Source organism: Equus quagga, chromosome 7, assembly GCF_021613505.1.
Source record: "Equus quagga isolate Etosha38 chromosome 7, UCLA_HA_Equagga_1.0, whole genome shotgun sequence".
NCBI classification, from domain to species: Eukaryota; Metazoa; Chordata; class Mammalia; order Perissodactyla; family Equidae; genus Equus; species Equus quagga.
The window spans coordinates 15,156,475-15,300,653 of NC_060273.1; the positions used below are offsets into that span (position 1 = coordinate 15,156,475).

At 46.3% G+C, this 144,179-nt stretch overlaps 1 protein-coding gene across 1 annotated transcript; it reads right to left on the reverse strand.

The window, feature by feature from the left end:
• Positions 1–30,701: 30,701 nt before the first annotated feature.
• Positions 30,702–64,747, reverse strand: GPR139 (G protein-coupled receptor 139). Its single transcript, XM_046665735.1, has 2 exons — positions 64,498–64,747; positions 30,702–31,636 (listed from the first exon to the last, which is right to left on the reverse strand). Exons 1-2 carry the CDS (start codon positions 64,619–64,621, stop codon positions 30,702–30,704), a joined length of 1,059 nt encoding a protein of 352 aa, XP_046521691.1. The 5' UTR covers positions 64,622–64,747.
• Positions 64,748–144,179: the final 79,432 nt, after the last annotated feature.

Sequence of the window (144,179 nt, forward strand, 5' to 3'; positions counted from 1 at the left end):
CTGTCTGACGTGGGCTTGATCCTCCACGATGGCCTTGTTCTAAAGCTGGAGCCGTGCTTTCCTTTGGCCTTGATGTGATTGGGGATTGATGACTTCTTTTCTTTTGGTAGCTCTCTTCCTTTGCTGCACGAGTGATGTGCCTTCATTCTAGAAAATATAGACAAACAAAAGGAAGAGAGTTGAAATCTCCTATAGAGGCATGTCCCTTCAAGGAAGCACTCATTGCCCAGATGCTGGGCGTGCTGTTGGCGGCCAGCCTTTAGCTGTCTGCGCCTTCAGGGGTGGCCTCAGCTGCCATCAGAGCTGCCTCAACTGACGTCACATGCTTTATGGCATGGCTCACATCCCATGACTGACGGATCCAGGAGGCATAAAGGACTGTCCTAGGTCTGACGCGCCCTGCATCGAAGATCTAGCTGTCCCTCGGGCCGCTTCCTGCTTCCTGTCTCTCCCTTCCACAGCTGTTGCTCCCGAGAGCTGTCCTCAGTAAGCACGCTTTGCGCTAAAGTCCATCTCAGGGGCTGCTTCCTGGGAACCCACGTGCGACGTCACATGTCATCATCTCCTCCTTGGGAGATAACCGCTGTGAACGTTTTGGCACTTTCAAGGCGATGCTTTAAAATTCTCTCCCTCTTGGGGCTGGCCCCGTGGCCGAGTGGTTAAGTTCGTGCACTCCGCTGCAGGCGGCCCAGTGTTTCGTTGGTTCGAATCCTGGGCACGGACATGGCACTGCTCATCAAACCACGCTGAGGCAGCATCCCACATGCCACAACTAGAAGGACCCACAACGAAGAATATACAACTATGTACTGGGGGGCTTTGGGGAGAAAAAAGGAAAAAAATAAAATGTAAAAAAAAAAAATTCTCTCCCTCTTTCTACATGTCATCCTTTTTGTTTTGTTTCTACAAAGCCAGGATCGCTCTGCACAAACTCCTTCTGTCAGATATGGTATCATGTGGTGGTTAAGAGTGCAGCCATGAAGGACAAGTGGCTGGGGTTCGAATCCCAGCTCTGCCACTGCCCGGGCTGGAAATCTTTGACACGTCATGGGATCTCTTGGAGCCTCAGTTCCCTTGTCTACAAAATGGTGGATAGTAACAGTTCCATCTTTCTAGGGCTGTTTTGAGGATTCAGTGAGTTCACACACAGAAAGCATTTCAAACAGTAATACAGAGTAAATCCTCAGTAACTATTAGCTGCTGTTATGATTTCATAGCTGGGGTTCCTCAATATATTGTAACATTTTTCCATGATATCTGATATTCTCTATCATTTTTAATCTCTTCATGGTATTCTGTTCTAAGAGTGTACCGTAGTTTATCTCACCAATCTCCTATCCTGGAAGGACATTCTCGGCGGAGGGATCAACATGTGCAAAGGCCAGGAGGCAAGAGAGCATGTGGATCTGAGACTAATTCAGCATGGAGGGAATCGGCAAGGGGAGAGTAGGCTCAGAGCCCTGGGGGCCTCGGGCTGAGGTTTGGGTTTAACCCCGCGGTTCACGGCCGCCAAGGAACAATGGCTGTCTAATGGTGGAGTTGCAGACCCTGTGACATCTGGGTCCGGGAAAGACATTTACAAGGAACAGGAGTCTTCCTGGGGACACATTAGGGGTCAGGTTGGACTCGGTCTGGGAGGCTTCTGTGGTGGAGACAGAAGGCAGGGCAGGGGACCAGGCGATGTCTACCCATTTGCCTCCGGAGAAGCAGCTGTCGTCTGCCCCCTAATAGCAGCCTCACTTCCTGAGCTCTCAGGACGCTGCAGGCTCCCTGGGCCTGAACACACTCCTCAAATTGAATTCCCAGAGCGGGCAAACAGACCGTCAGGTCGTCATTAGCTGTTGCGGGCAGAGTCAATTCACTTGCAGTGAGGGATCATTAGTGAGGGCGAGGAACTCAAGTGCTGGGCCAGAGGGAAGGTGAGCTCATCCGGAGGAGGCCGTGCCTGCTTCCTTTGCACTTTTGCAACCAACAAGCAAACGACATTCATAAACCCCGTCTCGGATGAAAGAAAAGAAGCTCTTGGTGGAGGCTGTTTTGGATTTTGAATCTGACGAAACATTTATACCCTGGAGAAGGCTAGGCTGTGGGAGGAGGAGAGTGTCACCATATGAGGTTGTGCAGGTTGGGCACTGAACAACCCATTTGTATTATAGCCGATGGGATTGGCAGCCCCAAGGGCTGGGCAGTGTTCAGCTGGAATGGTTTCATGCAGCAGCCCTCAGGTAGGTTCCTGGGAGAGGACTGAACCAATTACTTCCGGGTCTGGGAAGGAGGCAGACCTTGGCTTTCTGGTTCTTCACAAGGAAAGAAATTAGAATTTCCCCTGTGTTTGCAAAGGTGGGAATGTATTTATGCTTGGAAATCCTTGTCCCTAACAATGATTAACTTGGCCCACTTGTAAAAAATGTGTATTTTTATATTTGAATAGGCAACATGGCCATGTAGTTCAAAATTCAAAAGGCACGAAAGGGCTTCCAATGACAAGGCTTCCTTCGGTTCTGTGCCCTGGACGGCAGGGGCTTGTCCCTGGGGCAGAAGCGGTGCCAGCTTGTCCTTAGCCTTGGGCTGCTCTTAACCTCACTTCAAGACTTTGAGGAACCTTCTCAGCCCGCCTCCTCACTGTAGCTAACCATCCTTTGTGGTGGAATTTGTCATTCACTCACCAACCTGCCAGTCTGCCTCCCTCTCTCCTCCCTTCCTCCTCCCTCCCTCCTCTCTCCCTCCCTCCTCTGTCCTCTCTCTTTCCTTCCTCCCTCTTTGTTCTTTCTGGATCCTGGGGGTGGGGGGAGGTGGGGGGGGACAAGAGTTGCGTTATTCATCCTCCTTTGTGCTAGCAGATTATCATCATTTATCTGGACAAAGGCCTCTTTTGTTTGGTTACTAATTAATTAATTTGCCTTTATTCCATCTCTTTCCAGCAACCCATAGACAGCGTTTCTAAAGTCTAGTTTACATCCGTTTGCTTATATGTGTTCTTGTAAACAGGTAGCCATGCATTTTTTAAAAATTCAAGAAAACACCGAGTATCCACCCCGGGTTAGGCCTCGTGCTGGGTCTTGGGGTGACGCTTAGGGGAACACGAGACAGGCTCTTGTTGCTCTGAAGGAGTCTCGGGGTGGCGGTCATTTGGGAGTTCTCCTTTGCCCCCTGTTCCTACACAAATAACTTCCCGAGTGTTCTTGCTGCCCCTCCATCTCCTCTCATCTCTGCCTTCCTCTCTCCCTGTTCCCCGTTCTCTTACTTAACGCTTGCTCCGGCCAGCCGCATTATGTATTGCATCTCGAGAATCTCCAGCCCAGCTCTGTAAAGCGGTGGTCCCAGGCTTGCTGGGGCGTCCAGAGGGGCCGCTGCTCTCTCCACTCCGCCAAATAGACTCACCTCCTCTGTGCGTTGCCAATGATGGCTCTTTGTCTGAAGAGTTGGTAGATGTGGGGAAGGTGGTTCATATAGCACATATTCCGCAGAAACCCAATGAGCTTCCCATGAACCATCTGTGGTTTTGCCCATCACGTGTTCTTTCCAAGAGGGGGCTCATCTCTCCGCATCTTAATTCTCCTTTTTCTCTTCCCCTTCTCTGCTTCCTCTTCTTCTCCCATCCTGGAGCCTCCGAAAGCCCCTGTCCTGAAGTGTCCTGAAGAATTCCTCCCCCATGCTCACCTAGCCTCCCCCTTAAAGCAGGAGAAAGCTGGAGATGAGCTGTAAAGGCCACCCCGTGGCAGGGGTGGGGCGAGGACAGGAGCGGAGATGAGATGCGGACGACTTAGCAGGGGAGGGGTGATGGGAGCAGCTGCCCCAGCAGGAAATGGGAGGGGGCAGCGTTGTCTGCGGAGAATTCAAATCAATATGAAAACTGACTGAGAGTGAGCATACTTTTTATTATCACCAAGTATCGGCCAGATTTTAAGTAATACCTGTGACAAAATACTCCCCCCTCTCTGCATGCTACCTCCACCTTTATCCTTTAACTTTTTACCACAAATTGGGCGTGATATAGCATAACGTTTATGTCTGGAGTGGGACGGCCAGATTTGAACCCCAGCTCTGACGGTTATCAGCTGTGTGACCCTGGGCGAGTTATTGTACCTCTCTGGACCTTGGTTTTCCCACTTGTAAACTGCAGACCGTGCAACATCATGGCATGTAGGTGGGTTTATGCGAGTTAATGCCTGGAGCTGTTAGTAAGCTCTTAACAAATATTGGCTCATATTGGTGTCCGGAAAATTACGAAAGACATGAGATGAGGGAAACAGCTGGGTGTCTTATCTAGTGTGCTCTTCCAGGTTATCTACACCTCTCACTGTCTTTGAGCTATTTTACAACTATGTAAGTTCCAGAAAAACTAATAGTAATGCAAATCTTGTCTGTAGAACTACAAATGAACGCAATTGACTGTTGTGCTGTGGACACTGACCAGTCTTGCATCTCTTCAGCAAATTTGTTTCCAGAATCCTGATAACCTATATGTGTGTCTTCCTTGCCTTCTTTGAACCAGTTGCAATTCATTTCTGGTTCTCTCATTAATGAATGAGTTAAATAAAATCTTCAACGTGTGTTTATATTTGTATGAGAGGCATTATTTCGCCTGCTTTAAAAACATCCTTTAGCAGTTTGTGCTATTTTTCTTCTATTTCATAAAGAAAGCAGGCACAGCTGAACTCCTTTCCTCTCCTCCAAGCTCTCAAAACAAAAGAAGCGTCTTTAAGTGCCCTGGTGGCTTTGTGCTGTGATGGATGAACCGGCTCACCTGAACTACATTTCCCAGAATCCTCTTTCCTACAAATTTCCGGGTAGGAGGGGCTGTGAAAGAGATGCCTGTGGGAGCTGTGGAGGGCAGGAGGGAAGCAGCAGCCGTTTTGTAGCTGGCCCACCTCGTTGCTCATCTCCTGCCTCACCTCTGGTGTGAGGCTGTGCCTGGCGTGCACCTGCTCCTTTAGTGTCTCCCTCTCCTGGGCAGGTGTGTGTGTGTTCACCTGCGTGGTGAGGTTACCGAGGTGAGAGGCAACAAGAGCTGACATGGGCTTCAGCTGTGCTTGTGGCTGCCGGCCTCCTCTCGATCGCCCCAAATCTAACTCCGCATCTGTATCCACATCCACATCTGTGTCTACATCTGTTATCTGCAACTACATCAATATCTCTACGTGTCCTACTGGTTCGGCTTCTCTTCTTCCACCCTCACTGAAACAAGCACCCAGCTCAAGGACGCAGAGCTGGCCAGTGGTAGAACCAGCTCTGTGTGGCCTCGAAGCCCATGCGCTTTCCCGATGCTCCCCATGCCCCGATTTCTCTCTCCCCCTCTGTCTCGCTGTGTGTCAGCTCTACATGGGGTGGGCTGTCTTTCCTTTCTCTGTCGGCTTCTCTGCTCTCTGCCCCAATCTGCTCTCTTTCTTTTCCAGCTTCCCTTTCCTTTCTCTTAACTGTTTTTGCCATAAAAAGAAGAGATGCTTAACTGTGATGATTATACTTATGTTGACTGAACGACTTAAAAAAAAGTCTGTTGGTGATTTAAAAATCAAGTGACTTAACAAGAGAAAAACAATAACTGAAGTCAAATGGCTTTTAACTGGGGGGTGTGGCTCATGATGGTGTTCCCCTCCGAAGGTCTTCAGAAAGGCAAAGTTCTGCACCCGGTGGGGATCTTCCCGGTCCGAACTGCTCAGGCTCCGTTGCAGGTGTGTCTGACTTTTGGCCCCGGGCAGCGTAGATTTCCACACGTGACATGATCGTACCCCTACCAGGAATCGTTCGTTCTCCCTTCTCCCACCCCCTAGCTCTCAAACCATTTTCCCCCAAAGTATGAACAGAGCTCTTCTTTGCAGTGTTATTTTTGTAACCCAGATGTAGCAGATCATCTCTGGGGGCCATATGCCACCCCACCAGCTACCTACGAAACACGGATCTTTTGTGAAGAAGCTGTAGGGAGAGGAGGGGTAGAGGTTACCTGACTCACCACACGCCGGAAACTTATCCTCCCTCCTATTCCTCCCCCAACGTCCCTTGCCTCTGGTGGACACCTCATTTTCCCTCCTCTTTCCCTACACGAACTCCTGAGACCTACTCGGATTTATGGAACCCGGGGTCGGGACACATGAATTTTAACAGGTGTCCCAGGTGATTTGTGTGCAGAAGAAACTTTAAGAGGCACGGCTCTACCAGACACAGTCCTGGCTTGGGATACTGGACTCTTCTGCTACAGATAAAACCCCAAGCCTTGAATTACAAACCAACTGAGTTGGAGTCCCAGCCCAAGCACTTGCCGGGTTTATGACTTAGACAAGTCTTTTCACCACTGTGAGCCTCAGTTTACTCGTCAGTAAAATGGGGCTAATGTCGGTATCACTGTCATTGGGTGATAATCAAAATTCATTCATTCCTTCATTCATTCATTCGTTCGCGTGACAGGTATTTATTGAGCATTTACTCCATGCTAAGAACTCTTCTAGGCACTGGGGAATATAGGCGTGGGACATGCACGCGTGCTCGTGTGCACACACACACACACACATGCCCTAATTGCCCTCCTTGGCTCACATTCTAGTGCAGGAGTTGGCACACTTTTTCAGCAAAGGGCCAGACAGTAAATATTTTAGGTTTTATGAGCCACAGATGGTTTGTATCACATAATTTTCTTTATTTTTTCTAAAACCCCTTAAAAATGTAAAAACCATTCTTAGGTCGTGGGCCATACAGAGACGAGCCACAAGCCGGATCTGGCTGACCCCTGTCCTGGTGGATTCAGTAGAATCATAGCTATAGGGTATTTTAGCAGACGCGATGATGATGGAAAGTGCTTAGCACAGCTCTGGACCGGAGTCCGGGCTCGGTAAATAGGGAGCTGTTTTACTCGCCAGCCTCAACCCCTGACGCCACTCCCTTGCACTCCATGCTCCTTCTCTGGTCTGTGGCCTTTGGCGTCAGTCTCAGACCCAGATCTGTTGGATGCTCCGCCTTGCGGAAGTGAGCGAGGCCCTCCCAGGGGGCTCTCTGCCTTCCGCAAGGTCAGCCGGGTGGCTGCAGGCATCCGTCCTGCCCGTTGGCTGAGCCACGCTTGGCAGCCCCTGGCAGGCTGGCCACTGGCCTCCTGCCTGGCCTCGCCAGGACACACTTCCGCCGGCTCCACTGCCTCCCGGGGAAAATAGCCAGAATCAGCTGGGATGACTCATGATGCGTCGGCCGTGTGGCTTGGCTCTCTGCAGGCCCACAGCCTCTTGATGCCAGTTGAGGGGGTGGTGGACGTGGATGGGCTGCTGCTCAAGATGTCCTCCTCTCACCAGGACGGGGCGACCCGAGGACATCTCTCGGCTGCCGGAAGCTTTCCGGACGTGGAGTCAAATGGCCCAGGGCTAAGTTGTGTTACCCCACTGGGCAGTCAGCCATCAGCTGTCACATCCTGGGGAAAAACAGGGGCTGGGTTGGCCTTTGGCATTTTCAGGAGCCCCTGAGCTCCTGGTCTCACTGGACTGGCGTGTCCTGTCCTTGAGACCACCCTGCTGTCTTTTACGACATGGCAAAAGCCGGTCCCAAGAAGACAAACTCTTCGAGTGTGGCTTGGCTGACTGTGGCAGCCTCCTCGTCGGTCTTGCTTCTCCCCCCTGGCCCCTATCCATCTTCCATGCTACAGCCAGCATGTTCTTTAGAAAATGCAACTGTGATCTTGACTTTCCTGCTTTAAGAACCCTTCAACAGCTCTTCTCGACTTTTAGGATAAAGTTCTGAGTCCCCAGTGGGATGAGGAGCCGTCCGTATCCCTCCGTGCCTCTCTCCAGCCTCATCTCCCTAACTTTGCACCCAAATCATGCTGAATTACACACCTTGGTTCCTAGAAATTCCATGCCTGCACGGCCCCATGGCTTTGTGTGTACTGTTCTCTTTGCTTTCTCTCCCTCCTTGTGAACTGGAAAAAGCGTGTTCTTTTCAGTGCCACTCAGTTGTCACTTCTTCCTGGAGCCTTCTCTGATCTCCCTGATTGAGTCTTTCTTTCCCTCCTCTGAACTCCCACTTGCGCTAATTTTAATCCTGTCTCCTGAGTGTGGGCTGGTTCCTTAAGAGCCTGGGTTTGAATTTCAGCTCACTTTTTGCTGGCTGTGTGACCTCAGGTAAGTTACTTAACTTCTCTGAGCTTCAGTCTCATCTATAAAGTGGGGCTGATAATAGTACCTGCCTCATAAGGTGCTTCTGTTGTGAAGATTGGTTGGGATCGTACATGTAAATATCATCACTCTGTGAATGGCCCAGAGTAGATGCTCATTAAACTCATCAACATCATCACTGGATGACACTGTGAGCTCTTTCAGGGTAGGGACCATGGTTTAGTCACCTCTGGATAAGCTTAACACAGTGCCTGACTTATATCAGGTGTTAAATTAGGTTTTGTCTGAAAGCTGTTGAATCAAGGTCTTGAAGAAAACCAGTCCATCCTATGTATCAGGATTTATCCATATACGGTTGTTCACTGTAGCATTCATTTGCAGAGTAAAATGCTGGAAACTACTGTAAGTCCAGCAATAAATTATGGTAGCTCCTTACCATGGAATACTTTGCAGTGATTAAAAACAATGAAGTCACCCCAGTGTGCTGACATAGAAGAAGATCCAGGACATATTGCATGTGAAAAATGCAAGTTTATATCAGCAGGTGTGGTTTGGTACCATGTGTGTGTATGTGTGTGTTTAAAGGATATTTATGTGTAGAAAATGATTTGAAGACCCTATGAGAAACTGTTAACAGTGGTTATCTCTGGAGGAGAGAGGGAAAAGAAAGAGCTTTCTGTTTATTTAGTTTTCTTTTTGTTGAGATATAATTGACACATAACACAGTGTAAGTTTAAGGCGCACAACATGTAGATTTGATACATTTGTGTATTGCAACGTGATTACCTCCTGAGCATTAGCGAACACCTCTCTCGCTTCATATAGTTTTTATTTCTTTTTTGTGGTTAGAACAATTAAGATCTAGTCTCTTAGCAACTTGGGAGTTTATGATACAATATTGTTGACTGTAATCGCTGGGCGGTGCATTAGTTCTCCAGGACTTACTTATCTGCTGCTTGCAAGTTTGTGCTCTTAAATGCCTCCCCCGGCTGTGTGCCGGGAAAGCTTTGTTCACAAACACGACAGCTGGCTGAACCTGGCTGCAGTTTGCAGGCCCCTGACTCTTCGTGGCAGCAACTATTGTGGTGTATCCTGCTGCTGTCTTTCGAGACAGAGAGATGTCTGCTGAGATCTTTTCTCCACCTTGGTGTCTTTATACTTAGGATAGGGAGACGGGGCGCCCCTTATGAGCTCTGGAGGGTGTTGGAGGAGCTCATCGAGAGGACGTGCCCAGAGGTGGACCTTCGAGCTGGCCCCAGGCAATCGGAGGATCTTCACTTCCTCCCCTGTCCTTGGAATGTGTGTTCTGCCCACTGTTCCCACGGTGGCAGCTGCTTCAAGGACGCAGCCTTGAGAGAGTAAGTGTTGTTGAGAACATCTGGACGGAACACGTGACTGAGCCCCGTTAAGGCGTCTGTATCAACTTGTAAGATTCTAGTGGGCTGGCGTGGAGATCCACTCGCCTTGCAGCGCCCAAGACAAGCCTGGTAGGTAAGTTCCCTTGCTTGCTACACCTGCGCCTTGAAATCTGGAGGGTTCTGTCTCTTTCTTCTGCCTCTCCTTGCCCTCCGTATATGGGAGCCAGTTTGCAAACCGACAGAAGGGGAAGGGGTAGTCTCTTCTGACTTCTGGCGGGTGCTGGCGATCCTTGCCATTCCTTGGCTTGTAAATGCTTCTCTGCTCCTGGAGTCACGTGCCATTTTCCCTGTGTCTATGTCTCTTCTCAGAAGGCCCCCAGTGGCTGGATTTAGGGCCCACCCTAATCCAGCATAACTCCATTTTATCTTCCATCTTGATTACATCTGCAAATATCCTATTTCCAAACGAATTCACATGCATAGGGACTGTGGTTTAGGACTTGAATATACCTTTTTGGGAGACAAAATTCAACCCATTACAGGAAGGAGAGAAGATCACTGCTGTAGGAAATGGTTTGTTTTTCCATCAGAAATCAGGGCCATTGGGGAAACAGGAGCAGTGATTAATGCCCCATGAGCAGAGCGCTGCCTCTCAAGAAAAAGATAACTTTTCAGTTCCTGGTTTAAGAAACTGGGTGGATGGTAGTGCCATTTGTAAAGATCTTCCTTTTAAAGTCAGCTTTAAAAATAGGTGGATTCTGCCTTCTCCCAGATACTTCTCCACCACACTCGCTTGTCTGTGTCCACACTCATCAGCCGGGTCCAGGTTTGCATCGTCTCATGCCTGGACCACAGTAATTGCCTCCTCTCCTGCATCCCTCCAGCCCCTTTTGCTCATCTATAATCCACTGTGCATCCAGCAGCCAGAGAGAGCTTTGTAAAATGTGAACTTGACCATTTATTCTTCCAATTAAGCCCTCCAATGGCTTTTCCCTTTGCACTTTGAATGAAATCCAAACTCTTTACGAAGGCCTCCATGGCCCTTAATCATCTGGCTCCTGCTCCCCTCTCCAGCTCATCTCAAGCCTCTCACCAGCTCGATCACTTTACTCCAGCCACACACGTCTTGAAATTCCCATTACGTGCCAAGCGTTTGCCCACCTCAAGGCTTTTGCACGTCCAGCTCCCTCTACCTGGAATGCTTACCTGCCTACCTGCTACCTAACTAGGTGCAACTGCTGACCATTGTTCAGGTCGGGGAGGATGTCCCTGATTCCCTAGTTTAAATTGGGACTAGTCTTTCTCTTAGTATTCTATTGATTTCCTTCATAGTTTCTGACAACTCAGAATTCTTTGATTAATTGTGTTTGAGACTTTAGTACCTGTGTCCCCGCTAGACTGAGAGTGACAGGAGGGGAGGAACCATGGCTATCTGTTTTGCTGTGGATCCTCAATGCCCATGCCTAGTACGGTGCCTAGGAAAGAGTAGACGATGTTCGTTGAGTGAATAAGTGAGTGACTCAGTGAATAAAGTAAGCTGGGAACAGTTGGTTTTAGTGAATGATGCTGTCCTTCAAATATAGAGAAGGCACAGTTGACTGGAGCAAGCCGATATCAGGTGGAATATCCACTCCCCGTGATTCCGGGGACCTTGTTTCTAAATATTTCCTTTACCTTTGGGCCACTGCTGAGGGTTTCAATTCCCGTTCAAGGAGCGATGGGGGCATCTTCAGTTCTCTAATCTCAGAGCCACTGCTCAAGGCCAGACCCCCATGACCACTTGCCTCTGTGCGAAGTGGCCTCGCAGCCCTCCTGGTCCTCCGTAAAGCTGCCCAGTGGTCACCAGTACAGATCTGCTCCGTCCTTCTCCAGCTTCAAGTCCTTTAAAGGCCCCTTACTGACTGTGGGATAAATCCAGGCTCTAGCTCTCCGAGATCTGACGTGACGGTTATTTCCCCAGTCTTTGCTCTTGCTTTTTCCTTCCTTAAACTTTGTCCTTCGATGACCTCTACTAGTTTAGGATTCCCTCCCAACACCATTTCACTGACTTTCCTCCGCTGCCCAAAATGCCACCCTATGTCTTATCCAACAGGAAAAGCTTCTATTCAGCCCTCAAACCCCATCTTGGATGTCCTCTCCCCTAGGAGTCTTACATGAAATTTCCTTTCTGTCCAGAGAGAGTTTATTGCCCCGGCTCTTTGCTAGTCTGTAGGCGCACGTGCATTTCTTGTATTTGCCTCGTCATATTAAAATCTGTTTTATTTCCCAACAGTGTGCTCTGTCAGAAAGGCAATACTTGCTGGAGTGGCCCACTGTCCTGGTGTTCCCAGGTTTGAGGGCTTTTCAAAGACACAGGACTTTCAGCATTAAAACGCAAACAGCTCCAGGCAAGCCAGGCTGCTCGGGCCCCTGCTGCTGGTGTAGGGCATGGACCCTAGGACCAGGCTGTCCACATTTGAATCCTGGCTCTGCCACTTATTGGCTGTGTGATCGTGGGCAAGTCACTTGATCACTCTGATCTTCGCTTTCCCGTTCTGTAAAGTGGGATAGTAAGAGTACCTAGTGCCAGAGCGGTTGTGAGGATTGGACGGGTTAATATGATCAATGTGCAGAAGAGCTGGTAAGAGCTTAACCAATATTATTATCCTTGTTGCCTCTTCAACAAATAAATGCTGAGCACTTTCTCTCTTCCAGACCCTGGGCTTGGAGCCAGGGGTAGAGGGGGGACAGGCAGAGAAGGCGGCAGCCACCCCAACTTCCATTTGTATCTCCCAGTTTCCAGCCTGCTGCGTGCTTCAGGGAGGATGCTCAGTAAACATTTGTACAGTGAACGAAGCAGTCTGAAGCCACCTTTTAGGGAGTGTTCGATGCTGGTCTGCCCCCTCTGCTCTGGGCTTCAGAAACTTGGAACATCCGAGAACCTTCTCTATTGACCCCAGCTCTTGTGAACCTGGATGCATGGTGCTAGCTGTGGTTTATAAGATATTCTTTGTCGCCTCTCCGCGTGATGATTGAGATGCCCACCTCAGGGCCTTTGCACTTGCTGTTCCCTCTGCCTAGAACACACTACCCTTCATCTTCCCATAGTGGCCAACGTGCTCTTCTTCAAGTGCCTCAGAGAAGCTTCCTGACCCAGCTTCGCTGAGGTGGGGCTCTCCACCCCCAGCTTCTCTTCTATCCTGTCATCTTGTGTTATATCCTTCAGGGCACTTACCCTGGGCTAAATTTATCTAATGGGTTGCCTGCTTACTTTCTCTCCCTCCCACCAGAACATAAGCTCGGCAAGGCAGAGACTTGGTTGAAGTGGTCTACCCACGTCTTCTGAGCTAGAGCTGAGCCCGACACAGGGTAAGCACTCAATAAATGTTCGTCCAATGAATGAATGAATCATTTAAAGTATAATGGCTATAGTTGTTTGGGCACCTACTACTTGCAGGTGTTGGCTGAGCACCTTAGTCCCGCAGAAGTTGCCACCTCAGCTCTTACAGCTGAAGAAACTGGTTCTCAAAGGGCGTGTGGCGCCTGCTGAAGCTGCACAGCTCGTGATGTCAGGGCTTGCCTTTGGGCCCGGCTCTTGCCTCTGCTCTCAGCCACCGTGCTGTGTATTCTGCCTCCCAGGGCAACAGAAAAATGTCTGGACTCCTCTTTCTCCACCCTCAGGCCCTGGGGGCCCTTGAGAAGAGGGTTAATTGCAAAATTCCTGACTGCCCCCAGCCTCCTGCAGGAAGCTCCCCTTCTGGGGTGGGGGCAGTGGCTGGGAGGGGCACCCAGGGATCTGCCGGGTCTGGCTGTGTCTCAGGTCCCAGAGCCCCTGAATCTGCACGCCGTCTGTGCCACCGCTGCCTGCACGACAGCCTTGCTGTCACGTAGCGCTGGCCCACAGGTGTTCTGCAGCAGACCCTCTTTCAGGAAGAAAATGCAATTAGGGCTGCACGCTTGGCAGACTTCATCTCCATTCCTGCCTTGGGAGAGGAATCAAAGGGCAGCGCGTGGGGCTGCATATGCCTGTGCGTGTGTGTCTGTGTGCACGCGCGTGTGCGTGTGTGTCTTGGGTTAACCCCTGCAGAATTCACGGGGCATTGTTGGGAAGGGGGAAATGACTGTTTTTCATTCCTGCCAGTGACTCTTGCCTCCTCCTTCAGGAATAATAGTTACACTTCTGAAGGGCTTATCCTGTGTGGGGGACTATGTTGAACACTTTATGCGTACAGGGTCATTTAAAACTCCTAACCTCTCTATGAGGCTAGTGTTACTGTCAATCCTGTGTTACTGATGAGAAAACCGTGCCCTACAGCACGGCAGCAATTTTTATCTAGGATGCGGGCAGTACAGGCTCTCCCCTGAGTTCTGAGTGGGTCTGGCCCCTTGGCCTCCGGGAACCCATACTATGTGGCTCAAGTCCCACTGCCCCTCCTCTCCCTCTCGGCATCCTCCCCGAGCTCCCTTATGTATTCTCATCAGTGCCGGTGCTGCCAGAGCTTCCCAAGGCTTTGGGACAGAGCAGGCGCACAGTTCCCTGAGCCCTGGCTGGCTGCTTTCTCAGCGATGGCAGGGCCTTGCTGCACTTTCCTGCATGAGAAGCCAAGCTGATGCACAAGGCTCCCATCTCCACCGTGCTGACCGGTGTCTGTCAGCAATGTGCGCCTCTGCGAAGGGAGAGGAAAAGGGTCGCAGCTTTGGGCTATATAGTGCAAATAATGGGCCTCTGCAATGAGAGTGAGGCCTGGTTTACCAGAAAGACCAAAAAACCAGGAATGGAGAGGCCTGGTCAGCCCCTAGTATGCTGTGTGATCTGGGAGAAATCGCTTTCCTTCTCTGGCATCGCTCCCCCAATCTGTAGCGTCCCATTCTTAGGGCACCTTCACTATTTTGCCATATCTGTCTACTACCTGGAGGCTTATTTGTTTAATTTATTTTTTCTTTAAAATGACTCACTTTAAATTTATTTTAAAAGGAAAATTTATATAATGTTCATGTCGTATATTTGTATCATGAATGAAAAGCCAATTATCAATCAATTGCCATAAATAGAAGACAGCCGTGTAGATAAATAGGAGGAAAACAAACCCATGATATTAAGTTCTACTCAGATCCTGTTGCCCATTGGAAACTGAGTCTGGGGCCTGCCATGATTTGTTAAATCGGGAAATGGCACATTGTAGAGAAGGTGTTAGAGACACATCAGTGCCTGACGGAGACTTCCTCTAAGGGGTGACAGAAGGGTAGGAAGAGAACAGAGGAGGAAAGTGCTCCCCTACCATATGAGTTGATATTATCTAATGTCACGTTTGGCCGCAATGTAAAAACCAATCTCCACTCTCATTAGTGCTAACCATCCTTCATTTGGGGGAGCCTCCCTGATTTCTAAGGTCCCTTCTTGCTTAGACATTCCAGGGTCCTTGAATCCCGGGATGAACTAACTGTTTAAACACTTACCACCACTGGTGGGGCAGGGGGCGTGTGTCATGTGTGGAATGAGTTAGTCAGAGCTTTGCTATGCTTGGCCCTCATGGCTTCCGTGTCCCTGCTCAGCTCTCACGTCCATCGTCCACACGGCAATTTAAACCTTCTCCATTCTCCTGCCTCCTGCCTTCTACCACCCTCTCAGCAGGTGGTCTTAGAAGCCACCAGTCAAAGGGGAGTCCTCCTTCCCAACCCGGCCTCTCCTCCTTCCCTTTCTTATGGTCCAAGGGGCATCTTACCTGTTCTCTGGAATCCCCCCTCCTGGGTTCTCAGGGTCTTCAGTCCATCAATTATCCCCACTCTTTCTAGCATTTTCTACTTCTCTCCTGTATTGATTCCTTCCTTCCAACATTTATTAGGCTATCTCAAACATTATTTCCTATAAATGTATAACTTATTGGGTAATAAATACGACTCCAAGGAAACAAGATTATTTGGCAAAATATCCCCTATTTTTTGAGAGTGATCACTTACCTTTGGACGAACAGTCCAGTCTGCTAGAGCACGGGTTTGGCAAACTACAACCGATGGCCCCAATATGGCCTCTGCTTGTTTTTACAAATAAAGTTTTATTGGAACAGAGCCATGATCATTCATTTGTGTATCACCTATGGCTGCTTTCACACTGCAGTGGCAAAGCTGAGTGATTGTGACAGAGATGGTACAGTCCTCGAGTCAGAGTTATTTACCATCTGGTCTTTTGCAGAAGTTTGCTGACCTCCATGCCAGAGAAGAACCAGTGCATATTTCTAGGTGAAGAACTGATAATGGGCTGCTTCAAATTTGTCACATGTTTAGAACAATTTCCTGAATAGAAATGTGGCCACAGCCCAGAACAAACCACAGCTTGGTGGTTGAAGATCTGGATCACACGCAGGATATAGAGTCGGACCCATCCAGCTCTTAGATTTTTGCCTGTGTTAAAGGATCTTGGTGAGGCGGCGCATTGTCCTGTGGGAGTGGTGTGAGGTTTTGGATGAGCAGAGCTGGGGGATGATGGTGATATTTCATAGCAGCACGCATCCACTCAGCGTGATAATCACAGCATAGCCACCCGGAGTGGTGTCCGAGTGGAAACCCAGTGCCTTTGCGCTCTCTGTCCACACCTTGAGCACACCTTCCCTTCAGTGTAACACATTCATTCACTCCTGCCTTTTACCTGGAAGAAACACAGCACTCAAATCAGTTTGGTCCTCACACAGTCTGGATGCTGCAGTTAGCCAACGTGAGATGAAACAGATGGTTCCAGATGTGGAAGCTGCAGTCTTCTTAGAGTTTTGGATGAGTCCCCAAGTCTGAGAGAAATGGGGGCCAGGGATCCTTATCTTCTAAAGCGAGGTGCTAGACTCTTTTGAGAGGACTTTGGCCAGCCCCTAAATTGGATTTTCCAGAATTAGCCCATCCCAGCCTCCAAACCATGGGGGAGAAAGGAGTTGAAGAGAGTAGAGAGTGAAAGAGTGAGAGTGTCTTTAGAGAGAGTTTTTAGGTCGTTGAAGAGTTTCTCCCTCCTTTTCTAACCCTGAGGAAGAAGGCAGGTGGTAGTGGAGATAAAGACATCTGCTTGGATGTCTTTGATAGGCTATCTTGGATATCCAACCTCTCTTGGATAGGTTAAATTATATCCCCTGAAACTTGAGGAATAGAGTAACTCTTACCCATTACATGCCTAAAAATCCAAGGCGCAGATGCTGGATAGAAGAAGAGTGTGACGCAAGCTTGCCTTTGTGTCTCCTAAGTCTCACAGGCAAGGTTGCTCTCGCCTCCCCCATGGGAGGAAGCTGGCTGTCAGTCATCTTCCAAGGTATGCCACACCTGAGGATCATCCAGCAAGAAGAGGTCACCCCATCAGAAGGGTGGACCCCAGGAGCCAGGACTTGGGGACAAATGAATTGAGAAAGTTTATTTAATGAAGCAATCGTGAGAAGAAAAGTTTCCAATTACACTCCATTCCCACTTTCAATCCCAGGTAACCATTAATCTGCTTTCTGTCTCTACAGAATTCCTATTTTTCTTTTACATTTTATGTAAATGAAATCACACAGTATGTGGTCTTTCATGTCTGGTTTCCTTCGCCTTAGCATACCGTTTGTGAGTTTCATCCGTGTTGTACCATGTATTGGTATTTTGTTTCTTTTTTTATTGTTGAATAGTATTCTATTGCACGGACAAACACCGGCTATGGGCCTCTTTGAAAGTTCCCCAGATGGTCCTAATGTGCAGACTGGGTTGAGAGCCACTGAATACTAAACCATCCCATTATGAGTAAGAGACTGTGAGACACCAAGTAAACCTATTTAAGTTTCTCCTGGTTTATAAAAACATCACAACCAGCAAACCTCCCTCAGCCTCATGCCTCCATGCAGTGAGCGCCTCCCTCTCTCTCAGGCTTCCTGCCTGACAGACTTCTTGGCCAGCTGTCTCCAGATCCTCACCTCCTTTCTTCTCAATCCCCTGGCACCCAGCTTCTGACCTGCCCACAGCCCTGAAGCTGCAGAAGCCAAAGGAGATGTCTTGATTGTCTTCTACACTGGACTTGGGAGCATTTGTTCAGCTAATACTTCCTTCTTAACACTTGGACATCATGACATCACAATTTTATGGTCCTCTGAACTCCTGTTTCCTTTCGTGAATATTTTATTCGTATTAGCTTTTACTGCTGTGTCGCAAATTACTGCAAATTTAATGGCTTAAAACAATGCACCTTTAGGTTCTCAGTTTCTGCGGGTCTGGAGTGAAGGTACAGCTTACCTGGCTCCTCTGTTAGGGTTTGAGAAGGCTGTAGTCATGGGATCCGCTGGGCTGTGTTCTCAGCTGGAGTCTTGACTGGGGAAAAATTCAGTCCCAACCTCAGTCAAGTTGCTGCCAGAAATCCTTTCCTTGTGACTCTATGACTGAAGGCCCATGCTTGTTGCTGGGTGTCAGATGTGGGCAGCTCTTAGATCCCAAAGAGCCACCCACAATTCCTTGCCATGTGACTCTCTTACAAAACATGGCAGCTTATTTGTCAAAGCCATCGAGAATCTCTCACTCTAGTCTGCTAAGGCAGAGTCTCATATAACGGAATGAAATCACGAGAGTGACATCCTATCACCTTTGCCATATTCCGTTGGTCAGGAGCAGGTCTTGGGCGCTGCCTGCACTCAGGGAGGGGATTATATAAGGACGTGACTCATTGGGAGTTACTTTAGGGTGTGTCTTCCATGTTATTATAAAGTCTAGTAAATGCACAGGAAGTCATAGGAGATAGAAAGGATGCTCATCTATACAATATCTTGACATTTTGCCTTGTTTGTTTCAGGGTCCTCTAAAGTGATGAAACATATCAGTGGAGCTGCCGTCCCTTGTGTATATGTCTTCTTCTTATTTTCTTCCTCTTGTTCAAAAAGTATTCACTATCAAAAATTTGGAATTTAGCAATTCCATTCATGTTTTTATACTATTTCCGCAAATGTATGTATATATGCATAGAAGCTTTATATAAATGGAATCATACTGTACAGAGGCGTCAACTTTTAACGTTCCCTTTTCGAGGCTTATCCTTATTGACACATGTAGCTCTAGTTCATTCGTTTGCTTTGTGGTATAGTATTCTATTTATTTATCCTTCTCTTGTTGATGGTCATACAGGTTGCTTCTGAGTTGTTGCTAATGCAACGATGATGCAATAAACATTGCTGTACTCATCTCTTCCAGCACAAGTGTGAGATTCTTTTCCTGGAGTACACACCTGGAAATAGAATCTTTGGTTGTAAGGTAATACATCACCAGTTTTTCCGTATGTTGCCCAAGTTCTCTTCCAGGTGGCTCTATCCATTTTCACCCTCACCAGAGTTCTTTGTCTTTTCCATATCTGCCCAGCACTTCAGATTGTCCATTTCTTTCCATTATTATCAATCAGGTAGGTGTGAACATTGTTGATGTTTTAATGTTCACATTCCTGATTTTTAGTGAACTAGGGCATGCTTTTTATTTTTATTAGCCGTTCAGGTTTCCTATTCTATGAACTGACTATTCACAGGCAGAGCCTTCATCCATTTTTTCCCAAATGTGTGCTAAGGTGACTTGACCTGAAAGAGGGACCGTTTCCCACCTCTACTTGGACTATGGCCCTGCTCTAGCTCCTTGCTGGCCTTTCCGTGGTGGCCTCTGTCAGTAGTGGCAACAGTGTGGTTCCCTGAAGTGACTGGGAGACACCAACAAGGGGCATCTGGGACAAGAGAGGAGGAATGGGGAAGACTCCACGTGGAGATGATCTGACGGGCTGAGAACATGTGAGATGACTGCAGGAAAGCCCAGAAATATTGAAGGGGGACCTGTGTGAACACATTGGGGCGAGAGATAAAGATTTGAGGACCTTATGATTAACATAATGTCCATAGTGAGGACACTGTGATTTTCAATGTAGCTCTTTGTGTGTCCACAGAGCGGTGAGGTTGGGGCATTATCACACATTTTAGCCTTTTCTGGACTATGGGATAAGATGGCATCCTTTATAAATCCTTCTATAACTCTAGCAGCATATGTATAAACCAAAGGGAGAAGGTAATCTCTCAAAGGTACTGCTGCTTCCCCAGGCAGAATCTCTCTCATCGTAAGGTCTGATCCTACCTTACTTCTCTGGGGGAGGGAGTTCCCACTTCTGCTGCTGTGTCATCCCAGATAGCAGGAAACTAGCAAAGAGAACCTCAAGGAAATAGTCAAACTTGAAGGAGAGCTGCCTCCTCAGGCAGACCTGTCTCATTAATGAGGTCTCAGGAAAAATAGCTTGTGCCAGTCCTTTTACTTCCAACTTCAAGCCCCACCTTTGGTGTCTCATCCCCAGGAAAACTACTCTTGACGTCTAGACTGTCAAGTCAAGACGAAGAGAAGCTGAGCCCTCTCGCCTACCTTCCCAAGCTTGTTTCCTTTTCCCTGTCTGATGACCTACTTCTTCCCCAGATGACAGATGCTGTGATGACCTCATTCTTGGGGAAGACCTTGTCCTTTCCCCCCATGGTTATGGCCTTTCCCTTGCAGACCTCACTGGGCCAGCGATGTCAGAGCGTGCCACCATGCCCCAGCAATCAGATACACGAAGAGGCACACACACAGAGCCACAGGGAGTCATTTCCTTACAGCCTCTTAGAAATCAGATATTTACAAGATTAATTTACAATAACAAGAAGCCCTTGGCTCCAGCTGAGGAATATTTGTGTCCTCTCTCAGGGCCCAGGAGACACACTTGACATAGTGAAGACAGCTCACCTACATCAACCCTGACCCACAAGCGGGACTATTTCCATTTTTATCATCAGTGGAGCTAAGCGATAGTGACCCTAATGAGATGGACAAGTGTCCTTTAGGCAGCTGCTATCACATCACACTGAACGCTGAAGTTTTGCTCCAGAGGTTAACAGTAGATGCAAACTGAGAGAAAGAATTAAGGTAAAACTAGAGAGGCCACATTTTGTGGTATTGAAACCGACTATGGAGTGACTGATGGCCTGCTTCTAGTCTTCCAAATCCTTGATGCTCTGTGTTTTTCAGAAACTGTCACCAGATGACTGCAATGAATGATATGCTTTCTCTACTTTAGAAAAGAAAGAGCTGGAAGATGACATAGCTAAACGCTTTCTTCCTGGGAGTGGCCTCGTCATTGCAAAGGTGACCCAGTTTCCCAGAGAAGTTCTGGAATGTGCCATGCTCCTGTTGTCCCCATCACAGAGAACTAAATAACAATACAACTTATTAGTAATACAAATATGTTCCAGATACTTGAAAATATTAGACATAATTCCCACCACCCCCTTTTGAAGTCAGTACTATTGTTACTCCTGTTTTACAGATAATGTAACACTCGCTCAGAGACTGGAAGTAACCTGGCCCCTGTCACTCAGCTGGAAAGTGGTGGAGTCAGGATTTGAATCCAGATCTGAGTGATACAAAGCCTTGTGCACCAGGAGTCTGCCTTTGGGAGGTGCAATGCTATGAAGGTGTCTGATTTTGGCACCACTTTTGTTCACTCCTAAAAATGCTATTTGACGTTCTTATTTTAATCAAAGTCAGTTAAAATTATTTTTAATTTCAGAGCTTTTAAAGAACTGTGTGCCAGTTGGGCAAGATGAGTAGACCAGGTCTGAGAATGTCGGACTCTGAAGGTAGATAGAGACATGCCTTCGGAGGCACCCAATAACCCTAATTTGAGGACAGTGAGGCACCAGGAGAATCTTTTCCTGCCTTTTCTCTAAGCCTTTTAACAGTGCAGCACACCTGACTGTCTATCTCCTTGTGGGTTGTGAAGTTCCCTGAGTCACATCTGTAAAATTCCCTAGGTCATGAGCAGGTGAGGGAGAGCTCTTTCCAACAGTTCTACCTTAGCTCGTAACTTAGGAGCCCTTGATCTTCCTCTCAGAAGTATTTGGAAGGTGACTTGTCTCAATGCTTCTCTTTTACCCCACACCCAGTGGAGAAGGAAGGCCTCGACTGACCTGTAGGATTGGAAGAAGGAGCAAAATACATCCAAAGCTATGGGACTTTCAGCACTAAAATCCGGACAGCTCCAGGCAAACCAGGCTGGTCGGGCACCGGTTTGAGCCAAGATCTAAAATACATGTGAAAAAGCCCCCTTCCCTCTCTATTTCTCAGGCCTTCAGGAGGGAGGAATTCTTCTTACACTCCCCTCTTCCATACAGGAAGCCTAACTCGGTTGTGGTCCAGACCTGACTTCCAGAGGAGGGTCCAGAGGTCCATCTCTAAGGTTCTAAGTATTTTTGCCCCAAGCATCTTTGCCGCAAGCAGTTTCAAATGTTACAAATGTAACCAAAAGAAACCGTAATGAAACCAAAATTGTCAATCAATCAGTTATTTTATCTTCTACGGCAAAATTGCCTTTATGGCCAACTAGTTATGCGGTGAAAGTGTTTGTGGCATCACTGCTTACAGCAAGGATAGTTACAGCTAAAACACCGGACACGCGTCTCTGCTTGTTGTCGCTCACAGGGCTCTACTCAGGGGCAGAAGTTCTGCTTGCAGAGGCCTGGGAAAGTGTCTTCTATGTAGTTCCACACTGTCTCATGGGTGTTTGAGCCAAGATCTAAACTGGCTGGATGGGAAGTCTGTTGGCTTGGTGTTCAACCAAAGTTCTGCAACCCACCTTCCCAGTAATAGAGCTGGAAATTGATCTCCAGTCTCCAATTTCCAAAATTGATCTCCAATCCATTTCTTGAATCTATTTCTCAACTGGTTCCAAACCCAGAGCAAAGGGAGAGATGGGTATGATCTGTCAGCTCCCTTAGTCCTCAGCAGGGAGAAGTGCACACACTGTGAAACCTTAGCCAATTGTGGAGAGTCTGAATTAGGGAAATGGCCAAATGACAGAGTATTTGGGAAGGCTGTATTGTAATTTCCCAGTTCTTTCAGCCAACCAAGTGTGACCAAGGAGACAAGTGCTTCTCCATCCTGGCTGTGGAGCAGAATCACTTGGGAATGTTGTAGAAAATTCTGATGCCTTGGGTTCATTCCCAGAGGTTCTGATTTAATTCATTTGGGGGTAGAGTCTGGATACAGGTGTTAAAAAAAACCCTCCAGGTGAGTCTAAAGTACACCTAAGGTTGGGAATCACTAAAATAAAGAAGCTGCTGAAGACTCCTTGTTTAATAGATCAGTGCTTCCCAAAGTATAGAGTTTGCAACACAAGGGGTATGAGAATAGGTTTCGATGGCATGAGGCTTGGCTTCAGTAACATTGAAGCACATTGAGGAAAAAATTTCCCTTTCTAATTGGCTATCAATCCTTCTGATTAGGTTAAGGAGAAAGTCTTGATATAGTGGTAGAGGGCCCTTAACATCCATCTTTTGTTTTTCAATGAAAAGAGAGTAGATATCAGCTTCAGACAGTCATATAAGGTAAGAATTACTGCTAATCTTTGGTCTTTTAAAAAAATGGTTTCTATCTATTTATGGCAGGTGACACTATTTTTCCATTTATGGTAGTGATATAAAATTTTCTTTAAAAGAATCAGTAGTTCTCCATCTTGGCTGAGGAACTTTAAAAAATACTGCTGTGTGGATTTCACCTTGGGTATTGGGATTTTCAAAAGCTTCCCAAGGGTGTAAAACCCCTGTTTTAAAGAACAGCAATGCAGTGCTTCTCAAACTTTAATGTGTGTATGAATCAGCTGAGGATCTTGTTAAAATTCAGATTCTGGCTTAGAAGGCTAGAGTGGGACCTGTGATTCTATATTTCTTACAGGATCCTAGGTGATGCCAATGTGATGATACTGATAGGTGGATCATGGTTTTGCACAGCAAGGTCCTAGTGGAACTTGCTTCTGTAAGAAATCCTATCTTAAACAGTTCCATCAAGTAAATAATGCTGTCCCAGTTTCTTCTCTATGGGGGGGGGGGGAGCAAATCTTTTGTGGGAAGCCATTGAGGAGTTTTAAGTAAGAAATTGATTCATACATAAGATTTTCTTAACAGATATTGCCTTTCTTCCTCAAATTGAAGTTGTGGCCAAATGATTTCAGTACCCTGGACAGAAGCAAGGCAATTGTTTCAAAGGACCCGGTGCTTAAGCTTGAGTAGAACCAAGAGTTGAAATCTGTGTATAAAAGCATTTGCAAAACAATGACATTGAAAATATTATTGAAGGTGGTGCAGGAAAGGTTTAAAAAGCGTAGACCTTTTTAATGCCTCACCTGCTAGTAAAGTCCATATTAGTTTACCTACAATCTTGTGGATCTGATACTCTGCTCTGCCAGATTTCATCAGATGCATGAATTGGGTCATGAAATAGAACCCTAGGATATTATGACCTGATGATTTCTGGCTCCTCATTACCGGAATTAGAGGATGGCTTTAGCCTAAATATCAGCCTTGGATGATTAAAAGGCTAATGGGAACAGGCTGCTAATTCAGAAGAGAGAATGTGGGATGTCAATGAAAACATGTCAAGGTGGCTCATGGAACCAGACAGAACTGGGCTGAAGTAACAACTCGTAAGTTACTCGTTACAACCTTGAGAAAGCTTAGTTTACTCCCTTTGCGACTCAGTTTTCTCATTTGAAAAATGGAGGTAACAACACTCACCTAAGTGAGGTGAGACGATCACATCAATTTCTTACTTTAAACTCCTCAAAGATTTCCCACCAAATTCCTCACCAGGGCCCCACAAAGCTCTACATGATTGCTCCTGCCTGCCCCTCCCTGCCTTCTTCCCTACTATTTCCCCTCAGGATCACTATGCTTCAGCAAGACTAGTCTTCTCTTTGTTGCATGAGCACTCAAGGTAATTCTCATCCCAAGGGCTTTGTTCTTTCTGCTTCCTTTGCCTGGAATGCTTTTTATATGGTCATTTCCTTTTAGTCTGGGTTCCAGTTCTGTTGCTGCTTTCTCAAAAAGATCTTGCCTGACTGACTTATCTCATGTTGCTTCTGCCTGACCCCAGTCAGGCAGATTATTATTATTTATTTCCAAGCACTTATCACTACTTGAAATTATCTTATAGGCTTCCTTGTTTATTGTTTCTCTGACTAGAATGTAAGCACCACAAGGACAGAGTCCTTATCTGTCTTGTTCACTGGCGAATCCCTGTGCCTAGAATAGATCTTGGCACACAGTATATTTTAATACATAGCAGTCAAATAAGTGAATGACCATAGGAGTGCCTGGGACACAGTGGTTGTTACATGAGTACCCCCTCTCTTGATCCTCTTCATTTCCATCCCTAAACATGCTCAAGTTGACAGTGTGGTCATTGGAGATGCTGAGGATTAACAAGAGAAATTTCTCATGATGAAGGTTGGAAAGCAATCCTCTGAAGGTCTATAATATATGTTTCTGGGAATGTGCTAGAAAATCATTGGAAAAAGGACCCACCAACATGTAGATTGTGTGGCCTTGGGCAAGATGATCTCTTGGGCCTTGGCTTTCTTGTTTTGATATTTGAGTGAAATAATCTCTAAGATCCTCTCCAGCATTCAATCGCAGTAAATAAGAATCTAACCTTTGCTGGTTATTCTGCAGTCGCTCCCTGTCTCACTTTACCCTTGATCAAGTTTTCGTTGTTTTGTGCCTTGGGGTGTGTCCACTATGGACTGCATCACCTGCCCTCTCTTCCTGGCTGACTTCTCTTTGGGCTTGGCCAGTGGAGGCATCAGTATGATGTCGGAAGGAAAGAAGAGAGAATTTGGGGCACCCCCTTTCCTCTCTGGCATCATATCTCTGGCAGTGACACGGCACCTGCTTGCTGGAAGGCCCCTCTTCCAAAGCACAGCCCACGCTGACCTGCAGTAACACTGTTTCCTCCTGTCACCCCATCAGGCCCAGGGAGGTAAGGCTTTCTATTGCTTCTAGTTCCTAGGGGCTTCGAAGCTCTTCTTGGTTCTCTTACTCTTGCTCAGACCAATTTTAACAGTCTTTTGGTTAAAGTCTTTTCACGGAAACCACCTGAGTGAGATTTGCTTCCTTCCAAGACTCTGCTTGATGTACAATCCATTTGGAAATATATCCAGAGAAGCAGATTCTAAGAACTCCCGCAGAAAACCATTTGTGGAGTTAATAGACATCGCTATGAAGAGTTTTCCTTGGGTTTGATCTGGATCCCTCACCTGCAGTTTGGGTCTCCCTCCCTCTGGTTCCTTCTCCAGTGGAGGGAAATAGCGTGTTACTGCCATTCACTGGGTAACAAAGCTCCGTGGACCTGGTAGCTCCTCAAGCAGAGAGTTGATGAGAATGCCTCTCTCTTCCCTGTGGCCCTGCTCTGTTCCTTTTTAATCAGAAAAGTTGTCCTTTTCTTGTTCTGACACGACAGTGACACATTCTCTCAATAAACCTGGGAAACTCACAGTGTCTATTTGTCCCGGTAGATGCGAGCCTCTTATCCTCCTTATTGGGTCTGGCAAGTATGCGGATTAATTACACACTCTCCATAGAGGCTGAACCATCACATTTAGCCAAGTACGCTAATAAAAGGATTATTTAATAGTCCAACCTCCATCAAATCACTTGTTTTTGTATTTTAATTAATTAATTACTTTTTTGCTGAGGAAGGTTTTCCCTGAGCCAACATCCATCGCCAATCTTCCTCTTCTTGCTTGAGGAAGATTTGTCCTGAGCTCACATGTGTGCCAGTCTTCCTCTATTTTGTGTGTGGGTCACCATCACAGCATGGCCACCAGTGAGTGGTGTAGGTCCATGTCTGGGATCCAAACCTGGGCCACCGAAGCAGAGCATCCCAAACTTAACCACTAGGCCATGGGGCCAGCCCCTCCATCGACTCACTTTTATCCTGCCTCCCTGAGTTGGTGGACAAAATTAATGTGGATGCTCTGGCCACGCCTAAAAGCTTCTGTCTGTGATCTTTTCAGCAAATTCTTTGCTTTTCTGTACTTCCTTCTCAACTTATTACCTTCATTCTCCAAGTTGATGCAAAGATAGATTGTGACAATAGTTTGTGGGTGGCTGTCAGAATTGATGGTGGTTTGCGTGGGAAATGCATAGCTAGATTGAGAGCTGTGGTTAGGATTCCAGATAGAGTCAATTTAAAAAAAAAACTCTTCCTCACTGGGAAAGGTCAAACCAAGTGTTTTAATTATGGTGCTGTTATAATATATCTCATGCTTGGATGACCTGGGCTTGAAGAGTCGGAAAACTATGCAATATACCCAGCTCTAAAAAGGGCACAAAAATAATGTGATCCTTTTGGGGAGGGGTGAATCAGAATCTTGCAGAAAAGGCAATGAGGTCGAGAGGCAAGGATGAAGTGTTAAGTGACCTGGGTTCTACTCTGGACAAAACCATTAACCTCTTTGGGCCTAACACCCTCACACATACTGGAATTACTATTAGCTCTAATTTATGGGGAGGAAATTGAGACTCAGACAGACTGAGAACATTGCCCAAGGTCATACAGCGAGAAAGTGGCAGAGCCTGAAAAGTTATAGCCTACAATAACTGACTCCAAACCTTGATTTCCTGAACATGAGAGTTTCTACTTATCTTGTAGGCAACTGGAAAAAAAATTAACTTTTATACCATTTTCTACATGAGGATAGTCTTTCAGAGATCTTCAAGGACTCCTTCAAGGCCACGCAGCTAGTAAATGGTGGAGCTGGAACATGCACCCATGATCGTCTGACTTCAAAGTCTAAGGTCTTAGCCATGATGCTAGATTTCCTCTCATGATTACAGCCATCACTGTCTTGAAGGCGTGTAGAGGATGTGGTCAGAAGAGAATTCAGATTGATACCCAGTAAGCCACCTAATTTAGGATTATAGGAAGAGAATTCAGCAGTCTTACATTCTGAAATATATCTGCCTAACCCAGAGGCAGGTGGGACTCAGGTCTCATTCCAGCACCAGCACAAAATATAAGTAAGATGCTCATTTAAAAAATTTTAATCAGACTTCTGCAATTGCTTGAACATATATGCAGATACCAAACACCAATGTGCACCATATTAGAATTTATTATAATACAAACAAGTCCAGACACAATATATTATCTAATTAAGAAAATATGAACATTTGCTGTTTTTCTATGGTAACATTCTATTCCATTCTTTGAACTGGAATAGCCAACATGAGAGTCCTTTATTCACTTCAGATAGGCCCCCCCATGTTGGACCAGTAGGCACCAACTGTGCAAAGTAATCTTTTCCAATTGCAAAATGGAAGTTCATGCCTTCTCATGGTCTGTCTTTTATGGTTTGTCTGTTATCCTCCTCATTTCCTTCCCTATGAGACATTTCAGTCCTTGATTTGTTCAATAAAAAGACACAGTGTGTACGTGTGTAGCATTACTGCATGTCCAACCAAGGACCCGAATCACACAAGCAGAGAGATGCTAGTGACAGTCTTTGCAAGAAGCGTCACAAAACCCCGAGATAAGGCAATTGCTTAAGTGCCATCAACAGCAGCTGTTTACACGACAGACTTCAAAATCCAAGGCTTTATTTCCAAAACTGGCCCGAAAGAAAAGGCTTAAGAGTTTTTTTTTTTTTTAAAAGACCCTTGTCATTATTGTCCACTATTATTACTATAAATAATAATAAGTTAAAAGTCCTCAGATTATCTGAAACAACTTTTAGGACATAGGTATCAACCTAACCCAACAGGCATTTGTATTCATCTTAACCAGAAGACAACTCATTGGAGTGCCTTCAAGAATCGGACCTCTTTTAAATATTATTTATCAAAATATAAAATATAGTCAGAAGGAAAAGAGATCACAATACTACTTGATATAGCCTCCATTGTTAAAAGAAGTAATCAATGAGTGTATGAGGAAAACACTCCGAATTCACACCCAGTTTTTACTTTTTAAACAACAACAATGAATTTTACATACAATTAAAAACGTGGAGCAGAGAGCATTGAGATCCACACACATATTTTCCATCTTACATACATTCTCAGAAAGGAATTGCTTAACCTTTACAGATATTGCACTGTGCCGCATTCACAGATAGCTCCAACTAGCATTTTTCAGAGCTATGCGTTTAAAAAATAAATAAATAAATATATAAATATATATATATATATATATTCGGTGTAGGTAGCCTTTGGTCAATGTTCTTTCATCAGGGGGTGTGGTGGAATCGCATCATACACACATTTAATGAACACGTATTTGACTGCACGTGCTGGGCAAAAAAGAAACAATGAGAGAGAGATGCCATTTAAGGGGTGTGGGGGAGTCTGCCCACCGCTCCGCTCGATGTGCATATGCCCTGCAGGGAGTGTGACAAATCTGCTTGTCCCTGAAACAACGTCCACGAACCTCCGCTAGCGGGGGCACCTGGCTGCCCCAGTGTGGTCGTCCCGTTCTCAGATACAGTAGAGTCATGCAACATGGTCCCTAAGCACAAGCCAGCTCTGTCTTGTCCTCAACCAAAGAAACAGCAACCTATTCCATTGCTGGAGAAAAACTTAGCTGAGTTAGGTTTTTTAAGAGATAGAATATGGTCTCCAATATGGCTCCTTCCCGAGGACTTCCTGCTGGACTTTATTTTGCACCGACTTTAGAATCGAATCTTTGGGTAGAACGAGACCCTACTGCAATCATTTAAAAGGAGTAGGAATGAGGATCATCAGGACTGATATGACCTGAAGTGACATGGAGTCAGCATTGAGGGCATTGGCTGAAGCTTGGGGCTGGCGTTACACTGGGGCCTTTTCTACCACACTCATTTATTGCAAATTCCCTTAAATAGGGTAGACGTGTTTTCCAATTTAGGAACAAAAATACAGTCAAAATCCAACCTGAGGAACCAAGTGTTCCAGGTGGATGGTCTGCTTTTTGTTTGGTCTCCAAAAATATCATGCAATTCCCAAATCATTTCGGGAGATGTCTTCCAGAACAGGGAAAATTTCAAACACTGGGAACCTGGGAGAGAAAGTTAACAAAAAAAAAAAAAAAACCCTAAGTAAGAGGAACTCCAATGTAGATTTCCCTTTCAAAACACATCGCTGGATACACAGGAGCCTAATATAATCAAGAGTCTATGTGCATGGGCACACGTGAGTGGTAATTCCCAGGGAAGCCCTTTTTAATCATATCCTAGAACTAAGTGTTCTTGCTTTGGACAGGCAAGGGGAGCATAACTAAATAAATTAATCTTTTATCATTTTGCAAAGGATGTGGGTTAAATACCTTCACCAAAAACTGGCTCCACCCTTTCAGCCATGGGCATCAAAGGGCAAACGAGCAGACCACGTGGGCACCTGTCCATGTCAGTTGTGTCTGCATTTGCCGCCGAATGGCAACGCCAGCTGGAATGTGGGGCAGAACTGAGAATGCCTCCCTTCACATCTGGAAAGCTACAGTTCCTGACCCTCCAAAATTAGATCCAGTTCGGAAGTCACTTTAAATAAAACAATTTGGTGAGGGCTTCAGCAAGCAAGGAGGCAGGGTTGGCAACTTTACACGTAAAAGGCTTCTCCAGGAAGCTTGATTGGCACCGCAAGAAGAAGCTATTTTGAGCAAAAGGATTGTGCACAGCTGACATGGGGATGGATCGAAACAACGGCAAGAGTGGGCTTATTTTTTTGTTTTTCTGGGCTCAAGAAATCCTCCTTTCCTGCCATGCACCAGGCAGGGTCTTTGTTTTGGAGGAGATAGATAAAATCTATACATGATGGCAAATAGAGAGACCACATCGTAGACCCCCAGGTCTGAGTTATGTTGGTTTGAAGCCTTTCCAAAGAAACCCTGGCCAGAGTTTGAATGGGATTCAATACTCCCCTGTCCCCACAGTGTCATTCTGTAGCCAGGGGTGCCAGGGCTATTTCAAGATCACAGCCCTCTCTAGGACAAAGGGCACCTTGGAAAAATCCAGAATTCGTCAGCAGTTAACTGCTGAGAACAGCACAGGGAAGTGATGCATGACCTCAGCTCTTGGAAGAAGAGTGTGGGCTCAGATACGTGCTACTGTGGCTTGGTGTGTCACACAAATGAGCAGTTCCCAGTGACTGTAGATGGTGCCGAGGCTAAGCCACACGCTATTTCTCTACTGTGTGTCCCTACTGACCACAGGATGATGACACTAGCTCAAATGGCATCTTCAAACTGGTAGGAACTTTTGCTGTCAACATGGCTTTGTGAAAAATAAATGCATCAATGGAAACAAGATTCATGCTTTTCTTTTTTCTCTTCTATCTTCTCTCATCTACCAGTCTGAGAGTTGCTCAGTCTGTGGAGACAGGAAATCAGATTAGCACTCTTAAGGAGAGCTGTTCAGCCTTAGGACGGGCCACCCTCCCATCTGGAAATGGATTAGACAGAGGCACTAGGTGCCAAACCTATGGGGTCATGGGGATACTTTTATAGGTTTTCCGTTTTTGTCATACTGGTACACCAGCATCTTGATACAGTGCGAGTTGGCCGGCGAGATCCAGGGGCTACTTGTTATGGAAAAGTTGTGGTTGGTGTAGAACTGGACGGGTTGCTTCTGGCACTTGAAGAAGGCCTTGAGGGTGGCGGCCGCCATGGTTCGGAACCGCTTGCTGATGAAACAGTAGAGGAAGAAGTTGATGGCGGTGTTCAGAAGGGCCAGCATGTTGGCCACGTCGGACATGATGTGCACCAGCCAGCGGTTCTGGATGGGCGCCCCGTAGAGGTGGTAGAGAATCATGATGACGCGGGGGGCCCAGAGCGTGGCAAAGATAGAGGTTATGGTGAACAAGATGGCGGTGGTTTTCCCGGTGGAGTAGCCACGGAGGCGAAAATTGCTCTTCCTCCTGAGCTTGTACACGATGATTGAGTTCAAGATGAAGAATATGGAGCAGGGCACCAAGTATACCGTGAAGCAGTGAATCCAGATCAGGACGTGGTGCACAGAGGTGCTGTTGTAGTCTTCAGTCCAGATGTTGGGCCACCAGTAGTAGGGGATGCTGGTGAGGAAGCAGGTGATGTAGACACTGACGATGACTTTCCGGGTGCGGGCCGGGTAGGAGACCGTGTGGTACTTGAGTGGGTGGCAGACGGCGATGTACCGATCGATGGTTAAGGGGACGGTAATCCAGATGGAGGTGTGGATGGAGGAGAATTCCAGCACCTCCACGATCTTGTCGGGCACCTGAGGCATCTGCACGTTCAGGATGAAGTCTTCCAGCAGGAAGTCCACGAACACGATGAAAAAGAGGACCAAGATGTCTGCCGCGGCAAGCGCCAGGAGATAGTTGTAGGACGACTTCTGCCTCCGAGCCACCAGCTGGGAGAGGATGATCACTGTCAGGATGTTGGCTGCGGGGAGAAGAGAATCGGGTTTATTGCTGAAGCAAGATGACTTCACTGGCTACCAGGGGGCCCCAGGCGCGGGCTTATTGGGCGGCCCCATGGCAGTCAGAGGGACTGAACCAGTGCTTCTGAGGGACAGGCTCGGTGCTACAAGTCGCACCTCATACAAAGAGCTGGATGTGATTTTGATAGAGTTTTATGCTCATATTGTAGTTTATTTGCTCCTCACACAGTCATGACAGGTGGTGTAGCCACTGTCCTCACTTCAGAAATGAAACTAGGGCTCAGAGAGCTTGAGGAACTTGCTTAGAGTCACACAGGAAGTCCTGGTGACAGAATGAAACCTAGATTCCCTAATCCCAAATGCCGTGCTCTTTCTTTTGTCCAACTGCACTGGGGACACGGGACTGGGGTGGCTTTTCCTGCTCCACGTGGTCAGGTAGGAGACTGGACTCAACGGCCTCTTAAGAACCTTTTTAGAACTTTGACTTTAGCACTGCTCCTTTTTAAGGTGGATTTGGAATTGAAGGAGCAGAGACGATCATGACCCTCAGATTAATTTAAAAATAAATTATATCTATTCTTATTTACTTGCATATATAACAATATGCATTTAAATTGGTTTCAGGATTTTGCGGTTACAAACTGCTGTATTAATACCCTGGTATGTCTCTCCACGAGAGGCGGCTCCGTGTGAGAGTTTCTCTTGGGTAGATGTTCTTGTTCAAAGCACTTTGAAATAATATTTTGAAGTGGTGGCGAGTTCAGGTACCGATGATATTAACTAGCCAGGATTCAAACCCAGGACCAACACCCGTGCTCTAAACCTCTCGCAATATTGATACTTCCAAGTCGGGGTAGGGGTGCCATGCACACTGTATGCGATAAAGAAAAATTATGAGTACACTTTACTTTCAGTCACTACTTAAGAAAAGAGGCCCATGAAAGCCAAGCTCTTTATATTTGTAAAGCTGAGATTTCAAAAGTATATTCATGCATTCCAAGTGGTTTTTTTTTTTTTGAGGAAATTAGCCCGGAGCTAACTGCTGCCAATCCTCCTCTTTTTTTGCTGAGGAAGACTGGCCCTGAGCTAACATCCATGCCCATCTTCCTCTACTTTATACGTGGGACGCCTACTACAGCATGGCTTGACAAGCGGTGCCACGTCTGCACCCGGGATCCAAATGGGTGAACCCTGGGCCGCCGGAGCAGAACGTGTGCACTTAACTGCTGTGCCGCTGGGCTGGCCCCCATTCCAAGTGTCTTTGTGCACCTACTATGAGCCATGCCCTAGGAGGAGATGTTGAACAAAACAGACACAGTTTGTCCTGCCTTCATGGAGCTTAGAGTACACAAGGCAAGAAAAACATCAACAGAAGAAGCACAGAAGAAAATGTATAACTGGAAACTATAGTAAGTGCTGCTAGTGATCAGGAAGATCTTTGGTGAGGGACTGATGTTCAAGCTGAGATTTGGAGAAGCAGTAGGAGGCAAAAAAGGTGGGAGGAGAGTGTGTCCAGCGAAGGGGCAGCACCTGCAAAGGCCCTGAGGTGGGTGAAGCATGAAGGGCTGGGTTCACTAAGGCAAGGAACACATACTGATTTCTACTTGCTTTGTAAGCATTTTTGTACTTCATAGCTCTCTTTTATTAAACAACCATGTTCTGTTGAAGAGTGTTCCAAAATGTTTTATTCATTTAGAAAGCTTTTCAAGAAGTATGCAGCATCCACCTTTTGTGTGCCAGGGCCCACGGTGGATACAAATTGGTGTTGCAGACACTCGGAGTCTCCCCTCAGAGAATGTAGAAACAACATGCAAGTGGCTGAGTTAAAGAGAGAAACAAGAACACACACGGTGACACAAGAGCTGCTGGTGACAGAGTGAAGGGCAAGGCTGCGGAGGAGGGTGTGGGTCAAAAGTCTGGCTTCTTTGATCGAATCATATACAGTCAGAGCTTCATGGAACCGAGCTGTGAAATCAGGTCTGATGCTTTCCTATCCAGCCAAGAGCATCGGAGCCCAGAGATTAGGAGTATGGAGTCTGGGGCTAGACTGCTGGGGGTTCAGTTCTGGCTCTACTATTACTGGCTCTTTGGCTCTGGGCAAATTTATTCAATCCTTCTGTGCCTCAGTTTCCCTTTTTATAAAATGAAGTTCATAGGGATATCCACATCATTGGGTTCTTCTGAAGATTAAGTGAGATAACTTTTATGAAGTGGTTAGAACGGGGTCTGGCGAGTGGTAAGTTCTCAGTGAATGTTGGCTATTGACTGAGAGTCCATTCATTCAACAAGTATTAACTGAGCATTTACTATGTGGCAGGCACTGTATGAGGTGTGGGAGATGCAGGGATGAACAAAAAGGACAAGTTCCCTTTTGTCATGGGGCTTAGAGTATAGTGGGGGAGACAGGCAATAAATAAACACAAAAACGTGCAAGAGAATTTCAGATAGTGATACTATACAGAATAAAACCAAAGGATGAGACAAATTGATGGGAGAGTGTTTTTTTCAGACTGAAGAATGACATTTGAGTTCAATTAAGAATGAGGAGAAAGGATCTGCCATGATAAGATCTGTGGGAAAAGAATTCTAGGCAGTGGGAATGGGACGTGCAAAGGCCCTGAGGTGGGAACGAGCTTGGTATTCCTGCAACAGTGCGAAGGCCTCTTGTCAGTCCTATAATCACCCCCATTTTACAGATGAGGAAACCGAGGCTTGGGTTGTTTAGGTAATTTGCTCAATGCCACATACAGAGTAAGTGGAGGAGCCAGAGGGCGACTCTAGCTCTGTCTGACTTTATGGCGTATCAAGTTCTGCTTTATTTTTGGTCGTAGGAAAGTGTTCTCAGCTGGAGGAAAGGGATACCTGCTCCTGGGGTTGCCCCTGACTTAGAAAAGCGCCGTCATCTCTCAGAACCTCTTTTTTCTATTCCTTAAACAATGCCCACACGTTCTCTCCTGTCCCTGTCCCACCCGAGCCTATGAAAGGGCAGGAATGAATAAATGCTGGGGTCTCCGCAGAAAAAGTGTTATGTATATATTCTGCAGAGAGTGACTCTCACCACTGTCTCTTACTCCCCAGGTGAACCCTGTTTGAAGGGTGATGCTAAAAATCTTCCACATCCGACCTCCTTAAAAATATTCCAGTACCATCTGATTAACACTTTAAGTCAGACAAGTCATCAGCTCCCAGCGAAATTGCTAGGTATTCATATTTGACATTTCCTTAAGTTTCTAGTCATTGCCTCTCTTGAGAAACAAACCCGCAGACCCTGAGTTTCCCATTTCTTTTGCAGAGGGAGATTTTCCCCCAACGCGATGTCGAGAACACTTAGGAGATGCTGGAGTGAGAGAGGCATGTGAGGCACAGAGATCCAGAGGGGAGTGGGACGGGCCCGGGTCTTGATTTTCTGAAAAAGAAGTGAGAAGGTGGAGTGTTCAACTCTTAAATTTTGATATTTGCTGTAATTCCCCACATCAAAAAAATCCTTTCCTTTCCACCGTGGCACGTTTTCCCCCAAGACAAGGGGTGACGTTGACAGGGTCTGTGTGTGTTTATAATGGGTGAAAAAGCGAAGAAAATCTAAGTCCTCGCTGCGGAAAAATCCCATTTTTCAACTTTTCTCTCAAACGAACTGGCCCAAGGCTCTGTGGTTGTGGAAACCCCACCAGTCTCATCCAAGCGAGCCCCAAGGAACTTCACGATCAAAATGTCAATGCTCCTCAAAAGCAAATCCTTTCTGTCAATGGTGTGGTGAGGGCGAGGCAGCTCGAAGCTCCTGGGTAACAGAAAGCACGTATTACGTGACTGCAAAGCTTCTTGGTTCTATTCTGGGGGGAATTCATTTCCTGTCCTGTGCAGCTCGAGCTCCAGAGGATTCGGAGAGTGGCTGAGAGAACAATAAAGTCTGGGCGGTCGGAGCCCGCCGCTGAATGGTCTGCTGGCGCAGAAGGAGAGGCTCGAGCTCTTCCAGAGGCATTTCTGTGCCCGTGAGGATTAAGAGGTCCCTGCAGCTGGAACAGAACACTGAGTGGGAGTTCTGAATTTCTCTTAATTCAGCTACGTTTCTTTTTCTTTTCTTGGTCTTTGAAAATTGTTTTTTCAATGACAAAAGTAAAACGCATAAAAAATTAAACATTTTATGTCAGTGTGTAATAATATTATTATTAGCTGACTTTTATGGAGCACTCAACAGGGCATTCTAAGCATCTTACCCACGATATCTCACTTAATCTTCACAACCATCCTGTGAGGTTGGTACTATTATTTCAGAGCATCGAGGCTCAGAGAGGTTAAGTAACTTGTTTGAAGTCCCACAGCAGGTGAGTGGTGAGCCAGGACATTAAACCAGGTTTTTTGTCTCCTGAGTTTATACATTTAACTACTACATTAGAAATTAGAATGTGGAAGTCTGCTCAAATCCCATTTCGGAGATAATGTGGTATCTAGCCCCGTACATGGCCTCCTATGAGACATAGATACTCCTGCCTTTGTGTAGTCTCTCTCCCTTGAGTTAAAACTAGTCCTGTGACTTACTTTTGACCAACAGATTATGGCGGGAATGACACTGCATGGCAGGTCATAAGTGGGCCTTTGGAATATTTGCTCTTGGGATGTTCCCTCTTGGAACCCAGCTTGAGAAGCCCAAGCCACTGGAGAAGCCGCGTGTAGTGACTCCGGTTGAAAGCCCCAGGTCAGCTCGTATCCATCTTGGATGTCCAGCTCAATAGAAGCCCCAAGGAGCTGCCCCCTGGGGCCACTGCATGCGAGCCCCCGAGCAAGGACCACCCCGCTGAGCCCAGCCAGCCCAAGAACCACGATAAATAATCATAAGTTGTTGTTGTAAACCTCTAAGTTTTGGAGTGGCTTGCTATGCTGCAATAGATAACCAGAACAGAGGTTTGTTAGCCATTTGCTATTTATGTTTCCAGGATGTTTCTATGCCTATAAATTATAAATATAATGAGTAATAATGATTATCCTACAAAATGAGATCGTACAATAATGCTGCTGTGCAAGTCGATCTTTTTGCAATTAAAAGTAAATCATGGATTTTTTTCCCCCTATGTCCATAATATTCAAGGAATATTCCCCTGTGGATGGACATTACCTATTTTACGTTTTGGCCACTTAGATCTTCATAAAGCATCTTTTTATATTTCTGTAGAATAAATTCCCCAAAGTAGGAATGCTGGTCTAAAGGGTAACACATTTTTCCTTTCTCCTTCTCTCCTTTCCCTCCTCCCTCCTTCCTTTCTAAAGGCAGATAAGAGAATTTGTAAGAAAGAAAAGAGCTTAAGTTGGAGCTAGAAAAGGATTTAGGTTAGACACCAAGAAGAACTTTTTGACCACGATGGCAGTCATGTGAAGAAAAGCAGGCCACTGACACCACACTTGCTCGGTCCATGCAGGTCTTAAGAAATCGACAGAAAATTGCTTGTCTGGGCTAATTAAATTCCGGGGCTTACCTTCTGCAAATCCACTTTCTCTGCATCGTAAATTATGTTCTTGTGAATTTCCAAAAAGAGAGCCATTCACCCCTTTCAGCCACCAGTCCCTGTGACTTACATGCATCGCCCTTCCTTAAAGTTGCCTACCTTTTGCACTAGAAGACTCAGCCCCATGTCCTGCGGATACACAAGGACCCCTGACATTACGAGCAATTCCAGTGGTGTTACTTCAGCTGCTCGCGGGAGGTGCCCCAAGGACAGACTTTTAGGAAAAGCAGTTTCTAGGCCTCCCAGCCAAGAAGCCAGCACCGCCCTTGTGCAGATCAACGGGGGAGTGGAGACGGAATTGTGTGATGGCGCCTTGCCTCTTGGGGGCTGTGACCTCCCTCAGGGCTACCTGCTCCACCCTGGGTCTTGGAGCAGAGGAAGGGGAAAGAAAAAGATGGGGCTGACCAGACTTCGCGTTCAGTCTTTTGGTCTCAGAGGATGGTGGGAGGAGGTCTTCTGGAAGTTCTGCCCTCAGGGATTCGAGGAGATGCGTAGGGCAGGATGTCCTGAGGGCAGCTGTCTTACCATGTGGTCCAGCCTCAGGCACTGCCAGCCGGCTAGTGTCCATCCTTGTTTCCTGTTGCTCCACTTGCCCCAGGGCAGAAACTATGGAATGCGGAATCTTTCCTGTAGTTGGTTATCAGGGGCACAAAACTGGCTGTGGACTAGTGAGGTGGAGGGCAGGCAGTGGGACCCCATCCCATGGGAAAGGCCATCCTGAAGGATGGCTTCCGGGTCCCCAGAAGGGCTATTTGATCTTTTTGCTCTTTGCAGAAAAAGCAAACCTCGCTCCAAATATACAGGTACCTAAGAACCCATCCTGGCTGGAAGAGGTTGTGAAGTGAGCCGTGGTTCCTACATCCATGAAACGGGCATCATCATAAATAGCACTCTCACAGGTTGTTATGAAGACACAGGAAATAACGTGTGTCAACTGCTTAGCATGGCTCCTGCCACACAGTGAGCACTCAGGAAATGTTAGCTATTGTTCCTTTTTACGCCTGGCTTATTTTGTTCAGCAGACAATTACTGAGTGAGAGGCCAGAACCTGTGCTGGAAGCAGAGATGGGCAGAAGAGAGTCTGAGCTTTCAAGGAATCCTACAGAAGATTCTCGTTTCCCTCCATGGATCATGCCAGGCGCTAACAGCCCTGTCACCCTGTCAGGAAGTTCTTCATCGCCTCTAACCTGATCTCTCTAGCTGCCCGCTGTAATTGCACCTCCCACTCCACTTGTTTCTCTGTTTGCTGGGGAAGAACGTTGGTCATTGTCTATGGAAATATGCCCCTGAGAGCCATTATTGCATGATGACTCAGTTGTCTCTTGCATTCTCTGAAACAGCCTTTGTTCTTTTTAAATTTTAGTTCTTATTTTGATCGCTGTTTAATGTTCGTTATAGCTTTCTGATCATGCTCTTCTCTCTTGTTTTTCTTGCGGCGACCCCTATTTGTTACCACATTTAGCCCTTGAGTGGATCCTTTTCCTCCTTTCTTTGCGTCTCCCTCTCTAGAGTCTTCTGCCGAGAGGGAAAGCGCAGCCTGAGGCAGGAACGGCAAACATGCTTCATCTTCAATCAATGGTAGTGGCTGTTGGGTGCCATGTTGAAAAGTATTCTAAAACCATGCCCGGGCTTAGTAGTGTTGCAATGGGTTGGTGACGTCTACCATGGGGAATCAAATGCTGTGGATTTGCCCTGAGGGTCTTGGGCCCTGGAGCCATGGTGCGGCCTTCCTGGCTTTGCCCAGAACTTAGCCAAGTGGTGGTTTCCATTGTAGACCAGAACTAGTGGCGACCTCGCAGGACTGCCCCCTGTAGATGAGCAGTCAGGAAGAGCTAAGATGGCGGCCATCCCAGGGCAATCCGGGTCAGGGCAATGGAAGAAAGTGAGTCAGCATCCTGCTGGTCATCTCATTCATCCGACCACCCCATTGGTCTTCTCTTCACTGCAAAATGGTTCTGGCTTTTTGACCGGGGGCAACCTCTTTGGGTAACCGTGACAAATGCTAGGTCTCAGCTGTGAAACCACATTCAAGTTGGCCAACAGACTCAAAAAGTTTGCACACTATACTCCGAGTGCCAAAATTCAATACGTTGAGCACTTCCTATGCGCTAGGTGGTAAAGATGAGATGATTTGTGTGATTCCCTGATGAACGTTTGTACTTGACAAGTTGTGCATTTAGTTTCACTGGTATTGGAGGAATGTTGTTTTTCCATTTAGGCTAGTGAGAAAAGCCTGCTTACAAAGTAAGTTCAGTTTATTTTAAAAAGTGAGTTGATTTAAAGGAAACCGTAAGAGGATAACAGTGCAAGGAGAATGCAGGCCCTGGTCTCCATTTTACAAGTGAGAAAACTGATATTCAGAGAGGGTTAGCCACCTGCCCAAGACGGCACAGCTGGCGAGTCAAAGAAGCATTTTGGAAGCACTGGATGGTGCCATCGGGGTCAAGATCCATACCACGTGATGGATGCAGCTGTGTCTTCTCAGCTCTGGGGGTTCATCACAAAGACGATGGGGGCCTGACAAACACAGAGCAGAAAGGTTACCAGAAGGGACTGGCTCCTTAAAATGAGAGGCATGAGTTTTGGAGTCTGGCGGAGCTGCGTCAGCATCCCGGCCTCCCAGCGTTTCTGGCTGGCACTCTTGGAGAAGTTGTGTCAGTGCAGTGAGCTCCAGATCCCTCATCAGTAGAATGGGCGTGACGGTGGCATGGGGCCCAGAGGGTGGCTGTGAGGATTAGATAGAATCACGCACACACAGCCCTTAGCACAGAGCCTGCCACAGGGAAGGCGCGCAGGGAGTGGCCACAGTTCTTACACGAGAGTGTGACCACCAGTATCGTGGTAAACTGAGGCAGGCGAAGGCCCGAGGTGGAGGAAGAAGCACTGGGAGATGGAGGCAGGGGCTTCGCCTGGTGTATGTCTCGAGGATGGGAGTATTGGCTCTAGAAAAGAGTTCTGACTCATTGCTCATCCTCGGTCAATGGAAGTGTCCTTAGACTTCCCAGCTGAGATGGGAGCCGCCTCAGGGTCAGTGTGGATCCTGACATAGACACCTGTGTGCCCCTGGACAAGCCACTTCCCGTCTCAGGGTCTCAGGTTCCCGATCTGCAAAACGAGCCAGTGAAGAATAAAGCAAGAATCATAATGATGGTATCATCGCTCACCTCCAGCCGAGGTGAGCAGGAGTTTAACAGGCAGACCAGGCAGGGGAGGGCACTCCAGGGAGAGTGAATGCATGAGCAAAGGCCAAGAGGCGTGAAGGAGGCAGGTCTCTCCATCCTCTCGGGGCAGCGAACAGTGACCGAGTGCTTGCTGTGTGTCAGGCCCTGAACTCACGTCTCATACACATGAAAGATATCTCATATCTAGGATACTAAATATTGTTTAATGTTATAAGGTCTAGCACTAAATATCCAATACTTAATCCTTACTGATAAAGTAGGGAGCTTTTTCATCCTCTTGTTATATATGAGAAAGACTGAAGCTGAAGGGTTGGGAAGTTGGCTGAGGTTAGACACACAGGTATCGAGCACCTCCTTCAGTTCTGCCGTCCACGGACGCCTGTCATATGACAGCTGCGCAGGACTTGCACATTTAATAATAACTTTATTAAGTTTATTAAGCACTTATTAAGACTTACTATGTGTGGCTCACTCGGTAGAGGTTTTACTTGCATTAACTTGAACCCTCACACGACATTACTATGAACATCCCCCTTATAGAGATGAGAACACTGAGGCTCAGTGGGTCAGAGTCTGGCCCAGATCAGACACCAGCGTGTGCTGGACTCAGGATGCAAAAACAGTTCATCAGACTCTGGAGACCATTTGATGCACCTGCTTGTCCAGATTTTCCATGATTAGCTCGAAGGAACTGACCATTAAACAGAAACAGGTCACTTCCTTCTTTCTTTCCTTTTTTTCCCTAAACAGTGTCTATCAGCTGGCATGTATGTGGCACAAGGGAAGAATTCACTTCAGAGGAGTTGTAGGGCCTTTGAGAACTCCCGCCACTCCCAGCCCTAGGGAATAAGTGGGGGTAAAGAGACAGTGAGTTTGTCTCTGTTTCTGAGGATTGAATTGCTTCCTGGAAGTCCAGGGCACACGAGCGTGACCCTCTGCACTGTCCCTTCCACTGTCGGACGGTGCTCCCCACTGGCTAATTTCCCCAGTGCTCATTCCTGCCCACTCTGCCCGTCCCCTCACTTCCAGCTGGTGACTGCCTCGTGCACAGGATGCTCATTTGTTTTTGCTGTTTTGTGGGCCCAGGGTGATAGTCACTGGGTGTCAGGGGACCAACAGGAAGTCAGAGGCTTCCAGGCTCTTCATCTGGAGTTCACTGGGGTGTCAGAGGCTAATTGTGGCTCTGCCCGGGTTGTCGCTGTTTGATTAAACATCTTGCGCTGAGCCCCATCCATCTGCCTCCCAGGGGCTGCCAGGGGTAGGTATTTTTAGCTGTGGGCAACTAATTTATCAATTGTGCATACGGAATGCAGCCAGCACAAAGCCTTCATTTTCTTTTGCCTGTCTTCTTCCATGCAGGCAAGGACAAAGAAAGAACAGAGGACAAAGGAGGTTGGCACTCACTTATTCATTCAACAAATGTTTACCGAGCCACCCACCATGCACCAGGCACTGTACCAGACACCGGGACACAGCAATGTGCAAACACACAAGTGGATCGAGTCCACATGGAGCTTACGATCTATTTTGACCGAGCAGACTTCTGCTTTGCTATCTACTAGCTCTGTGGCCTTGGGCGAGTCACATATTTCTCTGGGCCTCCTTCTTTCTTTCAAAAAGCATGCGCTGGTGGTGTGCTGTGTGCCACTCACAGTGCTGAGGCTGCTGGTGAGGGGGCAGATGCCTCCCTGCTAGCAAGGAGGGCAGAAAGGGAAAGAGGTTCCATGACCAAGCAGCAGGTGGGACCCAGCTGGCCCAGGCCTTGTCACAGGCCCAGGGAGGGAAAGCGGCAGTGGGTTCTGACGTTGGGGCTGGGGAAGGCTGCCCAGAGGCGTGAAGAGATGGGGAGTCGGGCGCTCTGGTGGACTGTGGGCGACACGCTCAACAACTAGAAACATAATAAATAAATTAAACAAATAGTTCATTAGCCGGTGACCCACGCTGCCTTTCCAGCCTTAAGGTGTCTCTTCCCAGCGGCTACTTCCTGAGGACAGCTGGTTGCCCGCAGCTAAGTCCACGTAGAAATGACAGCAATCAGCTGTTGACTTTGCACCTGCAGCTGCTTTCTCGTATTGGGTCTTTGTCAGGTGTCTCCAACTTAAAAGAAGGAAAGGCAATAACACGTGATATCAGGGAAAAAAAATCACTACGGTATACAAAGATGAGGTTCTTATGGTTAACCTACATACCCAGGGTTCCACTGCTATAGACACTATAGACACCTCCAGAGCGGACCACAACCCTAACGACTACTGATTAGACGATTCAGGAGGCACTTCTGGGGCCCCGACTGTCATCCCAGAAAGGCAAGCGGCAAAAAGCACAGATTCTGGAGCCTGCCTCTGCTGCTTTCTAGCTGTGTGATCGTGGGGAGTTTACTTAACCTCTCTGTGCCTTGGTTTGCTCATCTGTGAAAAGGATGATGATACAGCACTTATTACAGGTTTTTGTGAGCATTAAGTGAATTACCGCAGGGAAGATGCCTAGCCTAGTGCCTAGTGCCTTGCATGCTACATAAATTTTACCATTATTCCTATTAGACAGGTTAGAAATCCAGAAGGGCAGGAAGTGTGTCTGCTTTGCTGATTGTTATTAATATATTACCAACGTCTTACACAGTTTCTGGTATATAGTAAGTGCTCAATAAATATCTGTTGAATGAATCATTACGAATATAGATTAATAGCATCATAGACATGCAGAAAGGCTGGTTAAGTTTTGAATAGACTGGAAGATCACTAAGAGTTTACTGCTAAAATGCGTCAGGTGACGTGATCAAAGGTAATTGGAAATGAATTGGAAATTGACTCAGTGTTCAGTGGGTGAGAGAGATCTTTTTGAGGTGATCAGCTCCTGAGAAGAGGTTTTGTGCCAGAATCTTCCATGTGAATCCAATTCAGTCCAACATAAATTTCGTGGTGCTCGATTGTGTGCCAAGCCTGGATCAGGCAGGCTCTCGGGAGTGTGAGACCCATTCCTCGGGCTCCAGATGCTCAGAACTTACTGAATAAATAATCGCAAGGGAGCATGAGAAGTCATTTCAAACTTGCTGCTAGTTTCAATGGCTCTGTGCCGGGGTTTGCAAACTCCGATGGTAAGAGGGGCCAGGAGGGAACATCGAGGTGGGAGGTGGGCATGCAGAGGTCTTGAGTGACCTGGACAGCTCACGCCCGTTCCAAGAGGGCAGCCACTATTTAGTTCCAGCTGGTGGTTTCCTATAAGGGAAGGACAGCCAACTGTGGCCAGGTCTTCCAGTGCTCCAAGAGAGGCCTGTAAGCAATGCACACACACAACGTGCGTGCACACACAGTGTGGTCCCTGGAGCTCTGATTTGAGACCTCTGCTCTAGAGCCAAAATGCAGTGTCTTTGCACAGCCTACCAGATACCTCCTGCACCACAAGCTCCCTCTGCAACCGGTGCAAATGCACCTTGCACTTCACCTTCCGAGCCATTGGCTGGATGCACAGCGTCCTTTCTCACCTCTGTAGCATCGCATGGACTATCTCTTCTGCCTGGGATGCCTTCCCTGCCTACACTCCTTGGCCTGGCAGACTCTTTATTTTTAAAGCTGTCCCTGATCTCGGTGCACTGAGTTAGGCACCTCGTTGGCTAGAGCATTTAATACACTTTTGTAATGATCTCCTTCAAAATCTTTATCACTCACTCACTGGGAGCCCCTGGAAAGCAGGGACCGTATCTCTTTCCTCTGAACCTTGAGGGCCTGCCACCGGGCAGTCAGAGTATGCACTCCATCAACGTTTGTGGAATAAAAGAGTGACAGACGGATGGACAGATGGATGGATGGATGCATTTCCCAAGGTGCTCTCTGTGGAACATTCTTCTGCTTGCTGTCACTTTCTTAGTATTCTGTTGTATGTGTGATGACTGATCTGACTCTTTCCTCTGCTTTCTTCCCTCTGAGCCCGTCTCTCTAGGCAGCCTCTTGGAAACTCCTTGTTATCTCCTGTGATGGGACATGGGTCTGAGTTCCCATTCCCCACTTGCTTGCTTGCACATGATACTGAACTCAGTTCCCTCATCTGTGCAATGGGGACAATGACATCTCCCCATAGGGCTTGTTAAGAAAACTAACTTCCCATATGAGTGCATTAGTACCACGCCCAGCACGTAGTAGGTACTCACAAGTATTACTCATTCCTCCACTGAGTGTGATAGTCAGTTTCTTTCTCAGAGCACTGACTCTTCCCCTTGTCGAAACGTGGAGAGGTTTGAAGCGCCGACTCTGAAACCAGACTCTGTGGGGTTGAATCCCAAGTCTGCCCATCCCCAGCTTTGTGGTCCTGGCTAAGCGTCTTAAATACTCTGTGCCTCAGTGTTTGCCATCTGTAAAATGGGGATGATCACACCTGTCTCACAGTGTTCTTGCAGGCATTGAATGGTTAACACACATCAAGTGCTTGGAAGAGGCCCCGCTCACGGCGAGTGCCCCCAGAAAGGTCTTTTTAGTTGCTCACCAGCCCGAACCAAGAGACTCTGGGGTGAGAAGGAGCTTGCATTTCACCAGGACTCCTCAGGCTGGCCTTTCTCCCTTTCCTTCTGTCACAGATCCTGACTCCCTGTGTGTTCAGGCACCTTGCTACAAGCCACTGATGTCACAGTAAACAGAAGAATGGGTTTCTTCCCTCCCGGAGCTTCTAGCCTGGCAGGAGCCAGACAGATACCCGGAGAGATGCTCTACGACTGCAGAGGACCATCACATCATGGGAGCACCGAAGAAGGGGTAACAACCTAATCATCCATGGAAGCCTTCTTGGAAGAAGTGGCATGTGTGCAGTGACATGGAGCAGGAGGAGCCAATCAGTGACGGGGGAGCAAAGTGTGCCAACAAGAGGGAACAGAATGTGCAAAGACCGAGAGTCAAGAGAGAGAGGATGACCGCTGGGGCAGCTGGAAGCTCAGCACAGGATGGGGGTCACGGACCGGAGGATGGTGGGGTGGGTTCCAGCCTGCAGATGTATCTTGAAGAGTTTTGAATCAGTTGCCATAATTACCAATCGGAGTATTTCCTGGCCAATCCAGGATTTGTGCTTCTTTTGAAAATCAGAAGGAGAGGCCACGCGGGGCGCACATTTCCACGTGGGGCTGCCCTCCGGCTCAACAAGTCCCCGCCAGGCCTCACTCTGTTTGTGTCACCTGCCCTCCCGAGCCCGGAGAGAGTCAGGGGAGGCCTGGCTGGCGGAGAGGTGGAGGGGTAACAGCACTACATTCTAATGCTTTGAGTTGAATTTGTCCTGAGGCAACAGAGGGTCATCACAGGGCTTTACTATGTAAGATGCTTGTTTCTGCACCAAACCGCAGATACGCCTGAAGGGAGGCGAGGCAGTGCTGAAGAACAGAGGGCCCCTTGTCCACCTCTGGAAGCTTTCACACATGGCTGGTATCGCAGCTTCCTCGTGTATAAATTTTGACAGCAGCCAGCGGACCTGCTGAGAGGTACCATCCATCCCCCCACGTGATGTCCCCTCCTTTTGCCCTCTCGGTCTAGCTGAGGAAGGTTCCTCGGGTCTGGTTGTTCAAGAACATCGGAAAGGCCCCTCCCACACGCTGCCCAGCTGCGCGCTCGCCAAGGCCGCCGTCCTGGCGGACATTCTGTTCTGCTGTGGGACCTGCATCCTCCCAGCAGAGGCGGGGTGGAGGTGGCGGCACGTGTACCAGGGGACGTGGTCGGACAGGGAACAGGCCATGCCCAGAAGACAATGTCTCATTACCGGGGGCCTCGGGAAGCAATTTTCTGTGGTTGGAGAAATTGGTTTTTGTGCCTCCAGCCTCTGCACACAGCCGAATGACATGTAGGTCAAGGAGGCGTAATTATATGGAAATGGTTTTATGTTTGGGAACTTCTAACAACTCACTTCTGCATACTGAGAGGCCGCATAGAGAGAGAGTGCTTCCACTCTGCCCAGGCTCGGTTCAGCAAGTGAAGGATGGCTTGCTTCCTCGTGACTCTAGAGGGGTCTGTTTCTTTCCTGGCTTTGGACACATGTGTGATTGTCATAGAGAAAGAGAAGCGATGCCTTCTTGGTGCAGTGGTAATGAGCATGGCTGCTGGATCCAGATCTGACATGTACTTGCTGTGTGACCTTGGGCAAGGTACCTAACTTCTCTGTGCCTTCATTTACTTATCTGTAAAATGGGGCTGATTGTGAGGACTAAATAAGTTAATGCACAGAAAATGCTTAGAAGGAAGTGGGACACATAGTAGATACCACTGGAACTGTGGCCTCTGCTCCCCTCTCCCTCCCATTTCGGTCACCACTCCTGTCTACCCTATGTCCCAGCTGAAAGGAACCACTGTCCCTGAAGGTCCACAGACAAGCCACCCCCTGCCTGGCCTCTGGGCCTTTGCCTATGCGGTCCCCTCTTCCCACAACACTTCCCCATCCACTTTGTCAGGATCACCCTCGTCCGTCCATCATGAACCAGCTCGTCCATCCACCAGCGATGACAGATCGATGCCCCACACGCTTTGCTGTCCCCCTGCCTAGGACAAAACAAACCGCTTCTCTTTCTCCCCTGAGCAGAAATGTCATTTCCACAGAGGACAGGGAAAGCGTCCGTAGGAAAAGCAAGTGGGTTTTTTTTCCTTTAAAAATAAGAGAAAATGTAAATAATAATAGCAGGAGTGACAGTCAGAGTGAGGATGATGGTAAGTGATTCTATGCCACGAGGGAATTGGTCGTAATAATGAAAATAATAGCTTCCACTTAGCAATCTCTTATGTATGCTAGAAACTGTGATGTGTTTTCAATGTAATTGTCACCGCCGCTCCCCTCTCTTTAAAGGTGTGGATACAGAGCAGGGAATTTAGGATTAAGTTTAGAGACTCGCTCAAGGTTACACAGCTAGTAAGTCGCAGAGCCAGGATTTGAACTCGAGTCTGTCCAACCACAAGTGTCAACTGCTACACTTGTTAAGGGCCCTTGGGACCATTGTTTCCACTGACACCCAGAGGGGCTGCAGGACAGGACCTGTGTCCTCCAGCCTGCTGGTCTACCTCTGACATGGGCACCACTGTCGGGTGCTCCCTACTCCAGGGCGCTGGATTTCCTTCGCTTCCCCAGGGAACAATGGCCTTGCCCTGCCCACCCAGGGTTTCCCCGAATGAAGAGGGCACCCCTTAGTTGAAGAAGAAAAGGGTGGGCTTCTTTCTTGGCAGAGGGAACCACAAGTGCAAATTCAAGGAGGTGTGAAAGCATGCTGTGCTTGCAGAACTAGAAAACGACAGGCTCGGCTGGCGTGTGGACCGCGGGGAAACGAGGGACGAGAATCCAAGAATCCAGTGCGATAACCTCGGTGAAACTGCTTTGCCCACTTCCAAGGTGGTTGTGGGGCCCGAAGGAGACAAGGCGCAGGAAGCGGCTTTGCAAACTGGAAGAGCGTCAGGCAAAGGTCCATTATCACGAGATATTTCAGAGGGGGCCTGATGGGCGTCGAGAGCGAGATAGCAGAAAATGAAAGTGTCTGCTAATTTCTCTGGAATGCACATTCTCAAAAGCATTCATAAATGAAAAATTCTGACTTCACTGCTCTCTCCTTTTTGCAGATGACTAGATTGTAATAGATTTCGGAAGCTAATAAAAATTCAGTCACTTTCCTGGTCATTATCAGTTACACTACCGGGTTCTGAGACTTGCAGTAATTTTCTTGTTGCCCACATGTAAGACCACACCCGGGTAAGTCTTTATCCTGATACCTCTGAGGTGTACCGTCTTTTCTCTTTTCCTTGGTCATCCTGGCACTGGGAGCGCTGAGACGGCAGGCCTGTGCCTGTCTTGTTTCAGGCCACGTTCTTAGTTGCTAGCACAGTAACTGACACATAGTAGGCACTTGATGCAGATTTGTTTCATGCAGCATCTGAGTCTAGATGGCATCATATCACACCTGAGTGACTGCAGGGGCCTCTTAGCTCTGCTTTGGCCCCTGTCCCCTGCTCCCAAAGCCATCTGTCTACATTTGCTCAGAAACTCAGTCCGTCCTCCTCATTCTCATGAAATACTACGGGTAAAACTGATTTTACTAATATTAAACACTAATGCTACTAACAAAGAACCAAATCTACAGTTTAGCCAAAAAGATAAGGGAGGAAACTAAAATCAGAAGTGTAACTATTCGAGAAGGCATAATTACGATTATTTGCGGATAGTCTAAGAGTATGCTTAGAGGACTCAAGAGGATTAGCTGAAATGTTATTGGAACCAGCAAGAGAGTCCTCATGAGGACCAAAGCCCCAGTGTGACGGTCACGACTGACTGGAAGATGGAACGGGGAGAAGATTCCATCCCGACACGCCCAGTGCCAGCACCTCAGAGAGCTATGCCCCCAGCAGAGGGGGAGCATGGCCTCCTTTCCAACTCTGGGCTGCACTGTGTCTCCTGGGTTCCCAACCATCCTGCTTGTGCTCAAAGTGTCTCACAAAAACCTTAGTGATCTCGGAACCTAGGAGTTGTCCCAGCTGAAAGCACTGCTGAGGACAGGGGAGCACAAGTTCTAGCTCCCGATGTCTGGGTCAGAAGCCTGGCTTTGCCATAGCAGTAACTGCATGAGCTTGAGCCCCTTAACAACTTACCACGGGCCTCAGTTTCCTCATCTGTCGAATGGGGTAATAACAGCACTTACTTCATGAGGTGAGAAGGATTCAACTAGCTAATTCATGAAAAGTGCTTAAAATAGGGCCCAGCAGGTAGAAGTCACTCGATTAATGTTAGTTATAATTAGGGTAAATGACCATTAGTTTAGTTTTTACCATCGAGGCTTCAGCAATCTTAGTGTCCACGTTTCAGCTGTGGATACAGCTACACGGGGGATGCGGTGGTGGAGGAGGCATGAATGCAGCAGTGGGCCACAGGTTTGGGGCTCCCACATCATCCTGAGTTCTTTTCAGAAAGGCAAATGATTACACTGCAGGGTAATAGGTTGAAACACATAAAATGGACAATTTAAAAGGTCAAAGGTGGCCAAATATTGTCAATTTCACATGGTAAAACCTAATAATTTTCAATATACTTGTTTTGCCCACTGGACAGTGCATGCCTCGAAAGCAAGGGAAAGTTCATTCATCTCTCTTGTGCCCAGTCCTTGGCAATGGTTCTGATGCGAAGGAGACGCTCAGTGCATGTGTATGAGGAAGAAACAGACTCGTGGTCAGAACACACACTGTGGATCGGTCTCAGAAAGGAGGAAGATGAGTTCCAAACAGTAGGGGCAAAAAGTTTGCCCCGATAGCCCCCATGCCATCCCGGCACTGCCCTCAACCCAAGACTGGGCTGACGTCCTTCCTCTTTGTCCTATGGTACATGGGCTTCCGTCTAGCACGCGACACATCCATCTTCACATTAATGTAATTTACTTCTTCATCTCTCCAACCAGACTGTGCCCTCCTGAGGGCAGGAACCCAGATAAGTTTGTCTCTGGGACATCAGTAGCTATCATACAATTTGCAAATGAATGAATAATGGAAAGTCCCAGCACAATTCACAGGGGTGGCTCCATTTTGGGGATCATTCCTGCCTCTGGCAGCTTTGTATATTTAGTGGGATGAGGGGCCCTGGGCTGGAGGTAGAGGATGTCGTTTCGGGTTTCACCCCTGCCTACCGGGAGTAACTTGGGAAAGCTATCTGACTCCTCTGAGCTTCAGTTTCATAATGGATGAGAAAGCCCTTTGTAAATTTTAATTCACTTTGCATACTGGCCAGCACTATATTAACATTAATGGCTGTTATTGATGACTCTTTTTAAGCATTAGGAATAGAGCCTGACACTTAATAGGTGGTCAATAAACACATTCACGACCTGAACTGGATTCAGCCTTCTGAGCACTTGACTGAAATGGAGCCCGCTTATGGCTGGTAAAGGAAATCCTGGAAGGGTTTGGAAGACGGCAGATTGCTCAGGGAACTGTTTCATCGCAATATGCTACTTTAAAAAAAGAGGCAACTTGCTTTCCATTTTGTAGGTTAGGTGTGGGGTGGAGAGGGCATTCACCTGCCTGTCCTTGCTTAAAAATAATTTCAAGTAATTAAACCATGTGCTTGGGGAGAGGGCATTGGGGACACTGGGGGAATCTTCAATCAGGAAAGAAGACACAGTCCCTCAAATGTCTGTGAAGACCAGGCTGGGACGGTGAACAGGCAGAGGTCTTCAGACTCAGCATTTGTCTCTTCTGATGCCTTGAATACCAATGTCTGCAGTGGGCCCAGCGGCAAGCACAGAGCACCAGCAGTGACGCACAGGCTTGTCACATCTCAGCTCTGCTGCTCAGTAGCTGAGTTACCCCGGGCAGGTCATTTAACTTCTCAGGGCCTCAGTTCCCCCATCTGCCAAATGGAGATGACAGAAGTCTCACCTCACAGCCATCGCTGTGAGGATAAAGTGAGGCAATGTGGAGCAATGTGTTTGATCTAGTGCTTGGCTCGGAAGGAGTGCTCAGTAAATGGCAGTGGTGGTGATGATGATGATGGTGGTGGTGAAGTAGTTACGATCAAGCTGTTGTCTTCAGTCTCTCCCAGTCAGTCTGGGAATTACATTTATGGGATTAAGAAGCAGTCATCTGTTCATTTGTGCATGCATCAATGCATCATCCATCCATCATCCATCCGTCAATCCATTGTCCATCCATCATCCATCCGTCAATCCGTCATCCATCCATCATCCATCCATCCATCCATCCATCCATCCATCATCCATCCATCCATCCATCCATCCATCCATCCATCTATCCATCCAACAGTTACCAAGCCCCTTACCATGTGCCAAGGCCCACCAGACGGTACTGGAGTCAAAAAGAGGACTCTGAGCCTACTGTCAAGAGCTCATAGCCTAACTCAGCATCTTTTTGATGTTCTCAGGCAGAGGTAAGTTGGAATCCCCATGGGGATTTAAATGCCTCACCCTCACCTTTGTTATAGACTGTGTCACCCTGTATTAGGATCATCCATTTTCCTTTCTACCTAACTGGAGTGTGAGCTCTTTAAGAGCAGGGACCATTTCACCTTCATCTTTGTCTTTTCCCCCATCGCTATCCCCTACAACCCCCGGCACAAAGCAGGACCTCATGAAATGGAGCTTCATCCTTCATGCAGCCTAGAGAGCCTGGGTGGGGATCTCACAGAAAATCCTTGTCAGTCTCAAGAAAAAACTCCTTCTCTTTGTTAAGCACCTGCCATGTGCCAGGTACTTCATGCACACTGTCTCATGTGTTCCCCTCAACAAGAGGGGCATGCTCATCCTCATTCTACGGATCTGGAAATAGATGTTCAGAGAACTTAACTACACACAGCTAGGAAGTCCAGTGGATCTCATATCCAGGTCTTACCAACTTCCCTTCTTGCAGGAAAGCATTTCCAGTGGTTGGAAAGAGATGAGGCCAAATGTGTGGTGGTGTAAATGGATATGGGGTGTGTGTGTGTGTGTGTGTGTGTATTGTATACATAGTCAAATTCAAAACACATAGCAAATTCAAAATCCTACAGGGGCAAGGCAGGGAAAACAAGTGAGAGAAGCAGGCCAGGTATAAGAAAAAAATCTTTTGTTGGGGAACAATAGGGAGAGGTGGGGACTGCTGTGAACTGCATAGCACAAGCTGGGTCTAAAGGAGCCTGTGGCTATGTGGTTCTAGGCACTGGGTCACAGCCAAGGAGAACTCAGTTTTGCCAGACTTTAAAATTTCTCAGTAGTCTGAATTCTTACGAGCTAACCTCCATATGTTAATAGAGAAGGTGCAGTTTTTAATAAAAACTTTAAACAGGCTTCTCTTACGTTCTAAAAGTTCTTAGTTTCCAGTTGGCTGTTGGCTGGCTCTGCCCAGCCCAGGCCTCTTTAGGGAGCTGAATGAGGGTGGTTGAGAACGATGTTAACCATCACGCATGTGACCAGTATTTCGAGTGCAGCGTTTAGCGCCGACGGTGGTTAAGAAAATAAAAAGTCCCCTCATTTGCCAGAGCCATCCTCTTCTGGCCACAAGGTCTGTTCTGAGAACATCCAAGAAGCGACCAGACTTTCCTCTCTCTTCCGCCAGCTCTCTCTGCCCATTCTCAAGATGTCCTGGGAGTCCCCAACTCAATCTTGGGGGCGTCAGAACTGAAAGCAGTCACGGTAACAATGTCCTTCCACCACGTCGGCCAGAACTCAATCCTGTTCGTTTGTCAAATGACAGTGCTGAAGGTGACCCTTTTCTTCTTGTCGAGGCACTTGCCTTCTCTCTGTTCAGGACTGTCGCAACTGACAGCTGGCTCGGTAGCAGGACCTGCCCACTGCCACGACCAGGATGAGAGCGACCAGTTGTGCTGGGACGCGTTCCCACGCCCCCGGGGAGCCGGGCGCAGACGTCCTTGGTGTCTGAGGACATCATTAGTTTGCGCACTGCTCTTGGCTGTCTCTTTTACTTGCAGACTGGGGTGATGGTGGATGGGAAAGGAGCAGGACGAGACAGGCTGTGAACGTGACCCTTGGCCCGCACTCCTACTGTGTGCCGGGCGCTCTGTGGGTACTCCTCGCCCTTCCCCCCGGAGCCCCGGGTCCGCCTCCTCGCTGCTCTTGCTGCTTCCCTCTCACCACCTTCCATCTCCTCTTTTTACAGGAAGCAGAGGGACCTTTGGAAAACTCAAATTAGATCATGCCACCTGCTTAAAAGGCTCCTGTGTCTTCTTGCAAAACAGTAAAACCCAGATTTCTCACCGTGGACCTACAAGGGTGCCTGGCGGATGAAAGGGGCTCCGTATACATGTGCTAAGTGAAGCAATTTATTATCACTTCCATTCCCAGATGAGGAAACTGAGGCTCAAAGAAGAAGGAATTACCCATTCAAGACCTCACAACTAGCAAAGTTGCAGCACTGGGACTCGAACCCAGGACTTCTTCCTAAAGCGGTGTGACTTCCCCACTGCCCTCCGGGTGAGAGAAGTGGTGTTCTGGAAGGGTCCTGGGTGTGGAGGGCGGACATGATGTGGGAGCCATGCTCTGTGAGGGTCCAGAGTGTGGGCCTGTGATTCCTTGAAGGAACGCCCATCCCCGCCCTCCTGACAGCACCAGCCCCTCTCGGGTTCTCTCTCCAATCACTGCTCCCTTCTACCACCTTCCAGGGAAGCCGCCACTTTCCTTGAGAGGCAGATGATGGTTCTTGTCAGCAGCTCTGTGGAGCTGAACCATGGTGGAGAGGACAGGAATGCTAAACGCAAAGGGCTGCAGCCAGAACAGAATCACCAGGCCATCCTGTGCCTCCGACTGTGGGGAGTGTGTGTGTGTGTGTGTGTGTGCGCGCGCACACGTCTCTGTGCATCTGTGAGCGTCTGTGTGTCTGTGTAGAGTCCCTAGCTTGAAGCGATGTGGCTGATGGACTTAGCTGAGAATGGTAAGAAACGTCTGTGGCAGGAAAGCAATTCCCCCAGCTCTACCAACGGCCACACATTCCGTCAAATGACGGGGGAAGAAAAGTCGCTGGCGGATACCTCAGTGTTCACATTATAGTATGTGTTGTCCCAACTTGGTCAATTCGTGTGGTTTTTGTAAAGCTCTGGCTTCCTGTTTCCCTCTGCTTGCGCCTCACACCATGTTCTCGCCACCCCCACCCCACTTTTTGGCGCTGCAGCCTCTGGTCCTCTTTCTGTCCTGATATGTGGGCACTGGGTCCCCTCCTGTCTCAGGGTCATCACCCAGCCTTCTTCCTTCGCTCTCTTCCTTCCATTCTTCCCTTCTTCGGCCTTCAGGTTTCAGTTGTTCCTCTCGAGGGAGGTTTCCTAGGCCTCCCCATCTGGGCATGTCCCCCCATGAAAAGCTCTCCTGTCATGGTGTGCCTCTCCTCCATGATCTTTTCACAGGTAATTGTTTACTTTTATTTGGGTTTCTGATCATGCCAGTCGTCTCTGTGTGTGTGTGTATGTGTGTGTGTGAGCACAAAGGAAGGGTGCAGGTCTTTATGACTTGCCATGTGCCTAGCATAGTGCCTGGTACCTGGCCAATGCTGGGCAATAGATGGATGAATGGATGGATGGCCAGATGGATGGGTGGATGGATGGATGGGTGGTGGGTGGGTAGGTGGGTAGGTGGTTGGATGATTGGTTGGATGGATGGATGGGTGGGTGCATGGATGGATGGGCAAATAAGTCAATCAATGAATGCACTAATTGTTTTCTAATTGTGCTGTCTGGTTTTGTGTCTCATCCTTCTTTGCCGTGGGGCAAAATAAAAACATACATTAGGGTTAAAAGTCCTAGTGTCCTCTCAGCGTAGTTCAGCTGGTCATGACCTTTACTCAAAGGAAGCCCAAGTCATTCTGTTTCCATTTTATAGAAAAGTAAAGACCCTGAGTTGTGCATACAGAGAAGCTCCCTCTCTCGGAGTCCCACTGGGATCCAAGGTAGCCATGTCCTTTCCACGCCCTGACCCAACCTTCCTTACATTTCCCTTGGTGAGGGTGGTTATCCCCTGGCACACTGGATTTGGAATCCAGAAGATTTGGGGTCAAGTTCACCCCTAATTGGCTGTGTAACCTTGGAGAACTTCCTTGCCCTCTCTGGGCCTCAGTTTCTTCATTAAGAGCATTGTATTAGATCAGTGCTCCCTAGATTTTAGTGATCGGCACACTAACATTATGATTTTTGCCATATTCTTGCGTCCCCTGTACTATTATTTACTTAACATTTTGTTTTAAGGTGATTTGCCTTTTTTTCCCTTGAATTTACACTTTATATCATACTGCTGTCCAATATAAATGTATTGTCAGTCACATATGCAATCTCAATTTTTTAGCAGCCACATTGAAAAAAATAAGAAACAGGTGAAATTAATTTTAACAATATATTTTATTTCACCATGTTCATCTAAAATATAATGAATATAAATTAGGAATGAGATATTTAACTTTTTTTTTCATATGAAGTGCCTAAAATCTGGTGTGTATTTTACACTTCCAGCACATGTCTCTACGGATGCTAAATTTTTACTGGAAATCCTTAATCTCTGTTTAGATGTCATAAAATGTAAGTTGAAAGATTAGATTCACAGACCAAGTTGTTCCAAGTATACAGTTAATTTCCAGGAACTGAATCGAGTATCAGATTTTAATTGCAAATTAATTGAAATGAAGCAAAATAAAAAACTCAGTTCCTCAGTTGCGCTAGTCAATGTCAAGTGCTCAGTAGCCGCGTGTGACTGGTGGCGACTGTATTGGACGGCACGGATGTATGACAACCCTGGACAACAATCCTGCTTCCCTGTTGTAAATAGAAGGTCGCCTTAAAAACAAATACAGTGACAGTACAAGAGTGACATTGAATCCTAGCTACATACCGCTGTCTGCCAAGGTGCTGAGTCCTGAGCCTGCCCTGTGTCTGTTAAAAAGGGAGATTTAACACATAAGGAAAGGTGTTAAAGACGCTCTAGTGCCAAACTGAGACTTTCCCTTTGATGGAGTCAGAAGGATTAAGAAGACTGGGAAGGGATCGAATGCTGCAGCCTCGTCCCACCTAAACAATCCTACATAAAACAACAAAAACAACAACAACAACAAAATTCTCCCCAAATCCAGAAGGTCACTCTGAGCTCTCGAATTCCCCAGCCTCTTCCTCCTTTCCCCCTATTACTGTGTTTCCTCTTAAGAGACCACTAGCTGTATGATTTTGTGAAAAGCAAACTATGGAAGACTTAGAAAAACTAACTTCTGGTTCAGACTCTGCCATTCCAAGCTCTGTGACTTTGGGCAAGGTCACTGTCTCCTCACTTTGTAAAATGGAGGTGTTTGGACTCCTCAGAAGACAGCAGCCATGGAGTGACAGGCTCTGGGCTCTGGGCCAGCCACAAATTGTCTCATTTTGTCCACACCACGAACCCTGTGAAAAGGCACTGTTATACCCATTCTGCAGAGAGGAACACTGAGGCTCAGAGAGGTTCAAGCCGCTTGCCAGAGCCCCACCAATAGGAAGCCACAAGGCTGGAATCTGAATCCAGGTCTGGGCACCACCGAGCCGACATCCTAACCCACCATGCTGTCAGGGTCTCAGGGCTCTTCCCACTCCAAAAAACGGTGGATTTGTGTTCCAAGACATTGTCAACATGCAATTTGTGTTATTTCTTGGAGCTTTTCCTTCTAGTTTATGCCAAATCCCAGGTTTCCTGACTTGGCATGCTTTTCCTACTAAGCCATATATTTCTTTGGGTCTCCATCTCTATTATTTCTTGCTCCTCCCTCTAGCTTCTTGTTTTTGTTCTCCACCCACTGTGACCCCCCTTGGTGTTTCTTGGTGCTTCTTGAAGCTTTACCCACTCTGGAGTGTGTGAATTGGCAGTCTGGTGGGCTGTATGCAGCCTGTAGACATGTTCAATTTGGCTTACACAATATTGGCTTGCATAGTGTTTTTTAAAATTTTTTAATTAGTTGCCAACCTAGAAACATTGGGACATTTCATATAAAAATCTGGATTTCTAGATTTTTGGGAACAATTTGGCAACATTGGACCATTGGCTGGAAAGCTGAGTGGTGGTGGCACTTTCTAAGTCCCCAGTCCCCACTCCTCCCTGTTGTCTGTCACCCTCACCTCTTGACCCAGCCTGAGTGTCAGTTGTCAGCTGTCATTGTGTGTGTGCTGCCATTTTCTTATAAAAAGCTGGACAGCAGTACCGAATATTGCTCTGTCATTTTCCAGCTGTGTGACCTTGGGTAGGCGTCTCAACGTTGTCATCCGAAAAATGGGCATGTTAGTTACCCGTGCCTCAAGGGGTCGTCGTGAGAATTAACTGAGTTAACGCCTGTAAAGTGCTTTGAAGAATCTCCAGCACATTGTAGGTGCTTCATAAGTGCTAGCAATTATTAAAAGGAATGTGCAGTGCTTTTGGTCCATATGTCTCTAGCACTGAGGGGAAATGAGAGAGACCAAGAGAGCCACGTTTGCACACAAACAGCAGGGAAGCGTGATTCTCTGGGTAAGTGAAGCATTGCTTCAAACTGGGCCACTTTGCTCATTTATACTATCTGGCTGCCCCTTGCAGGTGTGTGAACTCAAGACAGCCGTGCTCCCCTGCCCCCAGCACTTCCTGGTCTCCCCTGCAGGGCTGGCCTCCTCCATCAGCGTTGTCCATATATTTCAGATGCGGACGGAGGTTCAGTGGCAGGATCTGTGTCTGCCTCCCTGCCCCCTTCCGTTCGCAGTCCCGGCTGCAGCACGCAGGGTAACGTTGCTGGGGGTGCTTCTCAGTCTCCACCAGCTTCAGCTAAAGACCATTTCCTGTTCTGGCCTGATATTATTTCTGCAGGTTTCACTGAACCACAGGCCACTCTCTTCGGGGTACAGATTTCCTAGGCTTCTGATGGAATTGATTGCTTAATCTGTTGGATTGCTCTCTCCTAGTTGGCCAGGGCGCAGAGCTCCATTTCTGGGGCGTGCACTTTGAGCGGGACTTTGCATTTATGGAAAAGATCTACGTATAAAGCAACATGTAGCTTCAGAGGATTTACGAGGCTTGAGCACATTGACATGTTAGACAATCCAAACAATGCGAGCTGCTATTTACTGAGTTCTGACAGTGTGCGAGGGACGGGGAGAAGCCTTTTGATTTTAAATTGCCAGGATGACTATGCAGGGCACAGAAGGTTAATAACATTCACTGAAATCTTACTCTATATGAGAGCAAACACGTGCCCAGAGTGGTGCTAGGCATGTTTACAATTTCATTTAATCCTCAAAACAACCCAATGAGATAGGTAGTATTATTATGCCATCTCATGGTTGAGGAGGCTGAGGCTCAGAGAGGGTGCAACTTTTTCCCAGTGTCACAGACTAGCAAGTAGGGGAGCCAGGATTCAAACCCAGGCAGCCTGAGGTCAGAGACCACTTGCTCAAATGCTGAAATTGATTGCCCATTTTCTTGCAAATGAAGATTAGGGCTCAGAGAGACGGAGCATCATCCCTGAGATGACACAGCAAATAAGGGTAGGAGGATACAGGATCCACATCCATGCCTGTTCAGTTCCAATACAATATACATTTTACGCTCAACCTCATAAAGCAGAACTGACATATGGGATCGTTACAGAAACCATGCAGGGGCAAGGACAACAAAGCTACTGCTCCAGACCCCAGCCCAAGGCCAGCCCAGGCAGCCTCCAGCATAGCTACTTCATTGGTCTGTGCTTGGGTCCCCTCCATGGGCCATGTCTCCAACTGAGAGACACAAGCAAAACCTGGCTCTCCGGGGCCTACGGCAGCCCCCACAGTGAGTTATTGCCAGAGCCAACCCTGGAACCCAGGACTCCTCGTGCAGTGCTGTTTCTCCCTCTGTCATAATGGGGATCCTACGGCCAATGTCCATAAAGACAGGTTACAGGGAATAATCAGGGGTAGCACGTAGAAACTGTTTCAAGTTGGAGTGCACGTGTGCTTTTGAAAGGGGCAGCCATCAAATACAGTCATGGGCCACATAACGACGTTGCGGTCAATGGCGGACGACATATACGACAGTGGTTCCATAAGATTAGTACCACAGAGCCTAGGTGTGTGGTAGGCTGACCATCCAGGTCTGTGTAAGTGCACTCGGTGATGTTCGCACAGTGACAAAATTACCTAATCATGCATTTCTGAGAACGTATCCCCGTTGTTAAGTGACTCTTGACTGTAAATTACGGTGTAAATATACAATGGAATACTACGTGGCTTCATAAAAGAATGAAAAATCCTCACCTATACTATTATGGATGATTAATATGTTAAGTGAACAGAGAGTAAGATGTAGGACAGTAGGTATAACGTGCTCATTTTGGGGAGAGTAAAAAAAGGGAGACTTGAAATCCCCTATTCATGTTTGCTTGTATATATGCTAAAAATCCCTGAAAAAGTAAATAAGAAACTAAGCCTCTAAGAAAGTGGCTGTCTGTGTGGTGGTGGTGATGACAGAGTGGATTTGGGAACTGGTGGACAAGGCAAAGGGATGGGAGGGAGACTTTGCAATGTGTGCCTACTTATGTTTTAATAATATGAATATATGAATATATGAATATGAATAATATGAATATCGTTACCTATTTACTGCACACACACAACTAACTCTGTAGGAAAAGCAGCCTATTCTTCAGCTCCAGCCAATTGCTGCCTTCTGGGACTATGAACCTAATGTCAGTTCTGGTTTTTCAAGGGAACTTGGAAATCTATTTTAAAAAACAATCCCAATATTTAATTTCAAATTGTTCATTGCTAATATATAGAAACACAGTAGGTTTTTGCATGTTAAAAGTGTGTCCTGCAAACATGCTGAACTCACTTATTAGTTGTTAGGAGCTTTTTTCTGGAGTCTTTACGATTTTTCTGCAAAGCCAATTATATCATCTGTGAATAGAAACAATTGACTTTTATCCTTCTTGTATACCTTTTCTTTCTTTTTCTTGCCTTATTGCACTGGCTAGAACTTCCAGTGTGACGCTGAATAGGAGTGACATGTTGCCTTGTCCCAGATCTTAGGGGGAAAGCAGTCCATCTTTCATCTTTAGATGTGATGTCAGCTATAGGTTATTTATAGATTCCCTTTATCAGGTTGAGGAAGTTCTCTCTCTGTTCCTAGGTTAAGATTTTATCATGAATGGATGTTGAATTTTGTCAATTACCTTTTCTGCATCAATTGAGATGATTATACGGATTTCCCTTTTAGTTTTTTAATATGGTGAATAACATTGAATGATTTTCAAATAAGAACCAGCTTTGCATTCCTGCGATAAACCAACTTAGTCTTGATGTATTATCCTTCTTATATATTCCTTCTTATATATCCTTCTTATATATTAGATTTGCTAGTATTTTGTCAAGGATTTTTGTGTCTATGTTCATGAGGAATATTGATCAGTAGTTTTCTTATAATTTCTTTGTCCAGCTTTGATATTAGGGTAAAGCTGGAGTCATAAAACAAGTTTGGAATTTTTCCATGATTTTCCTAATTTTTAAGTGATGAGAAAAATGACTTACAGAGTGCTTATCATGTGCCAGTCATTGTGTTAAGTGCTTAACCCACTGAGTCCTCCCCAACCCTACGAAGTATGTACCATCATCATCATCATGCCCACTTTACAGATGGGGAACCTGAGGCACACAGTGGATAAAGTCACTTGCCTAAGGTCACACAGCTTATAAGCAGCAAAGCTAGGACTCAAACCCCAGAGGTCCAGCTCCAGACTTTGTACTTTGAATCTGTTTACTGAATTTTGCCTGAAGATGTTTACAGGTAAAAGAAAACATATCTGGGGGGCTCAGCCCAGCTTACGGGTCGCCATTTTTTCCACCTCTGGTTAACAATAACGGTAACTATCACATGTCAAAGCGCTACCTGCCAGGCTGCAGACTCGTCATCTCCCTTCATGTTGCACCAACCCTCGGAGGCGGGTATCACCACCCTCAGTTGGCAGTTCCGGAAACGCTCCCTTCCACCGGGTGGCAAGAGGTTTCAGGCTGTCGTCTGCCTCCCCTTGTCTCCCTTACCATCTGTGGTGCCTTTGAGAAGGTAAAAATTTAAAAATATCTTTCGAATCTCAGTTTAATTTCGCGCTGCTCCTTCCTTATCAGGCGGGCTCACCTGTCCTCCCTCCCACTTCCTCCCTCGGGCATCTCAGGTTCATCTTTTTCTCCTGCACTGCCTTCTGCTTTGCACTGTCCTGTCCCAGCTGGCCCAACCAGGGTCCCCAACTCGACCTTGTTGGCTCCGCTGGTTTACTGTATGTGTTTCCAAAAGGTAGAAACATCTTGCTGACTTAAAAAGGAGGAGGAAAGAGATGGATTTTTAGGAACAGCTGGGACACCAATTATCTCCATCGAACACACAGCATGAAGGACCGAGGTTAGTTAAAGGAACTTCCTGGCAGTAATGAAGGCACCATGATGCGATGGAAAGAGCAGGTGTTTGCACGCTGGTTCAACTGCATGACTGTAGGCAACATGCTCCACGTCTCTGAATCTCAGTTTGCTCGTCTGTAAAATGGGTTCAGGGCCAGGAACAGGTCATGGGCATGTGGTGGGGATTAAGTGCAATACCATAAACATTTAATATGGAAAAAGATCCAAGGCACTGAGTAATAAGTGCTTTCCTCAGGCCAGGCACCGAGCGAAGCCATCTTTACGTAGATTATCTTATTTAATACATGCTACCTGTGTGGCGGGTAGATACTGCTGTTATGCCCATTTTGCAGATGGAGAAAACTGTGGTACAGAGAGGTTAACAGTTCTTAACTGGCAGAGCTCTGCCCACGCTTCACATTAGGACCCCCTGGGTCCCACACCAGACCAGTTAAATTAGACTGTTAGGAGCCATTCCTGGAGGCAGAGGATTGGACCGCATGGCCTTTCCCAAGCTCTTCCTCTCAATCTAGAGATTGAAGGTGGTTAGAAAATCCTCGCTTTCCCCCATAGTGGCTCCCCCTTGCCAGCCCTCAGCCACTGCCCGTCCCTCCCTCAGCTCCCAGCCACGTCTCCAACCACCACAGTGAGAATCTGGAACCGGGGTGAGTCCACTGCCAGGAAAGGTGATTCAATTAAAATCTCAGTTTTCAACAATATTACCAAGCCCTGCGGTCTGTTACTTCACACCCAGCGTAGCTGTGCCTCCCAGTCAGAGGCAGGGTAATGAGGGTTTGCTAATTGCTGGTGGCTGGGGGTGGGGCGGGGAGGGGAGGATGGTAGGGAGCTCGGCCAAGCGAGCAACTGTGCCTGCGGTCCCTTCTCTGGCTCACTGGCTGGGCTGTGCAGCCCCCTCCTTACAACCAAACCAGCTCCACGCTAACCCCCACTGCAGCAGCGCAGCGGCAATCAATGCCTGGGGGGTGGCAGGCCCTAAGCAAGCGCTCGGCTTGCATCATCATCTCCATCAGCATCCTTACTTCCCACCACAATCCCGTGTTGGGGGGGGGGGGTACTCTCATGATGCCCGTTCTACAGATGTGAAGACCGAGGCACAGAGACACGAAAGGCCCACAAGTGAACAGCCAGCTCTGCCTCATTCTACAGTCTGCAGTCTTAGTTGCCAGAACATGCTTGCCTGCCCTTACGGTTGGAAGAGAACGACTTCAGCTTTCACCTTTGAACCACCTTGCAAGCCAGGGACAAAACTGTTCTCAGCCTTTGTACAAGCCTGGCCTCTCCGACTGCTCTTCTCCAGAAGGCCTGCTCCTTCTGCATCCATTGCTGCCTCTAGAGTCATAAGCTTCCACTTGAGAGCTCCTTGAACTCAGGGACCGCAGCTTAGGGGTCTCCGAGTCCCTTTGGCACTTCCTTACACCTGGCACACAGTAGGTGGTCATAACTCTTAGTCCAGTGTATGGACACATCAACGCCCTCCAAATTCTATTCCTAGTCCCTCTCTCTTATGTCTCCAAGCCCTGGGCTCAGCCTTGAAGAGCCCGTGCCTAGCACCGTGCCTGGCATACAGTAGGTGCCAACGCTGTGGGTCTGGAAGGCCCTTGCTGGCGTAGGAGTTAGGCTGTGAAGGTGTGATTTATGTGGACTTCCACCTTGAGGGTTTGAAAGTCTGAGCTTTCCCTCATCCTCCCCGTCCTCATGTCCCTGCTCTGGACCCTTGGAACCTGCCCCTGTCTTTGTGTCTCTGTCCCTTAAGGGACTGTCTGAGAGAGTGGCTACTTGAGTCAGCAGAGGAGATGGAGGGGTGAAGGGGCGGGGGTTAGGTACATTCTGAAGTGAGGGCTGAAGGGAACAGGGGGCCTGTCACTTCTCCAGTTCACCAGCCTTCTCAGAAACTCAGTCCCCAGAAGAGAGCTCTGGGAGAGGCTCAGGAAGGCGGCTTGGGGAAGGTGGGAACTGGGCCGGAATCGATTCCAGCTCAAGGTAATTACAGGACACGTGCTGCCGCTTCAGCAGGGCGAATCAGGGGCTGAGCATCTCTCCCAGGGCAGCCAGAGCGGTTAGTTAGTAATAAAAGCCTCATCATTCGCTGGGGGAGAGGCTCAGCTTCGGCAAACTGACGCTCTCTCGTACCTGCCAAATTAGGGAGGGGGGGTTTATGTAAACAACTTCCTCAGGGGCCCTGGCTACCAAGTTGAATGTTTTGGAAAGGAAACCTCAGCAAGGCTCTCAGAGACCCAGCTCCCAAGTTCCCAGGATCCCAGGATGCTGAAGATGACGGGGTAGATGATGCTCCCTTTCTAGGCTGTACATTGGATTTTTTTTTCTTTCTATTCCCTTCTGTCCCTCTCTCCTGTCCGTCTGCAAGTGATCTTTAGGAATCTTTCTGCCACAGAGGCTGTCTGCAAGAAGGGGCCATCTCAAGCTGGAGCCCCAGGAAACCCCTCCCCCTCTCTCACAACCGGCAAGCACCCCGCCATCCCACCCCAAGCAGCTCAGTTCTCTTCAGGAATTCAGCACAAGTCCCAGCCACACTTTGGAGAGGACGTTAAGATGTGGGGCCAGCCAGACATCTGCAGCAGCCGTGAGCTTCCCAGGGTGGGCAGACAGGGAGGCAAAGCCAGGGGGCGAGGCATGTCCTCAAGGAGACTCTGACCCCCTGAAGTGGCGGCCTCGGCAGCCCGAGTGGAGTGTGTCTCTGCACCCTTGCCTGGCCAGGGCATGGTCCCGGAGCGACCCCCAACTCTTCTCAGCCAGCCTGGAGGCCGTTCCCCGCTTAGGGGGACAGCAGGGGTTCATCCCTTACGCCATCCCAGCGCCCCCCAGAGCAAGAGAGTGCCCAGCATCAGGGTCTCCGACTACGTCTCAGGTCAGGCGGGGACACGCGGCGGGGCAGCAGGGCTGGGGCGCCCCTGGGCTGGGGTGGACGTGGGGGGCGACGGGTAAGTGAAGCCCCTACGAAGCCGTTTGTCCGGACGTGCAGTCAAGTGACACACGCAGCCCTCACTGGACCCGCGCACGGACGCCGATCCTTTCAGACGCACACACGGATGCACACCAACACACTCGAATCCGCGCGCACACTCACACCAAGCCACACTCACACCCTGCCCATCGCCAGCCGCGCACACACACCCGTGAAACACAGACACACGCACAGTCCGCGCCAGGCCACAGCAACTTCCTTTTCCCCCGTTCTGGAAATGTCCGCAGTTGCCCTTAAGGCTTAAACTTTTTCAGAGGGGGCGCCAGGGATCGCACGGAGAAGGGGGATGGGCCTGGGGGGTCTGGGCAGGGTCGCTCCGCACTTGGGCTCCTGGCTTCCCACCCTCTCCCCACGCCCCTCACCTGGTAAACCGAGGCACAGCAAGAGGCTGTAGTAGACCACGGGCACCAAGCCCAAGCCGCAGGCCGAGCCGGGGGACCAGGACAGCGAGCTGTTGGCTACGAGGTGGGCGTGCGTGTGCTCCATGAGCGCGCCCCTCGCCGCCCTCGTCTCCGCGCCCGGCCTGCCAGCCCCGCTCTGGACGCCGGCTCGGTGGTGGCGGCGGCCGAGGCAGCAGCTGGAGCAGCAGCTCCTCTCTCCCCGCAGGACTTGCTTCCACCCTTGGCCGTGGTCCCCTCTGCTCCCGCCGCACCTGCCTGCCTGGAGTGGCGGCTCAGCCCTCCCTCAGGGCGCAGGGCGCTGGGCGCAGGGACTCGGGAGGGGCTCCCGGAGCCGGTTTGTGCGCCTCCCACCTCGGACCGCTCGGCTCCCGCCTCAGAGCCGGGGGCTGGGACGCCGTTCCCCGCAGCCAATCAGCAACGGCCTGGACGCGGTGGGTGAGATGCTCGGGAGGAGGGGGTTCCAGCCGCCTCTCTGCGCTCCAGTGTCGGGAGAGAGAAGGAGTTAGACCTGGGAACCCCAGAGCGAGACCCAGGTGGGAACAGGCTACCCCCATCTCCAGCCCCGCGGGAGGGGCGTGATGTGGGTGGGACCTGCTTCTCCCGCAGCGGCTCCGTACTCACCCGGCGTGTCCTCGGTTTGCCTTTCTCGACTCTCCTCCCAGCCACCTCACTTTCCTCTCGCCAGGGCTTCGAGTCCATCTCCATAGAGAGGATTCTGTACCCAGGGCCCGGGCAAGGGGAGGCTGTTGGAGCGAAGATGGTCAAAGGTCGTGCGTTCCCCTGGACCAGAGGCGCTGAGCTTGAAAGGAGACCCTCTGAGTGCGTGTGTTGATTCTGGGGGAGGCCAGAGGTGGACTGTCCTTGGGCTGGAGTGCCTTTGAAGGGGTTGCCGGTAGGCTAAGAGGAGCCCGCCACACGGAGCCCTTCTGCCAGGGATAAGGACGTTGCAGCTGCTCCGACACACACTCACCCACTCTCACACAAAGACACACAGTACCCAGTCATGCAGGCGCACGCACACTCACACGGGCACGCGGCGGCCCTCTCACTCCACAGCCAGAAGAGTGAAAACGCAGGGGCATCCTCATCAACACGTGCAAAGACCACACTCACACACACGAGACCCCAAACACATGCGGGAGTCATCCGGGGGGGCGCGGTCTGGTGTGTGAAGGTTGTGTGACGGATGAGAGGGGTAACGCAGGCCGTCTTGGAGAGTTTGGGTGAATGGGCACCCTTCCTTCTCCTTAGGGTAGGCCGATGAAGAGTTCCCTGTGCAGTTCTTTGGGGTCACACCCGAACTGGGAAGGGAGAGAAATCTGTCTGGGGCTCAAGACAGTGTGTGTGAGAGAGTTAAAGATTCTGCAGAAATATAGAGAGTGGCATTTCCAATGGGGGAGGAGGGGGGCTGCAGCAGCTGCCAATGCAGGAGCATGTGATGGGCTGTGAGAAGCATAAGACCCCCCCCCCCCTCCGCTCCCGATGGCCCCTGCGTCCCTATCACATCCATTCCCGGGGGAGAAGGAACTGACTAGGCTTTCCCCAGCCTCTTCCAGGTCTCCCAAGACGCAGGGGACCCCTGCCCCTCATGCCCAGAAAGGGGGGGGTGAATCCAGTCCCCATCTTTGTTATGGGCAGGGACTGAGGGTGGGGCGGGGCAAGCCCCAAGGCATTCAGGGCAGAGGGTCTGCCTGAGGGAGGCATCTGTTGGACCTGGCTGCGTCTGTGGTGAAGAAGGTGGCCCGTGCCCCCTAAAGGGTCAGGTTAATACAAACCATCATGCGGACCCAGTGAGGCTGGGGCTGATACCTCAAGCCACGTTAGATACTGAAATTTTGTTGTTAGCGCTCACATTTAAAGGTGACTCCCCCAAACAGAAACCTCACTGCCTTGACAAATGAAGCACTGCCCTTATAGAAGCTCAATAAATAAGTGTTCAAAAGCCTATAGATTGGATTTATCTGCAGGCAGCAGGGCTGAGATGAGAAACTGTGACCAGGGACGGGAGCGTGTTCGATTTGACAAAGCTCCCCAGTCTATTTAGAGATCTCTCTACATTGTGAATCGTGGATAATGCCTCAGGGCTTTTGCACTGGCTGTTCCCTGTGCCTGGAAGGCTCTTTGCCCACAAAGCTGCATTAATCTGCTTCTTCACCTTTTTCGGGTCTTTGCTTATATATCTCCTTCTCATTGAGGCTTGCCCTGACAATCCTTTTTAAAATTGAAATCCCCACCCCTCCCCTCCCAAAATATTCACTTCCTCTGCCCCTCCTCTGCTATTTTTTAAAGGGGGGGATAGTCTCAGATTTCACAGAGTATTATCATGTCTGACTAGCCACTCTAAAAAGGATTTGCATAGTTTGGATTCTGGGGCTCTAGAGACTCTTTCTAAAACTAGAAACTTGGCTGGGCAGAGGAACTGGTCTGCGTGGGGAACCTTGATGGACCTGATGGTGTCCGTGCCTCCATTTCCCCATCTGTAAAATGGGCATGAAGGCAATCAGGGAGGCCTTGTTCCAGGGATGCTGAGCAGGGCGAGAGGGAGCGGAGTGGTGGAAACGGTGATCTGGAGAATGAAGAATGGGACAGGGTCCTCTGCTGGCTCCACCGGGGATCTTGGCAGCTTGTCAAGGTGCAAGTTTCCCGGGAAATGGATGGGTGGATGAGAAGGACTTTAAGGTCCTAGGGCAGGCTTTTGGTCCTGGGGGAGGGGCAGGATGAGTCAATAACAAAGTCTCTTTAATTTTGCTCGCGGGCTGCCCCGCTTGACGGGCTCTGGAAGACAATGGCGTGCTTGAGCCGATGATTGTACTTGGCTAAGTTCATTTACTTATTCAGTCTTTCAACGGACTTTTACTGGACATTTAATGTGTGTGGATCAGAACTGGCCACATAATTGCAGGGCCTGATACAAAAATGAAAATGCAGGGCCCCTTGCTGAAAAGTTAGGAATCTCAGGACAGCAACAACAGAGCATTAAACCAAGCGCGAGCCCTTCCAAGGCGTGGGGCCCTGTGTGACTGCACGGGTCACACAGCCGTGAAGCTGGTCCTGCTCAGGCACAGAGGTGGGTAATAAGACTTAACATTTACTGGGGTTTGTCATGAGACAGCTATGTCTGAACTCATTTTATGCTCACAACAACCCTGGAAGGAAGGTTTCACAGGTGAGAAAACCAAGGTACAGAGAAGTTTAGTAATTTGCCCAAGGCCACCTGGCTGGGTTTAGGTCCAAGGTAGTCTGGCTCCAGAGTCTTGCTGTGACCACTGGGGAAGCTTAGTTTAGTGGAAGGACAGATCACAAAGAAATGTGGGCTCCATGTGACACAAGGACAGGGACTTCATCTGTCTTGTCCTCCATCATAGGCCCAGTGCCAAGACAACGCCAGGTAGGTGTCCAGGATTAAATCTTAAATGAGTTAGTAAATAAATAAATATAATAGAAATATATGAAGAGTATTAGGAGAGGGCTTGCAAACTCAAATGCCTGGAAGTCTGGGCAAGTAATAAACGTGGGCGAGGCAGAACTATTGGCCATTCTTCACTTCCATAAAGAAATGTGCTGTCTCTCATTTTCCTGGAAACATTTGGACCTGCTCTCTAGCTTCTGTTTCTCCACCCTTTAAGAGAGGCAGTGGTCTGAAGGAATAATTCTTTACTCTAAGAAAAACAGCAGCACAAACATAAGATAAATTGTAACGAACACTTTACCCAGTGTGGAGAAGGCAATAGGGAGTGGTGGGGACTGGAACAAACTGGAAGTGTGTGCTAGCCACTGTTCTGAGTTCTGGGTATACAGTTGTTTAACAAAGTTGATGTGGTCTCTTCTTTCTTGGATCTTAAGTGCGAGAGATAGGCATGAATCAATCCATCTGATATATAATTATGAACTTGGATAAGTGCTATAAAGAAAAAGTCAAAGGAATGAGAGAACACATACCAGTAAGATCTGAAGTGATCTGGCAATCAGGGAAGTCATCTCTGAGGAAGCCATATTTGAAGCTGAGAAGAGACAAAGGATGAGTAAGGATTAATTAGGTGAAGGGATGTGGGCCTGAGGGTGAGGGGAGCATCCCAGGGAGAGGAAAGAGCAAGTGCAAACGTCCTGGGGTAGGAGAAAGAAAGAATCTTTGAGGAACCAGAAGACCAGGGAGGCTGGGGTACAGTAAGTGGGGGTTGCATGGAGCTTGATGTGGTTGGAGAGTAGGAATGGCCTTGCAGGCTGGGTGAGGAGTTTGCCTTTACCCCTGGCTTTAAGCAGGGGAGTGCCATGATTCGGTTTGCATTTTAAAACATTTGCTTTGTCAGGGAGGTGGAGGATTGATAGAAACAGAGGCAGGAATGGAGGTGGGATACCAGTTATGAGGCTGTCATGTTGGACGTGTGAGAAATGATGGTGGCATGGACAGGGTGGTATTGATGATGGAATAGACTGCTTCCCGGAAGTCAGGGGAGTGAAGGGAGGGGGGAGAAGAAGGGGAGGGAGAGAGAGACAGAGATAGAGAAAGACAGAGACAGACAGAGAGAGACTGAGAGGAAAAGAGAAAGAGAGACAGGGAGAGACAGAGACGTGGATAGAGACACAGAGAGACAAGAGATAGAATAGATGGACAGACAGATTGACAGGGAGAGACTTGTGCAGTGGTCATGGCTGAGATTGTTCTGGATGGGAGGGCTGGTGAATGTGGCTTGTAGCACCCTAGGGCCCCTCTTCTGACCCACCCTGTCCCCCCACCTCCCATAAGAGTGTAATTGTCCTCTGGTCACCTCATCCTCGAAGGCTTTCCTCCCCTGCAAGTGCCCCTGCACTCCTGACACAGATACCCCTCCTCTACACGACTTACCACATTGTGTTGCCACTCAAGGCTTACCTGTTACCTGCACTTCCTGGATTCAGACGGCTTTGTGGGCATGTAAGTTTCCTTCCTCTTTGAATCTTAATGCCGGACCTAACCGCAGGGTATGTCGTGAGTCCCTGCACCCAGACCTGGGTGTTAATCTCAGCTCAGCTCCCTAGTAACTGTGTATTCGTCAGGACTCTTTTTATTGAAATTGACAGAAAAGAGCTCAAACTAGCTTAATTTTTAAAAAGGAAGATATTGTCTCAAAAGTGAAAGCCACAGATGTTTGTTGGACTTCAGACCTGGCTGGATCTAGAAGTAAAAAGTACCTATCCCTTTCCATTAATGGGCTCTGCTTTGCTTTGGCTTAGCTGCATCCTTAGGCAGGTTCTTACAACATCATAAAAAGATGGACACCAGCATCCCTGGATGTATCTTATCAGCTTAGTAAACTGAGCTGGATGAGAATTTCAGCTACAGTCCTGGGAAGGCTCTTGATGAACCAACCTGACTCGTGTGCCCAACTCAACAGAACTCACCAGTTGAGTTGGATTTCTGTGGCCAAACAAAAATGCACTGATTGGCCAGGATGGGCTTATAGGCGCAGTGATGGAGCCAAGAGAAGGAGTTAGTTCTTCCCAAACCACAAAGACTGTGAGAGGAGGTGGACCATTTATCCAAAGGAAACTTGGGAATAGATGCTGGGCAGGCAAAAGCAACATGTCTGCAAGTTGAATTCAGGATGTCAGTGCACTGGTCCTCTGTTAGAGCTAGGTTGTATGTTTTATTCTGTTTTGTATTACTTATTTAATTTTTAAGAATAGACTATTTTTTAGAGCAGTTTTAGGTTCACAGTAAAATTGAGCGGAAGGTACAGAGATTTCCCATTTATCTCCTCTGTTCCCACACGTGCACAGCCTCCCCCATGATCAACATGCCCTACCAGAGTGGGACATTTGTTACAATTGATGAACTTTGACACATCATTATGACGCAAAGTCCATAGTTTATGTTACTGTTCACTCTTGGGGTTGAGCGTTTGATGGGTTTAGACAAATGCATAAGGACATGTATCCACCATTGCAGCATCATAAAGAGTATCTTCATTGCCCAGAAAAACCCTCTGTGATCCACCTATTCATTCCTCCCTTCCTCTAAGTCCTGTGTTTTATTTTTTTTATATCAAAAATGTCTTGTGTGTGGACCATAAGCAAACACTGAACTCTAGTTAGTGACATGCGTGCTGAAGTTCTGGGATGGAGTGTCCTACTGCATGCCACATGCCTGGGACGTGTACCCCCAAATTAAACGGATTGATGGGTATACAGAAGAATGGATAGATCTGTGTTAAAGCAAGGAGATGTTAATAGTAGAAGGAAGGTCATGGTGTATGAGTTTTCACTGTAAAATACTTTCAATTTTCATGCATCCTTGAAAATTCTCATAGCAAAATATAGAAAAAATGTCTTGTGTAATGTCTCTTAATCAAGTAGATTATTACAAGCTATTATGGAAGCCAACACTTGCTGCTGGTGATGTAGTTCTTTAGAAATTCAGCCTTCGGAGTTGTTGCGGAAGACAACTCCTTCGCTATTAGCCTGTCAGAATGGTAGCTGACATTTCCCCTGATGCTCCTGGTTCTCCACTGACCTTGGCCAGCGCTGCTAGAGCTTTTACAGTTTACCTTTGTCTGCAGCTCTGGTTTGCCTTCCAGTAAGAACTGTAGCCTCGCGTTGCTCTGCTGTGTTGGTTTTCTTCCACACTCATGGCTCGTGGTTGAGGACGTCTTGGAGAGCCGCCGAGGAGCCATCCAGCGTTCCTTGTAACAGCCATTCACTACAGGTCTCTGAGGTACACATCCGTCCTCACAGAATTTGGATAAAGTCTTTAGTTGCTTGTCACTGACCTGTCGAGGTGGTCCAGGGCTGCCACAGAGCAGGAGGAGATTTCCACATCTGCCTGCCTCTCTCTCCCCTACAGCCCCGTGGGGGACAAAAAGAGCCCAAGTTGCCCCCGGGTAAATGTCATCAGGGGGCACTGGAGAGTTGCTGCTCAAGGGGCACAAAGTTTCAGTTATGCAAGTTGAATAAGTTCTAGAGATCTGGAACATTGTGCCTATAGTTAACAATATTGTATTAGACACAAAAATTTGTTAAAAGAGTAGATCTCATGTTAAATGTTCTTCCTAATATTAAAAAAGAACCCAAAAAACATAAAGATTGTCAGCTAGGGCTCTGTGGAGATGTGAAGAGTACTTGTCAAAAAAAAAAAAAAAAATTCCCTTTCATTTAAGTTTGTCAGAGAAGGATTCTGTTGCTAGCAACTCAAGGACATGCATTGGCCAGTGGGTGACCTTTGTTCTTGTTACAGTAACACTTCACAATGGGTAGAACCTTACTTTTAACAAAGTAGAGACACGTACAGCATTGTATTTTAATCCTCATCATTACCTATGTGAAGCGGCCAGGGCTTAATTAACTCTTTTTACACATGAGAAATCCATGGCCTGGAGAGTGAAAGCAATGTGCCCACGATTACCTGGTGTTTGAGAACGGTGGGACCCACAGCAATGATTCTGTCCAACTCCCGCATTTTACAGATCAGGGAATTGAGGTCCAGAGAAGTTAAGTGCTGTGTTCGTATCAGGGCTGGAGCGCAAACACAGCCTTTCTCACTCTAAGTCTAATGCCATTTATTGCTTAATTGAGAATTGGCTCCAAAAGAGAAAATAACAAACAGTAACTTATAATTGACATTGAGTCTGTGTGTGTTGTGTGAATAAAAAGTTACCAAGTATCATTTTCCTTTCATCTGTAGTTTCAGAGGCCAAGAATTCTCATACACTGTATAACACCTCGAACATTCCAGTTACTGTAGTTGTCAAACTAGAAGACAAGAGAAGGTTTGAATATTCTTTCCAGTCAGCTAATCATGAGAACATTCCCCCCATCTCTGAGCCTTTTTTTTTTTTGCAACCACTGCACTCCAGCTGCCGAAAAGTTCAATTTTCTTTAAGAGCCTCAGAAATAGTCCTAAGAGGGAGGCATGGGGTATTAAGAGCAGTGAGAGGGAAGGTACTTACCAGAATCTTCCCCGCAGGGATAAAACGTTGAAATGTACAGAAAAGCATGACTCATCAAGGTACAGATAAGGCCAGTTCCACCCAGCAGCAGCAATGACAGAAGCAGAGCAGCTCAAAAGGCCAGCAGGTAGCAATCCAGTGGCTGGGCCGGGCTAGGTGGGGGCAGAGGAATGAGCTGTCCAGCTCAGGACAGCTCAGAGTGTCCTGAATCCCCGAGCCCTGAAGGCTGCCCTCTCTGGAATGGCACTGTCATCCCAGGGACTCTGCATTGCTGATTTAAGAGGCCAATTGACAATACAACATTGAGTTCTAGTCCCACTTGCCTCTCTCTCTATAGCTGATGCTGTGGGAGGAGAATCTGCCGGACGCTTGAAGAGCTTTCACAGGTGAGAGTGAGCATGCACCTGGCAGCTAATTTCTAAAGCCAGCAGGTCCCTGGAGCCTTAAGATGCGTATGAGGGCTTCCCAAGTGGACCGCTTCTGATTCTCGAAACAAATGCCGTGATCTGTCAATGTGGCGAGATTTCAAAGTTTGGAGCCAAGTAGAACCGGGTTTAAGAAACCTGCATGAGCTTGTCTGGGTCACTTCTCTGCTGTGTGTCCCAGTTTCCTACACGTAAACTAGAGATGAAAATGGCACGTACCTCAGAGGGCAGCTCTTAGGATAAAAGAAAGAACTCAGTATTCCCTGAAATTTAGCCATTTGAGTTCCACGTGTGTGATTTTTGGCCCTTGTACTCTTATTAATATGATATTCCTCTTTAAGTTGACTCACTTAGAAATACCTTTGAGAAATAGATATTTAAAATTTATTTTTAAATTAATTTTAAATTATTTTTTAATTAGTTTGCCATAATAGGCAAACTAGTCTCTCTTGCTGTGTAAACAAGGAAACCATTTAAAGAATCACGGGGGAAAAAAACCCCAATGTCGTTAAAATTCTAGCTAGTACTGTAGGCTGCCAAGGCTCTGAGTCTAAGGCCTGTTCACTGTTTGTTGAAAGGGGAGATTAATAAGTGTGAGAGAGGCGTTAAAGACATGTTAGCACCCTCTCGAGACTTTCCCTTGATGTAATTAGAATGATGGGAAAGGGGTGAACTGTCTCACCATGTGATACGATGTTATTGAATATTAGGTCTAGGAATCTCTAAGATTATCTTCTCCAGGGTCTCTTCATCTGTTCAAGCTGCTATAACAGAATATCATGGAGCGGGTAGCTCATCAACCAAAGAAATGTATTTCTCACGGTTCTGGAGGCTGGGAAGTTCAAGATCACGGGGCTAACAGATTCAGTGTAGCAGCTGGAGAGGGCTCACTTTCTGGTCCGTAGCCAGAGCCTTCTCGCTGTGTCTTCACATGGTGGAAGGGGCTAGGGAGCTGTCTGGGGTCTCTTTCATAAGGACACTAATCCCATTCCTGAGGGCTCCACCCTCATGAGCTAATCACCTCCCAAAGGTCCTACTTTCTAACACCATCATCTTTGGGGGTTAGGATTACAACATAGGAATTTGGGGGGCGGGGCGGGGCACAACATTCAGACCATAGCATCTCTGGTGACTGTATTTGGGGAAACACTGCAATGGTGTATATGCCTACACACTGCTTGACCCACAGGGTACGCTCAACCTATGTTGACTCTCTTTCCCCTGTCTTGTTGTCATTGCTGCTTTTGACGTGACTGCTGCGAGGTTTAAACTGGGTGGCAACACATCCAATGGTGAGCACACTTTTCTTTTTCATCAGTTACCTGGTTGGTTTGTGGGAAATTTGTTCTCATTTAAAAATGCAGGTCGGAACCCACGTGCCATAGGGTATTTTCTTGGCCTAAAAATGTAGCATTAGAGGTCAAAATGTATTATAGCAGGAAGGAGAAAGGAAGAAAAATTTTGAGGGCTTCCCACATTTCTGGTTCTTTGCATACGTTGTATAATTATTTCTCACAATTTTTCAAAATAGGAAGAATTGCCCTCATCTTAGAGGTAATACTAATAGGTATCAATTACAGAAACTTTGTTTTGTGATAGTCTGTTGACGATATTTTCTTATTTTCTGCATTCTTGATGTTCTAACCTTTGGGGTCTTGATTCTAGAGAGATTGCCCCTTCCAGGGCTGGCTAATTCTTAGAGATGGCAAACGATTATCTTTGAGCATGGCTTTGATATACAAATCAGCTAATCCAGAGCCCAGGCTCCCACCGAACCCTTTATCAAGCTCTCACACAGCCAGCTGGGTACTGGACAAGTAGGGACCACCTCTATATCTCAGAGCTGTTGAAGTGATTCAAGCTACCCAATCCTAAAGTTACTCAGTGTACCCACCCTGGCCCCCCCATTCCTTCCTGGAGAAATCCAATACAGGCTCTGGGCCACACTCTGCCTCTCCCACCTCTGCCCCTGACTGACCCTGGTGCTTCCCCGTGTGGCCCTGCATGACATATCCCTCTGGTTTCTAGGGATCCATGAAGATAAACTTCTTCCTTCATGACAGTAATTTCCATGTCTGTGTCTTACCATACCTGATTAAAATAAACCCCGGGTATGAATTTTCTTTGAGTTAATTCACTAATTTTTATTGAGGTCACATTGGTTTATAAGATTATATAAATTTCAGGTATATATCTTTGTATCTTGACTTTTGTATAGACTACGTCGTATTCACCACCAAAAGTCTAGTTGCCATCCATCACTCTATGGAAAACAGTAAAATTAAAAGTACCACAGGACCCAGTTATTCCACTTCCAGATACTTATCCAAAGAACTGGAAAACACTAATTCAAAAAGCTACATGGACCCCTATGTTCTTTGCAGCATTATTCACAGCCCAAACTAGGAAATAACCTAAGTACTCATCAACGAATGAATGGGTAAAGAAGATGTGGTATTTACATACAATGGAATACTACTCAGATATAAAAAAAAGATGAAATCTTGCCAGGTATGAATTTCAGAGCAGATGGCACTCTGGTAAGAAATGTTCTGTTTAAAAACCTCTGCCAATGCCTTCCCTTCTTGAGTAGAGTAAAATCCTAAATACCAACAAGACTTCCCACGGTCCAGCCCTGGATGTCCTCCTGCACTGTCCTCCCCCTTGCTCAGTAAGTCCAGACACACTGACCTTTTATTGTCCTCCACAATCATGCCAAACTCTGATTTGCCTCAGGGTCTTTGCACTTGCTATTTCCCCCGCTCAACTATCATTCAACTCTTTGCCCAGATCTCCCCTTCTGTGCCCAGCTCTAGTTAGATCACTGCTTGAAGTTGTTATTGTTATTTTAATGATCTGTGTGTCATCTCTTCCCTCCCACTCTAGTGTGAGCTCCATGAGAACAGGGATCTTGTCTGTCTTGTCATCACCAGAACCTGACTGGCATACAGAAAGTTCTCAGTAACTATTCATTGAATGTACGACTTATACAATTTCGTTTCCACCCTTCTAACAGGCAGGTAAAACTCTCTTCCCCATTTTACAGATGAAGAAACAGTCTCAGAGAGCCTATAAGTAATTTATTTGAGGTTACACGACCAGTAGGTGGCAGACCCAAGATCTGAACCCAGGTAGTTTGACTCCATCACCATTATACTGAGTTAAGCACTGTGCTTAAGATCATCCAGACACAAAGGATTCCAGGACAGCTCTGTCTGACCCCCAAATTTCCTACTGTGGCTACGAGATGAGTTTGAGCCCTGATTGCCCAAATACTTGAGGTCTGTTTGTGCCTATGTTGGTCAATGGAGAGGTGATTGAACTGTAACCACCAGTGACATTTCATAGATTTTTGGCAACAAGAGTGCATAGTATGCTGATACCAATTCCAGTGTGTGGGTTTTTTCCATACACCAAGCAATTCTTCAACACCAGCTAGGTGTCCTACAATTCAACTCGTTCCTGACACTATCTGTCAGGAGATAATGTCAGATCCATAGGTTTTGGGCTCAGTCCCACAAGATCGCAACTCTCCCCCAACCCAGCCTCACTTCAGATGCCAATTGCTGGTCCAGGTTGTCACCTATGCTTCTGACCTACCAGCTATAGATTGGTGGTTTCAATGACCCCCTCCTCAGTTTCAACTAATTTGCTAGAGCAACTCACAGAACTCAGAGAAATATTTTCTTACTAGATTGCCAGTTTATTCTAAAATGATATAACTCAGGAACAGCCAGATGGAAGAGATGCATAGGGCAAGGTGTGGGGAAAGGGCGCGGAGCTTCCATGCCCTCTCTGAGCTCAGCACCTCCATGCGTTCACCAACCGGGAAGCTCTCCAAACCCTGTCCTTCTGGATTTTTATGGAGACTTCATTACATAGGTACAATTGATTAAATCACTGACCACTGGTGATTAAACTCAATCTCCAAACTCTTTTTTCTCCGCGAAGGTCAGGGGATGGGACTCAAAGTTCCAACCCTCTAATCACATTGTTGGTTCTCTTGGCAACCAGCCCTCAATCTTAGGTGTGGCCCAAAAGTCACTCCATTAACATAACAAAAGACACTTTGATTGCTTTCAACACTTGGGAAATTCCAACAGTTTTAGGAACACTGTACCAGAAACAGGACAAAGACCAACTATATATTTATTATTATAAGTCATAATATCACAGTGCACAAGGCAAATCTAATAATTAATGAGGCCACTTGGGTTGGCAATCCTACAGCCATCCTTGGAGGGGGTGTTCCCAGAGACTGGCAGTATTTCTGTAGACTGAGCGTCACCCATCTGGTGGTGCCCACCTTTCCCTGTTCCCTAGTGCCAGCTCTAGACCATGCTGCCTCCTTCCTCTCGCAGTCCCGCAGCTTCAGTTCACCCAACATTTTCCACTGTATTCCTTGACAAAGCTCCCTGACCAAGAGCTCTTCACAACCTGGGCTTAATCTCTCCCTCTACCTCTCTGCCCTAGCCCCTGACCTGAAGAGACTTTCTTGCTTGACTACACCCAATTCTTTGAGACTAAAATAGACCTAGTTAGATTTGAATCCCAGGGTGCTGATTCTCAGCAGTGTGGAGTTTGGCAAGTAATTTAACCTCTTTAAACCTCAGGTTCCTCATTTACATAAATGGAGGCAGCATTTCCCAACCTTGCAAAATTATGAGGAATATCAAATCATGCACACAATATTTGTTGATTGAATGAATCTCATTGCATCCTAGCAACATATTGAGAAGGATGCAGTGATCATGTCCTTTTCAAGGATGAGGAAACAGAGTCTCAAAGGGAATACTTTGTAAGTACTTGCCCGAGATCACATGGCCAGTTAGTGATAACACTGGATTTGAATGTAGGCGGTCTGACTCAAGAGTCTGCACTCTGAGACACCTCCCCAAAGTTTCAAGAGGTTATGTATCATCAACCTACAAATGTTAGTTTTCTTTCTTCTACTCTATCACGTATCTGTAAAATGGAGTAAATAATAATATCTACTTTATGGGTTTGTTGTAGGGATGAACTATCAAATTTCAAAGACTTAGTATAGAGTTTGGAGTATAGGAAATGTACAATGAATCCTATTCTTATTAGTAGTAAAGGTATTATTATGGTTAATTGTATTGGGATGCATTTGGCTGCAAGTAACAGAAAACCTGATTCCAATGGAGGAAACAAAAAGGAGATTTATTTTCTCACGTGAAAAGCAGTCCTGAGATGGAGCTGTTAAATCATCGGTTGGTTGAGTGATATCATCTTTCTGTCTTCTGCTCTGTTATCATTGATGTTTCAGTTTTCCTCTTCAGCTTGTTCTTCTCATGGCTGCAAGATGGTGGCAGCTATTCTGTGCATGTCACATGAAAGAGGGGCCATTTCTTCCCTTGTGCACCTTCATTTTTTTCAGTGAGGAAAAGCTTTCTTAAAAGCTCCCCCTCTCCCTGACACTTCTCACGTCTTCATGACCAGGATTGTGTCACCATCTCGTATCTCAGCCAGTCACTAGCACTGCAGAGGAATGAGTGGCTGGGCCTCATAGCACAAATCCTATAGTCCAACCCCATTCCCAACTTGATGCCAGTGGGAAAGTTACTTCTCTAAGTCTCAGATTTTTTTCACTTGTGAAATGGAGATACTATTGACAAATTCTCAATATTATAGTGAGGTTATATAAGCTAATGTAAAGTACCAGACCCCTTAGTGGATAATCAGTCTTCATCCCCTTCCTCAGTCTCAGTCATCACAGAATAGTAAAATGATGCCAGTATTCAAAAGTTAAATTTAAGGACCTGACACATCATTTATAGGCTGTGAGACTCTGGCTAAATTGCTTAATTTTAATTTTTCTTAGCATTTCAGTGATGATAGTGATAACTATGATAATAATACTTGCTACCTTCTAGTATGTGCTTGCTAAGTGCCCAGTACCATCATAGATGCTTTACGCACATTAGCCAATTTAATTCTCATGACAACCTATATTACCTAGGCATTGACTCCATTTTACAGATGAAGGGTTAAGTAACTTGACAAGATTAAGTAACTATTAAGTGGTGGAGCCAAGAATTGAAGCCCGGTTTTCTTTATTAGATGCCCACACGATAGTGCCTTTACTTCTTGTATTATGGGTCTGTTTTCTCATATATAAATGGGCATAACAAGATCTTCTCTTGCCCACTTCACAGGGTTTGAGGAGAATCAAATAAGATTGGGTCTGAGAAAGCCCAATGATAACGGAATTTCAAGAGGTCACTTTTGTTAATATGGATAACAATTGGTAGTAGACACAAGAAACACAGCATGGTACCCTCAGGTTATAATCACTGATGCTGAATTACCACCAGCTACCTCCTCCATTAAGGAGTCTGAATCCTTGGTCCATTCTTCCTTCCCCACTTCCCCGGGCTGAAGTATTTGTATGGCTCATTCTGTTTCCTATGCCCTGAGACCCTAGCTCTTCTTCCAAGGTGACAACCAGAAACATGATAAATTAATTTGTGCCAAAGGGCTAATGGGAAAATGGCAGGAGGTGCTGGAATATACTACAGTCTCCGTCCTTCCCTCCCTCCCTTCCTCCATGTCTTTCTCCTTAACCTTCCCCCTACACCCCAAGATGTCCACTTTGGTAATAGCTTCTGGGAAAATGCCCTCTGTTCTCCCATCTCACCTTCCTCAACTGCAGTGGCTCTCAACTGGGAGCAATTTTGCTCCCCAGGGGACACTTGGCAATGCCTGGAGATATTTTGCGTTGTTACAACTGGGAGATGGAACACTGCAACTGGCATCTAGTGGGTAGACGGACCAGGGATGCTACTCAACATCCCACAATGCACAGGATAACAAAGAATCATCTGGCTCCTAATGTCAGTAGTGCTGAGATTGAGAAACCCTACTCTGCTATCATCAGCTTCCTCAAGGATTCTTAATTAAGGAAGATGAAGCCAGTGGGGAGGAGAATTGTCAAGCCTTGTTTTGATTTCACGTTTTTAAAGTGTTTCAAGGGCCACAGGTTTTATTTGCCCAGCATCCAAGACTCTCTTTTGCTAACAAATCCCTCTCCCCACAGGTTTAGGAGATTGGTCAAGGGGGAAGAAAAGGCCCACAATTGACCAATCGTAGTCTAGACCCTGTTGTTTGGCTTAAGCAAGTGCAAATTGAATGTCATTTGCAATCAAAGTGTTCTAATTTAGCCACGTGTAAGCAAAGTTCTTAGAGAGATAAAGGAGAATTTTCTGGGGGCTGGTCACATTTCCCCTTACCTGGGTAGAATTTGACTAAAGAGAAGGGACAGATGACAGATTTTCTTGGGATCTGGGTTTCTTAGAAAGCAAATGAAAAATAAAGTTTTTGGAGATTCTAAATAATACATACATCAAGGAAGGACATTTTTATAAAGAAATTTCCAAATTTTTATAAATTAAGTCCCAAATATTTTTCTTTTCTTATAATGATAATTTATCTCTTTTTCTCCAACTACCAAACATAATTTAGAAAACTTGAGAGGAAAAGGAAAACCTACTGTATTTATCCATATTTTTGTTTACTGTGTTCTTTCTTCCTTCTTGATGTTCCAAGGTTCCTTTTCAAAAATTATTTCCTTTTTGAGTCAGCCCTGATGGCATAGTGATTAAAGTTTGGTGCCCTCCACTTTAGGGGCCCCGGTTTGGTTCTTGGGGGTGGAGCCATACTACTTGTCTGTCAGTAGCCATGCTGTGGCAGTGGCTCACACTGAACTAGAATGACCTACAACTGGAATATACAAGTATGTACTGGGGCTTTGGAGAGGGGAAAAAATTCTGGATATTTCAAAAACACTTGAAAACAAGTTAGCCCATAAGAAAAAAAAATTATTTCCTTTCTGTTTAGAGAGCTTTCATTAGCCATTCTTTGGGCTGCCGGGTGACAAATTCTCTGAATTTTCCTTCACCTAAGAATGTACTGATTTCCTCTTTATTCTTGAAGAATGTTTTCACTGAGTGTAGGATTCTGGATTGACAGTTCTTTTCTTTCAACCCCTGAAAATATTGTGCCGTTTCCTTTTAGCCTCCATAGTTTCTGATAACAAATCTGATGTCATTTGGATTGTTTTTTTTTTTCCTATGGGTAAGGTGTCATTTTTTTTCCTGGCTGTTTTTAGGACTTTTTTTTATCTGTCTTTAGTTTCCAGAAGTTTAATTATGGTGTGTGGATCTCTTTGGGTTTGGGAGTTGCTTAGCTTTATGTCTCTTGTAGGTTTACGTCTCTTGACAAATTTTGGGATTGTTCAGCCATTATTTCTTTGAGTACTTTTCAGACTCACCCCCTTTCTCTCCTTTTGGGACTCTCACGACATGAATATTAGATCCTTTCTAGTCCCACAGGTCCCTGAGGCTCTGTTCATTTTCCTTTTGTCAGTCTGTTTTCTCTCTGTTGTTCAGACTGGGTAATTTCTATTGTTCTGTCTTCCAGTTCACTGATTATTTCCCCTCTCCCTCCTTCTGCTGTTGAGCACATTCCCTGAGTTTTAAAATTTTGGTGATTGTATTTTTCAGTTTTAAAATTTCACTTGTTCTTTTTCAGATCTTCTATTTGATTGCTGACACTTTCTATTTATTTACTGAGGTTTTCTAGTTTTTCATCGTTTCAAGTGTGTTTTAATTGCTCATTAAAGCATTTTTCCACTGGCTGCCTTAAATTCCTTGTCAGATCATTTTAACGTCTCTGGCATCTTGGTATTGGCATCTATTGATTGTGTACTTTCATTCTGCTTGAGATATTTTATATGATATAATTATAGTGATATAATTCATATCATACTTTGCATTACCTCATACACTGTCTGATGAGTGATTTTCAATTGAAGCCTGTACATTTTTGTATTATGTTATGAAACCCTGGATCTTACTGGAGCCTTCTATTGTGGCTGGTTTTCTCTGGTATGGCTCTGGCAGGGGAAGAGAGTAGTGCCACCTCGTTACTTCCAGCTAGAAGGAGAAGTTGTATTCATGTTTGTTATATATACAACGTCCAGGGATTTAGTTGTACTTAGCAGGAGGAATAAGAAAAAGTACATCTACTTGACTGTGGAAGCTAATTTCTTCTATTTATTAAGCACCTCTAAGCACTGGAAATATCATGCAAAGTATATACACGTTGCAGTCAGATCCAGCTAAGTCCGAATCCTGAATCTGCCACTTACAGGTGTTCCGAGAATCATAGACAATATGTAGCATTTCTTCAAGTACTCTTACTTAAATTCTATTATTTAGTCTTCACATTGAATCTATGAAGTTGGTCCTATGAACATAATTTTACAGATGGGAAAACAGATCCCATCAAGCAACATAATTTTCTCAAGATTATTTGGCACTCAACTTGCTGTAACCATAGGCTTTCCAGGACCTCAACTGACCCCATCTTATCAACAGAGTAATTAAGAGTGGTTTTTCAGGAACTGAGAAATGACCCCTTGTCCAGTTCAGGCTGGTTGAGACCACTAGGCCATCAACTGGGCCAGCACAAATGCCGATAAGTGATGCTTTTGACATCAAGGGGCTGAAAACCCCCTCTCTCAGATGATACTAACACCACCATTTTGTGAACATGTGTCTTATGAAGGGCCGTGAAGCTTGACTACGCTTGCGCAGATCATTGATGACCTCTCTTCTTCTCTCTTCCAATCATCTATCCCACACTTCAGACCACCCTGCCCCTCACCCTGTAAATTTCACCCCAAGCCCTGGATCAGGGAGACAGATTTGAGAACATTGCCTCCTGTCTCCTTGCAGGTCAATCCCACAATAAAGCTTTTTTCTTTTCCCAAAAGCTGATGCTGTAAAACTGGCTCTTTATGTGCATCAGGCAAGAGAACCCCAATTTTGTATGGTAATATTCCCACCCCACCATGGATGAGGAAGGGCTAAAGAAACACACAGAATGAGGACTGTGGGGTGACAGCTTGGTGTTATGTGGCATGAGAAATTGGAGGAGTAAGCAGCATGGTGGGCTGGAAGCACCTTTGGAGCGGGCACCATAAGACCTTGGATCTGGCCCTGGCTGGCCTGGGTCACCAGCCTAGTTGTGTGGTCTTAGACAAGTCATTGAACCTCTCTGGGGCTTTCCTTCCAGAGAATGCAGAAGTGTAGGGTAAATGGTACCTCAAGTACTTTTCACTGCTATAATTTTATGATGAATCTAAGATGTATTGAGTCTCAAGGACATTCTAGATGCAATATATGGGAGAATGAAGATCTATTAAATTCAGAAACAGACACACAGAGCATCAGCACAGAACCAGAGTGCTGAAAATACTTTGGCAAAGACCTTGGTCAAGGGAAGGAAAAGAGTGATTACCCATGAAGTCCTTTTGAATGCCTCAAGGTCTTCAAGTAATTCAGGGTGACTCTTCTCTGGAAGAGATGCCTTTTTATGAGAAAAGGAGCTGGGATCGTCCTCTTTCTTTACACTTGCCTTGATGCCCCAGGCTGCCTTTACTTACCTCCCACTATTTGGTCCCTTATCACAGGTCTTAATTTACTTACAAGTGTGCCTTCCAGATACATTGTGAGTTCCTCCAGGGTGGGAACTAGTTTCATAATAAGAATGCCAACTGAGGGTGTTCGTTGATCTTGTCTTTTCCTCACAAACAACCCATGGATGCCAGGTTGATGGATTGATGAATAGGTAAAAAAGAATGGGAGAGGGGCTGGCGCGATAGCATAGTAGTTAAGTTCACGCATTCCGCTTTGGCGACTCGGGGTTCTCAGGTTTGGATCCCGGGTGGAGACCTAGCACTGCTTGTCAAGCCATGCTGTGGCTGAAACCCACATAAAACAGAGGAAGATTGGCACAGATGTTAGCTCAGGGCCAATCTTCCTCAGCAAAAAGAGGAAGATTGGCAACAGATGTCAGCTCAGGGCCAATCTTCCTCACACACACACACAAAAGAATGGGGGGATAGATGGATGGGTAGATTATTACACCCATTTGACAAGCTTATTTCAAGAATTAAATGAAATAGTGTATGTATAAAAGTGCCTGATATGAGTTCTCAATAAATGACAGCTGGTATTATTATTATTCCTATTGTTATTACTGAAAAGTCCTTGGATTTAGAAGAACTGCCTTTGAGTCTCAAGTCAGGGAGTTACGACTAGATATGTGGCTGTGGACAGGTCACTTAACTTCTTTTTTTCCCATCATCACTGGGTACTGTTCTAAGCATCAGGTACTGTGCTAGCTGGGGAGAGTGTCATGGACGTGCCTTAGTCTTTGCCTGGAGGAGCTCATAATCGTGTAGAGGAGACAGATATATGCATAACAGATATAACCCAAATATAACCCAAGAGCTAGTGGGCATAATAGCAAACTGGGTAGCACCTTGGAGTCAAACAGATGGGGGTTCAATTCCTGGCTTTATTTCTTACTAACTCATGGACCAGAGCAAATCACTTCATCTTTTTAGACCTCAGAGTCCTCATTAGTAAAATGGGCATGACGACAATAGAACACGCCTTATAGAGTAGTTCTGAGCTTTGAATGAAATAACACATGTCAAGTCCTTAGCATAGTACCTGGCATATATAAAGCAAAAGTTTGAGAACTTTCTGCATCTGTATAATGGGGACATTAATCCCCATCCTACCTGCATCTATCACACAGAGTATTAAATGAAGTAATATAAGCGAATGGGATTTTTAAGATGTGATATAAAATATTAGTCGCCACCATTCTAAATCTCTGGAATGGAAGGCATGCACAGAAATGCTCAGCATCCACTGTTATCTAAACTGGTCATGGAATAAATATTTGATGATGTGACGATTATGAAGGTAGATTCTGTCCTGTTCTTCTTCTGCTCTAATGGAGCTCTGTTCCAGAGCATTCCGCAGCCAAGAGAGGAGGGAGCAGAAGCAGGATTAGGAGAGCAGTTTCCAGATGAGGTTAGAATTGGAATAGCAGGTGATTACATGCAATTTATTTTCCAAGTAGATGCTCCAACTTCATGCCTCATTCTTTAACCCAATACCACAGGTCACCTCCTGCTGTCCTCAGCAGGGGTGCGGACCAGAGAGTGGAAGAGATAAGAGAAATCTAAAGCCAACCGAGGAGGGTCTTTGGAGGAGAAAACTCTACGGCACAGGCTCGGGGCTGGCGATGGGCAGGGACGGCGCTGAAATTAATGAGGGTGATGATGAAGGGCTAGCCTAGCTCAGCTTTGCTTGCAGTTTCCACGGACTGTTTCTGTTCCTGTCATTCATTCATTCAACAAACAGTATTTGAGCATCTACTAGGGGCCCAGCACTGTGCTAGGCACTGCGGATAAAGGAGTGAGCAAGACATCACCTCTGTCTTTCCAGAGCTTATACAGGGATCCCAACTTCAAATGACTACGGGGGCTGTGTGATATTAGCTGCGGTAAGAAACAAAACCTGACATTTCAGTGGCTTTCATACAGTAATGAAACAGTCCAATGTGGACAGAGGGCGGGTGGCGAGGTCTCTACGCAATCACTCAGGAGCCCAGGCTGCTGGAGGCTATTCCATCTTTAATGCATGCCTCCCAGGGTTGCCCTGTGCATCAATATTCAGCTGACAGAGGAGGGAAGAGAGAGAAGATTGTACATGGAAGTTTTCTACGGGCCAGGACTGGAAGTGGACCTGACCACGTCTTCTTAGAGTTCATTGGCTAGAACTTAGTCACATGGCCATGCCTCGCTGCAAGGCAGGCTGTGAAATGTCATCTGGCTGTGGGCTCAGGAAGAGGAGGAGAAAGGTTTGGTGAGTGAATATTAGTCTCTGCCATAGGAGCCCAATGGAAGTGAATGACATGGGGCAGACCAGGACTGTGGTGGTCAGGACAACTGAGCTCTGAAAACAGCAGATGTGTCTAGTTCACAGGATCGTTGCCATGTGGGAAATGTTGCCAAATCTTTGGCTTTTTTCAAGAGAAGCTGAAAATCTGGATTTTTAAGTGTGATTTCCCAGTTCTTAAATATTGGCAGTTAATTCAAAAATTTAAAGGCATAGTTTGTGCAATATTCTGCAGGCCAAACTAACCAGCTGCAGGCCAAATGAGGCCCATGGGTTGTCAGATTTTGGCATGAGGCGTATGGGCCAGCTGGAGAGAATTAAACAAGTAATTACAATTCAGTGTGATCAGAGCTGACACTCTGCATAGTTATTAATTTAGTCATCTGTTTTTTATTGAGCATCTACTATAAGCTGGGTTCTCTTCCAGGTGCTGGAGAGAAAGATGTGAAGAAGACAGACACAGTCTTGACCTTCAAGGAGCTTATAGTCTACTGGGAAGGCAGATATTGAACAAACAAATACAAAAGAGGATAATAAATGCAATGGGTGTGCATGATAAGGGAACCTAAACTGGCCAGGGGAATTAAGGAAGGCTTCCTAAAGGATGAAAAGTTTAAGGGAAGATATGAGGTATGAGGAGGAGCCAACCAGAGGAAGGGTGCTGAGGAGAAGTATGACTCAGGTAAGGGAGCAGCCTGTGCAAAGGCCCTGTGCTAAGAAAGAGGACATTGCATTTGAGGAACTCAAGGAATTCCCTTGAGATTGGAAGTATACAGCTGCCCTGATGCCAACATATCAGGGCCCAAGGGTACAAATGGGGCCCTACACATCTTATGCCTAAATAGTTTCAATTACCTATTAAATTTAAAAAGTCAAACACAAATGATAATGAATATCAAAATCCAAATCAAAATTATTTAAATAAAACTGAAATTTATTTCAGCTTTAAGAACTTAAATTCAAACTCAAATAGTTTTGGCAAAATTCACCTAGTTGTCAATGTAAAGAATAGATATCAAGTTTCGCACTTGTCATGAATGGAATCTAGACCTCCATACATACAAACTTCAGAGTAATATAAATTGTTTAATATTGCAAAATATTTCTCAGCTGCCACGTGCAACCATTGCAAATACCATGCTAATTTGTGAGTACCTCTGGACCCATGAGTTGAAACATGCAGGGAAGCAAGAAAAAGGTTGCTTGGCATTACTAAGAAATAATGCTTCATTTCGTGAGGATATATGCATTTGTGTTATCTGAGAGGAAGGATGTGACAAGTTAATTAATTCGTATTTTCCCTTACCTAAGTGTTTTCAATGCTGAAATCTCTGCCTTCCAGGGCAGCATTTGTTTCTGAAATCAGCGCAGGCACCGTAGACAATCCTTCATGGCATTTGAATGCATTTGCCTTTTGTTGTAAAGATGTGGAGCAAAGGATGCAGAGAGGCATTTTCCTGGGGCTTGAATCGTGTTAGTCTCGAGGGTGGATGTTTACGGTATAGGTCCCACAGTGCTGCCCTTGAATGCCAGAGCTCAATTGTTCTTAAGAGCTGCCCTAGTGTTTTTTAATAAATTTATTTTTCTGTATGTTTGTGATACATGAGTGGTCTGTCCTGTGGGGGCCCAGGATGGGGACCGCTCTTTCCCAGATCTAAGGGTGGCACTGACTCAGAGAGTAAGGAGGAAAGAGGCACCAGAGAATTTGAAGAAGTTGGGAGGGATCCAGTTGTGTTGAACCTCACAGGCCACGTTAAGGGGTGGATTTGATCCAAAGTACACTGGGAAGCCATTGACAGGTTTTAAGCAGGAGAGTGACACAATCAGATTTGGATTTTTAAAATATCCCTCTGAAAGTTGTGTGGAAGAGAGCTTGGATGAGGCAATAGTGGATGTGAATTCCCACTCAATAGAGAATCGAATGGGCAGTTTGAGGTCCTCACCATAGTTTCCCACATCCAAGATTCTGTATTTCTGTACATGCATCAGCCTTGATTCGGGTCCCTTACAGGGGAGGGTCTGTTAGCATTCATTCTGGATTTGTTTTCAGTTGGGAATTAGGCTTAGCAAATACCTTTACATGCTTAGGGAAAAGTCCTTCTTTAATATTTAAATATTTGGTCCAAAGGATTCTTCTACCTTGGAGGAGGCAGGGAGTTGAGGTGGGAGGGCTTGCCCTCCGTTCCCTTATGCCTTAAGGTGGATGGCCAATTCCAGGAGAGCGGATGGAAGTAGAGACGGTGAGATGAGAAGAGGAAAGTGTGTGTGTGGATGTCAGGTGAGTATTGGTACCATCTGGGGGCGTTCCAGGTCTCTCCAGTGGGCGGGGGATGTTGCATGCTCCCATGGCCACTCCCTCCCCGTGGACAAGGAGTGTCTTATTTGGAGGTTGTTGACTTTGGTCTCACTTATTACCCTTCTGGAAATCACTACAAGCCTTAAAGAGAAGGGCAGAGAGGAGGAGGATGCCCTGTGATTGAAGAGGTCAACATCTTTCTCAAACACCTGGGAAGGAAGCCCAAACAATTTTATTATTTAGATAAGTGCAGCGAGTGTCTTGACCTTGTTTAACTTCAAATTTCAGGATGACCTTTGACATTGTCTTTGCCCCCCATCCAATGAATAACCCAGGCTGGCAGATTATCCTTTTGTGGAGTCTCATCTGTTTATCTCCTCTTTCTTATTCCTTATATCACTTAGTTCATGACTTTATCATCTTGTGTGTCACGGTGCAAAAAGGGCTTGGGTTCTGCTGTCATACCAGCCTGGCTCTGAGTCCCAGTTTTCTTTGGGTAATTGATATCACCCCTACAAACCACAGTTTACTCATCTCTGTAGTGAGAACAATGACAGAGCCCATTAGAGGAAGAAATATGCTCATGTGGTTCAAGTGCCCAGCATGGTTAGTTCCCTTCCTTCCTGTGCTTCTTTGAGGACTAGCGATGGGTCGGAGCTAGCCCTCAGGTGCCTGACACAAGCAGAGGGCTCATTTCTGCTTTAGAGCTTCCCTTCGCTCAGGCAATGCCTGCGGTCTCTTGGGAGGACTGTTTTGAGTTTCCTGAGCCTCAGGGCTCTGTGGAAGAATTCTACTCTTCTAGTCCAGATGTGGCTGATGCTGTTGGTCTCCCATCCAAAAGCCATCGCACCCTCTTCCTTGATAATAAAGCCTGTGGCCATGTACTCTGGAAAGGCAAACCATAACCCCAGCCCCTGAGGATGAACTATATTGGTCATCTCTGTCACTAGATGGATGACCTTGTGCATGTTGCTTTTCTCTCTGAATCTCAGTGCTGACACCTGTACAGTGGGGAGATGGACAGATGAGAAGTTATATGGACGGTCCTTGGCATGCCAGGGGCTCTTGATAAATGGTAGCTGTCTCGATTCTTTCATGGGCATGATTGCTTTGCCTCTAATTAAATTTAGAGTGATGGATTTCTAACCACATGGGTTCAGAGGCTGTGATGCGCCTCAAACAGTGCTTCTCACACTTTAATCTGCACAGGAATGACCTGGGGATCTTGTTAAAATGCAGATTTTGATTTAGCAAGTCTGGGAAGGGGTCTGAGAGTCTGTATTTCTAACAGGCTCCCAGGTGATGGTGCCGCTGCTGGTCCATGGACCATTCTTTGAGAAGCCAAGGTCTGCAAGGAATACAACAAGTGGAGGTCCCATTGATGGAAGAAGGAGGAAGAAGCATGAGACTCAGTCTGTCTTCTCTTGGCTTTTCCCTTCTCATTCAGGTTTCTCTGGCTTCTAGCCCCACTGGATGGAGTCTCTGTTGAGTAACAGAAATGGTCGTTGGACTGAATTTGGGAGGCCTCACGCCTCAAGGTCATCCCATCCAGGTAGTGCAACACGGGAGCCACGAGTGATGGCCTGATTCTTCGGGGCCAGTCAGTGTGGTTCTGAGTGATGGCTTCTATAAGCAGCAAATTGTTCTCTGAATTTGGGTTTTCTGCTCAACTGCTTCAGGCAAACCTAACCTTTCAAACACAAGCGCTGTCTGTCTGGGTGTGCTGAGGCACTCAGAGCACCGGGAGGAGGTGACTCCGATTAGAAGAATTGAATTTAATATGCAGCTTCTGATTGGCCCCTGCAAATAGCATCTCAGCCAAAATGGATGTGTCTGGAGGATGTGGCTGGAAATTCAATCTTGCGGTGATTTGAGGGAGGCGTGTGCCATCTGATGTCCTGGAGTGAAGTCACCTGGGCTGTAACCTCAGACTTCCTAGAAAATGGCTGTAGGGGTTTGGCTGCTGGGCTGTTTGTTGGCAAGTGTTGCCTCTTCTATCACCTGTCTGGGGCTCTTCTCTTCTTCTAAGCGTCTACCACACTGCCTGGAGAAGAGGGGCGTCAAGATTTATATCTGTGCCTTTGGGTGTGCCATTCTCCCAACCCCCTGCCCAATTTGGGGAAGATTTTCTGCTCTGACTTTGATATTCTTTTCTGTCTTCAAAACCCATTTTAGAAGTCACTTCTTCCTGGAAGCTGCCTCCTCCTACTTCTTCTCCTTGATCTTGGTATCATCGGTATCATTATTACAGCTGCCATTCTAATTATTACCGTTATTATGATTGTTACCATATAACGCCATTCCACCAGATCCTGAGCATTGAGACAGGGCGGTGTGCCTATTCTGTCATTTGATCCTCGCCACAATTCATTGTCCTGTCTATCTTACTGGGTCTCAGATGGGCTAAGCTGCTTGAAGATTGGAATTAGAAAGTGGTGTAGCTGGGATCTGAGGGTAGGTTTCTCTCTTCCAGAGCCCATGTTCTTAACCTTCATGTTATGAGTTTCCCAATCTTAGAAACTGAAGCATGAGGCCCTGCTGTGCCAATTCCAAGGATTGATCCTTCACTCTGGATCCCATGCGTACACTGGATAGTATACTACTTAAAAACTTGGCCTCTGGAGCCAGACATCTTGAGTTTCAATGTTGGCTCTGCCACTGCCTAGATATGTGACTGGGAGCAAATGTCTGAACCTTTCTCATCTTGGTTTGTTCATCTGTAAAATGGGGACAAAGCATCTTCTTAGGGTTGTAATGGGGATTGGACGAGGTGGAAAGTTTGAAAAGAGTTTTGGCACGTGTCAGCTATTACTGTTAGCCAGTCCTGCTATTTCAATTGGCCTTTACTGAGAAGTTATCCATTTTGTTCATTCAATCATCAATTCAGCAAATATGTAGTAGACACCTACTCTACGCCAGACATTGTAGTTCGTGCTAAGAATATTCTTTAATCATTCCTCACTAACTGTGGCCAAAAAAGGTTGCTGCCCCCCTTGTAGCCTCAGTTCCCTCGTCTGTCACGTGGAATCAATGAAGCCTACCTCATAGGATGGTTTGGATGATTCAGTGCTTGGTTAATGTTTCTTAGACAGAACATGAGTGACAGTCCTCAGCAAGCTCTCATCATCCTGTGAATGACATTCAGGTTCAAGAACTATCTCATTATTTTTTTTCCTTAAATTAAATTAATCTCTGAGGCTCACTGGCTTGGTTGATGGGGCTCGGTCCTACTTCCCGCTGGGATCTTATAAGAATCCCGCGGGTCTCAAGAAAACCGAGGAAGGGCCCATCATTGGCCCTTTGAGGTCTCGGTCCTCGCGGTTGCTTTCGCGGATACGCCAGCTGCGCATTGGTCCTCCGCCCTCTGGGGGGCGCTCCTGCTCTGTCCGGGAATTAGCCACGCTCTGCCCAGGGCTGCCCCGGGCTCCCCAGGCTTGCCCAAACAAAGGGAGCTGCGGCGTGGTTTTTGCTGGGCGGGGTCCTGACTCCTGGGGGCTCTTCTGCTCATGGACTGGCCCCTCTGGGTAGTCCCAGACTGGAGGGACCTCTGTCTCTGCCCCTGCAGCTCCCGTCTTGGTCCCTCCACTGTCTCTAAAGTAACTTCAGCTGGATTCCTTGATGGATCTGACTGTTTTTCAGCAAGGCCCCTTATTCCAGCATTGGGAGAGGGAGGGGGCAGGGACGTTACCTTTCTTCCTTCCTTTCCTATAAGGGTGTGAAGAACATGACACATCCACATGTGACTCCACAGCCCGTTGTAAACATAACGCAAATGGTAGCCATGGCTTCTCTGTGGATCTTACTTTCTCTTCCAGAAAATTAGCTCCCACGTGTGGTTAGAAAGGTTCTGACGTTATATTTAACTAGGTGCCAGATATTTTGCAGTCACTCTCTCACTGGATCCTCAAAATGATGCTGTCAGATAGGGACGGCTTTCCTTTTCCTGATGAGGTTAGATAACCCACCTGCCCGGGGTCACACACCTGGAAAGTGGCAGAGCTGGGCTTCGAATCCAGGGCTGTCTGCTCCATGTCCACACACTGGTCACTACATTTCCTGATCTTCCACGTCTTCTATTTCGTCTTTGAGCCCTACGGCACCTAGTGCAGTGGATTATAAAAAATGCTGACGGAAGAAAGAAGCCCTTCACAAGCAAAGAAACTTCAAGACTCACCTGTGTTGAAGTCTTGCATCCCTTAAAGCAAACCGTCTGTGAAGCAACCTATTTCACAGACCCCTTAAACACGGCTCGTGCATTCCCACTTTTCTCTTCAATGACTTACCTCTTATGTGCATGGGAGCATTTATAATTAGGGATCAATGTTGAAACTTAAAAACTATTAAAAAGTTCTTTGTTACTATTTGGGATCCTATCAGTTGGGAGCCATGGACCCAGGCTCAAACTCTTTGTGTCTTCTCAAACCATTCTTCTCTGAGAGGTAGGTACCATTATTATTCCCAGCATAGAGATTATGAAACTGAAATTCAGAGAGGTTAAGAAATATGGTCAGGGCCACTCGGCTAGAAAGTGACAGTGATGGGGTGTGAACTCAGGTTTATTTGAACCCAAAGGCTGAATTCTTAATCATCTTATGATGTCAATCCTCAGAGCTGGACTGAGAGTGTTAGGATCCCCACTCGCTTGAAAACATCTGCCTTACCTCAAACTTCTAATATTCAGTGGCACAGCCTTGGATTCCCTCCACTCACGTGGCATCCAAACATGAGGAAGTCAGGGGTTTTGAACTTGTAGGATATTTTCCCATAGAAGCTCTGTTATCAAATGCGTAATATAAGGTCTCAGACTAACAGACTGTTGCTGGGCACTTGGAATATAGGCGAGATGACCCTGTGATGGTTAATTCTGTGTGTCAGCTGGACTGGGCCGTGGGGTACCTGGGTATTTGGGTAAACATTTCTGGGTGTGTCTGTGAGGGTGTCTCTGGATATGATTAACGTTTGAATCAGTAGACCGAGGAAAGCAGATTGCCCTCCACAATGTGGATGGGCCTCATCCAATCTGTTGAAGGCCTGAAGAGAATAAAAAGCTGAGCAAGAAAGAAGCCCTTCTCTCTGTGTGACTGTCTTTGAGCTGGGACATCAGCCTCTTTCTGCCTCGGAACTTGGACTTGGGCTGAAACTTACACCGTCAGCCCTTAGACTCGAACTGGAGCTTACACCGTTAACTCTTCTGAATCTCCAGCTTGCCAACCGCATATCTTGAACTTTTCGGCCTCCATAATCGTGTAAGCTGATTCCTTATAGTAAATATCTGTATCTGCATCTAGGGCTGTATCTATATCTATTTCCTATTGGTTCTTTTTCTCTGACACTCCAGACTAATACAGCTATCTCCATGTTTACAATATGCATTTCACTTCCTGGCATTCCTGGTTGTTAGGATGAGTCCTCACCTGCGTGTACATTTAAGGAAACATCCAGTTTATTACAAGTTATTCAGGAGAACTTGATCACGGTGTCTATTTGCAGTTAATATTGGACAAGATGGAAAATGGGTTGGTTCTAAGCGGTTTCTAATCAGTGACAACAGCTGTTCACAGAAGGTAGAATTTTCTTTGAATCGGGATTTTGATAATAACCTTACATCCTAAGGTAGAAAGAGGAGCTTTAGCTTGGGCCTTATGTGCTTTTGCTGAGAGGTTCTAGGTAATTGAGTGATGGAGCTTTCTACAGTATCTCAAGAACTGGAGTGGCTACCCTGAGGTCACTGGAGCTGCCTCCTGCTTCTCTCCTAGCCCTGGGGATAAGAGAAAGAACATCTTCAGTTTATAAGAGACTTAGACTTTTATGTAACAAAATCCAAAATACCAAGGGGGTAGAAATCTCTTTCCTCTTATAAATACCTCCTCTCTACAATGGTCTTCTCTTCTTCCTCCTTTGGAGGATGTGGTGGTATGCTGAAGCCAGTTTATGAGAAGAGACTGTTAAATACTCAGTCATTTTGGAAGCAGTTGTTAAACTGTTGGTAGCTTAAAATTAGCCATGGTGGGATTAATGACATCAGTGACATCTTCAAATGTTACAAATCAGGGTTGGTTTATTTTCCTGAGAGCCAGTTCACCTGCATACCACTGGTCATAAAGATTACAGTTGATGTTTGTGGGTTTTGCCAGTCCACCATCCATTTCTTTGCCTCTTCTGGTAACAGCAAAATTCCTTTGGGGAAACACTCTCCACTCAGGCCAGTGGTTTGGATAAGACTGACCACATTTTCCAGGTGCAAGAATGAGCTTGTGATCTAGCCTGGCCAATCAGAGCACTCCATCCCTCTGGCCACAGTCATTGGTTCATAGATGGTCATTGACCCACTTAAAATCAATCAGAGCTAATTATGGTTCTTCGGTGGCCACTCTGGGGAGGGGAAGCTTGCTGCCATAAAAGCGAGGTTGTAGGAGTTTTGAAAGAGTGTGAGAGAGCAAAAAGCCTGGAGAGAACTCAGGAGAACAAGATGCTGAAGAGATGGATAGCTACCAGGTCCTGATGACGTGGGTTGAGCACCTGCAAGCTACGCTTGAAACCACATATCCCTGAACTTTAAAACTGCTGAGCCAATAATTCTGACTCCATCCCCATCTTTGTTTGGCTTTAACCTGTTTATGTTGGGTTTTCTGCCCCTGGTAAGTCACAGGTTGTACCACAAGAGTCCCGTTTGTTTCAGGGTCCTTCCAGCTTTCATGCTCTGGATCAAATTCCAAGGGAGCTGTCAAGAAAATCTGATGGAGGGTCTTAGAGGGAGAAAGAGAGCTTTCGTCTCCAATTCTCCCTTAGCTTCATGAAACATGCCGTGGTTTTCAGCCCCCTCTCCTCCAGACCTCCACAAGTCTTTGTTCAAATACCAGTTTTACCATTTTCTAGCTGTGTGAACTTGGGCAATTGCTATGCTTCTCTGAATCTCAGTTCCTTCATCCGAAAAGCCAGTATATTAATGTCTAACTCTCATGGTTGATGTGAAGATTAAATGAGACAATTCCTAAAAATTCACAGTGTTTTGCACAGAATAAATAATATATTAGCATAATTATTGATTAAATAAATGTACATGTGTGTAGTCTGGGACCTTATAGAATACGTTGTATAATGGAGCTTCTATGTAAAAATATCTTTCAGGTTCCAAGCTCCTGGCTTCCTCCTGTTTGGATCCCAAGTTGGGGAGTCCCAGACTATGCAACTGAAAATTGGAAATTTGAGGTAACATGGACATTTTAGAGATGGAAGGGACCATAAAGTTCTTCTTGATCAAGCCCTGAGGGTGGATTCTACACCATTTCATTCACCCTGTATCCCCAGTTCCAGTTGCATTGTGGGGTTCCAGAACTGTTTGTCAAATGAACAACCCCCTCATTGTATCACTGGAGAAACAGACTAAGATAAGATGAATTTCTATGCTCTAGTGTCTTCACCTCATGGTGTATGAAGGGCAGAGAGATACTAAACATCATCTTAAAACCTGGCACTAGAATTTCTGTTGAAGAAACCACTGCCATTGGTGAACTGAATGGTTTCAAGAAATGCCGCTCAGTACTAATATGATATGAGCTACATATGAAATTTAAAATTTTCTAGTAGCTTCATTAAAAATTATAGAGAAACAGGTGAAATTATTTATTTTAATATATTTAAAACATTCTCATATTAAAATCATTAATGAGATATTTTGCATTCTTTTTTTGTACTAAGTTTTCAAAATCCAGTGTGTATTTTACACTTATGGCATATCTCCATTTGAACCAGCCACATTTCAAGTGCTCAGTAGCCCCGTGTGGCTGGTGGCTGCCATATTGGTTTAAGGAGCAAGACTCAAAGGATTTGCTAAGCCGTTTTGCAGGAGATAAGGAGGGGGAGTGGTAGAGGCATCTAAATGGAGAATGTTCCAGCAAAATGTCAGAAGGATATGTGCTTCTTGAGCACCTGGGAAACCTCTCTGGGAATCTTCAGAAATTGTAGGAAAGTCAAACAATTCCCTCTGTGTTTGTGAGAGTGGTTTTGAAAGTGAAGGCTGGAGGAGTTCGCTACTGGGCATAATGTGGTGAGCCCAAACAGCCTGTGAAGAAGTTCCTCTGTTGCCCTGGAGTTTGCAAATCTTTGGGAAGGTTTTGGACAGGAGTAGAATTCACTGGGAAATGATGGCTCAATGCAGTCTTATTTAGCTGTCCCAGCTGGTAATGGGACCATGCAAATAATAAAGGGTATTGAGTGATAAGGGAAGCACAAGGGTTTGTAAGAACAAGGGAGAGTTCCTTGAGGCTGGGATAGTTAGGTCAAGTCTTGAAGAACAGAAGGGTCCCAGAGGAGGGGATAATATGTGTCATGCGCCAGAGGCCAGAGAGAGCAGAGATAACTCGAGGAATTTCAAAGACTTCCTTCTGGTGGTAATGTGAGTATGAGGGGGTGGTGGCCAGAGGGGAAATCAGACAAGAGGCTAGAGGGCAGATCCTGGAGGGCCTGATGGGTCATGGGGAAGAGTTTGGATTCTATCCTAAGGCTATGGAATAGAATTTATATGTTTAAAAGATCTCTCAGGCTGTTGTGGAGGGTTGGAGGGGTCAAGGTGGAGGTTAAGTGATCAATCAGATCTCAAAGTCATCCAGTTGAGAAGTGACGGTGGCCCTGTCTACTGTGGAAATAGTGGAGATAGATAAGAAGGTTCTAGAGATGTTTTAGGGGGAAAGTGGACAAAACTTGGTGACTGGTTTGTGTATGTCTGCGCCTGAGTGGGTAAGTGTGTAAAGGGTGGATTGGAGGGGCAGGAGAGACAGAGAGGAACCCAGGATAATTTCCAAATTTCTTGACTGGACAATAGTGTAGAAGGCGACAGCATTTAGCCTGTAGAGCAAATATCTGACCCGGAATGAACTCTGAGGGACACTGACAATGAGGGTATTTTTCCAAATCTCTAAATCAAGACACTCAAGGCAATCAAGAAATCAAGACAGATTCTGAGGAGGAGAAAGAATAACTGAAATCAAGCTTGTCCTAGAAATTCCAGAGAGGCCATTGGCTCGCAAAGTTGGGAAAATTGCATTTCCTCTCTCGGCCTCAATTCTTTTTTTCCATTTGCAAAATGAAAATAATAACTCTTACTTTTATAAGGATGCTGACAGAATAAAATGCAATGATAAATGTAAAGGCACTTTGAAAGCAAAGCATTCAATTATTATTATTGTTATGCTTATCGGAAAGGTTTGCAAAGTCCTTGTCATTGTTATCGAAAATCAAGCTTGAGGCCCTGGGCTGATGGATTATGTAGATAATTATTCCAAGAGAAATTGGCATCAGAGACAAAACCCTGAGTTCTGGAAGCATAAAACAGTGTCAGACTTTCAACCCATTCATTCATACATTTGTTTATTTATTCAGTTCTTCAGCGTTTATTGCGTGCCTACTGTGTGCCGGTCATTGTATTGGGTGCTAGGGGCCTAAGGGGGCCAAATGTGTTCCCTGTTAACAAGAAGTATAAAGGACATGTCCCCAGATAACTCAGTTATATACGTTTTAAACGTTTGTTACCATCTACAGAATATTTTCATATACTATTCAATGCTTAAAAAAAAATCCCCATAATGAGCATCGTTATCACCATGTTGTTGACATTAAGCCTGAGGCATAGAAAGATGAGCTGCCCCAGCCAAAGGTGCCTAGCCAGGACACCCAGGACTCAGACCAGGGACTTCTTCACCCCAGTTCACGGCCGATGGTGGGTGGCTTGGAATAGTAACACCAGCTAAGATTCATTGAGTGTTGTCTACGTGCAAGGTACCGTGCTGACAGGAATTACGTTGTTTTAGTCAATTCTCCCAAACTTATCTATTATCTCTAGAGGATAGGCCAGCAGACAGAAAACATGGGCATGCACATACATCCCTACAGACAGACACTCAATTGACCGAGCACTTACTATACATGCCAAGCACCTTACATGTATTATGTTGTTTAATTTTCACAACAGCCTGAGGAAGTTGGCACTCTTATTGCCTCTATACCGTGAATGGGAGCACTGATGCTCAGAGAGGTTAAGGAACTTGCCTGAGTTCACACAGTGAGAGATACAAGTGAAGTACACTGAGGGTTCAAAAGAGAGCCATTTAGTGGCTGGCCTGAGAAGACAGGGGAATGCTTCCAAACCCACAGATGTGAATATGCCTCTGGTGGATACTGGTAATTGACAAATGAAATAGCTACATCAAGTGTGTGACCCTGGCAGGGCTGACCTGGGGTAAGTGTTTCAAAGTCCGGACATGGGTGTTTCCCCACCATCTGGCGATGGCAGCATTCTCCTCTCCCCATACCTGGGGAGCCAGGAAACCTCCCATTCCCCGTTGGCTCCCAGATTGCCCCAGGGCAGACTTATTCCTCCCCCATATCCTGACAAAATGGAACCGTCAGTGTCTCGATTGGCCAACGAGCCAGTTCTCTGCTGTGAAAAAGACAAGATGTTACATAATTTCACTGGCCCTCAGTTCCCTCCATGGTAAAATGGGCTTAATAATATTTATTGCATGTGATTATTATGAGGAATATGTGAGATCAAGCATGTGCCGTAGTTAACACAGTGCCTGGCACACAGCAAGCCCTCAGAAATGTTGAATCTTGTCATGGGCAGTACCTCCTAGTTTAATTCCCCACAAGCTTTTCTTTGATGGCGGTTTTGAGGTAAACAATGTTCATATTTGCAGGTAGAATATCTGAGTCTCAGATTCCTAGGGCAGCCAAGTTCATGTTATCCCTTCGGTCCACTTTGTAGTGGGGCTCAGGGTGGAATTCTCTCGATGTTGACCGTAATGTCAGCTGCTGAAACAAACAGGCCCCTAAATCCAGTAGCTCAACACTACAGAAGTCTATTTCTTGTTCGTCTGTTGGTTCAGCGTGGGTGTTCCTGGTCACTGGGGTGGTCATTCCCAGGGTGATTCTAGGACCCAGGTTCTTTCCATCTTGTGGCTCTTCTCCCTTCTCTGGGGTCTTAGAATCTTCTGCATCCATCCAGAGGATGGGGGAGAGGACATGAGGTTCGGTGCAGTGAGGGAGGTCTTCAAGGGCCAGGCATAGAACCGACTTGTATCACTTCTGTCCACATCTTTTGCCTGGAATTCAGTCACATGACCACATGTAACTGCAAGAGAGGCTGGGAAATGGTCCAGTCATGCACCCAAGAAGATGAGAGAACAGATTTGGTCACCAACTAGCCAGTCTCTGCCTCATTGATCATGTCAAGGGGTCTTCAAATTTGGTCAAGAAGTCCTAGAGGAATTTACCTTTCCTCTTCTGGTTAGTCTGGGAAGGATCTCTGGAGTAAGAGAGATTTTAGGAACTGCCAGGAAGAATGGAATTCATCTTGCTGAGGACCTACTATGTACAGAGTGTGCCTGATACTCTACTTCCATTATCTTGTTTAATCCTCACAGCAATGACTTGAAGGCAGTTTTATTATTCCCATGGAGCAAACCCTAGTAAATGTCTAGCTACCATTTATTGAGGGCCTACTGTGTGCTAGGTTCCTTGCTTTACACATGTGATCTCATTTTAACCTTGCAAAACCCTGCCAGTAGGCATCAATTTGCACTGTTTTACAGTGAGGAAATTGAGGCCCAGATGCGTAAGTGACTTGCCCAAGTGTGCACAGCTAGTATGTGGCTGAACTGGGGCTGCAATTGAGCTCTGTTTTGCCCTTGGAGTTCTAGTTCTTTCCACCGGGGTTTGGGAAGAAGCCCTTGGCTGGGATTTTTTAAAACAGAGGATTGGTTTCCTCTCAGCTTCCCCATCCCCTGCCTGCCTTCCCCCCTGTGGGGGCAGCTCTGGAGCAACCAGGGATTTCCAGTGGCCAGGGAGAGATGGAATTGTTGAGGTCTTTCTGGACAAGGCTCTGCCTCTGAGTTCAATTCCTTTCTGAATCCAACCTGTGCTACGTGCCAAGCAGTGACTAAGCCATTGACTCACTTCTTTTGTGACCCGAGGAGTCCAGCTCAGATGAAATGTGCACTGCCTGGAAGTCGGCCACCTGCCAGCATCCGGGCCTGATACCACGGGTGCACCTTTGGATGTTTGACGTGATATGCAGAAGCACCGTTTGGGGTGATTTTCCACGCCGTACACAATCAACACTCCTCTGTGCCCTTTGCAGGCCGTTGTGTTGGCAGATTTATTTATTTTATCTCAAACTTCTGTTTAGTTTCCAAACAGATGCTTTAGGTAACAGAGATTCTTATAATTCTTTTTGCAGTTCTTACTCAGCTTTATACTACGAATTCTAACAATAACACTAACACTGCAATAGGCAATGTTTATGAAGTACTTATTATTTATCAGGCTCCTACACGCTTGTGCTGGTCATGATCCTATTTCATCTGCACCACTCTCTAAGGTGGGGACCAATATTATCCCCATTGTAAAGAAGAGGAGACCGAGTCTCAGAGGGTTTAAGTAACCTGTCCAAGATCATGCAGTTGGAGTTGGGTTATAGACCTGAACAGACTGGCTCCAGAACCCGTTCTTGACCGAAAGGCCTAAACTGGAGGACATTCAGGGTTTTAATGATATGTCCTTTTATTGTCTGCTTCTTGAAAAATTCATGGGGAAGCTGAGGGTCAAGGAGCCTCAGAGAGGGGCCTGACTTGAACGCTAAGACTGGTTACAGGATGTATTAGTTATCTATTGCTGTGTAACAAGCTACCCCAAAACTTTGTAGCTGAAAACAAGAAGCATTTATTATCTCATAGTTTCTGTGGGTCAGGAACCTGGAGTTGCTTAGTTGGGTGGTACTGGCTTAGGGTCTCATGATGCCTAAGGCTGCACTCAGCTGAAGGCATAAGTGAGGAGCATCTGCTTCCGTGATCACTCCTGTGGTTGTTCGTGGCCTCGGTTCCTTGCTTGCTGTTGACCGGATGCCTCAGTTCCTTGCCATGTGGGCCTCTCCATACATGGCCGAGAGTCCTCACAATATGACACCTGGACCCCCCCAGAGTGAGTGATCCAAGAAAAGAGAACCCAGATAAAAGCCGTAATATCTTTTATAACCTAATCTCGGAGATGACCCACCATCACGTCTACCACATTCTTTTGGTCACGCAGACTGGTACAGTATGAGAGGCAACTGCAGAAAGGTGCAAATACCAGGAGGTGGGGCTCATTGGGGGCCATCTTGGAGGCTAGCTACCACCCCAGGAATTGGGCTCCTACCATGTGCCAGACGCTACACAGGTACTTTACCAAATGCACTTTTCTTGAAGGCAAGAAGACAATGGTTTACATTTTTTTTTTTTAAGATTTTATTTTTTCCTTTTTCTCCCCAAAGCCCCCCGGTACATAGTTGTGTATTCTTTGTTGTGGGTTCTTCCAGTTGTGGCATGTGGGACGCTGCCTCAGCGTGGTCTGACGAGCAGTGCCATGTCCGTGCCCAGGATTCGAACTAACGAAACACTGGGCTGCCTGCAGCGGAGCGCGCGAACCCAACCACTCGGCCACGGGGCCAGCCCCAACAATGGTTTACATTTTGACTCCCTCGCTCTGGGTGGGTCATGGCTCCTCTGGCTTCTGGTTTTTCTGCTTGAGCCCTACCCAGGGGGTATTAGTGGAGAGGCTAAGACCATGGGCACTGGAGCTCACCCGGATGCAAATCTTGGTTCTATCCATAAACAGTCCTGTGACCTTGGGCAAGTTACTGAACACTTTAGGCTTCAGTTTCCCCTTCCTTAAAACAAGGACAATTAGAGTACTTTCAGGGGTGTTGTGGGGATTAAATGAGATAGTGATGGAAAAGATAGTGGATGTTAAGAACATAAATGTTACAGAGCTTAATACAAGCTGATGTTCCAGAATAAGTTTGAGCTGTTAAATTTTAAATGAGGGGGTTGGACCCAGGTCCCTCTGACTGGAACTGGAACTTCATGGTCATCCAGAACTGCTCCATCACTAAAACCCTAAAAGTAAACACTTCACACTCAGGGCACACCCTCCTGTCTTCAGACTTTTCACACAGTTGCCCCCACTAAAGCTGGCCATTGGTTTTCAGTTTTCCTTATGTCTGTTGGCTCCCACTGGTCTTCACTTCCTTCTCTGTCAAGTCCAGGAACTGTAATCCATCATTTGAGCTACTTTGTCAGCGATGTCTTCAACTTCCTTGCTCTACTGTCCCTCTCCTAACCACTGAGGAGTCCCCCATCCCAGACCAATCCATCTTTCTGACTATTTGTATCTCCATCTGTTCCGGTGAGCTTTCCTGGACGAAGTCTCAGAATGTTCTATATTGGCACCACTACAATTCAAGGGATCCATTCTCCAAGAAGCTTAGAGTTCCTTTTGTGTCCCCATAGTCCGCTTTCTTATTTCCAACTTTCTTAACTTCCCTTAAACCTCCTTGCCTACCGTCCTTTCTTTCCTTTTTGTCCTCTTGTCCTTCTTTCTTTCACCAAATATTGATTGAGCACCTAGGATGTGGCAGGAATATTTACAGACACTGGAGATTCAACAATGAACTAAACGAGAGGAATATGGTTCCTGCCCTCTGGAAGTTTCAAAGAGAAAATATAAGCCACCAGTTGGGGACTGTCATTACTTCCTGTTTTAACAGGAAGTTGTGGTTATCCAGAACTTCAAATTTATTATCCTCTTCATCCTCTTCCTTCTCCTCCTCTTCATCATCAATACCCCTATCACAATCTCTTCTGGAATTCCTACTATATGCTAAGGACTGTTCCAAGAAATTTATTTATATTCATTAACTTATTTAATACATTATAGGCATTAACTCACCAAAACCCTAGGAGGTAGGTACTATTATCATCTCCCTTTTTACACATGAGAAAATGAAACCCAGAAAGGTTAAGTAAGTTGCACAAGACACACTGCATTTAGTATAAAATTCATCAATGGAAGAGGTATTCTGTCCCCTGTTGAAGGTTAATCAGTTCCTATTTGTCTTGGATCTAGGGTTGCCAGATCTAGCAAGCAAAAATATAGGATGTCCAGTTACATTTCAATTTCAGATAAACAATGAGTAATTTTTAGCATAAGGATGTCGCTTGCAATATTTGGGACCTCCTTATACTGAAAATTGTGTATTGCTTATCTGAAATTCAAATTTATCTGCATGGTCTATAGTTTACTTGGCAGCCCTCTCTGGATCCCATGCCCCATCCTCAAGGCCTTTGCCCCATTAATGTTCTCTACTCCTGCCCCCTGGGAGTGTCATGGTCATTTTGCACCCCAGTGCAAAGTGGGTGATAGTGCTTTGGGAGTGGCATGATGCATCCTGGACAAGACACCCTGAGGCTACCCTTTGGGGATGGCCCTCGTGGAAGGAGAGTTTGGAGGCAGGGGATCAGGTATGGTAATCATCTCGGAATGTGGTGACCCCATCTTACAGAATCAAGGTTTCCCCACCCAGCAGGGTCCCTGGAGCTGGAAGAGAGGGGAACCTGGAGACTTCTGTACGAACAAGGTGCTAACAAGGGCTTCCATCTCCTCTGTCCGTGCTCCTGGGCAGAGAGCCGTACCTCCCATGAGAGACGAGGTCGGCAGGGTGGAGGGAAACACTCCCTGGTTCTTTATTGAATCCAATCATTTACATCTCATTGAGCCCAATCAAATTAGCCACTTATCACATTAAAATGGCAGAAGAGGGATTGTGTCAAGCAGGGCTAATTCAATAGGAAAGAGGAGCTGACGAAGAGGCTGTGTCATTGGGGTTCTAACACCCATTTTCAAGAGGTAGAAGTCTGATGGCCCCCTCTGCCCACCGTGATCACCATGACCTTCCTCAGATGGCTTTGCTGGATGCCAGGCTGGCAAAGGAAGGGAAAACACGAGTCCTGAGCCCTGCGGAGGCATAGGCCGGGAAGAGCGGGACCAAAGGGGAATGTGTGATGGCATTGAAGATGGACTGTGATTTCAAGGTAGGCTGTTTCCTGGGATATAGAGACTCCAGAGCTTGCCAACTGTGTGACTTTGGGAAAGTTACTTGATTTTTCTGATGCTTAGTTTCCTTATCCATCAAATGGAGGATGGTAATATTTGCCACGGCAATGTTTCCCACAGATGGTGTTCCAGAAAAAACCATTCTCTTTTCAATTCTCTTTTAATCCTCTTCATTACATTAAGGAGAAAGACTCAGTTTGGTACTAGCTGTCTTTAACACCTCTTTAATCCTTGCAAAAACTCTCTGATCCTTTGATGGGTGCTAGGGTGTTGGGGTACGGTTGAGAGCTGGAATCATCCAGGCTTGCGTTTGAGTCTCCCTGCCAGCCTCACTAGCTCTGTGATCTTGGATAAAGTGGCTTAACCTCTCTGTAGATCAGTTTCTTCATATGTAAAATGGGAATAGTAATAGAACCCACCTCACAGGTTTGTTATTGAGGGTAAACGAGCTCATGAATGTAAAATGCTTAGCACAGAGCCTAGCTCATAGTAAACAATAAATGCTAGAGATTCTCCTTCTTTTTCCTCTTTTTCCTCCCCTCTTCCTCTTTCTCCTTCCTCCTCCTCCTCCCCCTCCTCCTTCTCTTCTTCATTCACCCTCTTCTCTGCCACTTCCTCTCCCAGACCCTCATGCCCTCCGCACTCCACCAATTAGAGCAATTTCTACTTCTTGACTATGCCATACTTTCTCTTGCCTCAGGGCCTTTGCACATGCTTCCCTTCTGACTGGAACAGTCTTCTCTCAGACTCACTCTTGGCTAACTCCTACTCCTCTTCCAGGCCTCGGCTGATACATTTCTTCTTTCAAGAAGCATGCACTGACTTATATGCCCCCTTCCCCATGGTTCTTTCCTATTGTAATGTTCTGTAGTTTGTTTCTCTCCTCTCCCAGGAAGCTCCAGAGCTTCATGAGGGCAGAATTCAAGACCCTGGCTTGCCTTGCGTTTGTTTTCTTGTGCTCCCCAGCACCTAGCACAGAATCTGAAGCTTAGTAATGGTTGCCTGAGAGCTCACTAGGGGCCTGAGACGATTTTATAGACCTTACATGTATTAACTTGCTTCATCCTCACAACTTTCTGGGGTAAGTTTTATTTTATTTTTAACAGCTCATTTGGAATATAATTGACGTACAATAAACTGCACATATTTAAAGTGTAAAATTTGATAAATTTTGACATGTATATACCTGTGAGAACAAAACCACAATCAAGGCTATGAACATCTCCATCAACCCCAAACCTTCCCTGTGCCCTTTATAATCCTTCCGTCCCACCCCTCCTAGCCACCCCCTCCCCAGCCAACTGCTGGTGTGCCTTCTGCCACTATAGATATGTTTGCATTTTCTAAAATTTTGTGAGTAATTTCTTTGAGTTTCATCCATTTTGTTGCATAGATCGATGTTCATTCCTTTTTACTGCTGCGTAGTATTCCATTGTATGGATATACCTCGCTTGGTTTAGCCACTCACCTGTTGATAACATTTGGTTGTTTCTAATTTTGGGCTTTTTACAAAGAGACATAGGTTTACTTGTTACCCCATTTTGCAGATGAGGAAAAAGAGACAGGGAGTATATTGATTGCTTAGGGCCACAAAGCTAGTCGATGGCAGAGCCATGTGCAGACTGAGGTATGGAAAGTCCAGAGTCCATGATCTTCCCCCTCTTTATTAAGGAAAGTTTCAAACATCAACAAAGGTAGAATAGAATAATGCACACCCACAGATCTGTCAGCGCTCCAGCAATTACAAAGGCACGGCCATATTATTTAATCCTTCTTCCTACATTTGAAATCTATTTGCTGGAGTATTTTAAAATGAATCCCAGACAAAATGTCATCTCACTTACAAATATGTCAGTTTATATCTCTGACTTAACGAGAACATGGAAAACAACACTTTATTGTGGAAATTTCAAACCTAGGCAGAAGTAGAGACGCTAACGTAATAACTTGTATGCATCGTCAGCTCTGACACTTATCAATTCTCGAGGGTCTTGTTGCATTACACCTTCATCCAGATTTCCCTTTCTCTCCCCTGCCAATTATTTTGAAGCAGATCTCTGGCATTTTATCATTTTATCTAAATATTTCAGCATGTATCAATAAAAGATATAGACTCTTTTTTTAAAAAAAGCCACAATACCAGTATTGCACCTAAACATTTTACAATCATTTCCTTTGTATCATCAAATATTCAGTTGACATTCACATTTCTCTTATTGTCTCCTATTGTATTCTTGTTTTTTCTTCTCTCTCCCTTCCTCCTTCTCGCTTCCCCCCTCTCTCTCTTTTTCTTTTTACAGTCTGTTCGATTCCACATACTAGCAAGGACCATGTGGTACAATTTGTTGACGTGTTTCTAACGTCTGTCTTAACCTATAGATTCTCCATCTCTCTCTCTTTTTGCCCCTTGCAGTTTATTTGTTAGAGAAACCAGGCCATCGAGGCCATCAAGGGTTTTACATCTCCTCCCTGCCGTTATCTCTCTCACAAAATTAACGATAATCCTTCGTATCGTCCAGCATCCATCTTTATTCACATTTCCCCGATAGTCTGGAACACGCCTTTGGGTTTTTTCAAATCAAGATCCTTGCGAGGCCTCCACTGCGGTTGGTGGTGCTGGTCTTGAGATCTCTTCTGCCCCAAGACAGACCGTCTTCCCATTTCTGAGGCTGGTGCTGCGTCCTGCGGGTTGCTCTATGCCCAGCTCCTACGGCCCGTGCTGTGAGCAGCTGGGCTGGGCTCCCTTTCCTGGTAAGCGCCCAGAATAATTGTTTAATGAAGGAACGAACAGATGAGTGAATGAGCATTTAGGAGGAAGCAGCTAAGAGAACAAAGCATCCTGACATCCTGGAACATTGTCTGAAGTGCCTTCTTCTTTCCTAGTCTAGACCAGTGATTTCCTAGTGTGTGTGTGCATGTGCAGGCATGTGTATGCACATGTGTGAGCACGCACACGTAACAAAATGGCATCTTACACAGAAACCTGCACCAATAGAGAGGATGAAGACTGAGTGTTTAAGAGCCGGAGCCCTGACCCCACACTGTCTGGGTCAAAGTCCTGGCCTTGTTGCTTACAAGCTGGGTGACCCTGGACCAGTTACCTAACTTCTCTGAGCCTGGGTTTCCTTTTCTTTGAAAAGGGATTTATAACAGTTCCCACCTCTGGGAGCTGTTGTAAGGATGTAATGTGTCGCCTGTGCCTGCCATATTGTGAATCCTCAATAAATGTTGGCTCTGCTCATGATAATAATGTTAGTATAAGGGAGGGTGGGGGAGGCCTGACATGGCCTGTGGATCACCTTCTGGAGCTTTCCAGAGCTCTGTGGAGCAGTTTGACAACCTCTGGCCTCGATGACACCCAAAGGCTTCTCCCTCGGCTCTCACTTTATTTGGGGCTCACTGCAGCCCCCAGCCCCCTCCCGCATCCTGCAGTCTTGGAGGTCACTAGGTGGGCAGGAGGCCGAGGGGTCAAGCTTCTTGAGCTGTCCTAATTAAGCAAGAAACCACCGCCCCCGCCCCTGCCCCCAGCCCCGCTCCTCTCGCTCCCAGGCTCCGTCTTGCAAACAGGAACCCACCCAGCGCCAGCGTTGTGTTTTGAAACCCAAACCCTGAAACCGGTCTCCTGCGACTTGGCTGCAAACCCAAGTACATCTGCTTTAGAGCAATTAAGGAATTGCAGCGACAAGGAAAACATGCTTCTGTGTGCCGTTAAATATTCTCGGCCCGCTGGTGGGGTGTCACAACAGCCGGGCGGGAGGGAACCTCGGGCGCGAATCAGGAGCTGCAGAGCAAAACCAGCCCTCCACACCTCGGGGCCTTGTCATTCCTAGTGAAATGGCCGTGACTGGTGTTTTCAGAGGTCTCACTCTGTGCCGGGCACTGTGCTGGGCTAACCTGCATGTTTGGTCTTCACAGCTCCGCTAGGAGGTAGATGGGATTGTTCCCATTTTATAGATGAGGAAAATGGGGCTTAGAGGTGGCATCATTTGTGCAAGATTTCCACAGGGGCAGAGCTGGGATTTGAACCCAGTTCTGTTCAGAGCTTTCCGCCAAGCTTCCTCTTGCCGTGTCCATAGGACGCCATAGGCATCAAGCTCGGAATTCTCGGGCGGCTGTGGTTAGAAAACTTTGTTTTTCTTCCTGTGACGAGACATGCCTGTGTCTCTCAAAAACGCTTTAGTTCCAAAGATAAATTCAATATACTGCAAAATAGCGTTGCAAATCTATAGGAGGAGAAATCTATTCTAATTTGATGGCTAAGGGGTTGATATCTACAGATGTTTGCCTAGACACAGTGCGTGTGTCTATACATTAGCAGATTCAAGATAGGTGCTTTTCTTTTAAACTCCTCCTTCTCGGTACCCCGCTTCTTGTTGGTCTGCTCTGCGAAATCCGTAGGTCTAGACTCCCCCACACCAGCTTTGTTTTCCTTTTCCATCTCTACTTCTTTCTGAGTCCACAGTTTTCTCCTGATTTCAGCATGTATATTAAAGACACACAGACACATGTGTCCTCGGGCGCTCCCAGCCTGTGGCACCAGAGTGAGTTTACACATCTTTGACTAACCGGCTGACGGTATTTAAGCTGTGTATTGGAATTTTTCCTGTGACAATAAATCAGGAAAATATGTTTTTGCTTGAACTCGGCTCTCAGGACAATAATGTCTTTGTGAGTTTGGGGCAGGGGCTGGGCAGGACGTGCGAGAAGATCTTATTCGTAGCCAGAGGTCTGAAAACACAGTGGGCATCTTTTAAGGAGGAGATGCCATTTTTTTTCCCTGCAGAGATCCTTTGGGGATTTGAAGTTGTAAACAAATTGCTTTCAAGTTGGCCTTGTTACAGAAAAGAAAATATATAATGGGAAAGAGGAAATATCTTTAGGCTGCTGGCGTGGTTGACGTGGAGGTGACTTGAGTGACATTCTGTCTCACCTGGGAGTTTTAGAGGTTGGAGGACTTGCTCAGGCCAAAGCTGGAGGCCCCTGGACTCCTCTCTCTTCCACAGCCCACGTCAATCCTGTCACTTCTTCCTTTGTAAGAGAGGAAGCCTCCACTGCCACCAGCCGGGTTCAGACCACATCAGCTCCCGTCTGGATGACTGCGACAGCCTCCTCAGGGGTTTCTGGCTTCCTCACTGAGTGTCTATTTGCTGCCCAACAGCCAGAGTGATGCTGTGAAGACAGAAATCAGATCATGGTGCTCTTCTACTGGCTCCCACCTCACCCAGAGTAAAAGTCAAAGTCTTGACCTTGACCGTCAAGGCCCAACAGGGGGCTCTGTGCTCTTTCACTTCCACTGCTCTGCCTCTCCTTCCCTCCCCTCCCACCACATTGGCCTTCTCACTGTTCCTGGAACACGCCTGCAGTCAGGCTCCTACCTCAGGGCCTTTGCACATACTGTTCCTTCTGCCTGGAATGTGGTTTCCTCGGATAGCTGCACGCAGCTTCCCTTTTGTACTTTATTCAAATGACTCTTCCTCTTGCCCAATCTAAAATTTTAATTCCTTGCCTTCAACACTTTATAGTCATCTTCCCCTTTTAATTTTTTCCCCAGAGTGCTTATGATTATCTAATATATCATATACTTTACTTATCTTTCTTGTTTATTGCCTGTCTCGCTGCCGCACAGCATCTCTAGTGCTTTATCTGTTCCTCTGTTCTGTTGACTACTCTGTCCTCCATGCCTAAAACAGAGTGTAACAGATATTTCTCGCATGATCAAATGAGTGTCTCAGCCCGTTCGGGCTGCCATAACAGAACACCATAAACAGAACACCATAAACTGTGGCCTATAAACGGCAGAAATTTCTTTTTTATTCTGGAGGCTGGAAGTGCAGGATCAAAGTGCTGGCAGTTCCAGTGTCTGGTGAGGGACCACTTCCTGTTCATTGGCTGCTTTCTACTCGCTGTGTCCTCACATGGCAGAAGGGCTGAGTGAGCTGTCTGGGGTCTCTTTTATAAGGGCACTAATCCCATTCCTGAGGGTTCCACCCTCAGGACCCAATCACCTCCCAAAGGTCCACCTCCTAATACCATCACGCTGGGGTTAGGTTTTGACAGTGAATTTTGGGGGTTGGGTGGGGTGGTCAAAAACATTCAGTCTGTAGCAATGAGTTTGTATTTTTTGGATAGGCCATGCAAACCCACATTCTCTACCCTAAAGGGTACAAGTTTTATACTGAGGATTTCTTTCTTTTTTTGGTTATGATAACTAAGCTCCCTTGCATGGGACCCCAGTAAACAGTCTGGCTGCTGAGTTCCACTTTGTGCTTGGTGCATGGGCACTGACTTTGAAATCTGGTGGCTCTCTGAGAGATAACTACAGAAGGAAGACACCTAGACAAAACTAGAGAAATAGTCACCTTCATGAGATGCTATAGTTATGGGACAGGGGGAGACGCGAGGGCCCTCAGATGCTGGGGAGGCAAGATGGTACCCAGGTGAAGAGCACAGGCTGTTGCTTCTGACCAGCTGGGTTCAGATCCCGGCTCCCCCTCTTACTAGTCGGGTGATGAAATCTGGGCATATTAATGTCTCCAAATCTTAGTTTCTCCATCGGAAAAGAGTGAAGATGACAATAGTGCCCACAACAGGAGGCTTCAAGGATCCAGGGAAAGAAGGCATGTACAATGGGTTGCAGGTTGACTGGCATGCAGTCAGGGCTCTGTAACTGTGTGCTGCGGTGGTTAGCCGAAGAAGGAAGGATCAGTCACCGATGTCACTGAGACAAGAGGCCAGGAAGAACAGTAGAGGGTTTGCGTGTGATACTTGGAGCTCACATGCTGGGAACTGCAGAAAGGGGTCCCCAGAACTCAAAGCCTCCGAAGTTGGAGTCATCATCCAGTTCTCCACTCTGGCTCTGGGCAGAGGCTGTCTTTCTGGGGTGTCTGCCTGGGCAGGCCTCCCTTTTTCTGAGACTTGTTTTCTGCGTTCCGTGGGGAGCCCCTGTGGGCAGGTTTGTATGCATGACCTGCCCTTAGGCTAAAGCCCATTATACTTGACCCAGATGGAAACGGTCAGACCAAAGCTCCTGGGAATTTAGGATCGGGACTCGGTTCCTATTGCCGCTTGAGCTGGGAGGACGTGTGAACTCAGGAGCTCTGGGACAGCCGTGCTCAGCCATTGTGCTGAGAAAGTCTGTTTAGAGAGGGAGAGAGTACGGGAGCCTCTGCCATTCGGGGGCTGTCTGTGGTCTCCCCTTCCTCCCCGTGTTTGGGGGATTTCTCTTTCTGTCACCCTGGTGAGAGCAAAGAAGCCAGTCACAGAAGCCCAAAAGGCCGCCTCCTTGTTTTGTAGCCTTCCTGGCTGCTGGTACAGGGGTGAGCGGTGCTTGGCCAGCTGTGCCCAGCAGCTTGGGGCTCGAGTCTGGAGCAGAGTTGCCAGGAAGCTGGGACACCCTAGAAGGAACTAGTGCTCCTTGGAGAAATGACTGATTCCTGGTCGGGGGCAGGACGTGTGCATCATGAGCCTGGAATATTTCGTCATCTCAGGGAGCAAGGAAGCTGCCCAAGACCACTGGCTGCTGCCAAAAGGACTCAGGAGCCAACCAGAAAGGGGCTCCTACCCGCCAAAGATGGAACAGTTTGAGCATGAAAAGGCATACAACCGCGATGGACTGCAAACATTTCCAGTATGTTTTAATTCACGAGTTGATGATTGTCCTAGCAACAGTAAACTCACGGGCTCCCTTCGGAGGCTGCTAGCTCACCAAAGCGTTGTTTTGTAAACAGCCAAGTAGAGGGAATGAGTCCAACATCCTACTTTCTTTATACAAACTGTTTGTCAAGGTAACCAGACAATGGAACGGCATGTTTATCTTTGTAAGTATTCCAGCTAAGACGTGAGGAAGGAATGTCAGACGTTCACCATTTTCAATACCTGATGAAATAAAGTGTTTGGGAAGTGAGGGCCAGTGGGTGCTGGCATCCAACAAAGAGGCACACGGGCACCCTGCCCTCTGACGGATGCGTGGCCACGACTGTGAAACAGAAGCAGCACCCAGGGCGGGTCAAGCCTCTGGATCTGACTACTGATCTTCAGGAAATACGGGAGACAGAGGAGCGTGCTAAATTAGACCACGGGGACACAATCGGTAAAATGCAGACTGTGGGAAACTGGCCGGGACCTGATGTCTGAAACAAATCAATTGCAGGGGGAATAAAAGAGAAGAGGGAAAGAGAAGCCTGATACTGAAAGAGCCTTGTTAACCAATTGCGAGGTATGGGCCTTACTTTAATCCAGAATTTAACAAACAAATATAGTAGAAATGTTTATGAGACAATCAGATAAAACTGAACTCTGGATGTTTAATGATATTGAGGAATTATTTTTAATTTTTAAAGTGCGATAATAGTTTTGTGGAGAGACATATATTTTTCTGTAGAAATACATATTTCTATATATACAAATTTCTATATAAATATTTATGTAGAATTTATAGGAATTTATATTTATATATTATATATATATATATTTCTCAATTAAGGGCAATTTTGCCTCCTAAGGGACATTTGACCATGTCCAGAGACATATTTGGTTATCTCAACTCGGGATGAGGCGCTCTACTGGCATCTAATGGGTAGGCACCAGGGATGCTGCTCGACACCCTGTTATGCACAGGACAGCCCCACAGCAAAGAATGGTCTGACCCAAGATGTCAATAGTTGTGAAACCCTATTCTGGAGATACTTGTTGAAATAGTTATGAGTAAAATTATAGGATGAGTGGTATTTGCTTCAAAATATAATGGGGGTTGGGGGCGGGGGGAGGTGAGCGGGGATACAGGTGAAACAAGATGGGCCATGAGTTGAGAATTATTTGAGTTGGTGATGGGAGTTCATTATACTATTCTCTCCACTTGGGTCTCTGTCTATCTATGTGTGTCTATGTCTATCTGTATATGGGTCTGTGTGTGTATGTATACAGTATATGTGTGTGTATATGTATATATACAAATTTCCGTAACTACAGCTTGTAAACACCATGCAGGCGTAGTGGAGACTGCATTCTGCAGCCACACCCCAGCAGCGGGCCGCGCCTAAGGCCCGTGGTGGCGGGAGTGCAGGCTGAGAGGTTTGGTTATCCTCCGTGGGGGCAGGAGTGGCGTCCTCACCAGGCTCCATCTGGACCATAGTTTGGGCTGCGTCTGGCTGGCTGGCCTCTTCTTGTTCTGCTTTTTTTGGTCTTGTTCTTTGGGCTTCCTGGAGATTATGTGAGTCTTCTGATAGCCTTTCAATAAATTCCCTTTCTGTTTAGACCATCAGAGTTGGTTTCTGTGCAGTCAAGAATTCTGGCTGATCCAAGAAAGGAATGAAGCAGATGTAGAGAGAGAAGCTGATAAGACAGCGTGGCAGGAGAGAGAGGGAGGGAGAGAGAGAAATCGGGAGAGAGAAATCTATATAAAATATATTTGAGAGAAAGAGAGAGAGGCTCCTACGGTGTTTGCCACTCCTGTTCTTAATTCCTCTGCCTCCTGACGCTAAAGTTTAACTCTTGTCCTTGGGCTCCATGGGATACCCTTGTATTTCTTTTGTAATAAACCATTCCTTCCACTTAAGCAAACACAAGTGGTCCTCTGTCACCCACAACCCAAAGAATCTCCAGAGATCCGTCGATTATGTGCTCACCAAACCGCCTTCTCGCCATGTCAGCTTCTGCTCACCCTGGGGAAGATGTTCCATGAATATTTGTTTAATGAATAAATGATTACAATTTGGCTCCAGACGAGGAACGAATGCGCTGTTCATGCCAGCAGCGGCATTCTGGTCCTCTTGGCACTTCTAATATCCTTGTAAATGAACACAGTTTCTGTGCGTTCCTCCTGGTATCCACGCCAATCTTCCCTGAGTTTTGCCAGCATGCAGCACACTCTCTGGACACCACCGACTAGGATCCTGAGCCCTTGGGCTCCTGAGGCCAGTGGGAATGCATCCACCCAGACAAGGTCATCCAGCAGGGCCCGTTGAGAGGCAGCTCGCTGTCCTCTGCTGGCGATAGTCCTGTATTGATGGACACAGCCCATTCAAACGTCCTTGATTAATGTGGCGTACAGGAAGGATTTCGAGGCTGGGTAGCAGAGAGTTTGAGAGAACAAGCTTTGAGTCAAACAGCCTTGGGTTATAACCCTAACTCCACCACTTGCTAGTGTGTGACCTCAGGCAAGTCATTTAACCTCTTTGTGCCTCAGTTTCCTCATCTATAAAATGGGCTGTTTTAAGGATTAAATGAAAACAATATATATACACACATACATATGAACAGGAGCTGACACATAGGGAGCATTCTATAGATGGTATTTTTCTTTCTTTCTTTCTTTTTTTTTTTTTTGAGGAAGATTAGCCCTGAGCTAACTGCTGCCAATCCTCCTCTTTTTGCTAAGGAAGACTGGCCCTGAGCTAACAGCCGTGTCCATTTTCCTCTACTTTATACATGGGAAGCCTGCCACAGCATGGCTTGCTAAGTGGTGCCATGTCCGCACCTGGGATCTGAACCTGTGAACCCCGGGCCGCTGAAGAGGAACATGCGCACTTAACCACTGCGCCACCGGCTGGGCCCCTAGATAGTATTTTATTATTACTAAACATTTTGGTTTTTATTATTAGAGGGAGGTTCTTCTGGTATGATGACCACCAACCAGGAGATGCTCAGAGTAGATAGTAAACCTTTTGGCTTACTTCAAGGTCCTGTGGTTCCTATCGTGTCACTCACTCATCAGCTCAGGTATCTCATATTTGTCCACTCAGTGAGGGCCACCACATTAATTATGCAGCGTTGGTAACTCCCGAGGATGTGGACTGGTGGGGGGGGGTTTGTGTGTTCAGGCTCTGGGGTCCTGCTCACCTGGGCTCCACCACCTTCCACCTGGGTGAACTCAGACACAGGAGCAGTTTACTCGTCCGTGATAGGAGGGTCGTTACACCTAGCCCATGAGGTTGATGGTGAGTGGTTGTAATAACATGTGTCAAATGCCTGGCACGTGACTGGGGAGGGGTGTCAACAAATGTGTTGCTTCATTCCATTTATTTCTCTTTCCAGCTCTCAGGATTCATAATGACTCATTTTTACCAAAGAGGTCGTTCAACTGGCTCCCACTGTTTCCTGTTTTGGGGAGAGGCTACTCAAAAGTTCCTTCAGGGTCACCCGGTCTGAAGGAGTACTTGACGGTCCCCTTGCTCTGTTATCACAAATCGCTGCTTCCGATCATTTATCAACAAATGAAAACCCATGGGTCTTCAGACTTGCCCTCTGGCTCACACAGTGTTTTTAAAATTGGGAAATTCCACTAGAACTTCCACACTTCATTCGAGCTGAGTTGTGGATGGTCCTTCCATTCCAGGACAAAGTCTCCATTTCTCCACAGTCCGCACCACTCTCTAATGTATCACTCACCCAACCCACTTCACTTTCTTCTTATACCTGGCTAGTCCCTGAGATCATGTCTGTGGAGGTTTTAAAACATGGCTTCAAATTCTTTAACACTCCACCCATCAAGAGGTAGGGTCTACATTACCCCCTCTTGTACCTGGATGGGTTGTGCTTGCTTTGACTGATAGAGTATGGCAGAAGTGCCACTGAGTGACTTATGAGGCTAGGTTATAAAAGGTCAAGGCTTCTGTCTCGTCGTGTTGGGGGACTGGCTCTAGGAAAGCTGGCTGTCGTGTAAGAAATCTACCCTGAGACTTCCATGCTGGAGAGGCCATGGTAGGTCTGCCTGGTGACAGCCCCTACTGAGCCCTCAGGTGACAGCCAGCATCAACTGCTAGCCATGTGTATGAGCCATCTTGGAACTGGGTCCTCCAGTCCCAGTTGAGCCTTCAGATGATTGCAGCCCAGCCAATGTCTGATGGCAACTGCTTGTGAGACCAGAATTCCTGGCCCACAAGATTGTGAGCAAAAGAAAGTGGTTGCTGTTTTATGCCATTAAGCTTGGGGTGGTTTATTTCACAGCAAAGATATCCAGAACTAATGTCCTGGTTTGGTCTATTTGATAGACCTCAAACTTGCAGAGGGTACACTAGAAGATGAGGCGCGTTATCCCTTTTCCAACGGATAGAGTGAGAACTAGAGATCGGAGTGTAGTAGTGGGTTCCTCTATTCATTCATTCAGCAGATATTTATTGAGCATCTACTGTGTGCCAGGTATTTGATAAGTGCTGGAATTTTGGCAATGGAACAAAGTAGACCAAGATCTTTGCCCGCTAGGAACTTATATTCCCCATAAGGAAAAAATATAATTACAAATTAGGATTATATATATATATAGATAGATAGATCTTCCTTGACTTATGATGGGATTGAGTCCCAATTAACCCATCATAAATTGAAAATATCATAAATTGAAAATGCATTTAGTACATCTAACCTACCGAACATCATAGCTTAGCCCGGCCCACCTTAAACGTGCTCAGAATACTTACGTTGGCCTACAGTTGGGCAAAATCATCTAACATAAAACCTATTTTATAATAAAATGTTGACTGTCTCGTGTAATTTATTGAATATTGTCTGAAAGTGAAAAACAGAAGAGTTGTCTGGGTACAGAATGGTTGCAGGTGGACGGGCTGTTTGCCCTTGTGATCTCGTGGTTGACTGGGAGCTGAGGCTCGCTGCCCCCTCGCCCCATCACGAGAGAGGATCATGCTGCATAGCACTAGCCCAGGAAAAGAGCAAAATTCAAAATTTGAAGTACAGTTTCTACTCTCGCACCATCATGAAGTTGAAAAATCGTTAAGTTGAACCATTGTTTAGTGAGGGACTGTCTACTGTGTATCAGCTGCTGCTAAGGGCTATGGGGAAAAATGAAGCAGGGGGAGGGACATACAAGAGCTGAGGCAGGGACGGGGGTCCTCAGACTCAATTGGTGGCCATTGAAGTATCTTAAGTGTCCTATTATAATAAGAACAACAACATTTCTTGAGTGCTGACTATGTATTGCCTCTTATATGTATCCCTCCATTTAAATTTCACAACAACCCTGAGTGGTAGGCATGATTACACCCATTTTACAGATGAGGAAACTGTGGCTTGGAGAGGTTAAGCCACTGACCAGAAGACATACCAGTGGCAAGTGATGGAAGGGGATGAACAGCCCAGTCTGCTGACTCCTTCCTACCCTCCGTTTCTCCCTGGACTGCTCCTTCTCTTACAGCTCCGTGGTCAGTGTGGTGAATCAGAAGTCAAACCAACGATCTGTGACTCCTCTGTGCAATGTCAAATGAAAAGAAAAAGAGGAAGAAAAGAGAGAACCATTCCCTTTGGAGAAGAAACAGGAAATGAAGGCACACACTTGAAAGATTATGTATTTAACGTTTATGCCTCTTCCTCATGTCCCTCAAGTTCAGCTGAGCTTCCGACTGTTGAAGCTGACAATTTATGAGAATCTTGGGCGAGTAACCGCTTGAAACCTCCCTGGGGCTCTAGCCATGGCAGGCAATTCATCCAAAAGACTGTGGGGCTTTTAGGGTAAAATACTTTTCTGATATTTTTCCCGTTCTGCTCATGCTTTTCCCAAAGGGCAACAAATGGTAGTGGTTTGCCAAGAAAGCGCTGTATATGGTCTTGAACGAGACTGTCCTTACACCTCAAGTCACTCTCTAAGAGAAAGGGAAGTGAGCCATCCCCCAAGCTTGAGTCTGCAGCTCCAGAACACCAGTGACCATTCCAAAACTGTCTCTTCCTTGGGCTCTCCATCCCTCCCTCTTTTTTTTCCTTAGGCCACAGGAGAAAAAAAAAACACCACTTTTCTTTATTCCCTGTAAATTATTCAGAGTTAGGTTTTCTGGGGGAGAGAAAGCCTTAGGTCAGGGACAGGCTAGTGTGAGGTGCTTCCTTGGACAGGTATAAAATTGACTAAGGTGATATTGGCAAGGAGGATTCTGGGCTAAGGACTAACCCCCTCCCCACCATAGCCAGGTGGGGTAAATAATGGCTGCCAGGACATGTTCTGGGCATTTCGCACATCTTGTTTTCCTTAATCGTCCAACCACTTGTGAGGGAGGCATAATTATTAGCCTTGTTGTTGTGATGGGTCAGTTGACTCTAAGACAGGTGAGGTGCCTTGCTGACGGCCATACTGCTAGGGTGGTAAGTTGGGGCAAGGACTTTCCAGGCATAGGAAACAGCATGAGGAGAAGTGAGGAAGTGAGAACGGGCTTGTGATGGCTTCTGGTAGCTGGGTGTGGCCGGAGAGCCAGATGTGGGTAAGGGAATGGCAGGAGACGAGTTTAGGAAGGACTTTGGATGCTCTGACCTGAAAGACAGTGGGAACCCCCAAGGGATCTTTAAGCTGGAAGTGACATCACTTAGTTTGGATTTTCAGAGACCGTTCTGGACGACGGGCTGGAAGAGGACTCAAGTGGAGACAGAGTGACTACAGAGGCAGAGCTTGTCTCAGGGACCATGGCAGGCAATGCAAGGGGGTTGAAGCAGACCATGGTATGGTCTGGGGCCTCGAGGAAGACACAGCCCAATGGGGAAGAGGAGGCGCATGGGGGAAGATGATGCGGTGCAGTGCCAGGTCTCATATGCATGGAGCATCCAGCCTGGAACAACTGGTCACCTGGGCATCTGACGCCAAGTCTCGTGTGCATGGAGTGGTGCATCCATATTGGATCAACAGAGTCTTCCAACTCTGCCTTGGTCAATAGAACCACATGAGTTAGCTTCCTAACTCCTGCTTTGTTGTTACTGCTCTCCTCTTCCCAAGGGGTGTGTGCATTTGTGTGTGTGTGTGTGTGTGTGTGTGTTTGAACAGGGAACCAACATCATGGTCACTGAACCAGGGAAGAAACCTTCTTTTTATCTGTGAGATGCCACTCCCTCCTGCTCCAGCCCAATTCCATCAGCCCTCCAAAATCATTTCAGCGCAGTCTTTGTCGTCAGGCAGATCTGAATTCAAGTCCAAGCTCTGCCACTGCATTGTGTGACCTTGAGCAGATCACCTCACCTCTGTGGACCTCAGTTTCCTTATCTGTAAAATGGGGACTATCACGCTGTCTTCTTCCTACGGCTGTGGTAAGGATAAGGCACATTTATACATTTATCTCAGAGCGTAGCATGGAGCAGGTGCAAAAGGAAAATTAACCATCATTTCTCGCCTTGTTATTTGTGGCCTTATTCCCAGGTGCGACAATTTTGGTTCCCACCTTGACATAATCCCAGAGTCTTGAGAGCTGTTTTGTTTTCTACACAGATCTCAATGAATACGAGAAAGCCCAAAGATCTGACCAGACAGACTGTCCTCTGTGGTCCAGAGCATCTGATGCCCAAGAATGGTCCAAGGATCCCCATCGTGGTGCAGCCACATGGAACTAGCTCAGGGGCATTCTGGGCCTCAGTGTCTTATGACTCTTCTCATCATCAGAAGCCCACAGCTGAATTTCCCTGCAGGGATCATTAATCACGCCAGCCGCTGATACCGCAACCAGCAGGGCTGAGGCTATTTACCAGGCATCTAGGGCAAACATGGTTCTTGGTTGTTTTCCTAGGTTCCAACCCACTAGGGGGAGGATGAAGCAAACTCCTAGCTTTCTGTGAGGAGGTCGTTGGAAGAGGCAGACCATGGATTAGCTTCTAACCTCACTTAATCAGAAGCTCAGTCCTTGCTTCCTTCCACCCTGTCCTTCCAATGAATAGCAGCAAATGCTGACCTGCTGGGAAATGTTGGATGGGACCGAGGGGAAGGGAGGGGGAAGGGAAACCAGTATAGACCCAACGTCCTCTCACATAGTCACCATCTATTAACTACAGGTTTCACCGAATGTTCACAACCAGCCTACGGGGTAGGTGCCATCATTTCCATTCCCACTTAAATTTCACATGAAGAAACTAAAGCTCAGAGAGGGGAAGTTAAATGCCCCAAGACGCACAGCTGGTAACAGACTCAAATGGCACTATGTTTTACTTCTTCCTAGTGGTTCTCACAATTGGTGCACTGTTCCATTTCAACAGATGGGGAAGCTGAGTCTAGAGGGTGTTAGGTAATTTACTCAAGGACCCACGGCAAAAAAGTAGTAGGGATGGGCTTTGAACTTAGGTCTGCGATTCTGAATCCAGGGCTACTTCCACTATATAATCTGCATCCTTGCTACTCAGAGTGCAACCTGTGAACCAGCAGCATCAGCATCACTGGAAACTTGTTGAAAATGTGGCCTCTTGGGACCCACTTAGCTCTACTGGATCAGAGTCTGCATTTTAACACAATATCCAGGGGGTTGCGGGTACGCTGAAGTTTGAGAAGCAGTAGCCTACATAGTCCGTCTTTGCTGTGGAAAGACATTCATTAAGGTCAGAGGCACTTTGGCAGCTAGTATCTAAAGATGGTCCCAGCAATTCATCCCCTCCCTCTATGCACCCGCCACTCCTCACACCAAGGAGTGGAACCTGTTTCCTTTGAATCTGTGCTGGTCTTGTGACTGGCTTTAGTCACTAGAATGCACCAGAAGTGATGTCATGGGATTTCCGAGCAGTTTCCGCTTCCTGCCTCTTGGAACCCAGCTGCTGTGCTTTGAGAAACCTAAGCTACATGGAGAAGGCACAGGGGTAAGAACTGAGGTACTCCGGTGGATAGCCCCTCTGAGCATCCAGCCAATCTCAACTGTTAGCCGGGGGGTAGACCATCTTGGATGTTCTATCCCAGTTGAGCCCTAGATAACTGTTCCCCAGCCAACAGCACACAGAGCAGAAGAATTGCCCAGCTGGACCCAGTCAACTCCCAGAGTTAGGAGAGAGAATAAAATGGCTGTTGACTCAAGTCACTAACCCTCAGGCGCTTGATTATGCAGCAACATGTAACTGAAGGAGAAATTGGTAGGGTGCTGCCGTAACGTAAACCTAAAACGTGTGGCAATGGCCTTGGAGCCAGGCAGCAGGTGGAGACCTGAGGTTCCCTGAGGAGACTGGAAGGGCAGTGAGGAAGTCGCTGTTGGAGGCAGGAGAAAGTGGGACCTGAATAACGAACTGCCAGAAAAATTAGCAAATGTTCCCTGCAGTAACATGGAGCTAGAAATGGTACCTAAGGAACCTGTCAATCTGCTTAAGGAAATTTCCAGGTGGAATGTTCAAAGTGCCAGCTGACTTTTATCAGTTCAGAGTTAACTGTTTTTATTAATTAAAATTCAGTACAATTAAAACTCTGTTCCTCAATTGCACTGGCCACATTTCGAGGGCTCACAAGCCACATGTAGCTCCCTATTGGAGAGTGCAAACTTTACAGAGCATTTCCACTGCCACGGAAACTTCGATTGGACTGCCCTCAGCGAGTATGAGCAGGGAACTTCCAGGAAGTAGACCACACACTCAAAAGGTTAAACTAAAGGCCTACTGCTCAAAGTGTGATCCCCGGACGGGCAATGTCAGCATCTCCTGAGAGCTTGTTAGAAATGGAACTTCTCAGGCCCAACCTCAGACCTAATGAGTCAGAACTTCGGGGGTGGGAGTGGGATGTGGGACTGGGGGCGGGCAGGAATCTATAGTTTAACAAGCCTTCCAGGTGATTCTTGTTCATGCATATTAAACTTTAAGAAGTACTTTAAAGAGTTGAACAAAGGGACTCCTGTAGAGTTGAGGGCAGGCTTAAGAGAAGCAGCAAAGGACAGCGAAACATCAGAAACTAGCAGAGGAGAGACTGGGCAGTGTTAATGAGACCCGAGGAAGTGGGAGCCCTGGAAGAGAGCCTGCCCCACTGGCCCTCAGGCAGCTGAGGGACACCATGGTTCCGGAACCAGGGCAAGGCAGGCAGTGTTGGGGAGGGTGGCAAATACCCTCATGGCTCCCGCCTCTGCCCTCTGATTTTTTTACCTGAGTCCCTATTGGCCCCAACCAACCGAGAGCCAGAGGACAAAGGAGGCCCCTCTGCACGGAACGGGGCAGAGGGGGCTGGAGAATGGATCTGGAGGGGCAGATGGAGTCAGACCAGCACATACAGTTTTGACATCTTAGCTATACTTTTTGAAATCCACGTTGATCTATGAATGTATAACTATTAACATTAAAAAGATGTTAGTACCCTTGAAACTCATCTTATTTCCAACATCTTGGGGAAACATGCTGTTAGCAATGAGGTCTCTCCACCCAATTTTAAGATGGGAAATAATCACTATTAATGTTTCCTTCCATTTCATTTTTCCATTCCCTCCCCCCTTCCCCTCCCCTCCCTTCCCCTCCCCTCCCTTCCCCTCCCCTCCCCGCTGCCTTCTCCCTCTCCCCTCTTTCTATCCATCTTCATATTCTATAACAATATTATAGTAAATAAAGCGTCATGTCCTGTCTTTTTCATTTAAAGATGTTTTGAGCATTTCCTTGTGCCATTAAGGATTCTCTAAAAACATGTTTTTTAGTGGCTGTGCAGATGGTTGAAGATGATTGTTGTTGTAAGCTGTCTCAAATCCTTTCGGGAAGTAGGTGGTGTACAACGCATAAATTATAAATGAAAAGCACGTTGTTCTTAATTTTACCTTCAATTTCTAAAGCGCAGCAGCTCTTTGTGAATCTGTTTCTCCAAAGCCCCAGAGACTGAAGGGATAGCGACAATGACCGAAAAAGAGGCATGAGGTGGAAGGGTGTTGAGCTGGGGGTTCAGGCCCAGGCTCTGTCTGGTTTCTGCCCATGTGAACTTGGAGCAATCTGATTGGTTGAAGGAGAGTGCTTGGACCAGCTGAGGTCCAAGATCCTCTTTAGTTCCGACTCTGATTTCTGATACACAGCTAATGCCCGTGTAGACAGAAAAAGCTGAATTTCAGAGACTGCCTGCCTTCTCCATGACACCCTGGCCCCAGGCACTAGCATCACTCATCTGTTAACAGCAATCGCCGCCTCCAACGGTCTCCTCCTGCCTCTCTTGCCCTCTGTGGTCTATTCTCCACAAGGTAGCTGGAGTCGTGTGTTCAAGGCAATGTCACATGATGGTTGTCATCTTATTAGCCCTTGTCCTGACTGATGAGGTCCCCTGTGATCAGGTGCCCCACCCCCTTTCTGATCTCATCTTTTTCCTTGCTCACTCCACTCCAGCCAAATCTGTCAACCACACGCCCACTCGAAAGTCTTTACCCCTGCTGTTCCCTCTGCTTGGAATGCTGTTCCTTCACGTTTCCTCACAGCGCACACCTTATCAGAGAGGCCTTCTCTGACCTTCCTCTATAAATAGCTCTGACCCCCATCATTCCCTGTACCTTTCAGCAGTTTTGTTTTCTTTCATGGCACTTCTCCTAGACATGGTGTCTGTAGAGGTTTATTACTTCCTATTTGTCTATCCATAGTAGGATATAAGTTCCATGAGAGGGGGAACTTGGTCTATTTTATTCATTATTATATTCTCTGCACTTCAAAGTGAACTTAGTAAGTGGTCAATAAAGTATAGTTAGGCAGAAATCAATAAAAAAATATCGAATGAATGAATGAATGAATGAGTGCATAGAAGCTTTCTGGGGAAAGTCGGTCCTCAGGAGGAGAAGGTACACAAACTCCTCAGCTTCTTGGTTTGAATGGATGGTTTGATGCTTGGATATTTTGTACAAAAGCCATCATGTCATTCTCTCTGTCACCCATCTTTCCATTCCCTTAGGCCACCTCCTAACGCCTCCTCCTGGCATGCCCTCAGCTCTTTGCCCGAGTTCTAATTCTTGGTTCCTCATCCCTGCCCCACCCAGTGGTCTGTGATGCCCTCTGCACCTCACAGACTGTGGCAGTGACCACCTTTTCCGTTTTCGTGGCATTTCGTGTCTTACAATGCACTCTGCCCCTGCGATCCCCTGTCCTTCCACACAGTTGGGGACTTTACTTCCATCCTGTTGGGGACTTGGGGACAGTGAAGAAGAGGCTGAGATGGTTCCTGCTCTCATCGAGCTCAGAATCTGGCAGGGGAGACCAACATGGAACACATAATAGGATGACTATTTCCTAAAATGACAATTATCCTAAGAGCTGTGGAGGGGACACATAACACTTACGGAGCGTCTCCACCTCCTCTGTGGTTAATCTCATTTTATCCTCACGGCAGCCCTCTGCTGTGAGCCCATCACAAGTCCTGTTTTCAGGCGAGGAGATGGAGTCTCAGAGGGGAATTTTCCCAAGGTCATATATGTGTATGTGTGTGTATGTGTGTGTCTATAAGTATGTATATATTTGCATAAATATATCTTTATTTTTGTATACTTATTTACTGCATGTATTATACAATGTATAGAAAATATATTTAATGTATTTTTTAAAAATATATAAATATACAGTTGTATCTACACATATGTAATGTATAAATTGTATAATATATATTGTATATGTATACTATTTATATATTTATATTATTTATATGTTCCTATACTGATGAGGGGGAGAAGGCTGTGCTCCAGGGAACTGGGGTGATTTGCTCAGCGTCCTGCAGCTGGTACGTAAGTGAATTTGGGACTAAAGTGCCGGTTTCTGACTCCAAAGCTGGTGCTCCTTTCCGCCTACCGCAGCTGCGTCCAGTTCTGAGTCCCTCCAGCCCCAGCCCGAAGATGCGAAAATCCACTCCAGGATTAATGGGAGGAGGGCGCTGCCCTGCTCGCTTACCAGGCACAGAAGTGTACGTGCTGTCCCCGCGTTACAAGCATGAATTCATTAATTGAGAAGAACTTGACCCCAGAGCACCTGGCGGTCCAGTTGGCATTATTGCGTCCATTACTCAACACCGCGTTCAGCATCTGCCTCCTCTCAGGTCCCTGCCCGAAAGCTGGGCTGGAGGAGAAAACTCCAGCTGCCAGTCTGTGCCAACCACCGCTGTTATCTGTGTCTAGTCGGTCCATGATCAACTCTATTGTCTTCTGTCCACACGCTGCCGTTGCAGGCATCTATGTCGTGTCTACGTGATTGGAACTGCCAGCAGAGTCTGTTACCCTGAGGTCCACGGAGCCTCCATCGAAGGCTGTGCTGCGCTGAGGGGGGAAGTTCTGCTCTCGTGAGAACGTAACCCAGGACCCGACTGCCACACTAGGAGCTAGAGAGGAAGTAGAGCTGGGGTCTCGAGAGTCTACCGTGCATTTGGAAGCAGAGAAGGAGCCCTGAGCCCCATAAGTCAAGGTGGTAGATGAGAAAATTTGATTTTCACACATCCTCCAAGCACCTAGACATTGGATGGGAGATTACATGATTTTATTTCATGTTATGTTCATAGTCACAGTTTTCTTTCATATATGTTTTTTACTTTACTACACACACACACAGATGCAGATATGTACATACACATTTTTTCTAGGGTGATTAAGTTATTAAAGTGGAGAGTAATGAATTGGATAAAGGACAGCGGATGGCCTGGCAAGAGGATTTAGAATTTGAAGGCCAGTCGTGGAATCCTGGCTCTGCCACCTCCTCTCCCTGTTCAATCCCTTTAAGTCCACTGGGCCTTTCTTCCCATCTGCAGAGTGGGAATTGCGACACCAGGGATGGCTCCTTGCCCGAACCATCCAAATGCCATGGGTTTATGTAATTAGATGCAACAGTTTCTGAGGTTCTGGAGCCTCACCCTCGCCTCTGCTTTCCTGTATGGTCTGCACAAAGAGTTGACAGCCACAGTGAACAAGAGCCAAAGGACAATTAGGAGGGAGAGAGGAGGGGAGCAAGAGTCACAGGTACTGCCTAGATGGAATGGTGGGCTGGGCCTCCCCGCTGGGTGAAGGCAGAACCGGGATTGGCTTTGGCTTCTGCCTGGTGGCTGGCCACATGGATGCCCAGGGACAAAAGAAGATGAGAAAGCTTAGGGAATGTCTGTGCTCCCCTCAGCCGAGGCTGGAGTAAAATCCAGCCTACCCTGAGAGGTAAGACCCATTATCCACCTTGCAGAGGGAGGAGGAGAAAGTGCGGAGAAAGCACGGCTAGGACCAGTGCTGCTGGGTCGAGAGGACAGAGCAGAAGAGGGCAAGTTCGCCTTTCAGCATGGTGACCTGCTGCAAAGCTTGGCCCAATGAATACTGGATTAGCAATTTCTCCACCACTGGGATTGCGTGACACACAGATCATGGGCTACAGAAGGGCAGAAACTCTCTTCTCCCTTGAGGAAGAGGCTAGAAATATAAGCGCAGAGGAAGAAATACACCTTCATTTGAAACATTGTCTAGATTTGATCTTCTCTGTCAACGCGTTAAAGGCTAAGCCAGTGGTCAGTTGGGTATAGTTTTCCTCCTTGAGGAAGGAGCAGAAGCATAACTAGGCAATTCTGCTTCTACTTTCAGGAGAATTCCCTCCTAACACGTGCTCAGGTGTTTTCCTGGAAGCGGGTAGATGGATGGTTCAGCTCTTGCCCACCAGAATTCTCTGAAGTGGATCATAATGATGCATTCATTAAGTGAAGGCTCCCTGTATTACAGAGGCTGGAAATTCACTCTCTGTTCCATCGCCCATCCCAAACGCTACTCAGGGATGTTGTCCGGCATAGCTCCCTAGTGATCACAGCCGGTCCCTAATGGAAGCTGTGTAACTCTTCTCCAGTTGACGCCCTTCCCGTTATAAATTAGAGTTCAAAGCATTTAAAGTCTGAAATTCTCCTCTTCCCAACTTTTGCTCTGCTTTGTCTTAATCTGAGTAGTTTCATTCAACTGTATGAATGATAATAATGAGAATGATAGAAGTAGTAGTAATCATTGCTATCATGTGTTGATCACCTAGTATGAGCCGAGGACTATTCTAAGCATTTTCAGTATTAATTTATTTAATGCTCACAACTGTCCTGTGAGGTTGGTGCTCTTATTATCCTCATCCCCATTTTATAGAGGAGGAAATGGAAGCACAGACAGAAGTGATTTGCCCGAGGTCACATGGCAGGTGTTTCCTGAGTCCACACTCTTTTTTTTCTTTTTGCTGAGGAAGAGTCACTCTGAGCCAACATCTGTTGCCAGTCTTTCTCTACTTTGTAGGCAAGTCGCTGCCACAGAATGGCTGATGAGTGGTGTGGGTCCACGCCCAGGATCCGAACCCACGAACCTGGGCTGCCAAAGCTGAGTGCACAAAACTTAACTACTACACCATGGGGCCAGCCCCCTGAGTCCATGCTCTTAACCACTAAGCTACATGTCTCTGTGTCCCTGGGGGTCAGTTAACAGAGTCAGTGTTATCTGGGGAAGGCAGAGACACAGAAAATAGGAGGAAAAGGAAGACAATCTCCATAGTGTATGCTTTGCTAGGGAGCTAGTCACTTTACAGCACTTGTGTGGAATTTAAAAATCACGAATTTAAACTCAGTTGGGAAAAACCTCCCACGTAGAGGTTGTGACTCTCTGCTGCCCTTATTCTGGGGAAGAATCCTCTTATGAGTTGTAGCCTGTCTCCTCTTTCATGGAGTGGACTTGTCTGAGTAACTTACACTGGCCTTCCTGCCACATTGGGATGTTTCCTGACATGGCACCCAGTCTCCAGGTGTTGCTGAGGCTTTCTTCTTCCCTTTAGAATCCTTCCCGAATATTTAAAGCCTCCGATGTCCATTTCCCTTTGGGTCTGTTGAGGACAAATCCCTCCACTTCCCCTCGGCCACAGATACCTCGTCCTGGACAACTCTCCAGGCGATTCTCGATGCCTGGCGTTCTCCAAGGGCCCCGTTGCCTTCTCTTGTCTCTATTTTTTGATCTTTAACTATATCCCAGGGATTTAGGTAAATTCAAGGAAAATCAATCGCTGAATGGGAAATTTAGCAGACTGGCTTTCGGGGAATTGGCTGTTGTGGAATTGGCGTTTGGTGTACTGGTTTTTCTGTGTATTGGCCTCATTCCATATCTCATAGTACATTAACCCTTGGTCTTCCTTCTTTGAAAGGAAGTAAGGAAAGAAAGAAAGAAAGGAAGGAAGTAAGGAAGGAAGAAGGAAGGAAGGAAAGAAAGAAGGAAAGAAAGAAAGAAAGAAAAAGAAAGAAAGAAGTAGGGAACAAGGGAGAAAGAAAGGACCATCAGTCCTGAGGTAAAACTAACTAACTGACTTATTGATAACTAAAGCCTGGCTCCAATTTAAAAAGAAAAGGGCGCAGCATGGACACATTTACTTCCCTGACACCTCAAAGATCTCAGCTCTTGTGCTCAGGAAAACCTTTTCTCCCAGTTCATCTGGCCTTTCTCCTTTGCTGTGCCATTGGCCATATCCAAATGCGAGGCCAAATCTGCTTCTAAAAGTGATCCCCGAGTTTCTGAGCAAAATTGGTGTCTGACATATTTTCTTAGATCCTTGAATTTTTTCCTTCACTACAACCCAAGAAACTCAAATGTCTATAAACTGCTTTGCAAAGAACTGGACACTGTCAAGGCTCAATAATGACGACGACGATGATGATGATGACAATGATGAAGACATCAATGTTAAACAATTATTTATTGAACTCCAATCATGTGCTGGGCTGTTTACTCAGCTCCGTGGATGCAGAATTGAGTAACAATAACTATAGTTAAATTTTATCGAGTGCCTAGCACATGCCAAGTGCTCTTCTAGATGCTTTCCATGGCTTGACTCACTTGATTTCACGAGCATCCCATGAGGAACCGCTACGATCATCATTCCAGAGCATGAGTCATTGAGCAGCCTAGTACCTGCCCACGGTCACCCAGCTAGCAAGTTGGAGAGCAGCTTTTTCCACTGGTCTCTGCTGCCCCTTCCCAGCTCCCCAGAGCCTGTGGGTTAGCCTGGGGGAGAAGTTTGAGTGGCTGGGTTGAGAAGTGAGGTGTGTGAGAAGCCACAACGAAGGGGGACAGTCTAAATCTTCTTACAATCACTGTGTCTAAGAAAGTCCTTGAGACATCGCTAAACTGAATTGTGCTTCCCAAATTCCACATGCTCAGCCTCCATCAATGGTTTTACAACCCAAATAGCCGAGTCGTGAAGGGGGTGGCTTGTCGTTGCTGCACCGTCTGTTTTTCTGCATTAGGCTTAATGTGTCTTCCTGGGAAACTCAAGCAGGACTCCACGGTGCATGTCCCCTGCCCCCTCTCTGGGCAGTGCTGAAAATGGGGTCCTGGAAACCTCGTTCGATGGTCACTGGGGACACAGACAGTCACAGCCACATGTGAAGGTCATGCCTCGCTCTGCACCTTTACCTGCATGGTTGCCAGGACGTTGTCTCCTCCGCTTTCCTGGCCTTTCCCATCCTTTGGTACACTACCCCAGCCTCTTTAAATGGCCCCAGATGAAATCCCTGCAGGCACGTTGGCTCCAGGATTCTGACGACCACCCCCTGCGCATCCTCTCTGACTAATCCTCATCTCTTCTTCTTTATCTAGCTACATTTCCGTTCTTGACTTGACTCACCTCTGGGTGAGGAGACCCATTCATTTTCCTTCCTCCACCCTGCCAGGCCCCTCCCCAGCTATGTTCAGGCCAAACACCTGGTGCTCTTCTTTTACACTCACATTCAATCTGTCAGAAATCTTATTGGCTCTCTGTTCAAATACATCCAGAATCCAACCACTTCTCATCCTCCTTGTTGTTGTCTCCTGGTCCAAGCTACCATTATGAATCCCTGGATTGTTACAGCAGCCTTCTGGATGGTCTCCCTGCTTCCACCTTGGCTCCCTAAAGGCAGAGGGAGCCTTTTAGAAAATGGCATATCCCCTCACTCCTCTGCTCACTGCCTCTGTGGTCCTCATCCACTCAAAGGAAAATCCGAAGCCCCACGTTGACCTAGAACGCTGCACTTCATCTGGCTCCTGACACCTTCTGACAGCTCCCACCACACCGCCCTCTCTCCTTCAATCTTAGTGCCTTCTTGGAAGGTCCTTGAATTTACTGAGAACTTTCCTGCCTCAGGGCCTGTATATTGTTGCCTCTTCCTGGAATAGTCTTCTGCGACCTGCCCTCAAGGCTTAGGTCTCTACTCAAATGTCATCTTATTCAAGAGCCCCTGTCACTTTCTACCCCCTTCCATGGTTTATTTCCCTACATAACCCTTACAATTTTCTGACATATCCTATATTTAGGCGTTCATCATGGTCTTTCTCCCCCAAGAAAGCTCCATGAGAGAGGGACTTGGTTTCATTCTCTATTTTATCCCAAGGCCAAGAACGGTGCTTGCCACATGATGCATCCTCAGTAAAGATGTAATAAGCACCTTGATTGGAGAGGCAGGATTGCAGAGTGGTTAGGAAATGAGACTCTGCAGCAGATCTTCCAGAGTTTTAATCATAGCTTTGCTGGTTCATATCTAATAATCTTGGACAAGTTATTTAACCTTTGTACCTCAGCTTCTTCATCTGTAGAAGACGTATAATAATTTAGTAAATTAGTAATTTAATCCTCCCAACATAGAGTTGTTGAGAGGATTCAATGAGTTACTACTTGTGGACATTTATTCGCACTCTGATCTTAGACTTCCAGTCTCCAGACCAGTAAGAAATAAATTTATGTTGCTTATCAACCACTCAGTTTGTGATACTTTGTTATAGCGGCCCAAAAGGAAAAAGACTCCCTCCTAGCATTTTGCACTTCTCCCTTTATTGTGTTCTTACTTGTTGAGGATGTCCGATTTCCCAGCTAGACCATAAGTCTCCTAAGGGCAGTGCCCTTCTCTGGGTTACCCATCGCCGTATATCCCTTATGCCTGGCACAGTGCCTGCTGTAGAGTAGATATTGAATAAATATGCAGTGAGTGAATGTTGAAGGCATGGAAGGCTAGGCTCAATTATTTAAAATTCCCCTTCGTTGCTAAAATGCTGTTTGGGAACAGTTGGGAAGGAATGAAATCAACCTTCTCACTTAGATGGTGGCAGATTGTTGAGAGCAGTGAAAACAAGCCACTAGCATCACTGGTTTTTGGAGAGTTTTGTCTTCCCCCTGGGAATTCTGCGTCCTTCCTGGGGATGGGTGATTTTCCATAAGCCGGTCACATTTGAAACCACTTAATACCACTTGAAGGCCACTGTCACCTCTTCCTCCACTCGGGCCCTAAAATCCTCTCTTTAGGCTCAGGCAGCAGTTAATTTAAGGTAGCAATTAAACAGAACCGAGTTGCTCTTTAAATACCATAAATCTCTTAACAGAATAGCTTTCATCTGCCAAACAGAATTAATCCTCAAAGCTAGAAAAATGCTCCAAGTGCATATATATGTGTGGTTGAGAGTATTTTTTTCCCTTCTGAAAAATAAATGGAAAGATTTTATATTAACTTTTTACTATGAAAACTTTCCAGCACACTCAGTAGTGGAGAGAACTGTCTAGCAAGTTCCCATGCACCAACACCCAGCCCAAACAACTCTAAGCAAGTGGCCAAGCTTGTTTCATCTAAATCCCCAAATTCCCTTTTTTACTTTCCTGGCTGGAGTTTTCCCAAGTCAGTCCCTGATATCATATCATTCTACTATAAACATCAAAGACAAAGACCTTTCTTTCTCTACAGTGCAGTGCTGTTAGCATGCTCAGAAGACCAACAATAATTCTCCAATAGCTTTCAATATTCAGTCCACACGCATTGCTCTCAAATGGGAAGTTATGCAGGCCTGGCGTGGGTTTATGTAGATACTCTCTGGAGAGAGGAGCAGTCTCTTTCAATTCACCTTCAAGGATGGAAGAGGATTTTGCAAGGATGCCTGAGGCCCAGCATGGGAGGGAGACGCGAATGCCTGCCTCGCTGGCCAGATGTACAAGATCAGCAGTCAGTCACTCCAACAGCAGATACTGTTGTCAGAGCACCTCGAGATACCCTTTGTGTCAATCTGTTTAGGTCTGTCTGCCTGACTCTCTGATTCATCCATCTGTCACTCTATTTGTCTATCCATCAGACCAATCTATCCAAACATCCACCATCCAGCTAGTGCTTACTCTCTCTTAAATCTGTTTAAGTGATTTCTCTAAGCTGTTCATTGGGACATGTAATTAATCCCATTGCCAATAATAACTCAAAGCCCATTGGTGTTGGCCCTACCTGCTGAGGCAGAATCTCGGTCTCCTGAAATTCTCCCCTTCTTCAAACACACGCTATAATTTACTTACTTGATTTCCTGCCTCTTATTCTCTCTAGAATGTAAACTCCATGAGGGCAGGAATGTTGGTCTATTTTGCTTACTGTTGTACCCCAGAGCCTAGTTCAAGGCCTGGAGTATAGCAGGTGCTCAATTCATATTTGATGAATGAATGAATGAATAATTCGTTTTCATCCCCATTTTACAGATGAGCGATTGTACCTCGAGGAAGTTAAAGAACTCGCTCAGTGTCATATATCCAGAAAAGGGAAAAGCTGGACTTTGAAGACACATCTGTCCAATTCGTAAGCCTCATGTTCTTAACAGATTCTCTGTGGCCTCCAGTGGCAGAAGATACACTCTGGCTGCATTCTGCCATCTCTCCTGGAAGTTCCTGTTATTGTCAAGCCTAATGTCCTCTGAGTTGGTTTTTATTCTAATCACGTAGAAGACATGATTTGAAAAAAATCTGTATTATTGATATCCTGACCTTTTTCCTTTTGATTCGTGCGTTTGTATGTCTTGATTAGAAGCAGGAAAGTTGATTTGAATGTGATGTGGACATGGAAAAAAATGCGATGAAAATAATCTGGACCCTCCTTTTACTGGCAAAAGACTTCAGGGATGTATGTTTTGGGAGTGGGATGGTCCATTTGCCAGAAGTCCTGCTCATTTGCTCATCTTAGCAGGTATTTCTTGAGCACCGACTGTATTTCAGGCACTCTACTGGCTATTGAAACGTACCTGTGAACAAGATACAGAGGCTCATCTCTGTGGTTGCAAGATGACCTCCAGCAAAATATGGGGCTCCCTTGAGTAGGAATGTAACCGAACTATATTTAGTTAAAATCTTTTGCATACTTGACTAATCATTTTAACCAATTATTTAATTATTATTTAACTAATTTTAATGCGTTTACTCCTTTTACTCATTTCATTACTTATTTAATTATTTAGCTAATTTTTAAATTATTTAATCACTTGTGCTTGTTTATGAAGCTTTTCTAATTTTTTAAAGAGATAGTCATGTTACTTTCTGGTAACTGTACAGAATGTTGAGGAAAATGTGAGACTATCCAATTTTTAAATTTTACTTTTTGAGACATGTCATTGCCATTTTGTTAGTAAAGATAAATGAAATGTTGGCAATTTCGTATGGTTCAATTTAATAATTTTTTTTTTTTTTTAAAGATTTTATTTTTTCCTTTTTCTCCCCAAAGCCCCCCGGTACATAGTTGTGTATTCTTCGTTGTGGGTTCTTCTAGTTGTGGCATGTGGGACGCTGCCTCAGCGTGGTCTGACGAGCAGTGCCATGTCCGCGCCCAGGATTCGAACCAACGAAACACTGGGCTGCCTGCAGCAGAGCGCGCGAACTTAACCACTCGGCCACGGGGCCAGCCCCTCAATTTAATAATTTTTTGACTGTAAACTAAAATACTGGACCATCCCATTTAATCCTGGGGATCATATGCTGGAAGTAATATCATAATCTAGTACCGGCACTGAAGTGAAGTAGATGCTTAAAACTTGATCTTCATGGTAGGGTTGCCTTTTGGAGGTCATTGTGGGGAAGACGTATAACTTGACAAAGAGTCGGAAAGGTGATGTGAAAAGTCACCTTAAAAAGACTCCGTAGGTATCAGGCCTGCAGAATGTTAATGTAACCTGACTGAATGTATTAACAGAGCCAAAGAAAGAAAGCGTCAATCAAGAAAAGATGGGCAGGAGATTGTGCAGCGTGGAAATGAGAAAGGAGAGAGACTATTGTCATACACAGCCCAGCACTGTCAAGCTAGGAGGAAATTTGACCAATGGACTTTTTTTTCTTTGAGGTATAATTTACATATGATAAATTCTTCAGAGCTCAATTAAATGAATTTTGACAATTGCACACAACCATGCAAAACAAGACATAGTACATTCCCTTCAGCCCAGGAAATTCCTCAAGCCCCTTTCAATCAATACTCTCCTCCAGACGAGCACTTTCTGATATTTTTCACTTTGAAATAATTTAGACTGCTTGAGAACTTCATATAAATGAAACTTCATATAGACATCTGGTATTTATCCTTTTGTGTGAGGCTTCTCTCACTGCCCATAATGTCTTTGGGATTCACCCATGTTGTTGGGCATATCAATAGTTTCTTTATATTGCTGAGCAATGTTCCATTGTACGAATACACTACAGTTTGTTTATGCATTCTCCTGTTTGTGATTGACCAATGGATTTTTTTTATTGTAGTAAAATATGTATAACACAGAAGTTACCATTTTAACCATTTTCAAGTGTACAATTCAATGGCATTAAGCACATTCACATTGTTAGGCAACCATCACCACTATCGATTTCCAGAACAGACACTCTACTTTTAAACAATAACTCCCCATTCTTGCCTCCTCCTTGCCTCTGATAATTTCTATTTTGTCTCTAAGAATTTGACTACTCTATGTACCTCATATAAGTGGAATCATACACTATTTGTCTTTTTTGTGGCTGGCTTATTTCACTTAGCACAATGTCCTCAAGGTTCATCTAGGTTGTAGCATGAGTCAGAATTTCCTTCCTCTTGAAGGCTGGATAATATTCCATTGTGTGGATAGAACACATTTTGCTTATCCATTCGGCCAATGATGGACTCTTGGGTTGTTTCTGCCTTTTGGCTATTGTGAATAATGCTGCTACTAACATTGGTGTACAAATATCTATTTGAGTTCCTGTTTTCAATTCTTTTGGGTATATACCCAGAGATGGAATTGCTAACTCACGTGGTAATTCTATATTTAATTTTTTGGAGAACTATCATACTATTTTCCACAACAGTTGCACCATTTTATGTTTCCACTAGCGATGCACAAGAATTCCAATTTCTCCACATCCTTGCCAGGACATGCTATTTTCATTTTAAGACATTGACTTAAGTGTCTTTCCACTTATTTACGTCTTTACTTTATTTTGGCAATGTTTTGTAGTTTTCAGTGTATAAGTCTTTCACCCCCTGGGTTAAGTTTATTCCTAAATATTTTATTCTTTTTGATGCTATTGTAAATGGAATCGTTTTCTGAATTTCCTCCTCTGATTATTTATGGCTAGCGTATGGAAATCCAACTGATTTCTATGTGTTGATTTTGTATCTGGCAACCGTGCTGAATTTACTAGTTCTAACACTTTTCTTTTTTGCGTGTGTGTGTGTAATCTTTAGGGTATTCTTCATATAGGATTATGTAATACGCAAACAGAGATAATGTTTTTTTCTTCCTTTCCAATTCCGATGACTTTTTTTTCTTTTTTAAAGATTGGCACCTGAGCTAACAACTGTTGCTAATCTTTTTTTTTTTATGCTTTTTATCCCTAAATCCCCTAAGCATATAGTTGTATTTTTAGTTGTGGTCCTTCCAGTTGTGGCATGTGGGACGCTGCCTCAACATGGCCTGATGAGCAGTGCCATGTCCGCGCCCAGGATCCGAACCGGTGAAACCCAGGGCTGCCACAGTGGAGCGCGCGAACTTAACCACTGACAACGGGGCCAGCCACCAATTTGGATGACTTTCATTTATTTTTCTTGCCTAATTGCTCTCGCTAGAATTTCCAATACTATATTGAATAGAAGTGGTGAAAGTCGGCATTTTGTCGTGTTCCTAATCTTAGAGGAAAACCTGTCAGTCTTTCAGCATTGAGTATGATGTTAGCCATTGGTTTTTCATATGAGGACTATGTCATGTTGAGGTGACCAATGGATTTTGTTTTGGCAAGAACATCTCTAATGTGGGGTTGAGTGCGGAGGGCTACAGTCAAAGGCTGTTTGAGTATTTCTTTTTCTATTGGCACAGTAAAGTTCCTAAGGGATGGAGCATGTCCACTGATGGCATAGGAGATAATTCTGTGAGGTACATTATAGCAGCATTAAATAACATTGAGTCCCACTCTCCTCTTGGCAGGATTTTATTTCTCACACAAAGTTCCTTTTCAATTCCTCTGATTGTGTCAATGAGAAAATCTCAGTCTGGTGGTACTACATCTTCAACACGTCTTTAACTCTAAGTGTTTTTTTTTTTTGAGGAAGATTAGCCCTGAGCTAACATCTGCCACCAATCCTCCACTTTTTTGCTGAGGAAAATTGGCCCTGAGCTAACATCCATGCCCATCTTCCTCTGTTTTATATGTGGGACGCCTGCCTCAGCATGGCTTGACAAGTGGCGTTAGGTCCACGCCCAGGATCCGAACCAGTGAACCCTGGGCCGCTGAAGCAGAGCATGTGAACTTAACCACTCAGCCACGGGGCCAGCCCCAGTAATTGTTTTTTGTTTAATAAACAGAAGCAGATTTCAGTTTCTGTGCCTTTAGCAAGCCACAATATCGATTTGGATTTTAATGATATTGTCTTATTTTATTTGAGTTTATTTTGCCTTCTATTTCTGGCAAGTGATACAGATTTTCCACTATTTATATCTGTGAAATAGTTATAGAGTAGAGATATAAAGTTTTATTTTAAAAATAAGTGTATTCAAGTAATAAACAAGAGAGTTGACCTTTAGAAACTCATGTAAATGCATCCATTTGATTAAAGGCTTTCTAGTGCCGAAGGAGGAGTTGGAAGCAGACATTTCCCCACCAGATGAATGGGGCTGTGCATGGGGAATGCAGCTGTGCAAGGTGTAGATTAAATAGATGTCAACTTCGATGACACCTCAACTTTCCTAAACCCAATGAGGAAGAAGGGTGGGTCCCCTGTCAAGGAGGGGAGTAAAGAGCTATACTTTTTTAACCTTCAGACTGACCATTCCAACAATTTGTGAGTTCCCAAGGAAACGTGTGTTTTGTCTGTGTCCTGTCGCTGAAGATCAGAATTTCTATCAGTGAGTCTCAGCTGAGCAATAGTAGTGGAACGGTCTGGGTGGGCATCCCGTTGTTTCTGACTGCCCTGGAGTGTTGGCCATCTGAGCGTGCCCCAAGCTTATTAATGGTGGCCAGGGTTTCCAAAGTGAGGCTGCCCAAGCAGATAAAAACACCAACACTTAAAATTCCATAATTCTGAAAGGCCAGCACGTTCCTACATGTCCACATACCACTAGTATCGCCTCTCAATCACCATAGGGTAAACAAAAGTTGTAAGCCAGTTTTACATTTAAGGAAGACCTATAGGCTTCAAGTATATTAGGAGCCATCTAGTGACAAAAGGAAAAAACTCTTGATATAAAGAAGCATTTGTTTAGGGGCTCCAAGCTCCGCCCATAAGGAGATTGTCTAGAAGCCCCTTATCAAGATGGTAAATAATAGCATCAGGTGATATAGCAGAAAGTCCTGTAGGCGGCGCCTAAATGACTGAAATTTAGGAAATATGAGGCAAGATCGTCTGTGACTGCGAGAGGAAGGCATCCGTCCATCTTATGTTGATGCCACTGAACATTTGACCCATCTAACTCCTCTGGCTCTGTGTATCTAATCATCAGATGACCTTTCAGTATAACTTGGCTGTTGACAGGAAGAGAAAATGCTGGTTACATGGAATTGGAGGAATTCAATCTGTTCCATAATTCAATAATGACTTTGCATTGAAAACTATTCAATTAACTTTTTGGTTTTCAACATTAATCTTGAGAACATGGGTAATGTGAAAGTGCAACTGAAAATGGATCCATCGTTGGTGTGCTGGTGAAATTGGGGGTTTGATCTGCAAAGTTAAGGATCCCATGTGGGGCTGCAGGATCAGCACTGAGGTCACTGTTGGCTTTCCCCGGGGCCTCTGTAGGCGCTGGCTGGGCTTGAGATGCATCCAGCGGGTAGTTCCCTGAGGGACCAGCTGGATCCTGGTCCAGTGCACGGAGTCCTTTTGTGTCATTCAGTGCACCTTTGAAGTAACTGCTTATGTGCCCTACCCCTTCAAAACAACAAATAATGAACTCAATATAAGGAATTATGAAACATTTAATGATTGAGGATAGTTACATGATTTTGGCAAACTAAGAAAGGGGGATCAGTTCCACTTGGGTGGAAAGTGGTTTATCTGGCTTTCTTCAATTCTAGATAATTTTCTATTTACAACATTCTATGTTGCAATTAAATAACTTTCAAGGCCTTCCCTCGTCTCTCTTCTCCTCTTCTCCCCCCTCCCCTCCCCTTTTCTTTTTTCTCTGTCTTCCCTCCTCCCACAAATATTTACTGAGTTCTTGCTTTGTTACATCTCGTGCTGGGGGCAAATGATAAGCAATGCACATTGCCTCTAGTCTCTTGGACTGGGCAACCCGGTGCGCGGGGGGAGGGAGATACAGATCAGTGGTCGTATTAATCATTGCTAGTGTTTATTGAACAAGTTCTGTGTACCAGGCGCTATTCCAAGGGCTTTACATGTATGAGCTCATTTATCCCTTACAACAACACCATGTAAAGGTATTATTATGATGCACTGTACAGATGGGGAAACTGAAGTGCAGAGAGGTTAGGTAGCTTGCTTGGCATCACACAGGGAGTAGATGGAGAGTCTGGAATTGGAACTCGGGCAGTGTGATGCTTGAATCCACATTCCTCAACACTAACCACATACGATGCCACAAGAAGGACCATAAGAGAAGAAATGCAAGGGTGCCATGGGATCGTGGAAGAGAGGCGCCGTGTGTTGTTATGGAGGTGACAGTGATGTGATTGGAGGATGGAATGCCTGATGTCACGGGGAAAGGACACAAGATCTTACTAAAGGAGAATAAAACCGCACGTGATAGGTAGCTTCTAAGTCCTCACGAAGGCCCCCCGCTACTGATAGTACTGCTGGTCTGATCCTCAGAGAGACTGCCTTCGGTCATCATGGATGGCCTGCGCCCTCCTGACAGTTTGGGAGACGCTAACCCTTTGCCTGCCGGCCCCCCAGGGGTGAGACCGTGGTGATGCCCAGCACATTCCTGTGTGTGTACAGTAGGGCGAGGTGAATTGAAGGACGTTTCCCAGGAGCGTCGCCCCCAGCAGGACCGAGCCTCCTGCCTGCATGGGGAGTCTCCCTCCAGCCCTAATTCAGGCTTCCTGCCTGACGGGGAGGTGGCAGAGGGTTCCCAGAGGAGTAGGGGCTTATATGTGACAGCAGGGGTAGGGAAGGGAAGATAGAGCCGGAGACATTGGGGGTACTGCGAGTAGTTGAGCAGGGATAGGAGAGGAAATGGGCCAGAAACACGAAGCAAGGCTGGAGGGAGAGTTGGAGGCCAGGCTGTGCAGGGCCTTGCTAGAAGGATCCTGAGTTGGAGCTGCGTCTCGTGAGTAACAGAACATTCTAGACACCTTTGGAAAGGCCCTATGTAATAATCATGACTTAGGTGACTAGCTTTTCCTATACACCATGGACTGCCCTGACTACATGCATTAGTTTATTTGTTCCCCACAACAACCATGGGCTCCGTCATTCCCCCCGTTTCACAGATGAGGAAACTGAGCAACAGAGAGATTAAGAAACCTGCTCAAGGCTACTCATCCAGCAAGCGATGGGGCTGGGTTTGAAGGGAGAGATCCTAACTCCAGACTCTGCATGCTAAGCCCTTAGGCTGTGTCTCGGAATTGGTTGGGGGGTACCAGGCTGTGGGGGGTTAGAACCCTTCTCTTCCAAGGGGCGGACTTCTGCATGGCTGTCCAGGTCTCCCTTACCTGCGTCTGGAACCAGCTGAGCGGCTGAAAATTCCATCCCCCGCAATTCGGTTTCAGAGCGTGTAGGACTGAGCCGAGATGAATTCGGGTCTAATCTTGCATGCCTAACGAACTCGCAGAGGTATCTCAGAAATTCTCCTGCTTCTATTAGTGAGATAGTGTGCCAGGCTTATTTCCACTGACAGGCAGTTTTATCATTATTTTTAAAGCAGGGACTTGTCTCGAATAGTTCAGGCGGTGTCAAAAGAAGAGATAACAAAGCTCCGAGAATAAAATGTCGGTTCAGGAAAGGGGCTAAAGATCGGCTCGTCCAACCACCTCGATAGACAGAAAGGACAGGAATTGCCCTGGTGGCCCATTCCACTGCTCCCTCGGCCATCTGTCGGCGGGCTGTCCTTCTGGTTTCCTGGGGAGCAGTGTGGCCTGAGAGAAGAGGTGGGGGCTTTGGTATCGGCGGCCTGAGTTTGAATCCTGGCTCTGCCAAAGTTGTGCTAGTTGCAGGACCTCGGGCACATGATTTCTCCTTTCTGGAATTCAGAATCCCTGTTTGTAAAACTGAGTAAGAGAAATGCTTTCCCAGAGCAGTTGTGAAGATTGTGTGCTTATTGCAATGCCTGGTGCCGAGAAGGCACTGAATAAATAGTGGTTTCTTGTCCCTAAATGCAAATGAGGAATAGGGAGAGGAAGAAGAGCTGACCTTGGAGAGCTTGCTGTCTAGCAGACAAATGTGCTCTATCCTGGAGTCGAGGAATGTACCAAGTGCAGTGGGAACAGAGAGGAGAGAGAGCCTAACCGTGCTTGGGCAAGTGAGGGAAGGCTCTGAATAGGTAAGGTTTATCTAGGGCCTTGAAGGATGGGTAGGAGTTCACCACATCAGTATCAGAGAAAAGATTTCCAAGTAGAGGAGGCAGGATGATGATGATGGCGACAATGATGACTACAATGTTGATGATGATGATGATGATGACAATAATGAAGAAAAGCAAGAGTTACAAATTCCTCAGCAGGTTGAGTCCTGTCCACAGATGTGCTTTCTCTGGCTAGTTTAAAAGTTTGAATTTGAGTGCATTTTCTCTCCAGTTTCCCAGAAGCCCCACCACTTGTTGGGTCTTTCACCTGTCCTGGTTTCTACCTTTCTGTTATCTGTCCAATGTCTTAGGCATTTGAGCTTGGAACCCTTAAGAACATAGTGTGAAGAGCATTGACTTTGGGACAAAAAAGATGTAGGTTCAGGTTGAAACTTCTCCGTGTAGTTATGTGAGAGACACAACATGGTGATAGTGTTTGTACCTACTCAGTTGTGTGGTAGGGAGACTACAATGACAGCACCTGGCTGTGAAAGGACCCCCCTTTCTTGCTGGATTTGGCACCAAGGGAGTTAGTGCTTTTGGGAGGTTTGGGGGAATCCCGGGTTTTCAGGCCAATTTTCTGTCTCACCCCAAGCTCTTGTCACGGGCATGTTTTAGAGTCTTCTGAGAAGCAGGAGCCAAGGTGGGATGAGAGACACAAGAGATTTATTTGGGGAGATGCCTGTGAAGGACAAAGGGGAGGGAGTAAGAGTGCAGAGGGAGAGACTACATCTGTGCAATGGGGGAGGCAAGGATGGATGGGCTAGGAAGAGCCTCAGATCATAGTGCGGCTCTGGGTAAGTCTGGGGTGGAATGATGCGGAACCCAGAGCAAAAGCTGCCCAGCGGGCTGTCAGGCTCAGACCTGGTACCCCTTCCATTCTCCCTTCCCCTTGGTGCTCAATCGCTGGCTAGGAGCAGCCCAGGGGAACGATGCCGGTATGAATGCTGTGATAGGTATGAGGGGACGCTGACTCGAGGCTGTCCACCAGCCCTGCTGCCTGCAGCAGGCTCTCTTGAGAGAAGATCTGACCAAGCACCTCCATGGTCGTTACAGCAAGCCTCAGTAAATCCTTGTCCAGAATAATTGAATCGTCTTTGCAAGCTGAAGACTCGATGCCCTGATGCTTCAGTACAGTAAGCATTTATCATCATGGTTCTGAGCCAAGTTGTCTCCCCTCGAGATTCATATATTGAAGTCCTAACCCTCAGTACTTCAGAGTGGGACCATATTTGGAGATAAGGTCTTAACAGAGATAAAGAAATTAAGAGGAGGCCATGGGGGCGGGCCCTAATCCAGATGATGGATGTCCTTATAAGAAGAGGAAGTTTGGGCACAGACGTGTTCAGAAAGAAGATCATGTGAAGAAGACGTAAAGAGATAGGGAGTCAATTACAGGCCAAGGAGAGAGGCCTCAGAAGAAACCAACCCTGCCTGCACCTTGCTCTTGGACTTCTAGCCTCCGGAATTGGGAGAAAATGAATTTCTACCATTTGACCCACTCAGTCTCTGATACTTAGTTATGGGCCCCAGGAAACGAGTACAAACATCTACCTAGATGCTGCGTGACATCCACAGGAATATGGGGCAGGGCCCTTGCTCTGTAATAACAGGGAGAGCCATTTACTAATTAAAAAAAATCCATTTATTGAGCACGGACCCTTACCACATGTATTTGTTTCTGGGGCAGCCATAACAAATTACCACAAACTGGGGACCTTAAACCAATGGAAATGTATCCGCTCACAGTTAGGAAGCCAGAAGTCCAAAATCGATGTGTTGGGAGGATTGGCTCCTTCTGGACGCCCTGAGGGAGAAACCATCCATGACTGGCTTCCAGCCTGTGGTGGTTGCCGGCCTCCTCAGTGTTCCTTGGCTTGTAGACCTGTCACTCCAGTATCTGCCTTCATCATCACGGCACTTCTTCTCTGTGTCTTTGTGTGTCCTTTTCTGTCTCTTAGAAGGACATTCTCATTGGATTTAGGGTTCACCCTCATCCAATATAATCTCATCTTGATCCTTGTCTTAATTACGTCTGCAAAGACCCTATTTCCAAATAAGGTCACATTCCAAGGCATGAACTTTTGGGGGACACTATTCAACTTACTACACCATGATTATCTTATTTAATTCTCCAAAAACCCTATACAGTAAGTAGAATTAATACAGGTAAAGAATGGAAGTTCAGAGAGGTCAGGTCACTTGCCCAAGGTCACACATCTGGTATGTCATCAAGCCAGGATTGGAGTTGGGCATTTGAGTTCCAGAGTCTTCTTTCTTAACCTATCTGTTGCACTGCTTCAGGAAGAAAGGAATCCTGATAGGGTCACCCTCCACTCTCCAGGCAACCACTGATCCGATTGCTATCACCGTGGCTTAGTTTTGCCCGCACTGGAACTTCATATACATGGAACCAGACATTACATGGTCTCTTGTGACTGGACTTCTTTCACTCAACATGATGTGTTTGAGATTCATCATTCATGTTACTGTACGCATTATTTGTTAGTTCATTTCTGTTGGCGAATATTATTCCACCATATGAGTATACCGTGATTTGTTTTTGATGAACATTTGGATCATTTCCAGGTTTTGGTTATTATTAATAGAGCTGCTATGAACATTCTTATGAAAATCTTTTTGTGGGCACGTGTTTTGATTCCTCCTGGATGCCTAGAAGTGAAATTGTTGGATCATTCCAGGTGTCTGTTTAACTGACTGTCAAACTGTTTTCCAGAGTGGTGGTGAACATTTTACACCAGCAATCTATGAGAGTTCCGGCTGTTCCATGTACTCATCAATATTTGAGATTATCGGTCTTCAGCTTCACCTTTCTAATGGGTATGAAGCGGCATCTCATTGTGAGTTCAATTTGCATTTCCCAGAAGATGAATGCTATAGAGCATCTTTTCATATGGCTTCCTGGCCATTTGAGTATTTTTGTGAAATATCTGTTGAAGTCTTTTGCACATTAAATTTTTTTTATTATGGGTTGTGAGACTTGTTTATATGTTCTGGATCCAAGCTCTTTGTCAGATATAGGTATTGTGAATATTTTCTCCCAGTCTGTGACTTACCTTTTTATTTCTTTATGATGTTTTTTTGAAGAACAAAAGTTTTAGTTTCGATAAAGTTTAATCTATTATTTAAACAATTTTATGGTTAATGTTTTTTTCTGTCCTGTCTGAGAAGTCTTTGTCTAAACTGATGTTTCAGATATATTGTCTTACATTTTATTTGAGAAGTTTTTATATTTTTAGCTTCTAGGTTTAGGTCTGTGATCCACCTGGAATTAATTTTTGTGTTTGGTGTGAGGTAAATTTTGAGAGACCTCTAAATCTGCAGTTAAATGATTTATCCATGTGCTATAAAATAATAATAAACAGAAAAACAACAACAATATAAAACTAATATATACTCAGGACTCTTGCAGATATAAATGACAGAAAATCCAACTCGTAATTTAATAAGGAAAGAAAGATGTATTGGTTCAAGTAATTGAAAAAGTTCAGGAGAAGATTTAACAGTCCATAACTGATTTTAAATTTTAAGTACCAGGAAATGGAAGAACTGGATAACAATTCATTCAGGTAATTTTAGAAAAGTGGTAAACATGCAGGTACGGCTTGATCCAGGGGCTCGAAAGATGAGATTAGCATTTGACTTCTCTCTCTCTCTCTCCTCATTTCACATCTTCTCTCCTCTGTGTGGTGGCCTGTGTTTTCAGAAAAGCTCTCTCCTCATGGTGGTAAGATAGTTATCAGCAGTTCTAGACTTACCTCTCATCCTGTAAACAACTCCGACTCCGCAATAGTTTGATCGATTACATTTTATTGATTTTTAAACACTGAGCTTCTAAAATGCCTCAGCATGGGATGGTGCCACGTGTCAGCTCGCAGCCAATGCCCTAAAAGGCAAGGAAGAACTTT

Excerpts from the sequence above, each read along its gene's own strand:
- GPR139 (XM_046665735.1), bottom strand. The coding sequence starts at position 64,621 with ATGGAGCACACGCACGCCCACCTCGTAGCCAACAGCTCGCTGTCCTGG. Across the intron at positions 31,637-64,497 it reads GCTGTGCCTCGGTTTACCAG|CCAACATCCTGACAGTGATC; the intron begins GTGAGGGGCGTG and ends TTCTCCCCGCAG.